This window comes from Eschscholzia californica, unplaced genomic scaffold, assembly GCF_041429995.1.
Source record: "Eschscholzia californica isolate CP2 unplaced genomic scaffold, dmEscCali1.0.p SCAF_4, whole genome shotgun sequence".
Lineage (NCBI taxonomy): Eukaryota > Viridiplantae > Streptophyta > Magnoliopsida > Ranunculales > Papaveraceae > Eschscholzia > Eschscholzia californica.
In genome coordinates this window covers 9,412,893-9,553,430 of record NW_028238461.1, presented here as the reverse complement: position 1 = coordinate 9,553,430, position 140,538 = coordinate 9,412,893, and the positions used below count along the sequence as shown (strand labels likewise).

Sequence of the window (140,538 nt, the reverse complement as noted above, 5' to 3'; positions counted from 1 at the left end):
AAAATAAGGGTATTAGTGTAAACAATTAATTATTTTGAATATTCGGTTACAATCTCCCTAAAATAACTATATCTCAGACATCTTCTCACTCACGATTGCACATCCACTTTCCCCTTAATTTTAGTGATTCGGTTAGACTTCTAAGTCAGTTCAAAATTGCATAAATACGGTTCTCCCTCTCTACTCTTCAAACACATGGTTATCACTCTCCCCTGTAATTTTATCTTATTTATGTTGTGATTTAAATTTATTTTCTTCTCCTCGAAGGCGTTAGCCAAGAGGGATCTTCCCCGTCCGTAGGACGGGGAGGGAACCTAGTCATAGTTGAAAAAGCACAAACCATCTTTATTTATGTTCTCCTTTATCCCCTTCCATCGCTGCCACCGCGGCCATCACGTTTTAGTTTTCTATATTTTTTTCTTGTACTACTACAACAAAAATAAATTGATATTAACTGTGTTTGAATTTGTGAATGAAAACGGCCTAGGAAAAGGATCCACTCAATTATAAAAAACATAATTTCGGGTCATCTATTCTCTCTCCTCCGATCTTTTATAACCATCTCTCTCTCTCTCTCCTCAACCGGGTACGGGATGACCCTTTTCCTCCGGTAAAGGGTCATCCCTTTGCCGGAAACCATTTTTCTTTCCTATGTAGTTTGATTTCCCTCCATTAATGGTATCTAGGGACCATAAAAAAACCCTAATTTAACGTTTACTTCCTCTTTCGAAGAGAGTCACATAGCAAGAAGGATCCGTCGCTAATAAATTCCTTCAGAGAAAGAGTTCCAAAAATTATGGTATTTTCTATAAACAGAAATCATTCAATGAAGACGCCAACGATGATGATTATCATAATCATCATCAAACCAAAAAAGATTCTTCGCTTCATGGAAATGGAGAAGGTTGATGTTCTAGTGTGTGGTAGTGTTTCAGTGGTGGTGTTTGATTTTTGGATTTGATTTTTGTTTCATCTTTACAAATTTGATACAAATCTAGTTAGAGGAAAAATCTCATTTAATTAGTCAAGCACTTGATCAACCATTCAATTATGCAAGACTTTACTTAGTTGATTTACTATCAAACAATGTGAATCGTATAATTGACTTCGATTCAGATCTAATTGTTGTTGATGATGTTGAAAAACTTGGGAAAAACGATCTGGTTAGTCATGTTTTACTAGTTTACTCCATTGGAGTGTACAGGGGATGTAAAGGGTGACAATCTTCAAAGGTTATGTAGATATGGATAGGGGTTGAACACAGATAGAATCACACATGGATTAGGTGTTGATAATGAGACTTTACCAATGATGATCAATCTACTACAACAATGGCAGTCGAGAGGAATGTAAATTAATATTTTATTTGTTATTTGTATTATCAGTTATTTTGTTGTCCTTTCATCTTTGATCTTTAGGATCTTTTCATCTTTCTTCTTTCTATTTTTCGTCAGAGTCTTGTCAACTTCTCTCACCTCATGAGGTACTTTACATTCGAAGTTCTGAGAATTTACTTATGTAACTCTCATGTCGCTAAACCAAGAGGAATAATCAATTATACATCAAAATCAGTGATTTAATCACTTATGGAATGAAATATGATTAAAAAAAAACACACATCTAGCTCTGCCCTAGAGAGATAGAGTGTGATTTTCAAAACCAAAGAAGTTCAATAGTCCATAATAAGAGAGAAATCCTCTTCTGTTTCTCATCCTCTGTTTCTCTCTCTTTAAAATTTCATCACTCTTCTCTACTCAATAGCGATTCATCTTCCCTCTCGTGCAACTTCATTAAAAGGCTTTTAACCTCATACCCACGTAACTAACTACTCCATTCATTCAAGTTTTTGTTTCCATTAAAGGGTTTCATAGAGTTTCACAGATTACAGGAAATTGTATCCATTTTTCGTTAACTGTTAAATTCCATTAATACCTCATCCGTTTTCCCCCTTTTTACTACCTACTATCACAATATACTACTCTACTAGTCAAGAATATTGAAGAATGGGAAAGTTCTTGTTAAAAAACGGAAACAATATCTCTATTTTCTTGATTGAATTCTAGGGTTTCTGAATTGAACTCTAGCAATTTTATTTTCCTATATATATAACGGAAACAATATCTCTTTTGGTAGTATATATATATATATACTACCAAAAGTTTCAACCATGAAAACGAAAATCAATTATTCTCTGTAAGTTTTTCTCTTCCAGTTTTCTAGTGTTTGTTCTGTTTTTTTAACATTCAATTCATATTTTTAGCAAAAACTCGTTTCTCAAGTATTTTACTAGTTTTTGATCATTTATTGAATAAACCCAGACTTAAATCTCGATTAAATTTTCTGTTTCTTTTTATAATCAATCATTTATCTTCTTCTTCTTTCATTAATTTTGATTAATGAATGCTCTGTTTCTAACTCAGGATTCAAGGAATTCCAAAAATGAAGATTAATTCTATTATAATGGCATCAATTTTAATTGGATTAATGTTCAACATAAAACCTAGTTTCTCAACAAGTAAGCAGAGAGTGTGATTTTTTTCTCATCCTTTTCAATTTCTCAATCTACTCTGTTTTTTTGGTTTGTAATTTTTGATTTTTTTTGTTTAATACAGGTTTATCGAATCATCATTTGGATCAAACAAATTATCAATCTAGTCGGAAATTACTCGTAAACAGTAAGAACAGATTTAATTAGATTAATGGTTTTATTGATTCTCCTCTGTTTTTAGACTTCTCTGTTCTTCCTCTATTAGGGTTTTCTCTCTCTAGGGTTTTTTAAACATGAACATTATTCGTCGTTGACATAGTGTTGTCGGTCCTTTTGGTGGATTGATGTCTGTCTGTCATCAGAATTATCAGAATTCCTTTTTGTTCTCACTCTGTTTCTCTCTCTTAAAAGCTTATCAGATTTCTTCTTGACTTTCACTTCTAGGGTTTTTCTTTAATCTTTTTTATAGTTAGTTGTGATGTCTGACTCATGTTTAATTTGTGTTAATTATTTTATTTTAAAGAAAGAAAACAATAAACTAATTTGTGTTCTTTCTTCATAAGAAATAGCTTGGAAGAGTTAATTTAATATTTTATTTGTTGGCTTTTTTTGTGATTGAATTGTTTCCCATTATATGAAACTCAGGTACAAAAACTAAACCAGACAGGGCTTGGGGTTGGCCGAAGTGTTCGCAATCAAACATAATTCTTACTCAAGGCCAAACAACACCTCTCCCAGATGGAACTCCAACATACACAGTCCAGATATCAAATGTATGTGTAACTGGGTGTTCTATATCTGATATTCATCTCAGTTGTGAGTGGTTTAGTTCTGCTCGATTGATCAATCCTAAAGTTTTCAGACGTATCAAATACAATGATTGTCTTGTCAACGACGGCAAACCACTTCTCAATGGCCAGACTCTATCGTTTCAATATACTAACAGTCACATTTGTCCTCTCTCAATTTCAACATTTAAATGTTCATAATGAACTTTAGTGACAGTAGTAGTGGTAGCATAAGTGCTTGGCTAGTTGGCTATTCATTGGCTAAGCACGGCAAAAGTTCAATTTTTTTTCAAGTAATAAGTTCAACTTTGGTTTTGCTTTTTCATGAAATAGGGTTTGTCTTGTTGGTCTGTTCTTCTTTTTTGTTTCTATTTTGAGATTGGAATGTCAAATTTTTGCTTTTTTTACTATTAGTTCTTTCTTTTATTTTGTGGGAAGATTTATAATTATGTTGTTTATTCAAAAAGGGTGATTTAAAACTTTAATTTTTTAATTATGTTCTTGACTGAAATGTTCTCTTCTATCTTTTTTTAATTTTTTAATTAAATTCTTGAATGAAGTGTTCTCTTCTATTTTTTTTTACACAAAACTTGTAAAATACCAATAAAAGTTCTTCTCAACGATTTTTAACCAAAATAAATTCTCTAATGATATATATAAGTATTAGATATAGCCAGTGTCTCAGGCACGGTGCAACTCGGATAGAAATAAGATTATGAAAATATATAGAGGATCAAATAATACTTTTAAAATTTCGCATTCTTCAATTCGACCAATTCGACATTGGATAATGTCAAAATAAAGACAAAACTAAAAAAAAAAAAACATCGAAATGTAGAATCAATCACTAACATAATTTAGGGAATAATAATTTACACGAGTCTTCCATTTAATTTTGAGAGATAGTGTTGAAATTCTGCAATTTATGTTTATCCTATTCAGACATTTTGAGAGAACATGCACTCAGAAAGAAGCAACATCTACATAATAAAGAAAATTAAGTGTATCTATACTGCAAATCAAATCATATAAAATCGAACATAAATAAATGTAGTTTTCCCTCTATATATGTTGCATGTTTATTTATAGGTTATTTCCCTAATGGCCCCCAACTTTGTGACCAGCTTCCTGCCTGGCCTCCTACTTTAGCAATAATTCCCGTATTACCCTTTTTCCGTTATCTTTAACATTCCGTTACTCTCTCTCCTCCATCTCATTTTCTCTCTCTGCCACATCATTTCAGCACGCCACATCATCGTCTTCACCAGTCGGCGACCTTATATGATCCTGAGCCCATGACTGACCACGAGCACCCGCTACCCGTTGCGGGTAGATCCCGCCCGGCCCGATGAAATTTGGTGGGCGGGCGCAGGTAAAACCCCTTGCTCGACCTCCCGCCCACACCAGAGTCCGATAGGGCAAGCCCGATGGGTGCCTATATATACCCGCCCATTTGTGGTCCATTAGGAAGCCTAAAAGAAGAAATACACTTCAAATCTTCAATAAGGCGGAGAGATTGTATGCAATGAGATGAGGGAACTCTAAGATATCGCTCATCCGTTAGATCTAGGGTTAATAACTCCACCACTACCCTATTATATATACCCTACGTGCCCCCTAAACTTCTCCTTTTCCACTTTTCTCTCTGTCGTTCTGGTACTCTGTTAGTGTTTCTCTAGTTAATCTCTATCTCTCTCTCTCTCTCTCTCTCTCTCTCTCTCTCTCTCTCTCTCTCTCTCTCTCTCTCTCTCTCTCTCTCTATCTCATTCATCTATGAGTTTCTGATTATCTATACAAGATCTATAACTAAGACCAATACAAATTTGTAAACAAGATCTAGACCAAATACAAGCATATATATATATATATATATATATATATATATATATATATATATAACATTAACAATCAACTGAAATATCAAAGAGGAAATGAATTGATTCCCTAAACAAACAAATAAAAAAAATGATTTAGACTTGGATGAAGAACTATGCCCGATACCCGAGCCGCCCGTTGCCCGACAACCCGAGCCGCCTGTTGCCCGACAACCCGACTCCTTTAGTGGGTGCGGGCGGGCTTTGGGAGAGGAAAATTAAAAATTACCCGCCCGATCTACCCGACTACCCTAATAGCCAAAGAACATATCTACCCGATCCGCCCGAGCCCGAAGTGTTTTTACCCGTGGGCGCCCATACCCGCCCGATTCCCACCCCTATTCTCTGCCACATCATTTCAGCACGCCACATCATCGTTTTCACTGGCAGGGGTCGCCGATCGGCCAAATTTCCGGCCAGCGACCTTCAATTTTTTTTTTCTCTCTTCTCTCTCTCTCTAATTTTTTTTAATTCTCTCCTCTCTCTCTCTAAACTGCGGCGAAGGAGGTTTCCCTTCCCCGGAGGTCTGTTCATTACGAACAGACCAGATCATGGTCTGTCCAAACAGTTGATTAAAAGATGAAATCAATAAAAAAAGAAAATATGTATTTCAAAACCCGATCTTAATAAGAAATAAAGATTGAATGAATAAAAAAGTTACAGTTGTTCTTCCGATGAAAGAACTACAAATACAACCCTTTAAGAAACATGTATGTAAGGGTTTTAATGATTTTTTTTTTCCAAAAAACATCAAAATAAAAATGGAGGAAGAAGTAGATTAGGAAAAGATGATAGAGGGCTGTGAGTGTCTATAGACAAAATGTCTAAATAGGTACAACACCTACATAATAGAGGGTCTATAGCGAAAAGATGGGGCGCCTATAAAAGCACCCTAAGTGAGAAAGGGATCTTACGATAGAAGAGTTGTTGAGAGGGATGTCCTTTTACTTAAAAATGTCCCTTTCCTGCAGAATTCTCCTTTCTCCCCTCTTTCTCTCCCATCTCCATGACTCCCTCATTCCATTCTTAGAAAACTTAGCACAAAAGCATATAAATAGAATAAAATCCATTGGAAAAAAATACGACAAAACCCTTCTGAAAAAAATACAATATTGTTTGAGAACATCTAGAAAATAACACAATGGCGTAGGATTTGTGTGTTTTTATTTTGTTAAAAAAATTTCAAAGCAAGTGAGAAATTTACCTGGCCAAAACCTCACATCCCACATAAGCTAATTTAGGGTCGAAACAAATTTATTGTATCATTGAAAGAAAATGTACAAACAATTTGGTCAGACCAAGAGATTTTAAGTTTGAAGTAGTGAATTATAAAATCAAGCACCATTATTGACAAAGCGAATGTTGTACTTCAGCCTTTTGAAAAATTTACTGTTGATCGATGAGCAAAACGGAACCAACCACAACTGAGATAAATTCTGAATATATTGGATCCAGTGGATATGACAACTACAGAAAAAAAAAAAAACTCTGTTTTTTAACGCGATTCTTACTATGAAGAAACACATATGTGCACAATAAAAACATATTATTTTTTAGGGAATGTGTAAGTTTGGATTGTTCATGTATGATTCTCCATTAAAAAAAATCAAACACCCCCTAGTTTTAGTTTGGGTTGAGTATCTTATGGAGTTGATAAGGTGATATGTCTTGGAAATAGTAGAGATTGGTCAAATGACGTCTTCTGTCCATCTTGATAAATGGATGAAAAAGAAACCCTCATCCATCTATCACACCCATCTTTCACATTATTTCATCTAAACTTTACACCCAAGCAAACTATAATTAGATTTCAATTTTAGGGTCTCTGAAGTTACAGTCTAGGTACTACTATGGAATGTATGTTTCAAAGTGTATTCACTTTTTTGTTATAAGTAGGTAGTTCTTTTAGCATCGAGTTATTTTTCAAAAAATCCATCCAATTTTTATAACAATAACATGTTAATTTTTATAAATGACGTATCCAAACACCAAATAATAAGTTTGAAAATACTTTTATATCTCATTAGAGGTTTTCCTTTGATTGAAAATGGGCTGGAATAGCTTTTAGGGTTATTTTTCAAATAGCCTCTAACTTTGTGACCAACTTTCTACTTAGTCCCTACTTTAATACTCAGATGGTCTTCTTTTTATAGTTACCGTTAAAATTCCGTTAACTAGTCATCACCTCTCTCTCCTCCATCTCATCACCTCTCTCTGCCACCTCACCTTCTCGCCACCTCATCGTCTTTACAGACGAAGGTCTCGAGAAGGGGTCATCTGGGTAGTTTTTTATAAAGTCGGGAGCTATTTCTGAAATAATATTTTTCAAGTTTTAGGATAACTAAAATTGGAAGAGAACATTTAAAATTCAAGTGCTTATAAAATAATTGGGTTAATATTCATCTATCCTAATCAAACAAGTAAGGTGCATGCTTATTTTTAACAACACCCATATGGAACTAGGTTTTGAGTAATGTTTAGGAAACAGAATTACAAGACTTAATATATTCTCCAAACTCTTAATTAACCTTAACAAAATAATCAAAAAGGGGTAAAGACAAAATAACATCAAATAAAATCTTTAAAAAAAGAAAAATCATTTTCATCCTGCCAAACTTTCCACTTCTTTTTTGGATGAAATGCCAAACTTTCCACTTACTTCAACTAGACAAAAAGATACCTTTCCCAAACTCCTGCTTACATGTATTTCTCTTGTATATAAATCTTCCCACAAAATAAAAGAAAGAACTAATAGTAAAAAAAAAGCCAAAATTTGACATTCCAATCTCAAAATAGAAACAAAAAAAGAAGAAGAAAGTAACAAGACAAACCCTATTTCATGAAAAAGAAAAACCAAAGTTGACCTTATTACTTGAAAAAAATTGAACTTTTGCCCCTTGCTTAGCCATTCTAGTTAATAGCCAAGTACTTCTCTATCTTCTTCTTCTATTACTATCACTGAAGTCTGTATAATCCATTTTCAACATTTGAATGTTGAGATTGAGAGAGGGTAACAGTGAGTGTTGGCATATGTAAAAGATAGAGTCTGGCCACTAAGAAGCGGTTTACCGTGATTGACAACACAATCATTGTATTTAATACGTCTAAAAACTTTAGGATTGATCAATCGAGCAGAACTAAACCAACCACAACTGAGATGTATATCAGATATATCACACCCAGTTACACATACATTTGATATCTCGACCGTATATGTTGGAATTCCATTTGGGAGAGGTGTTGTTTGGCCTTGAGTAAGAACTATGTCTGATTGCGAACACTTTGGCCATCCCCACGCTCGGTCTGGTTTAATTGTACCTTAATTTCATATAGATGAACAACAATTCAATTACAAAAAACCCAACAAATGAACAAAATTAATCTAATTATCTCGAATCATGTGACTTTAAAATAAAGAATTAACACAAATTAAACATATAAACCAGTCAGACATCACAAATCAAACAAAAACAAAATACGTTTCGACTTACTTAAAGAATGAGTCAGACTAAAAATTACAATTGTGTATCATTTTCCTAATTCAACTAAACAAAAACAAATAGGAGAAACTTGTCCTTCACCAACTAACTATAAAAAAGATCAAAGGAAAAACCCTAGGAATCTGAAATTGCTTTTTAGAGAGAGAAAAAAAAGAATTCTGAAAATCCTGAAGACAGACATTAATCCGCCAAAAGGACCGACAACACTATGTCAACGACGAATAATGTTCAGGTTTAAAAAACCCTAGAGAGAGAGAGAGAGAGAGAGAAAAAACCCTAATAGAGAAAGAACAGAGAAGCCAAAAAACAGAGGAGAATCAATAAAACCATTAATCTAATTAAATTTTTTACTTACTGTTTTCGAGTAATTTCCGACTAGATTGATAATTTGTTTGATCCAAATGATGATTCGATAAACCTGTATTAAACAAAAAACATCAAAAATTACAAACCAAAAAAACAGAGTAGATTGAGAAATTGAAAAGGATGAGAAAAAAAAATCACACTCTTTGCTTACTTGTTGAGAAACTAGGTTTAATGAGGAACATAAATCCAATTAAAATTGATGCCATTATAAGAGAACTAATCTCCATTTTTGTATTGATGAGAGAAAGACTTTAATCCTGAAGTAGACACAGAGCATTCATTAACCGATTGAATATAAAAAAGAAATTAACAGAAAATTGAATCGAAATTTAAGTCTGGGTATGTTCAATAAATGATCAAAAACTAGTAAATTTTTTGAGAAACGAGTTTTTACTAAAAATACGAATCCGTTTTAATAAATTGTGTTCGAATGTGAATAAACAGAACAAACCCTTGAAAAATGATTCAATTTGTTAACTAGAACTTTCCCATTCTTCAATATTATTGACTAGTACTATATATTGTGATAGTAGGTAGTAAAAAGGGGGGAAAACAGATGAGGTATTAATGGAATTTAACAGTTAACGAAAAATGGATACAATTTCCTGTAATCTATGAAACCCTCTAATGGAAACAAAGACTTGAATGAATGTAGTTATGTGGGTATGAGATTAAAACCCTTTTAATGAAGTTGCACGAGAGGGAAGATGAGAAACAGAGTGATGAAATTTTAGAGAGAGAAACAGAGGATGAGAAACAGAGGATGAGAAACAGAAGAGGGTTTTTTTTCTTTTATTATGGGACTGTTGAACTTCTTTTTTTGGTTTTGAAAATCACACGCACTCTCTCTCTCTCTCTCTAGGGAGGAGGCAGAGCTAGATAGATAATGGAACAGAGAGTTTTTCTTTCTATAAAAGTGGACTATTAGACTCTAGTTAACCCAACCATGGTTAACTTCCACGTGACATTTTCAAATATGATATCAGAACATTGGTCTTGTTTGTGCTTTCACAATGGAATTTCTTCGTGGCGAGTGCTACAATGACATTTTCAACTATGATATCTTCACCGTTCTTTTATCCGTGTCACTCATCGAATCAAAAAATAATTTTGTCAAAATTTTTTTGTACAAATAACATTGGGTGGGATGACTCTTAGCGGGAGATTGGCTGATTTGGGTTTGGGTTTGGGTTACTCATTATTAATCCTAGTACTCTATAAGCATCTAGATTTGAAGTGAGATAATGATCCTATGTAGACTTTTATCATCTCCAACTTAATAACGGATATGATGGAAAACCATTAGGCATTTGATGCTCATCTAGGTCTTCATAAATTGAGAGCCATTGTTGGCTTTTAGACTCTCTGTCTTCTGTTGGAAGGTAAATATTTTTCCATCTTTCATCTTCTTTATATCAATGTTTTTGTCCAATTTCACCCTTATATAGTTTAAAAATTTCAATAATTGATATGCGAAACTAGGGTTTTGAGTAAGATTACAATAAGGAATTAGGGCATAACTTTGCCTTTTATACTTGGGTCATTTCTGACTAAGTATGACCCGTCAAAGAGATACATCTCTCAGTCAAGCACACGAACAAAGTCAAGCCCAACAGAAACAACTAAAGGTCAGCGCAGCTATGAGTAGAGATGAGTTGCTAAAGACACCATCATAACTCCATTTAACCTGTAACAAGAAAAGTTAGTTAAAGTCAGTTTACCAACTAACTTTTCTGTTTTCGTAACAGTTTTTTTTTGTTTTACTTTCTTCTTCTCAAATTGTATAAATATAGATATCTGTAATAGAAGAAAGTTTTGATTGAAATAAAATCAAGTTCTTGAAGAAGGATTTCTTACATGATATATGTAGTAAGTTTATTTCTAGGTTTGTCTTGCTTTGAAGGTGTTCGCTTAAATGTCAAGTGAAATAGAAATGAATTTGTCTTGTTTAATTAGTTTATATCTAGGTTTTTCTTGCTTAACTTGTTTATTTAGACTATAAGAATTTACCGATCCCGTTTTTTAACCTTCATTTTCACACTATTTCTGTTTTTTTTTGTGACAGTGTTTTTTGATCTAAGTGGCCAACTTGTGAATAAGATGACAAATTCTGGACACAGAATTAACTTCATTGGTATTAATAATTTTGACATATCATTCGATCTATGAACAACTTGGTAGGTGTTTGGGTTTTATGAAGAATTATATATGGTTTGAAAATATCTAAGAATATATCAAGTACCCATATTATACTTTCAGCTCAGTCTAAGTTCCCAACTTAGAAATTCTTGGCTCTCCACTTTCTGTACTTGTGAATAATGGGTGGTGAGAACCGAGTTTAAACAAATGTATAAATAGTTTAACTTAATCGGACCCTAAATGGTTACTTATTTGTTAATTTTGGGAATATGGTGATCTTATTTGCAATTCGGATTCTTTTTGGCATGTCTCTATCTAATAGGAATATCATTTCTTGAGGAACTTTTGGATATCTTCCGAAGCAAAACGTCATTTGTGCACAGAAAGTTGTTGTGTATTCCCTCTTATGTCATAGGTATTTTTTTGCCGTTGATGTTATTATAGGATTTACAATCTTTATGTTAATTTTAATCGATTATGTTGGTAGCATATGATGCTTAATTGGCTTAGCGGCCTTAGCCTTCTTCATATTAACTTTCAATAGGAATCCATTGTCTGTGCAGTCAATATAGTATTTTTATTTTGGTTTGTGCACAAATGATGTTGTCAATATAGGATTTTCATTTTTGTTTGTGCAGTTTTTTGCAACTTTTGGGTTTCCATACGAACTTCCTAAGACTTGTTACCTGATGTTTATCAAGCAATTGGATGCTATAATCTACTTTTCGTGCCATTTATTTAAATCAACATTGAAATTGTGCAGACAGCATGTTTCAAGCGTCTGATTCCCAATATTATATCAATATACTTGTTTGGCAGGTAAACACCGAACACAAATTGCTCGTACTTACAATTCTGAAATCATGAAAAAAGTATGACTTCTACATTTTATGCATGATGGAAACTGGTTATGTAATATTTCATAATTATTTGGTTAGCTTAATAAGTAGTTTTTGGTAAGTAAAAGAAATTAATCATAGGTACTACGATTTTGAAATGTCGACCATATTATGGAGAAAGAGGTAGAGAGAAAAAATGATAATGCATCTTTTTTACTATCGATTCATCATTATTCAATATAAACATTTCTAAATTTTAGTGAGACTATTATTGGATTTATTAATTTAATTAACACTTGAAAATAATCATTTTATAGAGAGGGAGAACCACCAATATGAAAATGAAAAATGTATAAGAAGATGAGCACCAACCTTAAATGAAAAATATATAAGAAGATGAGTACCAACCTTAAATTCCAAAATAGTACCACAAATTTGAAATCATGGAAAAATTACTTCTGTACATTTTATGCACAATTAAAACATGATATGTGTTATTCTAATTTGTTGATTAAGGTAACTGGATATTACTCAAATGACCCTCATCTTTGGAAGAAATATATAAATAAAGAGTTATTTCTCAAATGACCCTCAACTTTGTGACCAGCTTCCTGCCTAACCCCCTGTTTTAGCAGTAATTCTCGAATGGTCCTCTTTTTCCGTTATTTTTAACATTCTGTTACTCTCTCTCCTCCATCTCATTTTCTCTCTCTGGCACATCATTTCAGCACGCCACATCATCGTCTTCACCGGCAGGGCCGCCGGTCGGCCAAATGTCCGGCCGGCGACCTTCAATTTTTTTTTTCTCTCCTTTCTCTCTCTAAACTCCGGCGAAGGGGGTTTCCCTTCGCCAGAGGCCTGTTCATCACGAACAGACCAGATCTAGTCTGTTCGTGATGGTCTGTTCATAACGAACATACCATGATATGGTCTGTTCATCACGAACATACCATGATCTGGTCTGTTCGTGAGGAACAGGCCTCCGGCGAAGGGAAACCCCCTTCGCCGGAGTTTAGAGAGAGAGAGAGAAAGGAGAGAATTTCAAAAAAATAAATATTTATCTTCAGAGAGAGAACATAGAGAAAAATAAATAAAAAAATTTTGAAGATAGAGGAGAGAGTAACAAGAAGTTAAAGATAACGGAAAAATAGGACCATACGGGAATTATTGCTAAAATAAGGGGTCAGGCAGGAAGTTGGTCACAAAGTTAGGGTCATGTAGGAAATACCCGAATATTTATCATCAGTTTTGAGTTGATTTCGAGTAGTTTTAGAATGATTTTTAAGTAATAATAGGGTTTATCGAATCTAAGTTTTTTGAAGAGTCTCAAACTCCTACCAGTACCGTAGTACGAGATCATAGGCAAAGCCTCAGAGTCTCAGACTAAACAGTCCAAGACCATCAGTAAGGTCTTGGATTGTATAGTCCGAGAGTATACTTGTTCTCTCGGAGCAGACAGTCTGCTAAAAAGGCATTTATAGAGTGTTGCGGTTAAATTGAATCGTCTCGAGGTAATTACTCTATCATATTGCGAACAGCTAAAAAGTGGGGCGCATACAACATACGGAAATGCTGTTTGTAATATTTCTTTAATTAATATTAAAGTTGTTTTAGAACATAAGTATAACAAATAATATAGTTTTTCTTGTTATTATGATTTGATATGGTACTTTATTTCTATGACCGTTTGTGTTTTATATTTCAAAATGATAGAATGAATTCATGCGACACTGCTACGGTGTTTGAAAAATTGGTTAAATTCTGAGTTAGACAACCGAATAAGTAACTTAGAGACACTAGGCCAAATCCGACTGTCCACTTCAAATTTCGATATGATTTTTTCCATTTCTTTTGAAGGGAGAGCCATTTTCGAATAAGAAAAGACCAAAAACCACATAAGGTGGATATTCATGCAATTAATGCATGGGATCAAGCTAAACCAATGGATCTAGAACCTAAAATTACTTAGTATATGGTTTATTCAATTTGGAACCACAATCAATGTAACATTAATTAGTTTACATGCTAAATGCAGAACCACACAATTAAATAACATTAACAACCAAAATCAAAAAAGTTAATTATAAGGTGAAAATAATGAAACAGTTTAAAATATGAATTCATTACCTTCCTAGTTCCTTCCTTCTTTTTTTTAATCTATCTCTCTTCATTGTCATGTTCTTCTTCTTACAATTGAAGCTGGATTTCCATCAAAAAGTTCGTCGATCGATGTCTCGATGTCTTCGGGTCCATATTTTATGTACTTCTCTGTCTGTCTCCCTGGATCCAAGTATTGACTAAACCTACCTAAGAAGGACCGATAAGCGGGTATCATAACCGCCGATATCGAAACCCTAAGCTCAGATTGTAGTTGTTCATCACTCACTACCCACATACTTTGAGTCTTATGTATCTCATCAAATAAAGAATTGAATGATTTGAACTTCTCTTTTAGTACTGGTTTTGATACTTTCCCATTTACTTGTAAACCACCATCATCTCTAAGACAACTCAAAACTTTACTCCATGTCTCTCTTTGATAATTCTTATGGTATTGTCTAAGATCCGAAGATCGTTTTCGACTCCAATTATCACCCATTAATTGATTTATATCTGCTCCTTTGATCTTCTGCATTATATACCTACCATTATTCATCAAAAATATGTAACTCAATGAAATATCTTTATAGAGTTTCGCTTTCGAATCAAGATTCGAGTCTAACAAGTCCATGACATTCATAATTTGAACTGCAAATGGAGATTGTGGTTCTGCTCTGCTCTTATGTGTCGGTGTATCGTTGTTGTTTTCTGAATCGACAACCTCTGAATCGAACCGATCGATCTTTTTATGTTCATAAAAAACTTGTTCTAATGTGTCTTTATACTCACAAACATATTTCAGATAATTCATGGTGTATCTTGTTAGTGGATGAACAGCACCACCAGGAACTGGTTGTTTACTCATATCACTCTTGATTGAATTCTCAAGATCATAAAATATACTTACTATAGCTTCTCCAATTCGACATCTAGCCGATGAATAATCTGATTTGAGTTCATCGTTCGAGAATTCATTAATGAAAATTTCATCCATTAATGGAGTTAGGGTTTCATATATATCAAGTAACTTGAATAACTTCTCAGCTGATCTTTTAGTCATGGCAACTGCTTCAACAAAATTAACAAGTTGAATTATGATAACCCTTATTAGATTACTATAAAGGGTAGCTGAAATTTGATTATAATCTGCAAAAATTGATTGACAGAGTTCTAATTCGCCCGGGAAATGAACAGAGACACAACGCTTAAATGTTTTAATCCATGTTGAAATTGCTGATTCAAGTGATTCCCATTGCATTTTTTGTATATCATCAATACTTATCTTTTCAAACCCTAGTTTATTCAAGCTATCTTCGAATATAATTCGTCTAGTATAACTGTAAATTTGACAACATTCTATTTCATACCCTGATGAAATCATGGTGGTTGCTATCTTCTTCAAATTTGATTTGGTTTCTGATGTATACCCATTGAATTTGACGTCACCGGAAGATCCAGGCTCCGGTAATACGCATCGATCGGAATGATCTCCTTTGAATGAACTCTGTTTCTTTGTTTTCGAATCGATAACAACAATGGACTCTGTTTCTGTAACTCTTGAATCTTCTAAAATTGATTGAAATTCTTCTTCTAAAAATACCATTGATTTATGAAGAACAGTACCTGTTCGATGAATTAAAACAGAGTAATTAGGATGGGAATGGAAATCTTGGAGGGATTTCGTCAATTTTGAAATTCGATTAATTGATTGAAGAAGATTAGGGGTTTCTTTTGAATCCTCTTGTAACCATTTTTCTGGTTCTTTGCTTGATTCCTGGTTGAGAATTTCTGCTTCAATTAAGTTTAGAAATTTCTCAATCGAAATGGGTATCTCTGGTAATGATGGTGGTGGAGCTGCATTATCTTTATCATCTGGAGGAGAATCCTGATCATCAACAATGGTGTTAGGATCCGATGATGATGAAAGAAGAGTTAGAAATTGATCGATTTCTTCGGATAATTTAGCGAGATTGGATTCGGAATCAGATGTTTTTTCTTCTTCTTCTTCTTGGGTGTTTTCTGAATCTGCCTGGGGTAATTGATCTTGTTCTGTTGTGATGATGGCGTCGTCAATGTCAACCTTGGGAGATTCAGTTGGAGCAGGGGAGTTAATGTTAATGGCGGATTGGGTATTGGGATTAGAGGAAGGAGTGTTAGGTTGTTGTGATTGATCAAGTGAAGAAGAAGAAGAAGAAGAAGAAGGGTTAACGGAGTTGATGGTGTCGGTTAATAGGGTGGCAAAATTACCGGACTTTTCAGAAGGAGATGATGTTTTCTCCATTTGTGGAGTTTGAAAACAGGGGGGAGAAGATAGAGAAAGGAAGAAGAAGAAGTGGGTAGATGAAATTGGGTAAAGGAATGGAAAAATGGGATAGAAGGGAGTGCGGAAATGAAGGAGATAATTGCTCACAAATAATGTGGAGTGATGTTAGAGAGAGAGAGAGAGAGGGGTTAGAGAAAGAGAAGAAGTGGTCATAGGGGAGATTAGAGGTTGAGGTGAAGGGATGAGGAGGAGTCATGGTTTGTAGGGAGAGAAATGTGAGTTTATTAATGGAGGAATTGATTAGGGTTTGATTTGTGTTACCCACGACGTCCCATTGCGTGATTGATGCTTACGATCTTTATTTTATTTGTGGGTCAAACGTTCCTCGGATGTGTGATGTGTCTAATTCACCATTCGAAAATGATAGATATACCATCTAGGTGTACCATGCAACTCAAAAGAATAGAATAAAATTTAAGTGTACCATCGTGTCGACATATCAAATAAGACAAGGGGTAAAATGATAAGTCTATCGGGTTTGTTCACCTTTATGAACTCTAAATTATTCAAACAGTCGTTTTAGCGTTTTGTTTTAAATAATTGATATTTGATCAATAAAATATATTCTGAGAACAATAATTTTATGTAAAAAAAAAAATTAGAAATATATGGACAATAAATTTGAGGGGAACATTACTCTAATATTATTACATCATGAAATTGAGGATGACTTGTGGTATAACTCAAGATGAGATTTCAGAGAGTATGTGTTGCTGATTGGGAAGAGGAGTTACAGTGGTGTCTTAATCACTTTGGTGGGCTTTCTATTGCTGCCCGGGTGGGTCGTCTACTTTTATGCCAATGTTTATCATATTTGGAAGGAGCAGAATAACAAGTTTAGAAGTAATGTCATGTCGCCGGGGTTAATTATCCACACCATTTGTGATGAAGTGCGGATCAAGCTGAAAATCGTTACCAAACGGTTTGAAGATACCGAGAATAATCGGAGTACCATCGATCGCTGGAATCTTACTATCTCTCTTCAAAAGTCGATTTATACTTCATGTAAATGGACTCGGCCGATGGCAGTGAGATATATGATTAATACAGATGGTGCTCTGAACGAGGTGGACGCGGGGTATGGAGTCATTATTCGAGATTCGGAGGGGACTGTTGTCAGCGCAGCCACTGGTCAGGTTGATGGACAAACTATCTTAATACATGAGCTGCAGGGAGTTGAGTTGGGATTGGAGTTAGCACTTAGTGCTGGACTGCAGGAAGTTGAGCTTGGTCTCGATTCGATGAATATCAAGTTACTTCTTGCAAAACCACATAAAAAACTACCATGGAGGGCGAGGCGTTTATGGAAGAGAGTTCAGAGGCTTAGAAACCAATTTAGGAGTTTTTGAGTTTATCATGTCTACAGAGAAGCAAACCCAGCTGCTGATTATTTGTCAAAGATGAAGCTCGGACCGGGGGTAATTCACTTGAGTATTAGTCAGTTGCCGGTGGAATTAGTCAACATTGTTAATGCGGACTCTAGAGGGACAGTGAGGATGAGGAAAGGGTTGGGCAAATGAAATGATGTAATTTTGATTTCTTTGCTGTGTTTTGATTCCTCATTTCATTGTATTCGGTTCGGGCTTCTCCCGCTTATCATTATAAAAAAAAAAACTTCATTTCTAGCAGATTACTCCAGATCTGACAAGATGTTGGTGGCGAACGAAGAAATCATTCAGGTATCTACAAAATCTCTTTGAATCTTCTGGTATTACTAACGATTTGCAAGCATTTCAGTGGTGTCCGCCACATCTCAGATCTATAAAGATCTATTTCGATGGGTCTTTTAGAGAAGGAGAGGCTTCTTGTGCGGCCATTACTAGGGATTCAAAGGCAACATTGTTGGTACGAAAACTCGAAGGATCCCTCCTCTCTTAGCTTTGTACAATGAAGTTCTAGGGTTTTCTCTTGGAGTGGATCTGGCGGTTGAACTGGGGTTGAGTCTAATATCATCGAAGGGGGTGCTAGGGTTGTGACGGATTTGATCTTGTTCGTAGATCAGGAAATTCCGTGGCGTGTGTTAACTGAGATCAATGGCCTAAAATTGCGTATAAATGGTCAGCCCATTGACATATGTTATTGCCTCGTACTTGCAATCTCCAAGTGCATAATTTGGAACCTTCGCTATTAGGACCATCTTTGACTCCTTCGTCTAATTGGTCCCTCGTGTTTTTATCGCTAGTTACCTTTAGTCCTTTTGGATGTGTTATTTCGTAACTACCGAATAAGGTTGCTCAACAGAAAAAGAAACTACCGAATAAGGTACTAAACAATGTAACTTTGTCTTTTTAATGTGTGTTGCGTTCAAAAAATATATATTTAATTCATGTCTAAGTATTGGACTATTTTACTTTAACACCCCCTTCCCCATAAAATCTAGACAACACCTTTTTCTTCTTCTTCACCAACAACAAAATCTGTAGAGAGAAAGGTTGTTTAACATGGCAAGATCAAGAAAACCAAAGGATATGGTTGGAAAATCTTTCTAAGAGAAAGGTAATATTAACTCAAACATATTATTTATTTTTGAAGAATCAAATGATAGTTTGTTTAACAAAAAATCAAACTAGTTCATGGAAGATCTACTATCGTTTGGAAAGCTAGAAACCTCGGATGAGCTCGGTCTGCAGGAGGGGATCTGCTCGTGTTTTGTGAGAAATTACAATAAATCTGTTTATAATTTTGTGGGAAACTACAAAAAACTTATAATTTCGTGGAAAAACAGAAAAACAGTAAATTACCGTATGTTTTTCACGAAATTTAGGTTGTCGTCTCTTTCATCACAACTTTTGCTCATGAAATCTTATTTAATTCTTCCAAACTACAAGAAAACGAAAATGCAAAATAAAATTGAAAAAATTAGGATTTTATCTCATCAATATCATTATTCATATTATAGAAACCCCTATAAAAATTTCTTTAACTGAAGATTGAGGGATTTTATCTTTTTATATCTAAGGTTCGAGAAATAAGGTTTGAGGTGATAGTGGTTGTAGTTTACTTGGAGTAGCCGTGAAAGAAGAAGAATAAGAATGACGGTTAAAAATTTTATTTTTAATCTAAATATTTTTGTTTGTGGTCCTAAGATTATGTATTGTTTTCATTATTAAGGTCTCGTAGTTTTGTTCCCGTAACTATACGTCAATTAATTCAAGTGAGAGACTCAAAATTACTCCAGATCTTGTCAGATCTGCTTGTGAAACCAGCGGGAACTTTTCTTTTTTATACGAACTACAAGAATCATTGCAATTCATTAATGTATCATGCAGAGATAACGCATAAATACATCAGAATTCACGAATTAAACCTGGTAACTAATATATGGACAATCAAATATCGTACATAGACAACAGTTTTACGCGAACATAAAATATTAAAAAAAAAGTACGGCACTAGATCATGTGCCACGGTCACACCATGTGCATTCTACTAAAACCCGTGTGTATGTGTGTGCACAAACAACATGAGTTTCTTTTGTCGGTCTCCATATCACGTGCTCGTATATAAATGGGTCATACCGTCAGAACCCCAATCAGAAAACAATCACACCGACTGAAACCCCGATCTTCCTTATATCTAGGGTTTCAGATTTCAATCTAGCTACTTTTATATCTCTTCTTTAATAATTTATTTCTGGATTTGATCTTCTTTATCAAGTTTCAAATACCTGAAATTTTAGGTCAACAAAATCCAGCAGCAAAGTCTGAACCACAAATGAGATTTCAGTGATCTGATCTGATCGATTCAAAATGAGGCTTACTGGATCTAGAAGAAGACGTCAATGTCAACATGTATTTCTTTTCATTTCTATCTTCTTTACTGGTTTTGGCTTATTATTATTGCTCACTCTTAGGTCAATTGATCCTTCAACCGGAGTTTCCTTTCCGACTGAGATTATTACTCTTGAACAAGAAGAAGATGATTCAGGCGATATCATCAGAAATCAAACTGATGGAGGAGGAGAAGGAGGATCAGGTTCGTGTGCAACTGTGGAAAAAATGGGCGAGATATTCACCGATGGACATGAAAATGAAAGTCTTAGAGTGAGAAATATGATTCGTCGTCACTTCCAATTAAACGGTATATACATATTGTTAAATTGTTATCTGTTTAAAGGTTTTCTTCTTAATGTTGTTATCTTAGTACTAATTAAGATGAATAAGATAGTATTTATTGTCGTATATAGTCTCTTCTGATAGGTATTTATCACTGAAGATCAATTTGTTCGATTATTTAAGCTGTTAATTAAGATTAGAAAGATAATAGTTAATCATGGTCCCTTGGATGGAAATTGTTGGTGTTAGTTTCACATTGGTTGTTAGAGGGGGGTGGTGATAACTTTTGCGGTGAGATAGGCCCCCAAACCACGTCGGTCAAGGAAGACCCACAAAAATAACTACCACTAGAAGGAAGATCCATGAAAATGATGGAAACATGGGTTAACGCTGTAATTACTAAATTTCTCGGTTTAGTGATGACTAGATGCAGAGACTAAACATAGCAAGATCTATTCGTGATCCGCAATTGTGAAGAATGGATACATGGAGAGCTCTAATGACGTGACCGTTTTCGGTCACTCTCCGTTCTTAGAAAGAAATCTGAAATATTGACCCAATATGAGAAAGAAAAACTAACATTCCTATTTTTGGTTATTATTGTTATTGTTAGTACGTAAAGCAGAAACAATTTGACTTTGTCTCGAAAATGAATTTAGATGCAGCTTTGGACTCGTATAAGTAGGAAATCCACGGACAAGTCAAACGATTCCATAAAATACGTTAATGATTCGACAATCAGTTATTTAAACTTGAAAGACCCCATAGTAGGCGCTTCTTACTAGTTACTCCAGCTTAACGTTTCCACTTGAGTGATTAACAAGCTGAATCTTTTGAACCACAAGTGTGCCCTTAGTATGCTCTGTAATGTAGTTTGTGTCGGACCACGGCTTTTTTTGGAGTTCTATTAATGTATGTTCATACTTAATTTGGAAATAACTTGATTCCATGTTTATTTTGCATGTTAGGTGCTTCAAGAATCCGTGAGCTTCCTCCTGAGCAGTTTTGTAACCATGGTTTTGTCCTTGGAAAAGCATCAGAAGCAGGATTCGGCAATGAAATGTACAAGATATTAACTGGTGCTGCGTTGAGCGTCATGTTGAATCGCTCCCTGATCGTTGGGCAAACCAGGCATATTGGTTATCTTTCAAGCCTTCCTGTCTTATAATTTAAAGAAATTTTATTCTGTCAATAAAGAAAAAAAGTGAATTTTGGTACTGCTTGCAGTTTTACTTGGTAGTTATTACACTATTTATCTGCCTCGAATAAGATCTGGGTAGACGGAATATTTTTTTCTAGTGCATAGAGAAAATACTGATGTTTACAAGAATAAATGGTCGAGTGGTCCCCAGTGTCATATGAACTAAGTTGGATTGTATTTCTACACCAGCTAGGGGCAATCATGCATCTTTTGTGGTGTTTCCTTCTTTTTTAGTTAGTCTCTCAGTAATTCTCTTAGGAATTCCTTCCAATGTGGGGCCATTCTTCGTCAAATATACTATAACAAACAAATCCCTGTATCCCTGACAAGCTTATGTATCAGAGAAACATTACTAGATCCTACACTTCCTGGTTATAGTTAGTTCTTCCCTCAAAAATTCATTCCTTTTTTTGGTTGAGTAATTAGTAGTTTGTATCATATTATTAGATGTTTCTGTTTAATAATTTCTTTGTTAACTTGTTTCAGGGGGAAATTTCCTTTTGGGGAATATATTTCTTATTCCGACGTTTCCTTTACGTTGAAAGAAGTTAAACATCTCTGGAGACAGAACAACTGCACTAGTAAGTACAGGAAGCTTCTTGTTATGAGAACTGATGACTTCGAGAAACCTGCTCAAACAAATGTTCTCTGTAGCAATTGGAGAAAATGGAAGCAACCCATAATATGGTTAGAAAAGAAATTTTTGGAGAACTTGTTCTATTCTGGTGTTCCATAAGATCAATGTTGAACTTTTTATGGCAGGTTTCAGGGCACAACAGATGCAGTTGCTATTCAGTTTTTCTTGAAGAACATACACCCTGAGATGAGAAATGCCGCTCATGATTTGTTTGGGCTGCCAGAACATCTTGAATCTAGGCCTAATGTGTTTGGAGAGCTGATGAGAGTTCTCATATCTCCTTCGGAAAATGTTGAGGAAGCAGTAAACTGGGTTCTTCAAGGTGGCGGGGATCCTGATATTGTTCTGCACATGCGGATGCTTATGAATAGGTATTATAGCTAACATGTCTGTATATCTATATAAATGTAATACCTTTGTTGTATGAGAATCTTAGAAACTCAGTTGAATCAGGAACCAATCAGGTAGAGTGAGAAAAACTGGCTAATGTTTGAGTTGACGAGTTATCACCTAATTACCACAATAAAGTTGATGCAACCATGGAATGAATACCCAAATGTAAATCTTATGGTTTTGGTATATTGTTTAACCCAAAAAGGATGTACTTCGGAGTCTGATCAGTAAGATATTTCTATATCAGTAAACGTTCTCCTATTTTCTTGGTTTCAGGTCAGTGAGAGCAGTACAAGCAGCATTGAACTGCATAAGAAAAGCTATGGTTACTTATCAGAACCAGGTGGGTAGACCTCGGGTGGTTTTGGTTTCAGACACACCATCTGTTATAAAGGATATTACACCAATGCTTCAGGAGTTTGCTGAGGTAATGTTAACCGAGTTGCTCTGCTCTTTTCACTATATATTCTCAGGGTCAGGGGTAGCTAATATGTGGATCAGTAGAGAAATCGGTCTAATTGACCTAAAACTTCAGATCAAATATTTCTAACTCGATCTGTTTAATGTGATGTCCTCTGATGATAGTTTCATTATTTGTCCTTGAATCAGGTTCTTCACTTCGATTATGAAATGTTCGAAGGAAATATGTCTAATAGGAGAATAAATAGAGGCAACCAATTAGATTTCAGAGTGAAAGATTGGGGTCCAGCACCTAGGTGGGTCGCGTTCGTTGACTTCTTTCTAGCATCACGAGCTAGATATGCTGTTATTTCAGGCGCACACAGGCGTGTTGGGACCACCTATGCTCAACTAATTGCAGCTCTGGCAGCTTCTCGCCAACTTGGTACATTTACAGTTCACACACTATTTCTTTTCACGACGAAAGAGTCTTCAATAGAGAAGTCATTAATCTTTTTCTCCCCAACAGGTGAAAATTCTTTTAGCTCCCCGAGCTTTTCATTCATGAGCAGCTTCCAAAGTAATTTGTTAGCAGAGGGTTTGCGTTTTCAAGTAGGATGGGGACATGTATGGAACCGATTTGCAGGTCCATTGAGTTGTCGTCATCAACCAAATCAATGTGCTTCTACTCCACTGTTACCACCGGCATGGTTTGACGGAGAATGGCAATCACCTCTTTTACGAGATACTCATAGATTAGAAGCGTTTGGTGTCCAACTAACAGATTTCAGTCTAGTCAATGACACCCATCTTCAGTCTTTCTGTAAGTCCAAGAAAGACATCATTAAAACCCTTCCAGTTTTTCGTAATTGTCAAGGTTTAAGCTGTTGATATCAATGATTTTTTCAGGTTGATCCGATTTATTTTTTTCTTATATAGTAAGAATATTTTTCATGTCCTGTTGCAAATCATCAAATTTTGGCTCAAACGTTCGAGCATTTTGATTTTGTTCGGAAAATAAATCCCTGCCCTACCACTCTACCAGTGTCTCACTTGAATTCGAGTGGCAGGTCAAGATTTAGATAGAGTTTCTCCTCCAATTCTGCCCATCCACATCTACGAAACTTTTCGGGGGAGTGTGAGGGGCCTAGAAGTATCAAGGTTGCTTTCATCATTTAGAGTTTTACAAGCTAATAGATTTGTATTAGTCAATCGTTTGTGTACAAACTTTTTTTGTCCGTTGATTAAATGGGGTAAAAAGTGATGGTGACAACACTCTATAAAGGAAAAATGTGTTCCATTCTTGATGGTTGTTAATGTGAGGTAGTATTGCATCCATGGGATTGAAAAGCAAGTATTATTTGCATATAGAATATAAATCCAGAAAAAGAAATTGAAATTTTTTTTTTTGATGAAGTAAGAAATTGAAATTGAAGGGTTGCCATTTATAGGAGATAAGAGATTGAATATGACACCACACCATTGCTATAGTATGTCTCTTTCTCACATAAATTTTAGGGTTACCATGCGTAGGACAATGTCGGTTGGTTAAGCACACCTCACATACTAATATTTTTGTCGAAGTTATGTTTTAGGAATATCTAGAGATACAATTTCCAAGTCTATACTTGGATAATGAAAACATAAAAGAAAAATGATTGATTAATTTTTCCCAAACCAAAGATGTTTGTAGGGAACAATATATGTACCTTTCCGGTGGGGTGGTCGTCTAAAATCGTGGGCCAGCTCAAGCCTTCTATCATTTCGACACAAGACATAAGGACTGTCAAACGAATTAGAGCATCTCCAACGCAACACTCAATCTTAGAAACTCTGAGTGCCACTTAGAATTTTTAGAGTTTTTTCTTAAAACTTCTCTCCAATGCAACACTCTATTTGGATCTCTAAGATGACGTGTCGAGGGTGGAATAGCTTGAGATATCTCTAATTGTCCAACTCATCAATATTTGATTTTCAATCAATAAGAATCGAATTTTTTATATTTTCTAAAATAACTAATTATTTATTGACAAAAATAACTATGCAACATAAGTAAATAAGATAAGTTTAGAGGTTTGCATTGGAGAAAAAAAAAATTGAGGATATCTATTAAGGCCACCTAGGAGTGAGAATCTCAATTGGAACTTGACACATAAGATGAATAGAGATTTTTATGAGTTTTGCATTGGAGATGCTCTCAATTATGATGGAACCCATTTGGAGTTCTATGTTGCCTTCGTCACTTTAGCTTCGGCTTTCAAAGTTTTGAACGAAGCAGACTTTGCGTAATAAGGCCTAGGAGTGGGAATTTTGCCCATGAGCCCGAACCTGCCCACGGGCACCCGAGCCCAACGATGACCATGGACTCCCACACCCGTCTTGGGCACAACCCGCCCATCCCGCCAAATTTTAGTGGGCGGGCGTGGGTTAAAACCTCTACCCGCGCACCTGCCCATGCCAGCACCCACTTAACCTCACTCAATAATAACCAACCAAATTACATCAACTTTATGGGTTGATGAAGCCCTAGCTGTCTATGTTGCTAGGCTTAGTTGAGATGGTAAACAATGTTTAAGGACAATCACACGAACCCAATACATTGCTTTGCAATGGCCCAAGAGAATTCCTAGTAGAATACTGAAGTAGTCTTTGACTTTGAGGGAACAAAGAGTGGGGTAAGTTTATATTATATTTCATGAGAATTCTTCATTAGTTTTCAATGTGAGATTAAATTCCTAAAAGGATCAACACAAATAACGTCTAGTTTTAATCCCACATTGTCTCTTTAGAATAGGGAAAGGTGTTTGCAGATTCTATAAAAAAGAGGAAAAAGTGATTTTTTTTTTCAACTCATGAGATTATCCGCTACCCGTCCGCCCATACCCGAATTATCCGAACTTTTTAATGGGCTTGGGCGGGTAATGAGCAAGGCGAATTCCAAAATTGCCCACCCAATTAACCCGCTTACCCTAATAGCCATTAAACTTTTGTGCCCGACCCGCCCAGCCCGATGCTTCAAGTGCGCATGGACGTCTGTACCCGCCCAATTCCCACCCCTAATAAGGCCGTAGCCAAGGAAGTACCCTACAATAGAAGGCCCAATATCCTTGAAACATTTTGGGAACTTTCTCTAGTTTTTCTTTTTTGTTGAACCTTCTCTAGTTGATGTTATATGACTGACTCTTGGTACCACTACCATTCAAGTCGAATCTCAAAATCCCTGCTAAGATGTAGTTAATCAGGATTTAAAAAAGAAAAAAAGGGGATATTCTCATTCTCCCTATGTCTGTCCTATATCTGTTCACATAATTAGTTTGGGATTTATCTTTCAACAAAAAAAAAAGTTTGGGATTTAATTAAATAGTGATCGGTAACAAAATTGATTCCTAAGGTGGTCTAATATTTGGAACTTGGTCGTCACCATTCACATTAGATCTCCTTAAATAAATACAAAATCTCTCTCTCTCTCTCTCTCTCTCTCTCTCTCTCTCGTTTCTCATGATGAGAGAGAAGGAGAGTAAAGGGCATGTGGACTGTGGGGTAGCTTCTGGATTTTGTTGGTGCCACGTCATCTCAGTATGACGTGGTATAACCCTATTCGTTAAATCAATCTGATCATACGTGGCATGTTGCATTTTCTCCCCCTCAACTATCTTTTCACACTTCAACAAAGTAGTTCAACAAAAAAAAAAAAAAAAAACAAAGTAGTTTAATCTTGGATGCTGGTATATGAAACTTTAATTTTAGTAAAGACAACTACTGTACAAACATAATAAAATGAAACTAAGTAAAATAGTGTCTTTAATTGCTAAGCAACCCAATAAACAAAAATCAAGTATATTAGAATTTCTCCATCATACTATACACAACTCTATTTTACTTAAAAAAAAAAACAATTAGAAATAATTAAATAAAATGAGTTCAATATTGTCATAAATTGTTAAACCAACATCACAAAAAAGATCAAATATAATCGAGATTTTCTCTAAAAATCTAGGGGTTCAAATTTTTATTACTATAACTAATTGTTCATAAATAAAATCTATCGAACATTAAGCTAAACATTAATTAAATTTTGACAAATATTCAAAAAATATTATATTCTAATTAGAGCATCCCAAGCTGTAATTCGAGGTAGAACCAAAAGGCTCATTTGGATGTTCCAACTAACATATAATCGTGGAACTGGAGCATTTTCTTTCAAAATTATCTTGACAAAGCGATTTTCCTTCGCAGATATTGCAAGTGGAACAATTTTTGATGTGCTTCGACACCCCCTCTTAACGATAGATTAGTTAAAGAGAAAAGATAGATTGTGTTATAGTCAAATTAGTGATTCTTTAAAAAAGATATTCTAAAATAGAGCGTGTGAGTCAAATTAGTAATCCTCTTTAAAACGAATTTCTAAAATAGAATGTGTTAGTGTCAAATTAGTAATCTTTATTAAAATAAAAATATAAAATAGATTGTATTAGAATCAAATTAGTATTCTCTTTTAAAAAGAAATTCTATCTATTTTATATTTACTATTTTTCGGATTTTATTTGGAGTGATATTTTTTTTAGATTCTCAACATAATATTTGCTAGATAACAACAATAAAATAAATTTTACTTTTTTTTAAACAGTTTACCAGAAGAAAAAGTTGTGTCTAGTAAATAACTTTGTAGAGTTAAAACATAGAATAGATGTATTTAACAATTTAAGATTCGACAAAATATTTGCTACATGAAACTAATAAATCAACTTTTGGTGTAGTTTAACAACTTATTAGAAAACAAAACGGTTGTGTCTAGCAAATAGTTGTGTGGAGCAATAATGCCGCTTCGCTTAGCATTTGTCTTAATATTTAATCACCATTATTCTCGGAAACTTTGACATTTGATCATCTCGATTAAATTAAATTTAAACACTTTAATTAAGTAATAAGAATGAATTAACTTAAACTAAACAGTTTAAAGTTTAAGGAAACACTGCAAATGCCTCGTTGACTTTTATTACCATCACCATGTGTTGACTTTGTGATACCTAAATTAGTGAGCTAAAAACGTTTGGAATTTTATGCTCAGGAATTGATAAAAAAAAAAAAAAAAAAAAAAGTAGAATCATTGATGTTATTGGTGGAACCTCCAAAAGGATTCATGTGATTTTAGGTTTGTAAGTCAAAGGTAAATCATAATTTATGTTACATTTTAATTATTGATTATTGAAATGTTTAGAAAATTTCAACTGTAACAACGAGTTAGACGATTAAGGGTTATGGTTCATTATTTTAAATGGTTGTAACAACGGTTTATTTAAACAGTCAAGCGTTATAGCTCCTTATTTTAAATGGTTGTAGGTCAGAATGTACGTTTTAATTATAATTAATTAAAAGATTCAAGGATATCTAATGGCCAAAATCTCTCTCTCACGTTTACCATTTTTTTTTTTTCAAGATTAGGTTATAATAGGAAGTCATATTTTATATTGGATGAGTGGTAATTTGATATAAATACCTGAGGTGATAATGTTTTTCATTTGTATTTGGGAGTAAGAAAACTTTCAATATTCTTTATAGCTAGGATAAAAGATTCTATGCGTCTTTATCAACCAGCAAAGACTCATTATTGACTCATTCACTATAAATGTAGAAGAATGAAGCTGACCAAAAATAAAATATCACAAAAAAAAAAACAGAAGGAAAAGTAAGAAATTAGGTCAACACCATTTATAAAAAATTGTTAATAAAGGAAGTACTTTATGGAATTTACATTAATTATCAATTTTTTTTTTATCTTTGGGGTTGACTCTTTGTGTGTTTACTTCTAAAACGATGTACACCATTTGTTCAAGAAATAAAATGGGAAACAACAATTAGTTACAAATATTTTATGTTAACGTTTTCTATCTAATTTACTTTTTTTTTTTGTTGAAACCCATCTGATTTACTTAAATATGTAAATTATAGTATACAACTGCCTTCAACTTTGCCAATTTTAATTCAAGTATTTGAGTTTTTCAGCTAACACGTCTCTTCACAAATTAACGAATTTAATCCTTAACTCTCCTTGCAAATTATGTATACGTTACGAGAGATTTAGTAACTTAACGTATATTCCAAATGGACATTTAAACTATCAACCACCACTCTAAGACAATCGTTAAAATCTTTAGCTTACCATCCAAAATTAACACATGAAAAATCAAACATAAAAAATTTCTCTATTTTTTGTAAGTATGATATAATGTTATCCCACCTTATCTTATCACTTTACCTTACCTACACTCTACTTTAATGGCCATTAATCAAACATTTCTCACCTCCCCATGACATCAACATTCATACCAATTTCAAAAGATGATTTAATATGCTTGTTGACTTCCAACAAAATTCCTATCTCTCCCCCACAATCTCACACATATTAGTTACCTAAATCTTACCTTTCTTAAAAGATTTCTCTTTAATTTTATAATTTTTTTTATTTAATGATAACCATAATCATATATATGATACACATAAATGTTTTTCTTTTAAATCACAAATTTTAGAATCATTATATAATCTTTAAGATTGTGAATTTTGATTTGTTAAAAATGATAAGTATTTATAACTTATCATATCTTCTAATAGAATGGTCTTAATGATTAGATTCTCAATTCCTTATTCTTTTGTTCAAAATAAAATCTAATTGGGCATGTTAATAAACAAAAAATAAGTTGTTTGAGAGAGAGAGAGAGAGAGTGAGAGGGTAGAAGCAAAAGTGTGTGTTTGATTCTTATATATATATATATATATAAGAAGAAGCCGATTGAAGATCAAACTCTTCCCCCCTTTCTCTCTCTCAACCTCAAAGCAAAACCCAAACTTTTTTTTTTCTCTCCCCTTTGTTCTGTTTTTGGGGTTCAATCCATATTGAGTGAGGAAGACCATGAGAGTTTAGATAATTAAAAGAATTTAGATTTCTTTGATTTTCTTTTTTCTGAAGAATTGAATTGATTTGAAGATATGGGTTGTTTTTCTTGTTTTGATTCAAAAGAAAAGAAACAATTGAATCCTGTAAATGATAGAAGAGATGATAAACAAGAAATTGAGACAGAAGCAAACCCCAATGTTGCTAAATTATCTTCAGGTCAGTTTTTATCTTTGGAGTTTCTTTTCTGATTGATTTGAAGATATGGGTTTATGGTTTTGTTTGATTTAAGTTTGAAATGATATGAAATTCCATTGATTCCATCATTCTTGCATTCAAAATTTTCCAAATTCTGTTCAAATTTATACTTCTTTTTCAATTTTGAATTGAGTTTTTAGGTTTCTGCAAAAGTCTTGTTGATTGAATTGGTACTCCTCCTATTTTTAGTTATTGATATATTTTTGATACTAGAGATCAATTTGGTTAATGGGTATCTCCAAGATATTGAATTCTGATAAATTGGTATCTGAATCTGCATTTGAATTTGGTTATTTTAGGATCATGGAGATTCTAAATTTATGAGTCCTTTAGGGCTGACAGCAATATTTATTCTAGGGTTTTGGTTAACTTAGGTTGATGAGTTGTTGTTGTTGTTGCTATTTATGCTAATGTAATAAGTGTTTGGTGATCTACAATCTAAATTCGATTATTTTGTGGTCGAGAATGATCACTAGTTATGGTTTCGGCTAACCGTGAAATTCTTATAGTGCTTGATAGATATGCCGATTTTACTTGTCTTATTTACATTCAGGAGCAGACAGATTGAGATCAAGAAACTCTCCCGATGGATCGAAAAGGGAAACTTCGGCTACGGAAGACATTCCCGATGTTCATATTGCTGCCCAGACATTCACATTCCGAGAACTTGCAGCTGCAACCGGGAACTTCCAGCTCGAATATCTCATAGGGGAAGGTGGATTCGGACGTGTATACAGGGGAACTCTTGAAAGCACTGGGCAGGTAAACTTTAATAATAAGTCGTTTTGTTATATGGTTTGCTTCTTTGGATCTCGGTTGAAAAAGTGTTAATCATGGGTAGATTAGCGTTATTCGTGTTTCTTGATTTTGGTTAGTTTAAGCCTTGAGGCCATATTTGACACATTCGTGCACTTTGAGCAGGCTGTGGCAGTAAAGCAGTTGAATAAGGATGGGCTCCAGGGGAATAGAGAATTTCTGGTGGAGGTTCTCATGCTCAGCCTTCTACATCACCCTAACCTTGTCAATCTGATAGGTTACTGCGCTGATGGTGATCAACGCCTTCTTGTGTACGAATACATGCCCTTGGGATCATTGGAAGATCATCTCCATGGTAACATTGTCATATCTTACCTCAATATTTGGTTTTCTCAAATTTCCGAAGTATGAGATTTGGTTTAGTGTTTTTTTAGTGGTCTTTCTTGATCTCGTTAACATTAAGTCGTTACTATTTCACCTAAGTTTTTGGGAGAACACAAACAAACATGATTTGATGTTTTTGTAGATCTGCCACCTGATGAGGAAGGACTAGATTGGAACACAAGGATGAAGATTGCAGCTGGTGCAGCGAAAGGGTTAGAATATCTACATGACAAGGCGAACCCTCCAGTTATCTATAGGGATTTCAAATCGGCCAACATATTATTAGACGAAGGATTTCTACCAAAACTATCAGATTTCGGGCTCGCAAAGCTTGGTCCAGTTGGAGACAAGTCACATGTATCTACTAGGGTTATGGGAACTTATGGTTACTGTGCTCCTGAGTATGCCATGACCGGGCAACTGACTGTAAAGTCTGATGTTTACAGTTTTGGGGTTGTCTTGTTGGAGCTGATTACTGGACGTAAGGCCATCGATAGCACCTTACCTCATGGAGAACAGAACCTTGTTGCGTGGGTAAGCTTCCCTCCATCCTTAATGCGGTTCAACAAAATTACTCTTTCTCTCTTTGTCTTCTATTTCAAAATTAATAACTTCCTGTAGTAGAAAGAAAATGAAATATCGACTCTCTTATGGTATCACGGCAAACAAACAAGTAAACCAGAACTTTCTGCTTTTGTTTCGCATTGAAGTTCCTCTTCCAATCGTAATTTTATTGAGTCCAACTTTCAGGTGAAAGTTCCTCTGTATGTGTTCAACTTTCGCCTTTAGGCTTCCATAATTTCCAAGTAGACAACAATAGAGTGTCTCAGTAACTTACTGGTCTCACTGACATGTTTCTTATTTTCGACAGGCAAGACCCATGTTCAACGATCGTCGTAAATTTGCAAAATTGGCAGACCCGCGACTACAAGGTCGCTTCCCATTGCGAGGGTTGTACCAGGCTCTAGCGGTAGCATCCATGTGTATCCAAGAACAAGGTTGTACTCGTCCTCTCATCGCGGACGTGGTGACTGCGTTGTCGTACTTGGCAAATCAGGCCTACGATCCTAATGCACCTACAGGACGTAATGTCAACAAGGAAAATAGAAGGAACAGAGGTGGTAGCACAGATGAGAGCGGTGTAAGGATTAGCAAGAACGAGGAAGGGGGAGGATCGGGCCACAAGTGGGACTTGGAAGGTTCTGAAAAGGAAGACTCTCCAAGGGAGACTGCTGGAATGCTCAACCGGGATTTGGACAGAGAGAGAGCCGTTGCTGAGGCTAAAATGTGGGGAGAGAGTTTGCGGGACAAAAGGCGTGAGAGTGCTCAAGGCAGTTTTGATGGTGCCAATTCAGGAAGTTCCTAGCTTCTACCTGCCAGTCTTAACAATTTATCGTAGTGGGAGTAGAGAAACTTGTTTAGAGTCAGTGTCTTTAATATTATATCGGAAAACTAGAACTTTTGGTAGTCCCATTATAGAGTATTTTTGGTTGTTCTTATAGTTGGAGAAACTTTGGGAACCCTTGACTGGGATGAACTGAAGAAGCAAAATCATGGTGGAAAAATGTACATTTATCTGTCATAAGTTAATAGAAGAGGAAAAGAGGAAAAAAGAAGAAGTTTGAAGGCTAATTACTTGATTCTGTTATACTTCAATATGTCTAATAGGAAACAAATGACCCATTTTAGACCGACATGGTTGGTTCTATATACTTATTCGACTAGGTAAAGTGGGTTGAAGTAGTTCAACGTCTTGTTTCGGATGACCGAAGAACGTATTCCACTTTAGTAGTAGACCGAAAAACGTATTTCACTTTAGTTTTCCTTCGAAAGAATTTCAATCGATTAGGGTAAGAAGTTTTGGAACAGCTTGATTTTTGACGAGTAGACAGAAGAAAGTATTTCACTTTAGTTTTCCTTTGAAAGTTTTCTACCAAATAAAGAAAGAAGTTTTAGAACAGATTGATTTTTGACGCGTAGACTGAAGAGCGTATTTCACTTTAGTTTTCCTTCAAAAGTTCTCTTGCAATTAGAGTAAGAAGTTTTAGAACATATTGATTTTTGACGAAGAGACCGAAGAACGTATTTCACTTTAGTTTTCCTTCAAAAGTTCTCTAGCACTTAAAGTAAGAAGTTTTAGAACAGATTGATTTTTGACGAGCAGACTGAATAATGTATTTCACTTTAGTTTTCGTTCAAAAGTTTTCTACCAATTAAAGTAAGAAGTTTTAGAACAGATTGATTTTTGACGAGTAGACGGATCTCTATATAAAGTCTTATAAGCGTAGCATCAATATAATTATTAACATTAAACATACAACTATTGATTGACAATATTTCCATTCTAATGCATTAAGTTCTGTCAACCTTTTACATTTCCATAATTTAGAGACAAGCAGCAGTGGTAGTACCTAATGATCAAAGTGATGTAGAGAGAGAATGTGTGATACAAAGTCTAGAGAGAGAGAGATTTTGCAATAATTGGAATGAAGCCTCCTAGTCCAAAGATATGGGCACCAAATGAAATAAATAGGACTAGTGGAAATAGGACCTGATAAAATACAGGTTTGAATACATAAAAATGATTAATCAAACTTTATCACCAGGTGGATTATCATTCTGATCATCTTTTATTTCTTCAACATGAATCTTATCATCTTCTGTATTCAGACCAACAATCAAATGGATCTCATGTGGAAGTTCAAGTGTGTTTAGCTTAAGAACATCGACGATTACACTTTCCACCCCAACCTTCTCTTCAATCTCTACAACATTTGCTTGTGGCTTCTTGTCCTTGTATATTACATATATGATCATTTGAACCATTCCAAATACGAATCCAAGTACATTCGGTAGCTAAATCGTATCAACAACACAAGAAATATCAAATTAGGCTCATGAAATAATGGCGGTAAACAAGTAGAAATATTGCGTTGGGCTCGGGGAGATGAGGTACTTACAGCAACATAATAGTCTTTTAGAAGCATGCCGTATGTGAACCAAACGATAGCACTTAGAGTGAGAAAAAGAGATAAGAAGAACGGCATGAATTCTACACTTTTTGTGCGTATAACCATCCTCTATATATAGGTTAACAAAAAAATATCGTATTAGTACATAAAATTACATAATTCTATGGTAGAAGAATACGACATATAACGTCTCACTAGTACAAAAAATATTCTCACCATAACACTTAAAGGAGCAGCAAAGACACTAGTAGAGAAGGTAACACAAATCCATCCGAGGACTTTGACACGGTTTGGTCCTTTCGACAGTAAGAGAGTTAAAAGAAGAATCAAACCGAATAAACCCATATTCAAGAACAAAATGTACTTGGCTGTCCTGATCTGTAAGTTCATATTAATGTAATTCTCATTAGGCAGCTTATAAGAATCAAAACATAGAAACCCTAGTTCATTAACAAAAAGGTTGTAGTGAAGACGAAATGACGAGGATGAACTAATTAAGATTAGTACCTTAGCCTTCCTTGGTGCATAGGTCAGATATATGGCTATGTAAACTGTCTCAATGACACAGGCGAGCGAGTTGATGGTGATAAGAAGGTAATCACCCGTCTTAACCATTGCGTAGAATATCCAAAGCATGGCACTGAATAGGGCAACCACATACGGTACCGATTGAAATCCTTCTGTCGATTTTTTCTTGTAAACTCGGATAAATGTTGGCCTATTATCAAAGAGTAAATCCGCCACATTAGTTATATTTTTATTACTCCTTCATATATAAACCAAAAATCGAAACATTATGTTAAAATGAGTATTATGGTATGAAACTTACACCGGAGCAAGGCACACCAATAAAGATATAAGGTTACCTAAAATATCGCAAACGATAAATATTATTAGTACGATTCATAAAAGTAAAAAAAAATACTAATTGTTATTACGCTAGCCGTGAAAGCAATGAGATGCAATAACTAAAGGTAACAACAAACACTAGAAAAATACCTGCATGGTTGTTGTTCTTAAGAATTTATCTATATTTAGAAGCTATAGAACTAAACTCATAGCCTAATATATAGGTTATCAATTACGTAGAAGTTAGTGTTAAAACGACGTAATTCCAAACCCTAATGATATGGTATCATCACTCACTAACTTAATTACCAACCTAAACACGTTAGCGCGTAGTGAAAGTAGCATTGATGGATAACAAGCAAGGTGCATTGTGAAAAAGGATTTTGCCATAAAATAAAGTAAGTTTATACTAATAAGCAAGGGAAGTAAATAGTTCGAGCATACAATATATGTGTACTATTAAGTTGTTGATTCTTGTTAAGCCACGCGTACTGTATGTATATCAACCGAAATGGAAAAAGGAAAAATTGAGCTGCTCATATGTTACAGTTTAATAAATCAAACTTCCAAAAAGTACAATAGAATCCATGAACGACATACCAAGGTTCGAGTATTACTGTATTAAAAAAATGAGAAGAAAGATATATAAATGACGAAATAGCGAGATTTATGGGTAAGTCAAGAATAAGTTTCCTTTTGAATGAAGAAGTGTTCTAGCTAGTATAAGCTAGATGTATTGTTTTATCACATTAAATAATTTTATGTGCCAATTAAGATGTAATTAATTAAGAAAAACCCAAGGAATAAAAACCTAAAACAAAAATAAAGATCTAATGTTAATTAAGATGGACAGTATTCTTATCATTTTATGTGAACTTAATCCATCATTTGAGTTAATTAAGATATAATGGAAGACAAAACCCTAAGTTTATCTCTAGCTAGTGAGTACCCAAATTACATATTTAACTACCAATGCAAGAAACACTTCGGAGAAGAAGAAGCTATATTATTGTGAACTCATATCCAAAAAACAATAAGAGAGAGGGACAAAGATTGATTAATGATAATCAAGTAGTAGACTACCTAAGATGCCAAAGGTAAAGGCCAATGGATTTGACATGGGGAAGAAGGCCATCTCTCTCTTTCTCTCTCTCTAAGTTACAACACACTTCCTCTCTCTCTCTCTCTCTCTCTCTCTCTCTCTCTCTCTATGACTTATAAGTCACTCTCACTCACTTCAACAACTGCATGTCAAAGTGATATGGGAGGGGAAGAATATATAGGCATAGGGTTGAAGGTGGGGTATATAATATATTATGTACCAAGGTAAGGACAAGGTGGGTGAGTTTTTCACGTGACCCTACCAAAACTCATAAGTTATTCTACCTAGCCGTTTCTCTCTCTCTCTCTTTCTCTCTCTCTCTCTCTCTTCTCTCTCTCTCTCAAACTCCCTCTCTCTCTCTAAAACTCTCTCTAATACTACTTTTTTTGGGTGGGGATGTTTTTGATTGTTTTATATGCACGGTTTTGTGGTTAAAGTAATATGATTTGCACGGATGATTTACTTTTGATAGAAGCTTAATTTGTGGGTTTTTCAGTTATGAAAGAATACAAGACAAATTTAAATATATTAAACAATCATCTTCTTGTTATTGTTCTTGTTCTTATTATATTCATTAGGTGTACATTGTTTTCCATTGCTACGTGGACATTTCTTATTGTCTTCAATTTACAGAGAGAGATAAATAGAGTTAGCTTTTCACATTAATCTTCTTTTAACCAATCATGCATATACATGCATGCATGCATCATGCAAGCATAGATTAGAAGAATATTTGTCAACTACCTTTTGCATTTCTAGGGTTTTTATTAACGTGTGACACTAGGACTAGTTTATGTAGAAAATTTTCAAAGTATAAAGATGTGCTAACTACTAAATGCTTTAGGGTTTTATATGTCCTTAATATATTAGGTTTAGAAGGTTGACCTCTCACCTTAATTGCTATTAATTCAAGATTTCTCACACCATCATTGTGAGAACATTAAAGATACTTTTGTTAATTAAACTGAAGTTATAACAAGAAAAGCCACAGAAGAGCTAGGCTACAAAAATACACCCGCATTGGACCTAAACAGGAATCGACTGTCCATCCACAGTGCAAAAGTCCATTAAGAGAGAGAAAGATAGTTGACTAGAAAATAAAAATGAATAATTTTGTTTAGGTCTGGAGTATGCTTCGACTTGTAGCCTCTTCTAACATTACTCTTATAACGATACGTAGTTTGATCGATGACTTCCTGCTTTATTTTTTGTTTAATTTAGTTTTTAATATCACGCAAATAAAGTTGTGTTTGTAGGATGATATATACGTAATCCTCAAATATGACATGACATACGAAAGTTCAAAACAATTTAAAAACAGTTTGCTTTTTGACCCAAAAAATTATTTCATCAAATATGGGTTTGTTCTTGAATAATCCAGAGCTTGTCTAACTATTGTCTTGGTATAGTTGGCAAATTAATCCAATATGATTTAAATAAAATTTTGCAGATTTAACACTTACCCCTATGTATTTATGAAAAGAGAGATAAAGAGATATATTTATACATAACTCTTTTAATTATCTATCTTTAATTTGATAAAATAGGTGGACATAAAGTCAAGTATCACTCACATAAATATCTAAAGAATTACGACAATTAGATCGTCGAGAATCAAAATTGGCCCACATACTACATTATTATTTCCAACACCTAGGAATAATCGAAGGAAAATTGGCGAATCCCAACAAATCGACCTTCTCAAGTGTCGTTTGTCGGTGTCTGTTTTGGTAAGCACCCATTGGTAAATGGAGAGCTAAAAAGATGATTCGAATATTCAAAGTTAAAAAGCTAAACTACTACAACTCAGACTCCAGTTAGATTTGGTTGAATCCAGTTCACAATACTAAAATTAGGGGTAAGAAAAGACATGTGGAAAAAAATAAGGTATCTTGAATTTCTATAGTGAATTTGGAAAGCTAGTTAAGCTATATGTATATTTTGATTAAGAATGGGTATATTCAAAACATTCAACACTGATTAAAAATAGAATGTAAAAAAAGAAAAAGATTATCTAGATAAAATCAGTTTAATTATCACTAAGATTTCTTGTAGAGTAACTCTACTTTGATTCTAGATATCTAGATAGCTATCTATATATAGATGTATTTTGGCTATGGTGGGTTTGCAAGTTGCAACATAGAAACTAACATCAATATGGTTACCAAATGGGTATACTTTGATCCCACTTTTGTTAAATTATAAAATATATTATATATATATAGAGGGAGAGACAGAGAGAAATGCTTAGGCAACAGTTTTTTAACATAATTTTTTATCAAGCGATCCAGGTGATATTTATAAGACGAACCACAATCCTAATCATCATGTTTTGGAAGAAAAAAAAAAACATCATCTAAAAATCTAAAATCCGTCAACAATCCACTCGTTTTGAGGTTGTCCATAATATCTAAGTTTAAACAACAATGTACTACTTCCTTAACAAAAAAACAACAACAATGTACTATTGTATATGCTTATGAAATAAGGTGATTGATCATATACTAGATAACAAGAATGGTCTCTAATCAATGACTAAAGTGTCCTCACACAAACTAAAACCCAAAAGATCATAATTAATTAAACCAACCCCTAACCCCAAGTTTCTAGTCCCCTCTTTCTATATACATATACAAAGCTAGTAGGGGACTCCATGGTGTACCCCCCCTAATAAGACACGAGATATTTTAGTCTTTTTGAGACTGTGAAAAGACTGAAATATTCCTTGTCTTATTAGCCAACTCATCAATGGGGTACACTATGGGGTATGTTTGGGAGTCCCAAAATCACTTTTGATACATATATATGTATATATATATGGAATTAGGTTAACTTGTGGTTGAAGAAGAGACTGAAAATAGAAGAGAAAGAATAGTGAAAGGTAACTCCAATCAGAGCCTACGCAGCAAGCACCAAGTAAGATATGTAGCTACTTGCAAGACTGATTGATTACTAAAATAAATATGCAACAAAAGCAAAAGGCAATACTTCAACCTAGTCAACTAACTTGTTTCTTTTAAGAAATAAATACCAAAGACTTTTAGACACTCCTATAATTAGATCCAATGGCTGAAAATGAAATCTTCTTCCCAATCAGGGAATGTTGGTTGCCAGCTTATACTTCCACCCTTGAGGTTTGGAGAGTGGAATTTGTTGTCAGCATTGCGTGTCATATTTCTCCACGTGTCCAATTTCTATTGATGGGTTTAAATGACATTGTGTTAAACATGAAACACTGTATAAAAGAATATAGAGGTATAGTTTGTGATGTAATTATATGTGAATATAGACATAAACTTAATTTTGTAAGTTTTCTAACAGATAAATTTTAACCGTCTAGCTTTAAGTGAAGGGATATGTTGAGCTAAGAATATCATGAGCTCCTTATATCAATTGTGTCGTATATATAGGGTAACTTAATAATCTTAATACTAAAAGTTTTATCACTTTTTTTTAGAGAAGGCAAAGTAGATTTATTGACGAGAGAAAAACAAGAGTAGTAGAAGAAGCTAACTAGACCCTGTAACAAACAATAAGGGAGAAGGTAACATTACAAAAGGCTTGTAGCGAATAAAGACATCCCAATCTCCAACAAATTGATTAAAATGTGTATTGATTATCCATTTATTATGGAGGAATATAAAGGAATTATGCTTTGCACAATGACTACTATATTCTCTACTGATTGTCAGAGCTGTGGGTAAAGCATAACCCACCTTTACCTAGGGGCCCATCTTATTGACCATCCGTCAAAAAAAATTAAGTAGGTAAAAGTCATGAGATTTGTGATGTTTTAAGTTGTACCCGTGGTTAAAGAAAAAGAAATTTTAGGTTTCAAACCGTAATGGAAACTATGGGAGATGGAATCCAGTTTCAAAATAGATTTGTTCAGATCTCGTCACGGCTGTCTTCTTAGTGTATCCGTTAGGCCCGAACTTACCTTCAGAGGCGCTCGGAACTTTAGTTTGAGTAGCTCTCTCCGAGAGAGACTCTCTTCACTCCTAGAATAATGTGGAATAAGGCGACCTTCTTTAACTACGATGTCTTGGTCCCCAATTCCAGGAAACTCCTCCCTCTTCTGGAGGATGTGCATCTGTCTTTGATGACTATGCACTTCTAATTCATGACGCTTTTGAAGTTGTTGTTCAATCACAAGTGACATTTGAAAATGTCAAATTAGGCTATTAGGCTATGGCATGCCCATTTAATAGGCTTTTTGACTCTCTCTCTCTCCCAACTCCAATTTCCAACCCTACACCTTAATTAAGAAACAATTTTATCTCTTTTGAATTTCACTCAAATCTCACACTTCTCCATTCTTTTTTGATTAATTTCTCTCTCACTACTATAGTATTATCTATGACCTAAGTATGCTTATTTTGTTACCAAATTTATATTGAACCAAGTATAAGTTTACAAAAGTTCAACATATAAAAAGAAATTAGAAGAGGACAATATCATCTCCTACATTCTAAAACTCCCGATAATCTTTTCCTCCCATTTTTTCTCCTAATTTCATCAATTTTTTATTTTTCAAATTTGTGTAATTTATTATTAACTTATTTAATATTATCTCAATTTTTGTCACAAAATAAATAACACATATATATTTTGTTGATAATGAGCATTAATTTATAATATTCAACATCGAAAGTGAATTTTTGAATAGAATGATTACGAAAATTTAATTGATGATTTTGTTTCAAAAAATGCAAGGAGAAAAATTTCAACTGCAAATTGTAAACGGAATTTCCTTAGTTTTCATTTATCTTATCTTATAAGGGGTTTTTTTGAAATCTGGCACATGGCCCACAAAATTTCAGCCACGCCCCTGCTAATTGTTCAATATCATCTTCTTCCTCCAATACCCTGTGATTTCTCTCTTGCCAAATTGTTCAAATGATCTTCAACAAAAAAAAAAAAAAATTGTTCAAATGATGGCTGAACGGATACACAAATTAACGACTGACTTTTTATTGTTAATCTTTTTGTTTGTTTTAACTTTAGTTCCACTTGATAAGAACTTGAGTAATGCTATGGACAATAATGGAGAGGACGGCAGTAATGCGCGTAACACAAAAAAGTGAGAAGAGGTTTCCCAATTCAACTTCCAAAGAGATCAATTGTTAAGAACGGTAGATTTTTTTTTTAATAATCCTATCCATGGTTGGGAGTCTTGGGACAACATCTAACAATATAGGCATAACACCTTTGAAGTGATGAATTTATTCCGAAGCCATTTTAGAGTTAAACTCTGGTGAACCACTATCTGTTGTTGGAGCTCTTAATCAAAGTTGACATTCGAGTAACTCCCATGGCGGCACTACCGCTTGCCTGCTTCTAGGGTATATCAGACCTAGAAAGGCAGCAATGCTAATTAAGAAGAAAAAGAAATTTGTTTGGGGATTAAACAAGTGAATGTCCAATTGTCTTCTGTACATACAGCTGAACACATTAGACTACCTGATTGATCTTGCAATTCTCAATCTAAGGGTTTGTTTCATTGACTGTTTGTTGCCCAATTTTTATCAATTTAAACCTTTGACAGAGGAATTGCTGTTTAAGTTTATAGATTTCATCTCTTTTAGGTTAACTGTTTGGCTTCAGTTGCATTTAAGTCAAATTCTACCATTCTGCACTACACACAGTAGCGATTTGAACAATTACTCCAATGGCTCATCATATTTTTTTTTTTTTTTTTGAGACAACCGTAATCATCGTATTATTTATAAATCAAGAGTTTACAGATGTAAAAGCAAAGTTACAACAAAGGAGCTAGAAACTGTACATAAAATTAATTCTCCTGGATGTAACTCTCATGGAACTTAATAGTCTTCTTTGGAGATATTGAATTCCTTTTTCACCCTACCTGGGAGGTGTTATTCTTTGTGTTTCCGAGACAAACGTGGCAAAGTTTTATGGAGTGGCGCTGGTTTCTTGAGACCTCAGGCTTGCTTTCGAATGAGCTGCAACTGACTCTGACTCTACTAAACACTTACTTGTGGGATTATGTTGCTACTCTTCCTCTTTTCATGAATGGTTGGACTCTTATGCATATAATTTAAGACTCTTATGCAGACCCGACCGGAAATTGTTGATGCTGACTATGTTCGATATTGCTTCCTGAAAATGTTTTTTGTGTTGTCGTAATAGTCCCACATCACTTTCGATGGAGTCTAGATCCTGAGCTATTGGTGCGTGTTCAAACTGGATAAGAGTTGAGGCCTTCTAGGTGGATTTGTGAAGCCTTTATTGCGGCTGGCCCTTAGTTTTGGGCCACTAAATTGAAGGCCCTCAGTTTACAAGGAGTGCCTACAGAATTCACCCCAAATCAATTGTAGTCAGAGGCCCACCAAGTAACACAAAATTAAAAATAAAGATGCCCCCAAAAATTAAAAGTTAAAAGGGAAATGTTATATACACTTTCCCCGTTGTTATCCAATACACTCACTGTTATTTACATTCACACTTACACTTATTTTCACCCTAACACACTCACCTCTCAAATTCACACATGTTAATCATTGGTGCTCATTTTTAACAATCAAGGCCCAAAAATCACATTTCGTAGCAACTTTTGATTTGCTTTCCTTTTCACAAAATCATAGGTGATTTCCCCAAAATCATAGGTGATTTCCCCAACCTCAGTAGGGTATCAAGGAATAAGATTTCATAAGAATTTCTTTTCACAAAGTTTTATGGAAACAGTTAGATTCCTATAATTTCTTTATATGCATATATACATATACTCTATGTGTATATATATATATAGTAGAAATAAGATCGGATTTCTTGTTCGACTTGGTAAAAAAATATGAAAATAATTTTCAGACTTCTACTCCTTATGCAAACAAATGCAACTAAACGACCTATGAGTAAATTTTGGAGATTATGTTTGACCTTGTGAAAATCTTACTACATGCAAACTTGTACACACACATATATAATTATAACGGAACTCTAAAAATCGTTGAATGGATATTTTGACAAAAGAACTTAGCCCGAAAGTTTTGAAAAATTAAACATGCACACCTACACCTGTAAAATATTGGGTCTTATATATTTAATTCGCTTCGGACCTCCCAAATATCAGGACTGTACTTTTAATACATTATCATTTCTCTTATCATTGACTTCAATTTGTCAATATACTCTAACCAAAATCATAAGAAATATATGCATGTATTTCCTAAAATTAGAATCGGAGTCAAAATAATCAAAAAAGAGTTAATATGGAAAGAAGACAACAAGAATAAAGGAAAAAAGAATATCCAAAAAGCATAACCCTAGTATTAAACTGTAATATTCTACAAATTAATAACCATCCGTTTTCACTTTCTATTTTCTTTCCACCCAACTCCTCTCTTTAAATACCTCTCCCTTTCCAATCTTCTTCTTCACTCAAAACAAAACTCATTCCTCTGTTTTTTTTCTTATCAATGGCAGCACTGAAAGCCGTTCACGTCTCCGATGTCCCTAATCTTGATCAATTACCGGAAAACACCACCAACCCATCTTCCATTTTCTCATCCTTATTCTCCCAAGGTAATTAATTGTGATATTCTTGTTTTCTGATCATCTTAATTTATAAATTTTGCTCAAATTTTCTCTGTCTCTGTTTCTTTTTTTTTTTGTAGGAAAAGAACCAAATAAGGGTTTGATTAAATCGTCAAAGTTTATGGTAATTGGACATAGAGGAAGTGGAATGAATATGTTGTATTCATCTGATTCAAGAATGAAAGCTATCAAGGAAAATTCAATTCTTTCTTTCAATGCTGCCGGAAAGTTTCCTGTTGATTTTGTTGAGTTTGATGTTCAGGTCAGTTTCCTATCTTTGTCTTTTTTTAATCTTCATTCAATTCATCTATTTCTCTCTCCTTTCTTTCCAACTTTTATTACAAGTGGTCTTTGAGTAACTTTCATTCTTTTTCCAGAGAGATCGACTAAATAAACACAAAAAGTCAAACAACATAATGTCCATCTTGATTAAAGATTATTACTAATTACAAGAAAACTAGTGACTAAATCAGATGTTATATATAAAGTTGACTTTAGTTGGACAGTAACATGTATATAGCTGAGGCTATGGAGATCTTGAATGTTACTGTTTTCAAACAAGTAAACTCACGTATTATCCATTGATTTTACTTACAAGAAAACAAGATGATTACTAATTACAAGAAAATTTTAAAAATCCAAATTTTAACAGAATAATATCTATATTTTCTGTGTGCATGAATCATAATTATATAAACGAAGGGTTATCTCATTTAATCGTAAATGTCTGTCCTGAATAAATTTTATCAAATTATCAAGCGAAACTACTATTTTTTTTTAATTTTGTAGAAAGAAACTCGCTTTTGGTTCAGTTTAGGTACGTTAATGACTAGGATTTAGAGAGAATAACAACATTTTTCGTCGAATAAATACTAGGGAACAAGAAAAATCAGGTAGACTCTAGACAGAAATCTTATGTGAATCGTCGTGATTTGTATTTTGGATGATTTTGATCCACCGAATAACGAATCACGACAACCGCATATGACTTCTACTCAGAATCTGTCTAGTTTTTCGTAGCATTACTCTTTTCGGCGGGACACTTTTGTGAATAGAGTGTTATTTTTCAAATCGTAACATGTGTCCAAAAGGAGTACGTTCTAAGATGGCCGCGTATAGATTGTGTCATTATTACTGTGTCGGTGGCCCACCACACCCTTGCTACCGGGTTAACTAGGACTGACTCTAACCCGAGTTTGTGTGGTCAACCCTCTCGTGGTATCATTGACCAATTTGCTTTTGAGTTATTTTTTGGTCCAAACGACCGCATCCTTGACCAGACTAACTATTGGTTTTTTGTATTTGGTCCTTGGGTTTTGGAGTGAATAAGATAATAGTCCAAGATCATCATCAATCGAAAAAATTGACCACTGACTGAGACATATCTATAGCACCAACCCACATATATATGTACGGAAATTTCTTATCTAAGTCACGTGGCTTATATAACGTGTACGGATTTTTGAGTGAAGAAGTATATAATTGGTATCTACTAAAAATATAAAAGTAGCATAGGAATTTGGTCGAAAGACATAAGTTGAATAGAGTTGTCGATATACAAGACTATATAGGAGGAGTACTTGGGTTAGAATAGAACTTACTGTCAGTTCTCACCTTTGACCATAGATTTCTTACTGTTATTTTTCTCTCTTACCTTACGCGTGGATTCGAAACTGTACTAATTGATTTTTCCGTTTTCCCCTTTTTTTCATTATTATAAATAAAAATTAAATTAAAAAAAACATTTGTGGAAGCTAGATATAAACAAAATTGTAACTTTTGTAGGTTACTAGAGACGGTTGTCCAATCATTTTTCACGACGATTTCATCCTTTCAGAAGAAAATGTAAGTCTCTCTCTCTTCTTGGGCGACTCTCACCCTAAAAGCTAGTTTAACCCCTTTCGCCACCAATTTGGGGTCACCCCATCATATTGCTTTCTCTGTACCAATCCATGTCTTTTGGTTTTCATTTTTCAGGGTATTATATTGGAGAAAAGAGTAACAGAGCTAACACTAGAAGAATTCCTTAGCTATGGGCCACAGAATGACCCTCAGAAAGTAACTTCAATTCACCCTTTTTCATTGTTTCATTCTCACAATTATCAAATTGATCTTATTTCTCATTTTACTTTTCTCTCATTGATTTCAGGTAGGAAAAGTTCTTGTGAGAAAATCCAAAGATGGAAAAGTTTTAAACTGGAATGTTGAAAATGATGATTCTCTCTGCACATTACAAGAAGCATTCCAAAAAGTGGATTCTAGTCTTGGTTTCAATATTGAATTGAAGTTTGATGATTACATTCATTATAAAGAAGAAGAAATCACTCATGTTCTTCAATCAATATTAAAGGTTATCTTATTGAACTTAATATCTTCTTCTTGTACTCGAATTCTAATTAAACTTGAGTTGAATCAAATTCATGAAAATCTAATTGCTACCCTTTTTTTTAAATCTATAGGTTGTGTTTGAATATGCAAAAGAAAGACCTATCATCTTCTCAACCTTTCAACCTGATGCAGCTCCACTAATCAAGAAGTTGCAGAATTCATATCCTGTAAGATTGAATTGACTTGAGTCAGATTTCAGAATTATTGTTTTTGTCTTATTCGTTCAAATGAAAGATTTTGACTAAGTTCGGGTCCATTTGGGTCGGACAATTCAGATTCAGACGAGTCAGACTCTAACAATAAGAAATAAAATATACCCCCCTTAATCTTCAAAATTGAATTCGTAGATACCAATATTGTTTTGTTGATGATTAAACCAGGTGTACTTTCTCACTAACGGCGGAACTGAAATTTATGGAGACGTCCGAAGAAACTCGTTGGAGGAAGCCATGAAACTGTGTTTGAGAAATGGGTTGGATGGAATTGTATCAGAAGTGAAAGCCATATTCAGAAACCCAGGAATTATAGCAAGAATCAAAGAGTCTAATCTTTCATTCTTATCCTATGGACAGTTGAAGTAAGTTACCTTCTTTTTTTCTGTCTGAATTAGTCTGAGTGGTTTAGGGTTTATGGGGTATATATATGTTCTAAGATTGTATTGTGGTTTATGTTTCCAGTAATGTAGCAGAAGCAGTTTATATGCAACATGTAATGGGAGTTGATGGAGTGATTGTGGATCTAGTTCAAGAGATAACTGATGCAGTTTCTGATATTATATGCAAGCCTAAGACGATTAAGGCTCACGAGGCCCGTGACCAAGATACTGCAATGGATCAAGGAGAACGAGCAAGGCCCGAATTCTCTCAACGTGAACTATCGTTTCTGCTCAAACTCATACCACAACTGATACAACTTTAATTGTTACTGATAGTTTACCTTTGTGGATAAAAATTAGGTCAAACAAAACCCATGTGTGTGGAATGAAAAGTTATAAGTAGAATTTCTGTTATATCTCTAAATTCCAATCATTTTTTTTTGAGTTCCCTTCATAAATTTTACCTGGGCTGGGCTTAATCATTTGCAGCTCTCTCCATGGCCCACTGATCCATACTCCTCACAATGATTTGTGTTTTCTGGACACCATCATGAATGAATGAATGTAGGACCCAAAACTAGAACATTCGAGCTTAGACGAGACAAATTCAGATCAAATAGAAAAAACACTTGATCATCAGTTGAAAAACACAGACTATCTATTTCTATTAATAAGGGTGGAGGGTATCTTTTTCCCTTCCTCTCAATGGCTGGGATTTACTCTCACTAGTTTATATTTAATGGTTGAGATTTAAGTTTTCAAATTTGGATGACCTAGATTCAATTTCATATCATCGAAGGGTTAAGATGATAAGGAGATATAAGATTAAAGAGAGGAGTGTTATCTGTGGAAGAAGTGTTTTGTTTCCCCTTAAAATTTTACACGCCGAAATATTTGTCAAAATTAACAGATTCCCTTTAAAATTTTGTACTCTGAAATTTTTTCTTATTTTCATAAAGCGCCAACCTAGAATAATGAGATAAAGTGGTTTGGAGGGATGAATAGTGTTTCACCGTTAGAGTGGAGCTCTAAATGTGGGCTCCAAATTTAAAGAAGATTCCAATCTAGAGCGACATTTGGAACTCTACCCTCGGAAATGCTCTAAATAGGGGTGAAGTAGCAAAAAAGTAGCTCTTACTTCAAAGATATTCTTTTTCACTTACTTTAAAAATTCTAAAAAAAGACATAAGAGTCTTTGCCTTGATTTATCCACTCCGATAAAGGAAAGTTTGGTCAAAATTCCTTATAATTTTTCTTTTTTTGTTTTGCTGAAAAAAGATCAATTAATTTTTTCTAGTCTTCGACTCCCTAAGTATTTTTGTAATTTGTAACTATTTGCAGTAGGTAATTGAAACCGGTTCTAAAGGGGTTGCAACTGGTTTGCAAGAGGATTGTATCTTATTACAATTACAAAAAAAATATTTGCATTGCGTTTGCGATTTTAACCAAACAAAAATACAAATGTTTAAGTTTTTAATCACACAAAGTATTACATGTCTTTTTTATTATCAAAAACTTGAAATTGGGCTTGGATTCAATTTCTTGAAAACTACAACCTTAAATTATTGATAACACAGATTCTTTATGGATTTTGGAGAGACTCCTTCCCTTCATCACTCCTTCGCCTAACCCTTTCTTCTCAGTCATTCTCTTCATCTCTTCTTCAATAATCAGGAAATCATCCTAACTCCACAATCTAACTTGGTCTTCTTTTTCTATCATAAAGCTTAATTTCTTTCCCAATGTGTGCTTTCGATATGAAGTGTTCATAAATTCAAATTCTTTTTTCAACTAGAATCATGCAAGTAAATGAATTAGCAGTAAATGCCAACCATATTTCATGCAAGGTCGAAATAGGTGATTGCTCATTTTCAATATAACTTGAAAGCGATAACAAAATCATCATCATGCACTTAGAAGTGACGGAAAACAAACGTTATTACAAGTACGGAGTGATTTTATTATTACTTAGCAAGCGATATAATAAAACCATCATCATGCACTTGGAAGTGACGGAAAACAAACGTTATTACACGTACGAAGTGATTTTAGACAAACCAAGCAAAAGAGTACTAATAAGTAGTGATAGCACATAAAAGTGTTGACAAATCAAACACCCACTATGTTTGGCTTGCGTGCTACAAAAGTATGGGCTGTTTGTAACAAAGTGTGTGCCTCTAACACCTCTCTATTTCTTGTTAGCTAGTTGTTAGACAAATCATCATTTCGGCTGTATGACTCAATTTTTAAAGGGACCAACCAAATTTTCCAACCTTTTCAACTCATAAGAATACATGTACTAGTTTGACATTTGAGTAATAGGAAATTTGAATAACTTGTTTAAGTAAACATTGTTTATGTTAATACAAATATATAATGGATTAAAAAACTATTTTCTTCTCTATATAATATTTTGCTAATGAATCAAGAAGATATTTATTTGATTGAAACATATATCCTCTTAGGTAATCTCATGTCTTGCTTAAGGGGCATATCATTGACAAATTCATTTTGGCTTGAAAATCAAGAAATTAAACTCACCTCATCATATGCATATTTATATATAAATTATAGTTTTATATATTTATAGAACTCAAGGAAAACAAGTTACATCTTTCCCTAGTTGTATTTCAACATTAAACAATAACTAGTCAACTTCGGAATTCATTTTAGTTACCTTTCAACTTACATATCAATGAATCTAGATCAATTATTTGATTATATATATGGTTTGCTTGTTCTCCTAGTATTATGTGTCCTTAGTTTAACTATTATTCTTCAATTATTAAGAATATACAACATAAAAATATTTTCTTTTCTTGTTTAATGAATTCCCTTTTTTTCATCTAAAAGTATAGATGAAATTGTTTTTAAATGATAATGGTTGCTTGATTGAGAGGAGAATGTCTTATATGTTCTTTTATTTATTGTATTTTCATTATTTGCTCATGGTTTCTATTTAGACTTCTCATATTTAGTAATCCAAGCCACTTTTATAAATTGAGTTTTTAGTTAGATACACTAATATTGTCTACGGATTGATTTCTGATTTCTTATAGTTGGATATTTTTATTAACATTCTAGAATGAATGAAATCATTCTCATAGAAGTTCAAATTTGGTACAATCCCATGACAAATTATTTTTCAAAAATCAATTACATTCAAGTGATTGATAGACATGTCAAAAGAACCTATATACTCCCTCCGTCTCAAATTAAGAGACCCAATTTCCCTTTTGGTTTGTCTCAAAATAAGAGATTCATTTCCCTTTTTATCATATAAAATTCATTAAATTTCTAATATTACCCTTTATCTCTATATTACACGTTTGTGCTCAAATATATATTGGCCAACAACCAAAAAGGTAACCAAATCAAAATTACTTAACTAAGAATAGTTACTTAAATTTTTTTTTTTACTACGAATATTTTGTTCTTTAATTTTATTCGATTAATACATACACGAATTAAAAAGAAACAAACAATTCAAATTAAAAGACAATGACATCAATTGTTTAAAAATTGACTAACAAATACGTGGAAGTAAGAACTTTGTCAGGCCATTGTTTCAAACTTGATTCTGCAGAAATTCTAAGACATTATCTAGTAAAACATGGTCACATTCAAGTTGAGAAGGAAGATTTCCATTGTTTTCTAATTGTCCTTTACTCGTGTGTGGGATCTTATAGTTATTGCCCCGTGCACTTTCATTATCTCGATAATACATTGTTGCATAGTTAGAAAATTACGATTGAGGATCTTTGACGGCAAGTTGTTGAATGACTTCTCCACTGCATAAATCAACTCATCAATGTCCTTGGGTCCTTCTTGATGTTGTAATGACTGAATAGCTCGAAAAAATTCAAGATCTAAGACGTTCAAACCCGGACTATTTGGTTGTTGGCAACCCAATTGAATATCAAGTCCAATGTTTGAGACGGCTTGGCGAAACTCAACATCATTTGGGCTAATGTGAGGTTTTGCATTATCTTGCTGCATATAAATGGTGTCCGAGAGACTATCAAGCGACCATTTTTCTTTTATTGTCGGCAAAATTTTTTCGATCAAGAAAGATCGAATAACATCTTTATTTACAGATGTTATTGGTTTCGTCTCTAAAGTACCGGCAACACGATTTTTACTGTTTTTCTTTGCCGACACTTTACATACCAATGGAAAAGTTCCAATTTTTCCTGAAAATAGTTCATTACCTTCGAAATCAGTTTTTGGTCTACCGACAGCTACAATAAACATAACCTTACTAATAAACCGTTTACTTTGACAAGTACGATGCGGTTCTTCTTCTCTGGGGAGGAGGTAGTATTTTTGAGTTTCTTTGGTCATGTAAAATCATTTCTCATCAGTATGGATATAGTTGTACATATTGCGAAAAACTGGATTGGTAGTAAGACTATTTGGATCAAGCATCGACAAACAAAACCGAAGTCTTGTTTTCATTTGTCAAAGACGTTTTATAGCATTTGAGTGAGGTACAAGCATACCTTCTTTTATTCGTCTATGAAGTGTATCTTTCGAAACATGCAAATCATTTGACATGGAACGAATATTTGTGCGCCGTTGTGGACGAAGCTCTTTAATTTTAGCGGGATCAATTTGAATTCTTTTTCGACCAACACGCCTAGAAAATCGGTGAGATACGTCAACAATTTCTCCTTTAGCGATGCATTCTTGAGCACGATTCCAAATTCGATGTATGGTTTTTCTATCGCACGAAAATAAAGTTGTTGTTTCACTAATTGTACCTTTCCGTAGTTTGCCTTTATCACTTCTTATGCAGAGGTAATCTAGAATATTTTGATGTTCGTGATTTGAAACTTTTTTCTTACAACCAAAGTTAGAGGGATTCAAGTGGAGATCGGACATCGAGAACTAAAGAGATTTAGAAAGTATGGACTTGAATTTCTAGTTTGGTAAACAAAAAATTACTCTAGCTAAAGGGTACACTGTGTATGAAGATGAAAGTCATGACATATATAGAGCTCAAATTTTTGTATTCTTTGTCTAAATCAAGTTTTGGAAGCATACTTTTTGATTGATTAAATCTAATTTTACTCTCAAAAACAAAATTTAAGTTTCAACCAAATTTTACCTCCAAAAAATTTAAATTTAAGTTGGATCTAAATTTACCTCCAAAAAAAATTCAAGTTTCAACAATTTTTTTGTGAAAATATTTGTGTCAATGGAGGAATTCTATCGAAGTCTATTTGTATTTGCTTGATTATTGGTAACAATCTAACTTGGAAGAAAAAATACCATCCAATTTAAAAGAAAAAAACCATCTAATATTAGGAAAAATTTATATTGTTACCCAAAATAATTTGACCATTAAATTGAAATCTAATTTTCCTCCACCTATTTTCGGTAAAGAAATTTATTTTAGATTTAGTCTAAAAAAATCACACAAATCTGAACATTAAATGAGGGTATAATTGGAAGAAAAAATACGTGAAAATTTTGAAAGATTTTAGGTGTGGGTCTCTTAATTTGAGACGGAGGGAGTACAACATTTGGTTACTTTTTATTTGTTGATTGATGTACTATTATAGTGTATAATAATAATGATATAGGTATGGAGTTCAACAAATAGATGAGATCTTTGGTTGATTGAATGATGTATAATACATATTTAAAGGATAAGGCTTTGACTAGAAATGATAATGAAACCATGAAAAGAAATAACTTGGGTAATCTTCTTAGCTCTAATAAATCAATGGGTTAATTCTGTCTTGGTCCCAATTTGTGACCAATTTACAGTTTTGGTCCTATAAGTATTCGCCTGTTCGATTTGGTCCCGACGGCCAAAAAAGTTGTAACTTCTTCCAGAACTACTTTTGGGGGCAAAAAAAAATCAATTACAAATTTTTTTAAGAACATAAACACCACCTTATCTCTCCCTCTCTCCTACACTCTATCTCTCTCGCCACCTCATCGTCTTCTCCGACGAAGGTCGCTGTTCGACCAATTTTCCGGTCGACGACCTCCACATAGAGATGAAGTGGCGTTTATATTTTTTATTGTAATTAATTCTATTTTGGTCCATAAGAGTAGTTCCGGAAGAAGTTGAGATTGTTTCGCTATTAGGGGCCAAACCGGACTGCCGAACACTTATAGAGGGCAAACGGTGAGTTGGCCACAAATTGGGAGTCAAAACATAATTAACCCTAAATCAAATCTATAATATGGGTTTCCCTTTCAAGGAGATAACTTAAATAGGTATCCATGAAAACTGAATTCTCTCATCAACCATAAAAACAGTAATTCAAATTTTGAAATTCCACAATTGAAAACCACTCAAAACGTATAAAAAGTGAGTGGAGAAATGACATATAATTTTTTTTTGTTGAAAGGACATATATTTAGTTATATATAAATATAAATAAATGTGCCCCATTATCCAATATTCAAATTAAAGCTTCTAAGTTGGGCAACCCCAATAAAGTTAAAACCAACCATAACAATAAAGTTTGTAAAAAGAAAAATTAAATTCAAACCCCATTGAAGGACAACATTTATAAAGAGGAGAAAACCTATTTTTGCAATAAATCTCTAACAAAAATAACGGACCTTCATCAAAAAAACAAAAATAAAATAACGGAGATAAAAATAAAGAGATGCAGAAGTTTCTTGCAGCACACATTTTCTTATGTGCAAATTTTTTGTTGAATCATATCTAAACATATAAACAAACAATTGATATATTTAATCTCTTTTATGCAAATACCAAATTATTAGGACCCTACATGCCAATATATATTGTTTTGTTTGTAGAGATGGTTGAAGCCCGCCAGACCGGTCGTGTTCACAACTATCTTTACTCATGAAATTTATGATTTTACTCGCCAATCCAATTTTAGTAGTTCAATATAACGCATGGACCGATTTCTTACCTAGGCATGGGTACCTGAGCTCGGCCATATAACCATCCATTTTAAGAAGAGAATATACAATAAGGAATTAGAAAGAACAAGAGATATGTTCCACCATACCATGAGACATCTTTCTTCACTCAAAAGCACAATAATTGCAGGCTTTGACGTTTCTCTTTTGCTCCTTACAAACCTCTCTTGAACCCTAACACGCAAACTACTTTGACCTTTCAAGTAAACAATTAACAAAAGTTATATAGAGAGAGAGAGAGAGTTTTTTTTCTATAGATAGAGAGTGAAAGAGAGAGAGAGCCGCAAATGGGGTTATAAGAAAGCCAACTTTTCTTTCCACATTACACAAGTGGGTGAGACCGTGTGACCATTTTCCTTATGGGAATCTCAACTCCTTTTTCTCTTTTTCTTTTTTGGGTTTTAACTTTTTTTTATTATTTAATATATATTTTGTAGTTTTTTTTTTTGATGAAAGATATATTTTGTAGTTGAGTCCAATAAATTTCATAAGAGGGGTTTCCCTTCTCTATAAGGAATCCAATTTTCTTAGGTTTGTCAAAGTTTGAGGCTCCAATTTAACTAAAACCTTAACCGACCCATGTTACCCTCACTGCATTTCTATTAATCACTTTATTAGCCTTACTCATACTACCTATTTACTATTATGCCATTATTTAACTTTATTTACATTGTTCTCCCCCATTACATAAGGGTTAGTAGTGATGTAGACAAATTTAATATAACAGTTGCTACAAAAAAACCTAACTCGAATCTAGCTGAAAGATGGATAACATATACACAGCAATAAACTCTTTTTACACTGTCATATAAAAGACTTAAACTGTAGGGATATGTATGTTGCCCGCATACGTCTGATATTGTTACTTTTATTCGAGTGAAGATTTTTGAAGGTTATTTTAGTCATTGTGAAAGAAGATTTGAAGGGATATTTGAGGTGGAATAAGGATGTGGATTTTTGTCTTCTACCACAAGTCCTATGTGGGTTGTTGGTAGTTTTGGGGGCAGAGTAGGTCCGGATTCTTTATCCCCTCAACCAAACAACTCCACACAAAGTAACAAAGAATAGAGTTGGTAAAATGAAAAAGGCATTGAGGGCAGTCAAGTAATTAAGGTACCCAGAGGAAACTAACTGGACAAAGTTCACAAATATCAAAGGGCAAGTGGGTCTTTTTTTTGTTGCAAGGGCAATTGGGCCATTGTAACAAAATGAAACCTCTTTTTCTATTGAGATCTGTAAGCATGACATGAGATGATATCATCTTTACACAATGCAACCCTCTTTGTGATAACCTCTAAAAGACCAAAATATCCCCCACAAGCTAGGTAAAGCCATTTGGCCCATATTTGAATCCTCAAGGTAAAGGAGAACGGCATGAAAACCAAATGACAAGTTTGTCTGCAATTACATGGTGTAGTGCACTCTGCATTCCGGATATCCCACGTTCAAATTCGATGGAAGTTGAATCCATGATTTATTGAACGTTGTATAAATAAGGTAGCATTTGCAAATATTAGAACTTTCATTCTTCACCTGATGGTCTCAAGGGTCTGTATATGAGTCTAGTGTAAGGTGCCTTTGAGTTGGTAGTTATTGAACTTATTCAATTCATAACGTGATATTTTCATGATGTATCGATACTATGTAATAATGTTATGAGGTTTGAGTCCGTACAAAAAAAAAAACGATCAACCTAATCACTAAACACTGAACATTAAATACACTGGCCGAAAAGTCACAGGCGAGATCAATCGAAAGAGATACACCAATCCAATTCATCGAGGCAACGTTTCACTTTTCGGACACCAAAGGTTTTAGTTGTTGTTGTTGTTATTTTTCTATTGATTTTGATACATCTCAATTTCTATCTATATATCTTTTTTTTTCACTAATAACTACATTTTTGGAACTGTTTTGCTATTACTAATAGACAAATCAACTTCTTATAATCAACACTCGATTGCCCTAGTGGTTGATAGTGTTGACATAAACTCTCAAATACGAAAGGTTTAAGGTTTAATTATTAGAGGATGCGAAATTCATGGTTGATAGTGTTGACATAAACCAAGTTACCCATTTCTGCAACAACAAAAATTCCTCCAATAGAAGGAGGGAAAGTACAATAGGATGTTGGGCAACTATTTTAGATGAATACCTTTTTAGAAGTAAACCCTAAATATTATCATCTCTCTCACAAACACTAGTGCACAAAAGAACATTTAACAATTAAAGTTCTCTCTCTCTCTCTCTCTCTCTCTCTCTCTCTCTCTAGAGATAGTCAGATGGGTTTGAGTCTTGCTCACGCCAAATGGGTCGTCTCATCTGCCACCCCTTTTCTCTCTAAACCATTCCTATAAATAAACCTTTCATTTACTTCTCTGAAACACATTATCATCTTCTTTCTTCTCACTTCCTCCTCCTATCTCTCTCTTTCTCTCTCTCTCTCTAGATTAGAGATGGATTACAAAAACCCAACTTGGGTTCCTTGAATTCTTCATACCCATCATCTCTACTGACTTGAATTTCTTCATTCCTTTAGAGAAATTTGAAGATGGAGAAGATTGAAAAACTCAATTTTGTTAAAAATGGAGTTATTAGATTACCCCCTGGTTTTAGATTTCATCCAACTGATGAAGAACTTGTCTTTCAGTACTTGAAAAGGAAGGTTTTTGGGTACCCATTACCAGCTTCTGTCATACCTGAAATTGATGTTGTTTCTAAATTTGACCCTTGGGATTTACCAGGTTTGTCAATTCTAATCCCTAATTATTCTTCTTCTTAAATCTTTTTTTGGGTTTTGAAATTGGAACAGAGTTTGATCTAAAATTAGGGTTTTAATTTTGAAATTTTTAGGTGATTGGGAAGAAGATAAGTACTATTTTAGTACTAGGGAAGCTAAGTACAGAAATGGAAACAGAACCAATAGAGCAACTGGTTCTGGGTATTGGAAAGCTACTGGAACTGATAAGCAAATTGTATCTCCAAGAATTAACCAAATAATTGGGATGAAAAAAACTCTAGTTTTTTACAGAGGAAAACCTCCAAATGGTTCTAGAACTGATTGGATTATGCATGAATATCGTATCGTTTTCGGTTGTTCTGGAATTAAATCTTCCCCAAACAACTTAACCCAAGTGAGCTTCTTAACCCAATGCTCTCTCTCTCTCTCTCTAAGAATCATGATAGTTAATCAATCCATGCAAACAGAGTAAAAAATGAATACCCATTTCTTAGATTTTTGTAATTTTGAGTCAAACTTTTACAATTTGCTTTTCGAATTGACTTAATAGCTCTAAAGTTCATATTTTTATGGAAATTGAATCAAACCCAAACTCATAACTTTGGTTCTGTTTAAACTTAAATGCAGAATTCAATTATGAAAATGGAGGATTGGGTAATCTGCAGGCTATTTCTAAAGAAAAGAAATTCGAAAAACGAAGAACAGAGTACTGCAAATTGGGTTAATGTGAAGCCAAGTTTTATTGATTTCATGAAGATTCAAGAGAAGGATGAATTGAGACCTACTTCTTCTTCGTCTTCCTCAGCATCAAGTGGAATTACAGACGTCTCTTCGACTGATAATGATGAACATATTAGTTGTAATAGTAGTATTAATTCATCTTCTTCTAGGGGAAAACCATGAAAGTTCTGTTTTTTTTTTTCTTTCTTTCCTTTTCAATTTGAGTTTGTATGAAGAATCGAGTTATCATGAAAACACACCCATTACTAAATTCAGTAATAACCAAATCCTACTAATTAACTCTCAAGATTTAACAACTTTTATTTGTTCTTGTCTTTGATTGGATTTGGGAAATGGGTTTCTCTTAAGCAAATGATGAAAATAAGTACTAGGTAACAAGAAAACCAGACAAACTCTAGGACAGAAATTCCATGTGGCTGGGTATGATTCGTGTTGCCGATGATTCTGATTTACGTCAAACTACATATGATTTCTGTCGAGAGTACGTCTGGTTTTTCTTGTTTCGGCATCACTCAACAAATAATTAAGGGGAGAGAGGCAAAGGAAAGAAGGAGAAAGATAATTTTATGTCAACTCTTTTGTGAAAGAGAATACCTTTTGTCCAGGACAAAAGAATTAGAATATGAGCACATGAAGGAGGAAATAAAAGTGATTTTTATCACAAGGACAACACAATTTTGTTCCATATTCTTTAATCTTACAACTCAAAAGAGATTCCAAAGCTAAACAGTCCTCTCTTCGTTGATTGAGCGAAATCCGACCATTAATGTCAGATTTAGTCTAAATTTCACTCTTTTTCGGGCATTTTATCATGGTTGGAAAAAAAATCTAATCATTTTTAACCTTGCAGTTCTAAGTAAAAAAAAAAACGCACATGTTTACTAAATTAACAACATACGGAGAAAAAGGTAACATGAATGATTAGAAAAATTGCTTTGAAGAAAATACGTAAAAGCAAATGATTCTTTTATTATTAGTCAAATCTTCTCAAGAATGCTTTGGATTCGATCCAATATGCTTGTAAACAAATAAGATAAACCAAATAGCACATAAAAAGAACAAAAAAAAAGGTTTGGGTAATTATGATAAGAACAAAGCTGAAAATTAAAAGGGTTTATGTAATAATTACTACATTATTCCTCTCATGAAGTCATACTTGTTTTAAAAATATGTGGTGATTAAGACTTAAACCTTTTTATGTGATATCTTGACCCTACTTCAACCAAGAAACAAAACCTAATTAAAACCGACCAAAACTTCTTGAATTTTGATTAGAGAATGTGATTACAGAAAACTTTTGAAGAATGGGGATATTTGCAAAATGTTTTTAGTATATGGTGAGGAGAATTAAATTGTAGGGTCAAAATATGATGCCATGTGGAATGTAAAGAGAGGTCGGACGGATTAATTAATGGTTGATTATAAATTATTTTGTAATTAATCACTAACAAATCATTGTTAGAAAAGATGGAGAGATGAGCAAAAATAAAGAAAACAAAAGAAAGAGACTAATTGAGAAGAGAAAACAATTACCGACTAATGTTTCTTACGATAGCGGATTTGGGGTTACAATATCATATTAAGGTTTTCGCGTCACTCTATCTCTCTCAAACTGGAGAGAGAGAGAGAGAGTTCTAGATCAGGGATTCGAGTTACTTGGGTTTCAAGCTCCTATCAAAGGCCTGACATATACGAAGAAAAAAAAACAATCACTCCTCTTCCCTTTCATGGAATCACGAAGAAGTCAATCAACATAAACATAAAAATAAATTTTTGTTTATTACTGTAACAATATAGAGAAGTCAAGATTATGCATTAAAATGCGTAAAAGAGCGAGGCTAATATTTAAGCAGAAGATTGCATCAATCTATTTCCTTATCAACCAGACATATTGTCCCGATAACGAAACAAAATATCAACCTTATAAATGAAACCCTAGATCCAAACAAGAAAGAGAAACAAAAATCAATATGAATTACATAAAATGATGAAAGATACCTTTCACTTCGATGAATTAGTAGGGACATAATTAGTGGAAGGAAAGCCTAATAATCTGGTTCAGCTTTGTAAATGTCACAACCACTGCCAAGAATCTGGTAATAACATAAATGCTAAGAACACAAAGATGCCTAAAAGTACTTCATTCATGATAAAGAGATTTACGTTGACGTGTGCCACTACCGTGTTCACCAAAAGAACGGTTTTATGGATAAACACGTTTCTCTAATGCCCACAAGAAACTGAAATGAAACGATAAACCGTATGTTTCAAATAAACTACTATTCCATCTCTATGATCTAGTTTTCTCGCCTCCTAAATGTCTGTTTAGGTAAATTAATAAGGCAAAAAGTGACCTACCTAACGAGAGACTATATATTACAGGATTAACTAGAAAACCCAAGATTGTCAGAGTTGCTTCAGCCATTCAATACTAAAGTTAAACTCTATAGCCCCAACTACAATTTAGCAAGAGAAATCCATAGCCTAGGCTGCAAGATGAATATGTCGGTGTTAGTCCCACATTGGTTATAGGACAGGGTGGGGATTTTTCATAAGTGTGCGGGAAAGTGATAGAGAAAGATAAAGCCTCAGCTCTTGAGCTAGATTTTGGGGTGAGATGGGCCCAAGACCACTTGGGGAGCATGTAAGGCCGATAAACGAGCCACATTCACAAACGCAAACAAGACAATGAAATGTGACGGAAGTGGGTAAGCAATTAAATGAAATATCGTACAACGAACGGCAACAGTTTAAATGTAAGAAGAAAAACAACTACAATCGTAATAAGAATTTCATGTTTTCTTTATGCATAGTAACTCAATTTAATTAGGAATTCCGATGGGGATAAAAGGTTAAGATATGAGTGTCTACATAGAACGAAACACCATGTAGTTACCACATAGAGAAGAAACCACTGAAAAGAAGAAAACTTAACGAACTAAAGCAGAAAATAACAAATTTAATCCACCGTTTTTAGTTGAAAAGATTTCCATATTATATAATTCAAAAGCTCACCATAGCATAGCTCTTCATTCATCTATTCGTTTTACTAGTTCTCTTTTACCAAAGCTTTTAGTTGCTCGTGCTTTCTTTCTCGGCCATCCCATTAGAACCAGTTGTCGTAGATTCTGAGGGAGGTGGTTGAGCACATGCCTTCAAGACTGCCTCATTCTGCAAGAATTGTCATTTATTTCACAATCATTTTAGAATCGCTACGAAATGAGGTGACTCAACACATCAATATGAAATGCCAAAATTCACTCAACAATAGAAAGAACAATTGAAATGGAAACGACCCACGAAGTCAAATTGCTAATAGATTTGCATAAATGAATTGAAATCAAAAACCCATTTACATATAAATCACATTAAAGATAAAAAGGTCATGTTTTTATTTACTTAAGAATGATTTGGGAAACTAACTATAGGGGTATATGATCATATTCAAAGTTTAAATCTTCATGTAATTGGGGATTTTCCCAAAACCCTAAACCCATTTCAATTATTTGTTTGTTAACAAAAATTGAGAAATGATGAAAACTTAAAACCCTAAACCCTAGTTGTTAAAAAGAAGATAGATTACCTGCCAAACCCTAAGAAGTCTCTTCTTGGCGTTGGCCTTTCTTGTAGTGGTTAATTTGATTCTCTTCCAAACAAGACCTCCTGAATCATGCTTCTTCACTATCTCCATCATTCTTGTTCCCCAAAACGCACCCATTCTGCTCCAACACTTTCTCCCTCTAAAACTCACTTCCCCAATTGCCGGGAAGAAATTTCCCTCCTATTTTATTCAGGGAAGTTCTACAGGCGCCCCCCAATTTATAGGTTTGAGCCGGAGAAATTTAAATGCACCGCGTTTTTTTTTGACACAATGACACCGCAGATTGTATACACGGCTCCCAAAATGTGTAGTTTACTTTTATCCCACCCCAAAATTAAACAACACACCGTCAACACTCGGTTCGTCAAGTGGTTGATAGTGTTGACAAAATCTAAAATTTCTAGAAGTTTCAGGTTTGACAACGACTAACGTAGATCGTGGTTGATTTCTCAAAGAAAAAAAAAAAGTTAAACACACCACATCTTTGTCCTTATATTTGGTGGAATTTTGTCGTCGACCAAACCTCCACCACCACGGTCAAGCTCCCCCTAACCACCACCCATCTGGACAGCAGGCCGCTTTTCTTCAGGACGTTTTGTTTGGAAATGAGGGTGTCCAGGCGCTTTTTGTCAGGACGTTTTGTTTGGAAATGAGGGTACCCTCAGATCCAGGCGAAAGGGTGTAGCCGCACACTCAAATTCAAACAAGACCGGGCCTATAGCCCAACTAGACAATGGCCTAAAACCCAATTACATTATTTATACCCTAATAATCTCAATTTAAATAACCAAAGATTGTGATTTGTATCACTTATGAAATGAAATGGTTTCACTTATGAAATGAAATGGTTTCACTTGGATTCAAAAAAAAAAAAAAAAAAATAACCAAAGATTTCACCTTTTCCGGAATTCGTACCTGGGACCTCGAGGATTTTCTAGAGTTTATGTCAACACCTTGGATCCACTTGGACTACCAAGGTGTTGACATAAATTTTAAACAAATGGTTTGTGTACAACACTTATTTTGTCATAGTAAATTAATCAAGTCAAGTGACGTAAATAACACAAAATAAAAACACGGCGAATAACGACATGATTATACTCAGTGTAGTCCTATATATCACACAAAAAAATACGTGCCCGTGTTAGTCTTTATTTTAATATCTTATAGGACGAATGACAATAGAAAAAGTGGTGGAAACCTTTGATCGTGGTTGCCACTTTCTTATTTTTCAAACGTGAACACCACCTTCAGAAATGTTCATCAAATCATCTTAGCCTTCAAATCATTATACTAATCTCGAGGCAATTTTCTAGCCACAGGATTGCTCAAATTTATATGAATTAGAACCAATTAAGAGTCAAATTAGAAGGTAAACATTAGAGCCTAAAAATAACGGCCAGATAGAATGTTCTTAAACTAAAAAAAAACAGGAAAATACAAATGTTAGGTTGTTAATTTGTTAATTAATCATCCGAAACCTTCGTTTATCCCTTCAATCTTTATTCTAATCATCATTAACGACACCTCCCTCTGGTTGTCATTTCCTTCTCACCCCTTGTTTTAATTCTAAATCCTACCCTTTCTTCTCTTTGCCCTGAATTCTCCTCCTCCTCTTCCTCCCTTCTCCACCACCACCTCCTCCTCCACCACCACCACTTTATCCTCCTTGTGTTAAGCAATGGGTTGTGGGGTTTCAAAGTCAGACACAAGTGAGGAAGGTGAAGGACAACAAGGAAGTCGTACAATTCGTCGAAGGATTGAAGAGATGACACGAAGAAGTCGAACAATATCGACCAATACTCCTTCAAGAAAACAACTTCTTCCTTTTGTTCGTGAGGACGGTGATGAACATTCTCCTCCTGATTCTCCGCAAGATAACCCTCGAAAGAGTGTGTCTGTGTCGGAAAATAAAGGAGAGGTAGATGCAAAGTTGGTAAAGGATGTATCTGTAAATGAGGAGAAAAGGACAGAGGTGGAGAAAATAGAGAAGCGGGATCATAAGGATGAAACGAAAGAGGAAGAAGATGGTTATAACTATGAAGATGATGTAGATGGGCCTGAATTGGCCCCTGGTTCTCCTAGTTTCAGAGAATATTATGTCGCTTCAGTTGATAATTCGCTCGACTCTGGTGATTCCTGCAAGGATGACGGTAACCAAATACTCGAAAATAATCTACCATTTCCAATCTTGATTCTCTACGATTAGCTATATATATAGACAGATAGATAAACTCTGACAGATTAACTGAAACTCTCATATATAATATCCAGATGCACATGATGGAGAAAAAAAGGAAATTAAGTCACGACGAAAGGAGAGCAGTACATCAAGCGAGGTTCGTATAACACTACTCATTACTCTTGGTCAAGAACATGCAAATTACAGGTCTCCGTGTAATGTTGGATGGTATGAAAATGGATAACGCCATGCATGCTTGTTTGGTGTATGCACGACCCCGACATGCACGCACTACTGAGATGTGCTCAACCGTGACTCATATTAAGGCACACTACATGCTATAGCTCATCATGTACTCATGATGGCGTTACTCGTTAGCGCGCCTAATCTACCGCGCCCTACGGGCGCTTTGTCAACCCAGACTTTTCTGGTCATAAAATATGATTTGAGATTATATTCTCTCTCTTCTTATCTTGGTCTTTAACAGGAATCAATAACCGGATCAGTGAAAAAAGGGGGAAAGAGGAGATTCCGAAGAGGGTTACCGAGGGGTGGGCAAGTTGCAGTAAAGAATTTTCTGAACGTAAAGTCGTGCTACATACCATCTTGTGCAACTTCACATGAACATTCACAAATATTGAATGCAAAAGTATCTGCAGCATGAGAAGAACATAATAAAGATTACTCATTTCAGACTTGCTCTTCTTCTTCTTCTGCTTACTTCTTTAAAGAACAGTTGATTGTTTTACTATTTTTAATATTCAGATGGAGATGGATAATGTAAAATTTTCATCTCAATATAAATGAAGCTGGTTTTACTGATCAGACCAAACAAATATGAAACTTGCACTTACTGATAAAAAAAATGTCTGAGTTTTTCGAGTTGGTTTCACTTAAAATTACTACTGTAAGGAAGTTTCGAATCTTCATTTTAGAGGGTAAGCCGAGGTGAAAGAGATCCACTGATTCCATATGTAAAGACTATCCAATAGTATTTTTCAATGCATTATTTTTAGAGAACAAAGGAAGCCAAAAGAAGATGATATCAAGAGTTTTTACCTCTTATGCTCAAATTTTCTGTTTTCGATTTACTGACAAAACCTCAGTTCAATGTATAATTGCACTTTACAAGTAACTAGATTAAACCACTGATAGCGACAACTGAATCTGTTCCAGAAACGCGTTCATCTTCTACAAATGGGATGGTCCTCCAGACTTTCAATTTCAGTGGCTGATTTTCTTTACATTCAAGAAACAAACAAAAAGTGACAATCAGAGAATGAGCATTTCAAAATTCCCAGATGGAATTAAAACTTAGAATCTCACCTGTTTCTTTATTGTTACCGACACAAATGGCTGCATAATGAGAACCCACCAGTTCAAAAAGCAGAAATTCCCAATCGATTGTATCGCTCGTCGTGTGATTTTTAGGTTCTACTACTATTTCGAAATCCTAAATTATAATGGTAATTTCGTTATCAGCATAACTCGAAAATGGAAATTAGAGTACGTAAATGACTTGGTGAACAGATAGAAACTATGCAAATGTGATGAGTTATCCTTCTTTTTCTGGCTTATTATGGCATAGGAGATCACCAAATCTAATTATGGTGGTGAAGAATAGATTAATATTGATTTCGATTTAGTTGGAAGTCTGGAGCAAGCATACATGAGACATACCTCAGATCGACAATCCTGGGTAACATGAGAGCCGGGTTTAGTTCTACATCTAAACTGGATGGTAAAAGTATTGAATGGTGAAGCCGAGAATCCTCTCCCCAGTGCTTTAACATATGCTTCCTGGTAATAGAAGTTTCATCAGTTTACGAACTACAAAACCAAGTATAGACTACATATTTAGGATAACGAATTAAAATAATCGGGTGAATGTTACCTTTAGTGTCCATAACCTGATAAACTCATGTTGTTGAATTTCAGGCCCCGTAATAGCCTGCAAGTACTCTACTTCATGGGTTGAGAAGTACCTCCGAGCAAAAGACAAGGGACTGTTTCTTGTCTTCCTCTGCTTCTCTTCGACATCAATGCCAATCTAAGATCATAAACGAAAATACTTTCAAATAAATTGTTTTGGTGAAAGAATGAATGATGGCAATGACTATCTTAGAGATAGCAAATTTAGAAAAAAATAACGTTTGAGAGTGAAGATTTGGGTTGCCAACGAGCAGGGAGTGGAGAGTACAGGCGCATATGAAGTCACACCACAGGCAATTAAGGATGATGTATGTGAGATGTTGAAATGCAAAGATGGCAGATTCCACTTTTCGTCTTGTTGCCGCTCTACCTGTTCAATTACAACTCAATTTCAAACACCATGACCAAGTATCAAAAAACAAATAATGTCAGTACGAAAGTAATTGATTTTCTTTACAAAGAATAGTTTTCTTTTTTGAAAGGGAGAAAAAGTATATATGAAAAATGTGATTCTAGTTTACAATCAAAAGATATTAGTAGATGAGCTGACCTCTGGCTTCCCATATTGGTTCTTCTTGAACTTCAATAAACTTGGACTAACTTGAGTATCTGTATCTAGCAACAACCAAGATAGTTATCAGAAACCATCCCATATAGCTTCAGAGAGCTTCTAGAGCCTGGGTTATATGTGCATGCTCAAGCTTATGTCAAGGCCTTTTGGGTGGGCTCGTGGAGCCTTCGACATGAACAAAACCTGTATCCATAGAATTGAGTTTCGGTGTCAAAAGCGGGTACAATATCGATAACTACCCAACGCTTGGCACGTTACTGATGGTATCAGACAAGATGAATATCATCACTTCGTCTAAGTAAGACCAAAAGTAATTAGCAAAGCCACTAGTTTCCGAGTCATCTAATTACTAAATATTTTCTTATAAGATGGACCATCAACTTGATATTGATTGAGTCGTGGACATATTGAAAGATAGAGTAACAAAAAAAATGAGGCAAAGCTCAAAGATATTTGATCCTACATCTTGCAAGGGTAGTGCGCACAAGAACACGAGCTAGCAGGGCTCCTTTTTTAAGTTTATCTTCTTTCATCTGGGAAATTGTTTTCTTCTCAGAAGGCGATAGCAACTCCTTGTATCGATTTAGCAAGGAATCATCTTTTACTTCATCAGGTATGATGTACCAAAAATGGGTTTCCCTGAAAATAACATAGTTTAGCCGTCAACATCCGAAAGATCGAAAATTGAATATATTCAATTGGAGATAAGATGAAGAAAACCAAACCTTTGAGAAGGGAGTGTTATAGGAAACAAGGGGGATGATAAAGAACAATATAATTTCCGGGAGAAACAATCAATCTTCATGGGGAGACTTTGTCCAAAGCGAAAAGCAAGCATATAGATAAAGAGCAAGACTCTTATTACCCTGAAGAGTGATTACTGAAGCAAAGAACCCAAATCATAATGAAATCAAACCAATTCAAACAAAAGAAAAGGTCAGTGAGACATTTCGTCGAACACTTGTTGTACCATTTTAACTTTTATCATTTTTAGGTCTATTCAGAGAGAGAGAGAGAAAAATATAGACGTTATATCTGTTACTAAGAATTTGAAATCGAATCAAAAATTTCAGAATTTTAATTAGTTAGAAGTTTTCAATATCAAATGGTAAACAAAATTAACGACAAGTTTGAGGCATACCAATATAAAATTTAAAAGACCGTTAATTCAGGTACGAATAGTCCAAAGTCAACCTTTTGGCAAGTTAACGTTTCAAAAGTCAAAACTCCCAACCCAACCCCAACAGGCACCAACTAAATTTGTGATTTAATAACTCACTTTAAGTTTGAAAGTTTGACTACGATCTAGACCATTCTGTAAGTCATTAAGTCAAGTTCTTTTGTGCACTATCATCACATTGACCAGTCGATAATTAGTGCGTTGACTTAAACAATATGAATCAATCACACGAGAGTAAACTCTCGATAGAATAGACCAAGAAATGACTGAGTCAGGCTTCATCGTCTAAGTCTTACCTAAAAGTTTAGGAGGTTGGCCAGGTCTCCTCAACATTTTAGCTTCGAACCAAAGAACAAGGTGAATCTAAGCTGTCTCCCCCTAAACTCAACTCTAAAAGGAGAGTTGAGAGGTTGACAACGGCGATTTTTAGGACCTCAAAACTCGATTTTGCCTAAATAACAGACAAAAGTACGGAGATAACATGACCGAACCAGAAAACCTTTACTGACACCATAATGATATCACATGGGCTTGTCTTCCATGTCTCAATTCTCATACATAGGCACGTGTCTCCTGTCTGAGAGGTGCTCAACTATCGTTAAATCTCAGTCGAGCGATCTAGACTAGATAAATCTTTCATCAAATAATCAGGAACCGAGAGATTAAACAACCAGGAGCTCGACCATTACTGTGTGACAATCGAAATATCCACTTATCAACATCAAAACACACAAAATCAATTGGAGACAAATAGTAGAATATAGTGTTCTCTATAAGACATTAGGTACCTTTGTAATCACACATTTAAAACTGTGGATTCCTACAATGCTAATCACTAGCAGTCCAAAAAGTTGGTCCGTACAATTCTATAATGTCTATAATGTAAGTGGGGTGTTCTCGCGTTATTTCTTGTTAAGGAATTAAACAGACCCAAATTGTAGATCACACCACAGCTTTAAAAGTCCATAAGACTCATGTCCACAATGCTATAACATAGTATTTGTTTTTAGCATTTTGACCCTTGAATTAAAAACCTTTAATATTTTTATTTATATTTTTAAATAACTGCTTTTATTTACATTTTAACTATTTAAGCAACAAATGCCAAAAAGTCAAAAAAGAGAAAAAGACAAGAAACAAAATTAAGAAAAAAAAAAATCTGCAACTCTTCTCCTTAAATTTTCATTTATATAATTGTTTGTTTCATTTTCCTTTTCCTATTCATATATCTTTCCCTCTCCCTCGTTTAGGAGTTGAAAAAAAAAAAATCAATTTTGACTTCACATCTTCTTCTTCTTCCTCATTGGTCTCAATGTTATAAATTTTATGAAATTTTCCTTCCCCAATTGATTTGTGGAAGAGAGAGAGAGATATTTTGGTTTTGGGTTTCTTAGAAAACCATGAAATCATCTTTGAAGAAACTGAAAGGGGCACTTCATCGGCACGACGTGAAGGACAAGAGAGAATTTCATTCATTCACACAGATTGATGAGCTTGCTCAGGCATCTAAGGTACTCTCATTTTCTTCTTCCTTCTCTCTTCAATTTCCTTAAACTGCTTTTATTCCATCATCGAAAAATTTATGAATTTAAACATTTATTGAATGAAAGGGATTGGCAACTCAAAGCCAATTGGGGATTAGTGAAGGACCTCCATATTATAGTCTTGTTTATGACATTTTGCCTATGTGGGACTATTCTCACACGCATGATCGTGCGTGGCGCGCTCTTTTGAGCCTAACCCATGCCCTTTTTATCATTTCGGGTGTCGTGGAGCAAGCGAGCCACTTGCGACTAGCTATGGTATCATGTTACGTTCTGTTGGTGAGACCTACTCCACGACGAACCATGGTGCGATGATTTTCACTATGTATGAAGAACCAGATTACAAAGATATCTCAAGGATTTTAGTATATGTTGCTTATCAAAACCAGAGCACGCCGCCTCCACAATTCTTTCTCCAAACCGAAAAATAGGATATGCCCCTTACATTGATGAACCACCTTATATAAGACTATGGCCGACAAACATAAGTAAACGGGTCGCTTTTCGGGTTAAATATCAACCCATATTCAAGACACTTTCAATACTAAGTTTGGGCCATCCAACTCAAAACTAAGTTGCAATGAGCCGAGAGGACCTAAATGGGTAGATATTGTATTAGTGGTTATGGGAGTACACTTTGCCCATGAGGGACTCTTTCTCACAAAAACGCCTTATAACTACTATAGAAACAGATATTCTAAGTATCTCTGACACATCCTACTATAACTCTTTCAACTTGAGACTATGAAACAATCTTAGCTTGTCTTCACCTTAAAGTATCTTGATTGTATATTGCCTTCAGAGCCAGGAAACCCGATTTTCATTTTTCAACTCAACCTGGTTTTGCTTTTTGTAGGACATGCACGACATGAGAGATTGTTACGATAGCTTACTTTCTGCAGCTGCTGCCACAGCAAACAGTGCATATGGTAATCATGAATTTATAAATAAACTCCTTCCATATTCCGTGTTTCGAAATATGTGATAACGCATGTACATAAGTATATTTGTTAAACAAGTGAAAAAAGAAGAAGCATAAAGTAACTACATATGAAAGAACGTTGAGTTGATAAGTGGATAAGATAGGTGATGACGGGAAAGAAAGCTAACAAACTTTAATTAAGTTCATTTCTGTACCATTATAAATTTGCTATGTGTGACAAGTATGTGTAATTTCAGAATGCCCTGATTGAACTCCATCTTTTTTCAGAGTTCTCCGAGTCATTGCGAGAAATGGGTACATGTCTGCTTGAAAAAACCACACTTAATAATGATGGAGAAAGTGGTGAGTGAATTCAGATCCTATTCTGTTTCATTCTGATTCTGTCTTAAAGCCTTATCATGAATTCCATAATGCAGGTAGAGTTCTCTTAATGCTGGGAAAAGTGCAATTTGAACTTCGGAAATTCGTGGATAGCTATGTAAGTTCTCTTTGCCAAGCTTGTACATTAATGAACATTACTGGCCAGCCAACATTTTGAAATTAAAACCTTTGTTTTAGCATGTTCATGATTTATAGTTTTGCATATTTCAGCGGTCTCATATTTTCCAGACAATCACAACGCCATCGGAGTCTCTTCTCAATGAGCTACTGACAGTGGAGGTTTGTTTCTGGGTCTCTGTTCCATGTGCAAGATTCATAAAAGACTGGGCTCCTTTGATGTTATTTCTAAAGTTCGATTAGGAAGTTTTTTGTTTGTTATTGTGTTCTTATCGACGCATAAGCTGAGTGGAATAGGCATTCTTAACCTAAACTCAAGTAATCTGTAGTCACATTATCATAGATATAACACCATTTTTATGTACCAATTATCAGATAGGAATGTGAGTAATGTTATTGTCTTTGCTGATGCAGGAGATGAAGCGGCAATGTGACGAAAAAAGGTTATCATTTCCTACATTTAGCTTTTGTTGGTGTCAGTTCCGCATGGTTGTGGGAGGGGATGTTGGTCACTTGAGAAATGTGTGAGGGAAAGCCTCGCCTCTTGAGCTAGTTTTTGGGACGAGATACGCCCAAAGACCACTTTGGGGCAAGTAGGGCCCTGGACCATACCCACAAATAGTATCAGAGCCCAGGTTTAACCAAAATCTTAGGTCCCCTGTGGAGGACGAAGATAGTCATCCAGGCCCAATGTGTGAAGGGAGAGATCGTTGGTGTTAGTCCCATATTCGCTGTGGGAGGGGTAATGGAAAGCCTCACCTCTTGAATTAGCTTTTGGGATGAGATAGGCCCATAACCACTTCGGGGAAAGTAAAGACCCATAGACCAGACTGACAACTTTCACCTTTTTCCTTCATGTGAATAAAATTCACTATTTAATATCTCTGTTTCAGAAATTTATGTGAATACATGAGGGCTGCATATAAGGAAAAAGGGAAGTCCAAAACATCTAAGGGCGAAACATTTTCTTCTCAGCAATTGCAAACAGCTCACGATGAATATGACGAGGAAGCAACTTTGTTCATTTTCCGTTTGAAATCATTGAAGCAAGGGCGGACTCGGAGTCTTCTAACACAGGCAGCTAGGCACCATGCTGCTCAGGTTATTTCTAAAATATTCTAGTTGCCTATAGTTTGACAAGTATTATTGATATGCTTTCTTTTACATTTTCTTTGTTCGGGCAGTTGAATTTCTTTCGCAAAGGATTACGATCTCTTGAAGCAGTTGATCCACATGTAAGATCGGTAACTGAACATCAACATATCGATTACCAATTTAGTGGTCTTGAGGACGACGATGTAGAGGATGGTTATGATGACGACTGCCGTGATTCTGACGCCCATGACAATGAGCTGAATTTTGACAATGGACAAAATGACTATAAGCTAGATGTTTCGATGCCAATGGAGGTGATGTACTAACGATGAGCTTCTTATTTTTCTTTTACATTTCCTCACCTAAGAAGGTACAATAGTTCATGTTTCAAAAATATTTCTTTCACATTAAATTTTCTAGCTCCATGACTTCGCTGCAGCAACCTTCATATGCATTTTTACCATGTCGGCTGATACAGAGATTTTGTCCTGCAGCTAGACCATGTGGATCATTCTGTTTCCCAAGTGCCAAAAACAGCTGAACTCACAGAGGTAAATACCCTGGCATGACTCATATCTTTTAGTTACCAGTTTGTCAAATATTTACTTATACATGTCTACTTGATGTGATCTACCCAATGTCAGGGGTGTCAATGGGTCGGTTTCGGTTCGGGTATCTCACTACCCAGAAGCGGAACCTATTAAAAGTCACGGTTTGAGTTCCTATCGGTTCCGATTCTATGACGTAAGGATCTAAAACCGGAACCTATAAAAAATGCGGCCCTTTAACTGCAGATATATTTTCAGGAAAACCTTGATAGAAGCTATCTGGATCTTCAAACATTCAGTCCGGAACCTAGGCAAGGAAGTCATTCGGCTCCGATTTTTTCAACGAAGAAGCTTGATATAGCTGAAAGGATAAGGCAACTCAAGCCATCATCTTCGCAGAAGTTCCATACATATGTCCTACCCACACCTCTTGATGCTAAGAGTTCAAAAACCGCAGGATCTGGTAATACCGTTTCACGGGGAAGGAGTACGAGCTTGAGTGCCACTCCCAATTTGTGGCATTTATCGGCTCTGGATACAAAAAAACATGAAAAAGATTCAAGAGATGATAAATTGAGGGGACTAAATAATTTAATGGCACAGTCGGTACTTAAAGAAAGCAACATAAACAGTGCTTGGAAACCCCCTCCTTCACTTGAAGGATTCTCAGTGCCACTACTCGACCCTTATACTGCTGATGCTACGAAGATGAAAATGTATGCTTACTCTGGTCCTATAACAAGTACAGCATGGTCGGGAAAACCAACCTTATCTTCTAGTGGTCTCATATCCTCGTTAGAACCTCCACAGCTTGGTCGTGCGCTGCTTTCACGTGTCCCGGTATCTTCATCTTTGCCTGGTAAAATATCTCCTAGTGTTTCACCTCCTTTATCTTCGCCAAAAAGAAGTGAGCTTCACGAACTCCCTAGACCCCCCATTATCAGTTCATCCACCATCAGAAATGCACCTTTAGTTGGTCATTCTGCTCCCTTGATCAGAACTCCTGAACTCTCTTATACAAACACAGTACCTCTGAGGACATCAAATGCAGCATCTCCATTAGCCGCATCTCCTTTATCTCTCCCTCGAAGCTTCTCGATACCTTCAAGAGGTCAGAGAGCTACGGCTTTATACGTGTCCAAACTTTTGGAAACTCCTTGGAATAAAGATAAAGTAGAAGAAACTGTCTCATCTCCTTTGACTCCTAGTTCTCTTGTATCCAAGAAGCCAGCATCTTAGCCCCAAGCTGGAAAAAATAAAGGTATTTAAGAACCTCTCATTATTCTTTAGGTGATTTTGATGTTTAACTATGATGCATTATGGTACATCATTTATTAAGTCGAACTAACTTTAGGCCCCGTTCGTGTAGTTCTTTATCATGTGCTCCTTTAATTCTTTTGATATTTTGTTAGTAATGTTCCAAGCCTTAACAATTATCGATATTTCTTTCCGCTTTTGACACCCAGGCCCAAGCCCAACTTGTACGAGGTTTTGTTCTTGCGAAGGCTCCACAAACCCACCCAAAAGACCTCAACACTTACTAAGCTTGCATGCACCAATAGCCCAAGCTCCGAACCCTCTCCCGAGCGATTTGGGACTAAACCATCTGTGTTTGGGCGTCTTAGACAAACACCCCGATCCTTTAATACCAATAGATAATGTCTTTTGTCTCTGAAGTAATAATCTCTTTGGTAAAATTATCACCATTATCATCATTTGCTTCTGTTTTAGGGAAGGGCTAATAGTTTCCCTGTTTGGTGCAGATGTTGGATTGAACTGAAGTTACTCTTATACCACATTCGACGGAGACTAACTATCAAATATGTAATTTCCAAGCTCACAAGTCACAAGTAGGTAGGAGAAAATATGTCTTCTTTATCTTCTTTGTTGTGGGTCCATCCATACCCAATGTAAATATGGTTCTTGTGCATTATGAGAACTATATATATATATATATATCATTTATAGGGGAGTGGAATGAGACAGCAACAGGCAAACAACCAAGCTGAAAGTGAAGGTTTGGCCTGTGAGATTGAGGTGGCAAAGTCTAGTTCATTTGTTGGTGTTTTTACTAGTACTGATTGATTGTGGATAGAAGTTTAGAAGCATTCCTAAGCTTTCAGCCTTTCATTTCCTTGTTCCTATTACTAAGGTGGAATAAAGGTCACTTTTGGTTCATTTTGAAGTAGACTAAGTGCAGAGATGGGAAAGTTTTGTTGCTCGGATTCGGACGAATCCATGGGTGGAACTCTAATGGGGTTGTTGGTGGCTCTGGTGGTGGCAATGCTTCTGTTAATCGTTTGTCAGCCGCCACGAGGAAGGAGAGTTTCAGTCTACCATTGCTCTTGAAAAGTTTTTTTTAGAAGTGAAGCTCAGTTACAAAATCTTGTATATGTATGTGTGTAATTTATTTCTTACTAATTTATTTCTTAATGTGTGATTTCTCCTCTTTGCTCTTCTTTCTTTAATTCTCATTTTGATTTTGATTGTTTATTTTTTGTCCCTTCAGTCTTTTTTTTTTCTCTTGAACTCATCAATATGGGCAAACTCTAGGTCAACTTTGATGTCTGTTTTTTCTTTTTCTTTCCGAAGTCAAAATATATTTTAGAGAGTCTGAAACCCAAGTGCCTCCAACTCCTAACGAAAAGGTTAATCACACTAGGATTTGGTTACTCCAGTCGAGGGTTGTTGGCATGGTCGATGTTACCTTGACAACTCTTCTCTCTTTCTTTTATTAGCATGGAGAAACGTAGACGAAAACTATGAGTGTTAATTTAACTAAATCATTTAATTAACTTACTCACAATAAGTCATTTGCCTAAAAATCTATAAAAAAAATTGGGTAGCAGCCTTAATATCATACAACATGTCAAACTCACCTAGGGTATTAATAAAAAAGAGCTCAAAAGTATTTTAAATCTAGTGATTAGCTTGATGGTTACCATAATTTGACTATTTTGGGATGTGTTGAATTTGACTTCTAATGAAAGATAATCTTTATCTTTTACTTGAGATTCTAAACAAATTAGCCGGTGCTCAGAATGCATGCAGCAAAAAATTATCTTCTATTTCCAAAAAAATTCCTCGTCCTTCTTCCCAAATACTAATATTTATAAGATTTTATAAATGTTCTTATTTTATAACTAAGAAATTATTGTAAAGTAGTTCTATATTGGTGGTGACACGGAAGAGGTCAAACACCTTCCCGTAATGAGGTCCTTAATTTAAAAGATTTGAGTATGCCAAAACAAATAATATCGTTAGCAATCTAGAAAGGCTGGTCCGCGTCGTCAATGATGTCTAACTTAAAATCACATAGTAAAACTCAAAATCAACCTTAACTCCCTAAATGAGATGTAAATATTGTTTGGTGGTAGAGATAGAGAGGCAGCAAGTGGATGTAATTGACTGGGTAAAGAAAGGGTGGGTGATGGGTGGAGCATGTGATTGTGAACCTCTATCATACTAACCATCCTCACCCTCCACATTCCCCATCTTCACCTCTTACCACTGGCACTTGTAACATTTTCACTCTCCCATCATGCTATCTTTATTTACTTTTTTGTGTAAATCACATCATATATTATGGATATAACATAAAGATAGACACAAGTGTATAACTACCATATAATATTTTTATTCATTTTTGGTTAATTTTAAAGCAAATGACTGTCAACACCTTATTACAACTTTTAGTTAGTGGTGTACTTGTATAGGTTACAAGTGAGTCCTTAGCATTCTCTTTTTTGTTGAACTAAGTCCTTAGCATTCAACAACAAAAAAAAAGTGAGTCCCTACACTAATGAGTTTTGAGTCTTTTGCTTCACTACTTGGTGTTTATCTATTGTCCATTCTAAAATCTAAGAGCAAGTCCAATATAAAGATTCGGGCTCTAAATTTTAGGGGTTCTTGAATTTGAAAATCTCCGATTTTTTTCAACTTCAATGTCATGCTCTCACGGAAACTCCCCAATCTATTTGTACTATGTATGGGGTTTGTGCTTCAATTTTTAACCATGAAATTATTGGTTGGGGCTCCGAACGACCTGATTTGAGAGTTGAAGTTCTCAACTACCTGATTTAGGGGTTGGGAGCCCCACAACCCCACCTGAGAGTCGAGCCCTGGGGCTCTCGAGTTCGAGTGCCCAAGGTGTGGGTATCCCAACCCAAGCACCTTGCACTTGCTCTAAGTCACCAAAATCATATGAAAGAGGAAAATCTTGAACACTAAGATTGCAAATCTTCTTTCTTACTAATTAAAAATGTGAAAGTGAAAGAGAATTACCATGACTTTCTCCCCAAGTTTGAGGACATTTTTGTCTTTCCCACAATTGAATCCTATAGAATTGTGTGCTAAGCTAGAGAGAGAGAGAGAGAGGTGCATGTGGATTGTGGTTTTCAACTTTCATCATCAAATACAAATTCTGCCATAAAAGTCTGGTTTGAGTGGTGAAGAGAATAGGTTTTGTGGGTAAGAAAGAGAAGAAGGTAAGGTTCTCTTTTTTTAACTCTCTCTTATAAAAAAAAAAACCCCACTTTTATTTTAGAGAGAGAAGGAAATACTAATAATACGAGAGGAGAGAGAAGAACCGCTCAAATACCAAAACAACATCATTATCATCTTCATCCTCCCCATTGAACCATTCATCAATGAATGATCGGAGTAGCTACTGGTAAGTCTTATGATTTCTCTCTCTTTTTTTTTTTTTTTTTGTGATTTTGGGTAGGTCATATTTCTCTCTTTTGTTATTCTGGTTTTAGAAGTTTGATGATGATGGTTGATTGAATTTTCCTTTTATTAATCGTTTTGATATAATCTTAATCCCTTCTGAATTTTGGTTTAAATTGATGATTAGATGATTGGGTTATTAATAAATTTTGTTCAGATTGATTGCTTATCTTAATCTGCTAAAACATGAACTACTTTCCCAATTAAAATACTAGTAATCTAACTAATTCTGTTTAGTTTCATTTAGAAAAGATGATTAATGAGTTCATTAAGGAATATGGGTTGTTGATGATTCATGTTGTTATTCTTCATTCACAGTTGAATTGAGTAATGGGTGTCTTTGTTTTCTCTCTTTCAGCTACGTGGATTGATTTCTTAAGCAGCCATGAATCTTCAGTATCAAATTGTTTGCTGGTATGATGGCCAGAAGATTAGAAGGAAGGGTAGTTGAAATTGGGGTACCTTTGGTAGATGTTTGATGATAGTCTTATATGCATTTGGTTAATTGTTGACAAGTTCAATTTTCGGAACTCAATTCGTAGGAGAAATTAGTCAATTAGGTAAGATTACGAGATTAGAGAACGAGAGCATTAGAAACCTCGATAGTTTTTAAAGATCTTAAAGATGGGTTTACCTCAAGTTGCTTCGACCAAAGTTGGTGATGAAGTTACGACCCCTTCTATGAGCACATTTGTGCAGACACTGCCTCAATTTGATGGCCTGAGTAGTAGAATGACAGTAGATTCTCGATGTTCTTCAGTAGGAGATTTCCAAAGTAAGACCAGCACAGAGGTCGAGAAGGACCTTGACGTTCTCTCTAAGTATAAAAGTTCTTCAGGTGATGGGTCTGGTGTTTCTCTATTGTGGACTGGTTATAAGGATAACAATTGTTGGTCAGCTCCTAAAGTTGGGAGGAAAAGTTTTAGTCCTGTATCAAGAATTGTAGGTTTTGAATCAGATGAAACTGATATCTTCGGTAATGGAGGAGAGATAAGAGTACAGAGTAATGTTGGCTCATCTACTTCAGTCAGCACTAGTAATAGCGAAACTGAGTCACACTTGCCGTTAGTGCGAAAACGCTTGTTGTCCCCTCTGAATGGTATGCTTTGTCCAAATAACTTTAACGGTGATCCATTAGACAAAATTGGGGGTGATTGTAAGTTTGATCCTAGTAGTTTTAGTGATAAATTTAAGATATCTGTGTCACAAGATCATAAGAAAGCTAATATCGGAAGTACTAGCTCCCCGATATGGCCCACAGACCCTAATTTCCTTACTGATGGCCCGTTGTTTGAAAACACGGATGCCTTACCGCACGGACATTGTTCATCTTTACCATCACCTGATTCATATAGAGAGATTAAAGTAAGAACTCAAACTGGAGCCATTGCCATAACTCCAAGAAAGGTGAGCTCTCCTCCTCTCTCTCTGTCTCCTCTAGGCAGAAAATTCCATGATAGAATGAAAACTGAAAGAATATGTCGGGACCTGAGGACAAGAGCAAATTGCAAATTCATATCCTCAAAGGATATAGGGGATTCACTTGATGGAATTGTATCGGGTATTTTACTTTTTCAAGAAGAAGTTGAGCTCAGGATGCAGGGTGAACCATTAGAAGATATCAATGTGCATAGAGATATTTGTCCATGCACTCCTGAAAGCCATTTTAATGTTGGTCGGCGTCGAACTCCTGAGTCAGCCCCTACTCCACAGTCCATGAAATTAATTAGAAGTCTTAGTGTTAGGAGATCATTGGTTGGTTCATTTGAAGAGTCACTTTTATCTGGTCGGTTTTCCTCTGGCACAGTCAATCAGGTAAGAACTCATCTTTGATCTGATTCATTGATTGTTTTTTCAACTCTTAGTATAACAGTCTGAGATTTGTTTGCAGTCATCTCATGCTACTCTTTAGTGTTTACTCTCCCATTTGATTTCTTGCTGTGCAGAGTATCGATGGGTTTCTTGCTATTCTTAATGTTACTGGAGGAACTTTCTCACCCCCATCTCAAAAACTTCCCTTCTCAGTAACCAGTGTGCATGGAGATAGTTACTTGCTATATTATGCATCCATTGATCTTGCTGGAAATTCACCATCAAACAAGTTAAAAGGATCAAAGTTGAAACGAAGCCTCAGCAACAACGATTCAGGAGCAGCAAAAACCCGCTTGCGCATACCAATGAAAGGGCGAATACAACTGGTACTAACTCAAATTTGTTTGGCTCATTAAGTTACATGTGGAAATTATCGATAACCCCTGTGTTTATATACCCTTAAATCTTGTCTTGAATTGCACGTTTCTATTTCCAAGTTTGGGTGGAGAATCTTGTCTCTTTCGAGCTATCATCTGTTTGGTACATTATTATTTCGCCTTCCTGAGAAACTATGATTTTGTTCACAGGTTCTCAGCAACCCAGAGAAGACACCTGTTCACACATTCTTCTGCAAATATGATTTGAGTGACATGCCAGCTGGGACCAAGGTATGCCAGGATAAATTTTCTAGATGAAATGTTAAAATTTTCTGTAATGGTAGTAAATGAAGCAAAATCTTGTATTCCGCTTTTTTATAATAAGAACATCTAAAGATCTACTTGTCTTAAAATACAACCTTGGCTAATAGTTAGCATGCTCCTAAAAACTGCGTTCAGATTTTTCTTTTTTTCTCATCAAAGAAATAGAGCATCCTTTTCTTTTTTTACTATTTCTTACTTTTATCACGTATTATCGATTGCCATATCAAACTCTTAACTAATTGTGCGGAATTTGAGTTCTGACTTTTGGTATTCTTGTCCTTGTTGCATCATGTTCATATGAAGACGTTCTTAAGGCAAAAGGTTACTCTAGCCTCTTCTAAAAGTGGAAGTAGAGATCTTGATGTTAAAAGCGACCCCAAGTTGACTTCGGTATCAAAGCAATGCCATCAGCCTAGTGGGGAAGTCACCAGTCCTAATGGAGTAGTTGACTTGTTACAACCCGAGACATCAACAAATCAAAGCTCTAAAGTTACAAGAAATGAAAATTCCCATTGTATGAGGTGCGTATATAGTGGTGATATCAAAGAAATAGAGAAGAAATCAAATGGTGTTCTTCGTTATGCTCTTCATCTTCGTTTTCTGTGTGAGTTGAAGAAAAGCTCGAAGTCTTTCCAAAGGTGCAAATCAGATCCTCTTTCAAACCCAGAAACAAGTAGTCTGGACATTGGAGGTGAGCGACGTTTCTTCTTATATAATGATCTGAGGGTTGTTTTCCCCCAGCGACATTCGGATGCTGATGAAGGAAAGGTATTTCATTTACTTCATTAACCACTTCACTGTTCTTTAATTTTTGGGAAAAGGTTCCGCTTTTGCTTATATAGTCCTTTATTAGATTAATATAGGATCCTTGGTACCAAGTTTTTGACAAAACTTGCCTTCATTTACATTATCTGAAAGAGACACACCCGTCAATGTGAACTTGTGGCGAACATCAGCCTGTTATCCCTAGAGTAACTTTCATTTTGTTGAACGGCGACCCTTCCACTCAGCGCAGTTGGATCACTAAGGCTGACTACCGTTCATGCTCGACGGGTGGGTCTTGCAGTCAAGCTCCCTTCTGCCTTCGCACTTGAGGGCCAATCTCCTCGCGGCCTGAAGAAACCTTTGTACGTTCCTGCTTTACCTTTTGGGATGCCTAAGCCCCATAGTTACTGTCTTACCTGAGACTGTCCTTAGCCCCTAGGTCTTGACACAAGGTTAGACTTCTAGCTCTTCCAGAGTGGTATCTCAACCGGTCACACAATCAAAATCAAATGCTTTTATATATTGATAAATATGCATATGTATATATAATGTGTTTCGTATTATTTTCTTATGAGGGTTCTTGATGTTATTGCAGTTGAATACGGAGTACCACTATCCGGCAGATCCAAAATACTTCAATATATGCGACTGACAGACACAAGCGGAGTCGATAATAAAATATCTTTCTTCCTGAAAGTGTTGGTTTTGCTTTGTAAATACAAACATTTACAGTTTACCTTCTGTCTTTCCTAAAAGGGGGACTTCAACCTGTAAAAATTTCCATTATCAATGAAAACTTCAATAAAACTTTGCTCATCTGGGAAGGTAATAATTTGCATAAAAGGCACCTTAAAAGATTAATAAGCTCAAACTTGGATAAGGTACCATCCCTTGAAAAAGAGCTTTCTAATGGAAATCCCATTCCTAATCTCCCAATATTCTTTAAGAAAGATTAAGAAAGAGGAAGAAAACTAAAATAATCTTCATTTTTCTAAGATGGGAGAAGTGTGATTTTCCGGTAAGTTTGCGGGGAAGAAAATGTTACAAAACGAATTTGCCTCGAGGAGGATGCGTTTAGAGCTCCTCGAAAGGGACGCTAGTAAAACTTCTCTTACGGGTGTTCTAGTTGAGAATCTTAGCCTTTTTTCTCCATATGTTTTGGTGAAGACGAAGAGCTAATTTACTGTCTAGGATGAAATTCTGCTCAAAACCGTGGACAACAAATGTTATAGTCCAAAATTTTGATTCATAATTTCAATTCAAAAATCCTGTTTGAGAAAAATAAAGAAATTGCAGTCTAAATTAAGGATTTTTTTTTAAAGGAACAAGATGAAAGAAAAGTGAGAGAGGGAGAGGGGTAGGGAAGGGTAGGGTAGTGAGAGGAGGAGGGAGGCTTGACAAGAAAACATTGAGTGAAATTGCATGTTAAAATGCTAAAAGGGAAGGTAAGGGAGAGAGCTAAGGGAAACAAGTACCTCACTTTTTTATTTCCACTTCAGTTTTATTATCACAAGGTTTTGTATGTTACTAGGTAGCCAGGTAGGTAGTATTAGGATCCTTAAATCTACTTTCTTGATTGTCGAGCAACACACACACTCTCTCTCTCTATATATCTCTATCTCTATGTAAATTTCTCTCTCTAGAGTGGAACATCAACTCAAGAATAGTCAGAGAGGCCAGGCAAGGGATGCTAGTTTTATTTATTAAAGACAGCCTAGTTTATTATTATGAGGGATATGAATTGGGCGGTACATATGATGATGATATGAGAAAAGAAGGTCATGTCAAAATGGTCTCTGGTAGTAGTTTTCACTTTTCCGTATTCATTTCCATTTCTACCATTATTTTTCTTTTACTCTTTAATTAATACCACAGAATATGTTTCCCTCTTTCATTCTCAATTCTTTCAATCAACCATAATAAGTGAAAGGAAACCCCTTTCTCTTCTCTTACAGAGGAACTATGATTGGTGCAACATCATTTCTAATCCCCTCCCTACTAGTTCCCCCACTAATCATTCTCCCTGCTCTTAATGCCAGCAGGGCATATGGTATCACTCCTTTACACTATATACAACAAAATACTCAGATAAAAATAATAAACACAGAATATTGCTCTTTGCCTTACAACCATCATACAAGAATCCTCACTTCATTTCAAAACCAACATCCTCTTTTCACATCCCTACATTTTTTTTTTTTGTTGAAGATTTCACATCCCTACATTGATAATCTATTTTTCTATAGGTTATTTCTCAAATAGCCCTCTATACTAACATCAGATTGACCATACTAACCTCCCCTCAAAGAGAAAACCACGTTTTTTTTTATAGAATCATATTAAGATATGATTATTTGAAGATACATGTATCAACATTATCATGAGTTGTTGGGTCCAAAGTCCATTAGGGATGAAAATAAACTATTGGTCTACATAAAATGTTGTTTACTGCATAGGTCCACAAGTGTATGTCTTCAATAAAATTCGTTATTGTTCATATATATATTATTGTTTGCAAGTATTCACACAATTACAGACTTTCATATATTATTGTTTGCAAGTATTCACATATATTAATCTACTCCATCGCTCTGAATGTCTAAAAGACATAATTTATGAAAACTGACCTTTCAAGAGAGCTACTTCAGTAAAAATAAGGAAAATCTCGTCTATATTGGGATCTACATAGATTTTCAGCTCAGGTCAATTGTTCTTTTCATTTCCTTTCCCAATAACAATAAGAAAAAGAGTGTCTCTAAAGGCGCTCCTTCATTTTCCTCTTAGTCCATCCCTTTCTTAGAGCTCTCGTGGACTTCGGATTTAGCAGTCTGAAATCTACAAATTAAGTTTGTCTGAATATCTCGAATTGTCCCCGCCCAAGAGCGAAGAGGGAAGTGGTGCAAGAGTAAATTTTGGGGCGCTTACGGACGCTCTCCAAGGAAAATAATGTGGATTAGATGGAAAGATCTAACTCACTAACTTGTCATTTCAAAATCAAAACTAATAAATAAATATATCAATTGCGTTAGCTTATGTCACACAAGAGAGAGAGAGAGAGGGTCTCTCAGTCTCTTAATCATGTCACTCTGAAGCATCAAACATTGATTTGTTTTATAAAACATCCTTAAACCAATCGAAGAAGAAAAAGAGTTATCATATCATATCATTATCTTTCCTCATTCTAACCAATCCTAATGCATAGGGGTATTCATGTCATTTCACACTAAACCAATCATATTAGTGAAAACTCTGTTACCTAAAAACTTCTTTTAATACCCCCCAAACGTTATCTTCCTTTCAATCTAACTCCATCCATCATCTTCCATTAAAACTTCACATCTCTCTTCCCCTCTCTCTGAGCTCTCTTTCTATAACTTAAAATCTGTGTGTTGTTGTTGATGTGGGTATTTTTCATTCAATGGAGGAGTCAAGTGGTTTTTATGATTTTTTTAAGGAAACAAACATGAGAAAATCAACAATATCGTCGTCGTCGTCTTCGTTGACTACAGGAGGGTTAATGTTAGATTCTAGAATGTTCCCATGCCTTTACTGCTCAAGAAAGTTCTATACATCTCAAGCTCTGGGTGGTCATCAAAATGCTCATAAACGAGAACGAGCCACTCTTCGAAGAAACTATGCCGCCGCTAAGTCTAGAAAGCTTGAAGTTGTAAACTTCACTACTACTAGTAGTAGTAATGGTGGTTGTGAGGAAGATAATGATGGTTTACCCTTTCTTCAGCAACAGTATGACTGGCTTCTCCCTCCTCCTCCTTCTCACTCACTCCCCATTAACAACTCTATACCATCATCACTTCCTAGTCTTCTTTCTCATGTTAGTACTAGTACTTCTGAAGTTTCTCCTGTTGTTCATGTAAACCAGCTTGATCTAACCCTTCGCTTATAATCTCTCTTGTTTGTTTCTTTGTATGAGTCGATAGACTTTTAAGGGAGCCAGAACTCAGAATGCCTCGAACCCTTGACCTTATGATCAGAAACAAAGTTCTTGACCTCTCGAGCCGAGGGTCTTTCAGTTTCTCTTTATGTGGTTTTCTCCTCTTTTGTTTGGGTTGAATCATGATGTTTGTTTTAGCAAGTCAAATTACATGCTAAACCAATTTTGGACATGAAAATATGAAGAAAGAGTGAATGAGGTAGTAGTTATTAGGACATATATATATTTGGTTCACTTTATATATGGATGTAGTGATAGTGATCTATGCATGAGATGAAGATACTACATATATTATATGCTTCTTTCATTATTACTATATGTTCTTGTTTTTCTCCATACTTCATTCTTTCTGGATCTTCTTCTTGTATTTTACTTTGTTTTTTTTCTTAATTTCCATTCGGAAGGTGCAAAACGTTTCCTGATAGAGTATGATTCGAACTCTAGTCTCCAGAGTGTATTTGTACAAGGTTATATTTAGTGCATCTTGATATTGGTCTATTAGTTGTGACCTGCTCTAACACCATCTCAAAACCGATTGTGACACTCTTTCATGAAAATTTCCGTTTCTTTCCCTACTACATGTGAGACTATCCTCACTATTTACACTTGGTTCTCGATATGCCAGCTTGACGAGCCACTATATCTAGAATAGAGTGCTTTGACCATGAACATTTGGATCTTTTTTTTTTTTTTTTTTTCGTACGAGTTAAATTGGCATACGCGATTAAGGGTTCAATGTTGAATTAATATTTACAAAAACGTTTAAGACATTGTTTTTGTAAAAAAGAAAACATGACATTTACTCTTGAAGATGAACTTCAAAAAGAACCCAAGCAAAACCTATGTGATAGCTTACAATATCTCAAGTCATCTAAAGATTGTCAAATCAATCAAATGTGACCTAGATAACTTGACAGGCAACAAACCGAAATAACAAGAAAAATAAAATATCACATTCACTAAGTTGACACCTTCCTTAAAAATTCAATATATTGTATGTAATTTTATATGTTAGAATGAAATTCTGCAATTTGCAACTCTATCTAACTTACAAATCATTTTACGTGTGATTCGTGTTATAGATCGTGCTCTTTCGGATCGCTCAGAAAAAAAGCTATAAATAGCCACCACTCCAGAACCCATTATTATTCGCATCAAGTTCGTCGCTGCAACACTTCTAACGAAGCAATCAACCATTTCCATGCCCAATTGGTTCCATGGTCTTGGCCTTGTACTCTGAGTCGAAGAAACAAGGAACTAATTTTAAGCTTTGAATCACAATATAGATGACATGATATCTTTATAGAAAGTAAAAAATTTCACATACCTTTAGAAGGTTAGGGCTCAAAGTTCAAATGTTGGAATTTCAGAGGTGAAACCATGAATGCTTTCGTAAACTAGCCTGGACAAGAGAGTCCTATATGGGTCTTTCTCTCTTTTCTCCTTCAAATATTTCATGGACTTCTCAACTTCTGATTTCACATTCATATATACTTCATGAGCTTTCTTCTTGTCTATCGGTCCAGTCATCCCCGCTTCATACAAAATATACCCAACCAGTATTAATTATAAGAAGAAACGGAAGATTTTACGGCTAATTGTAACAAGTTTGTGCATCTGAACTAAATAGTTTCAATGTACCTTCTATTTCAATTGGCTTCCCAAACAAAAAATAAAAACGACCCGGAAACTTTGGGAGCATCACTGGTACATACATTTCTTGTTTTGCAACTTCTCCTTCTGCACCCACTCTACAAAATACGAAAAATAGAATTACTCGCCCGATATGAAAATGAACGAGGCTTACTCATCTTTCAACACAAAAAACGACAATAGAATAAACATGGAATACCTCAACTTGGTTGTGATTGCATCACTAATTTTTTCTAGTTCAGTCTTCAAGTAAGGGATTCGCTTGTAATCGTCTATATCCAGAACTACCTGGAAATAACGAAAATCCAAGATTTGATTCATAGATTGAAGGAGAGGAAACTATGCAAGAAAACAATAGAATATGTTTGAAGTCATTAGATTACAAAAGTTGATAGAAGATTATGAGCATTTTGAAAGAAAAGTTTACATAGAAAAACTTGGTTCGACAAAATCCAGATTCCTTAAGTATAACACTTACATTCAAGAGGTCATCAGCTCCAATAACACCGAAAGGAACAATTTTTGCCCCAAATTGAGCAGCAACTCTAACAAACTCTGCTTGTATTGGCCAGAATAACTTGTTTTCCTCTCCCTATAAAGTTTCAAAGAGTACTGTTAGTTATTTGCTTAGGGCTGCAAATGAGTCCATGTGTCATTTTGGATTTATGCAAGCAGTTATCTAGTATGTGGTTACTTTGTTGTAGTGGAAGTTATTTGTAGTTACTGTCTTTTAGGGTCTTACACATGTCATAGTTGTAGGATCTTCAGTTTCTTTTCAGTTTTTATATCACCTATAAATATGTAAGGTCTATGCAGTTCTATATATGAAAAAGTATTATGTTTATATCTGAGTTATTTCTTGTCTGGATTCTTCTCTTTCTTAGTAATTAATCAGTCTTTATTATCAAGAAAACTAACAATTGGTATCAGAGCATATTTCTTAAGGGATCTGTGGTTAATCAAGGTAAGTAAATCAAAACAAAATGGAAGCAGAAAGTAGTTTTTCAGCAATTTCTCCTCCTACTTTTGATGGAGAAAATTATCAATTGTGGGCTGTGAGAATGGAGACCTATTTGGATGCTTTGGATCTTTGGGAAGCAGTGGAAGAAGATTACGAAGTTCCGGTTCTTGCAAATAATCCCACCATGGCGCAGATAAAAAATCACAAAGAGAAGAAAACCAAAAAAATCAAAGGCAAAAGCATGTCTCTTTGCTGCCTTATCATCAACTATCTTCACTCGAGTTATGTCCCTTAAAACAGCAAAGGCAATATGGGATTACCTCAAAGAAGAATATGAAGGAAATGAAAGGATAAGAGGTATGCAAGTTTTAAACTTAATCAGAGAATTTGAGATGCAAAAAATGAAGGAATCCGAAACTATAAAAGACTACACGGATAAACTTCTCAATATTGCTAACAGAGTAAGATTACTTGGATCCTCACTTTCAGATTCAAGAATTGTACAAAAGATTCTTGTCACTGTGCCTGAAAAATATGAAGCTACAATTACAACTTTAGAAAATACTAAAGATCTGTCCAAGATTACCTTGGCAGAACTGTTGAATGCTTTGCAGGCACAGGAGCAAAGAAGATTGATGAGGCAGGAGGGCACAACTGAGGGCGCTCTTCCAGCCAAGCACCAAGATGGTGAAAAGGAGAAGAAGAACTTGTCAACAAAAGGAGAAGGCCCGGTCAGCAATCATCACAAAAACTCGAAGGGAAACTATTCTCCTTGCAAGCATTGTGGAAAGAAAGGTCATTCCCCTTTCAAATGTTGGAGAAGGCCTGATGCTAAGTGCACCAAATGTAATAAACTTGGACATGAAGCTATTATTTGCAAGGATAAAGGTCAGCAGGAAGAAGAAGACGCTCAGATTGTTAACGAAGAGGACGAAGATCAACTCTTTGTGGCAACTTGTTTTTCAAGTACTGGTTCAAGTGAGTGTTGGCTAATAGATAGTGGTTGTACTAACCACATGACTTATGATAAGGATCTCTTCCAGAATCTCGAGTCCACAAAAATCAACAAAGTCAGAATTGGAAATGGCAAACACATTGCAGTAGAAGGTAAAGGAACTATAGCAATCACAAGTCGCTATGGCACAAAGACTATTTCAGATGTTCTTTATGTATCTGAAATAGATCAAAACTTGTTAAGTGTTGGCCAACTTCTTGAAAAGGGGTTCAAGGTAGTTTTTGAAGACATGTATTGCACGATTAAAGACACTTCTGGTCAGGAACTGTTCAGGATTAAAATGAGAGGGAAAAGTTTCTCATTTGATCCAATGGAGGAGGAGCAATCTGCATTTTCAGCCATGGAAAATGACACTGAAGTCTCAGCCATGAAAAGTGTCACCGAAATCTGGCACAAAAGGCTTGGTCATTATCATCACCATGGGTTGCTTCTTATGCAAAAGAAGCATATGGTCAGAGATCTACCTCAAATAGAAGAAAAAGCTCCAAATTGCCAAGCATGTCATTATGGCAAACAAAGTAGACAACCATTTCCTCAAGCAACATGGAGAGCATCACACAAATTGCAGCTCATCCATACTGACTTGGCAGGTCCTCAAAGGACACCGTCGCTAAATGGTAGCCTCTATTACATAATTTTTATTGATGATCTAACAAGAATGTGTTGGATTTATTTTTTGAAAAATAAGTCTGAAGTTGCTGAAGTCTTTTGGAGCTTTAAGAAGAAGGTTGAAAATCAAAGCGGGTGTAAGATTCGAACTCTTAGATCGGACAATGGCAAGGAGTATACATGTGAGAAATTTAACATGTTTTGTGAAGAAGCAGGAATCGAGCACCAACTTACTGCACCCTATACTCCACAACAAAATTGAGTAAGTGAAAGGAGGAACAGGTACATCTTGGACATGACAAGATGTATGTTGCATGAGAAGAATTTGCCCAAAAGTTTTTGGGCTGAAGCTGCTTACACAGCAGTATTCTTGCAAAACAGACTTCCTACTAAGGCAGTCAAGGACAAAACCCCATTCGAAGCATGGTATGGTTACAAGCCCTCTTTAAACTTTCTCAAAATATTTGGTTGTCTATGCTTTACCTATGTTCCACAGGTAAAGCGTGATAAACTTGATAAGAGGGCTGTTCCTGGCATCTTTATAGGATACAGCACCGTCTCAAAGGCTTATAAAGTTTATCAACCTAAGTCAGGTAAAATCATTGTTTCAAGAGATGTACACTTTGTTGAAAATGAAGAATGGAGTTGGGAAAGTAAAAAACAGGTTGATCAAAGTAGTCCTACACCTATATTACCAGACACAACCATGGAAGAAAAATCTCCTGATTCATGGCTAGATGAGATTGTAGATGATACTCCAGTCAGAGGCACACGACTTCTCTCAGATATATATCAAAGATGTAATGTTGCTGTGTGTGAGCCTGCTGGGTATGAAGAAGCAAAAAAGAATGAAAAGTGGATAGATGCAATGCATGAAGAACTACTCATGATCAAGAAAAACAATACTTGGGAGCTTGTAGACAGACCACAAGACAGAAAAGTAATCGGAGTCAAGTGGGTGTTCAGGACAAAGTTAAATGCTGATGGGTCTATAAATAAGCATAAAGCAAGGCTAGTAGTCAAGGGATATGCCCAAATCTTTGGAGTTGACTACTCAGATACATTTGCTCCCGTGGCTAGGCTTGACACAATTAGATTACTTCTTGCCCTTGCAGCCCAAAAAAACTGGAAAGCTTTTCAGCTAGATGTCAAGTCAGCATTCCTAAATGGATTTTTGCAAGAAGAGATCTATGTTGAACAGCCCGAGGGCTTTGTAGAAAAGGGAAAAGAGAACAAAGTATATCTACTAAAGAAGGCGCTTTATGGCCTAAAACAGGCATCGCGCGCCTGGTATAGCAGAATGGATGATTACCTACTTAGTTTAGGTTTCAAAAGAAGCCTATCTGAGTTTACTCTTTATGTCAAGAACGACGGTGCTGACCTTCTTATCATCTCCCTCTATGTAGATGACCTTCTAGTAACTGGAAGCAACACAAATCAGATTGATAAATTCAAGTTGGAGATGAATAAAGCCTTTGAGATGACAGATCTTGGTTTAATGACTTATTTTCTTGGAATGGAAGTCAAGCAAAATCAGGATGAAGTGTTCATTTGCCAAAAGAAATATGCAAAGGAGATTCTTAAGAAGTTCCAAATGGAAGACTGCAAGGCTATGAATACTCCTATGAATCAAAAGGAAAAACTAATCAAAGAAGATGGAGCAGCAAAGGTAGATGAAGCTCACTTCAGAAGTTTGATAGGGTGTTTGATGTACTTAACAACAACTAGACCTGATATTCTAAGTGCTGTGAGTATTTTATCCAGATTCATGCATTGTGCAAGTGAAATACACTTACAAGCTGCAAAAAGAATTGTAAGATACATCAAAGGGACAATTGATTTCGGTCTAAAGTTCAAAAGGTGCTCAGAACTCAATCTGCTGGGTTTTTCAGACAGTGATTGGGCAGGTTCACTCGATGACATGAAAAGCACATCAGGTTACTGTTTTACTCTAGGTTCAAGTGTTTTCTCATGGAGTTCAAAGAAGCAAGAGACAGTTGCACAATCAACTGCAGAAGCTGAATTTGTAGCAGCAACAGCAACAGTAAATCAAGCTATATGGCTAAGGAAAATTCTAAGTGACGTGCATATTGAACAAGAAGAAAGCACCAAGATCTATGTGGACAATCAAGCAGCAATTGCCATTTCTCATAATCCAGTATTTCATGGAAAGACGAAACACTTCAACATCAAGCTATATTTCTTAAGAGAAGTGCAAAAAAGTGGAGTGGTAACGCTTCATTATTGTAAAACTGAAGATCAACTTGCTGATATCTTCACCAAGCCTCTTCCAGTTAGAAAATTTGAGGACTTACGACAACAACTTGGAATTTGCAGTTCCTAATGCAAGGAGGAGTGTTAGTTATTTGCTTAGGGCTGCAAATGAGTCCATGTGTCATTTTGGATTTATGCAAGCAGTTATCTAGTATGTGGTTACTTTGTTGTAGTGGAAGTTATTTGTAGTTACTGTCTTTTAGGGTCTTACACATGTCATAGTTGTAGGATCTTCAGTTTCTTTTCAGTTTTTATATCACCTATAAATATGTAAGGTCTATGCAGTTCTATATATGAAAAAGTATTATGTTTATATCTGAGTTATTTCTTGTCTGGATTCTTCTCTTTCTTAGTAATTAATCAGTCTTTATTATCAAGAAAACTAACAAGTACTAAATCAAATTTTAACTACCACAATTCAAAGCTCAAACAATCTTGTTTCGAAGTTTTTGTTGAACGGAATCAGTACTAGTAGTGTATACTCTAAACCCGTTATCGGTGAGCTACTAACCTTGCGGTGAAGTGCCTCACGAATGCCTCCAGGGTATAACAGAACATGAGATCGATTGGCAAGAAGTCTATATAAGTTTCTTGCTGATACAGGAACTCCACCCAATATTTTAAGTGAATCAAATAATGATGAGTCTAGTTGAAGGCATTCGAATTCTTTTTGAAACAAAATTGGGTGGCCAACTCCTTTTAACAAAATATTTCCCTTAAACAGGAAATTAGAAAAAATTGGAACCAAATCTAATCCCATGATATCCAACAAATAAAACTGGTCCTTCATGGGGAATTCCTTCAAGGCTTCTCACTATTTTCCCATTTTCTAATGTTGAGAGCATAACAGGATCTACAACAGTTTCCATCCACCTGAAAGCAACGGTGAAAAAACGAGATTATTCGGATTAGATTGCTAAAGATTGCTCATTTTATTAAAACCTCAATTGTGATAGTTCCACATCGCTCGGAGAGCGTGTAGAGTTGGCTAAAGTTTGTGCTCAAGCTTACAAAGTGCCCAAGGTCTTGCTGAGAAGCCTTTGTCAGGAACAGTACATCGTACCCAGGACTTGGGTCTGGGTATCAAAAGCGGGGACAACTACCAAGGCTTGAGGCGTTACATCATGGATAGGGACGATAGCTCTGAGATAACTGCTAAAACAAAATTGCACTTGTTATAATTTTGTAGTGTTACCTGTGTTGTTCATATGCTCGTTTGATGTCAGAAGGAGTTGGAAGAATAAAATCTTCTACATAGTCGACAGTTCTTGTACGCCGATAACAACCAGCTCCCTTAATGACATAAACCAAATCAAAACCGACTTCCTGGTTCATGTCAATCAACCAACATAGTCATGATTCAAACAGCAAACAACTACTACTTCTCGAAGTGAAGAACTGGGTTGTCCTACCATGAAAAGGGCATGACCACTGTCTTTAAAGGTACGCATCTGGCAAGAAGGTAACAACTTATGAAGTCTTTCAGCTTCCTCTGAACTCGGTAACCAATGATCCTTTCCACTGAAAAATCATTAGTATCAATCACGTCCTTCTGAATAGCGAATACTTGAATGCTTACACGAAAAATGCTTTAAGCACATAACAAAGCTTGTTCAGATGCTAGGCTTTTGAGCAATATAGAAGGACATGACAACACTTACGATAGACCGATGTTTCTATCTTATTGAATGAATATAAATTTATTCCTACCACAAGCAAGATCGAAGTACAGATAAATCAAGACCTGGCGAGTATCAGAGTTTGAGCTTTAACAGCATGGACGCAAGAATTAGCATATGAGGAAACTGATTCGAGTAATTTTAACTTCCAGAGAAGTGAATCTCTTGGCAAAACATCAGCCAAAACCTGCAAGTTGAATCATTTGATAGTACTATAAATTTCAAACAAGTGCCGCTTTGTTAGATGGCAGTAATAAGTGTCGTTTTGTTCTTTCCGAATTTATACTTACGGAAATGGACGATAGTAGATCAGAAAGGTTTTCCGATAGTTCTTCAACAGTTTGTGGAAGAGTAAACTGTCTTTGTCCGATAGCCCTCACCATCCATAACGGATCACTCACTACACATTATAAAGTAGCAAATATCATTCTTCACACCAAATGATTTACCATGGAATTTGGAGAAGAAAGTTCAATTATATCCACAAAAAGATCATGAATTGAGACAAGTTCATAAAAGTTATTGACATGAGAAAACAAATACACATATTTGATGGAAAAAGAACTAAAACCTGCAAATGGAGGTAGTATGCAAGGAAAGCTAATATTGAGCTCTTTCGGAATAGCTTGTAGGAATGGGACAAGATTTCGGAGTTGTGACTTTCTGTATGATGTAGCTGCCAAAACAATATTTAACAAGGCACTAAATTCTCTAACCTCTTAAATTTAGGATACATATGCAATCTCAAATCGAAAACTTGAAAGTTTATATAGGTGAAGTACAGTTGATTTGATAGGCAAGGGTCCTCAAAATGTCCATCTTACACTAAACGAAAATGTGCACTCCAAACCCAACACGAGGGCGAAATGGTTAGTAGGCTAGCTCGAGCTAGCTTACTAATGGTTCCATTTACAGGGGCCTAATTGGTTAAGCCGTGGTCCATCCATCTATTAAGATGGCATATATAGACCAACCCCTACTATCGGAAGTCATGGTTCTAACATTAGCCCCGATGGCAACTCGTGAGGACCCAAATATCATTACCAAGGAGAACAATGACTAACGTCTAACCTGGGTTTGCCAGTAGTAGCACAAGATCTATAGTAGGATTCCGGGCTGCAACAACTAGTGCAAGGCATCCTCCAATGTTTTCTCCAACAAGATATATGGGTCTATTTGGTGATCGAGAATTCTCTGCCTTTACTGTTGCCTCGACAAATTTCACCAAATCTGCAAGAAATAGAAAAAAACTTATCCAGTTTAAATAAGTACCAGCCAATACTAATGCATTTCATATTCTCCTGCCCTCGCTTGCTCCATTTTCTTTGTGAGACTTTGATAGTCATACATCGCTTGGGAGATCGCCCAAAGCCTAGGCTATAGTTGCTTGCTCGAGCTTAGTAAAAGTTGTGACCTTTCGGGTAGGCTCGTGGAGCCTTCGCCAGGAACAAAACATTGTACCTGCTGGGTTTAGGCATGGGTGTCAAAAGCTAAGACAATATCGATAAGTGCTAAGGGTTGGATAAAATTTCTTTTTCATACTTTATAATATAGTCTGAAGAAGAATGTATTACCTTTAAATGGGGTCCGATCCTTGACTGGAATATGAAGACACCAAATATCAAACACCCTGTGGTCATTATAAACTAATATGTCATTAGAGACTCTTAAAATGAAAACTAAGATCATATGAAACCAATAAAAGTTTTTACATACTTCCCTAATCTCTGATGTTGTGAAAGGATCCCAAGTCCAGTCCCATCCAGCCCTTACAAAATCATAAAAATAAAATTTATATAATCAAGAAAGACAAAATGCAAATTTTAATAATTTAATTAGAATCTAAATGAGAAATTATTTAGAGATTAAAATTTGTAAAAAGTTAATTTAATATATATTAGGGTCTAGGTAACCAATATTGGTTTTCAACAACAAAAAAGAAATACTCGTGAAAGAAAGAGGAAAAAAGGTACTCAATAGGTAGAAAGTCAAATATTATACAAAATTTGTTTGTATCCTGTCTGTACTTACAACTTTTTCACATGAGAGAATTGTCTGCAATTTTATTGCAGATCAGATCCATTTACACCCCATCATGTTAGAGGGGTTCATATATATAGATAAAAGAGTGGCAAAGGACTCCTTGCAAAATTGTTATTCGCATCCCGCACGGATCTGAGAAAGGCGCTCCAAACGTCTATTCGGCCCTTCCCCCCTTTCTACCCTAACTTTTTCTTCTTTTTCTTGTCTTTTCTCTTCCCTCAAATTTCAGAGAATTGCACTAACCAACTGGACTACCAGTTGTTGGCAAATTTCTTCTTCTTCTTATAACAACATTAAAACGCACTTCTAAACACAAGTGGAACTTTTGAACTCGTCGTTAAAAATAACACGATTTGTATTTGAATCGATCTTTGTTTTCTTCTTTATCAAAGACAAAGATTCAAAATCTTCCATACCCCAAAAGAAAAGGAAAAAATTTGAACTCTAGAACCCTAAATAAATTTCCATTCGATTCGTTTCATTGAAGAAACAAAAATTGTAACCCCATGACTTTTTTGTCTCTCTAACTTAGTGACAATGTCATAGTCTTTTTTGGTTGAAAGGTGACACTATCATAGTTGACGGGTTATACGAAGAAAAATGGAATGAATTAGAAGAAGAGAGCAGAATGAGAATTCGATTGGTTTCCTATTTTTTTTTTGCAAAATAGCTTCTATAATCTTCAAATTTCTAGTTTGAGAGTATTCACGATTCAAGGAGGTGGCTCATTTTGGAACCATACTCGTGTGACCTTATTAATACTAGCAAAAGCAGCTAATTGATGAGTTGCTTCAGTACGATATGAGAGGTCTTGCTCTGGCTCTTGGGCTGATCAGTCTATATGTGCCGGAGATCAAACGAAATTGACTAGGAATTGATCTATTTCCTGGGTCGCAAATAACAGTTTTCAAGAAGCGCCTTTAGCCAGTACTAGATAAAAAAAAAAATTGGTCTCTAATACTTAAAAAATATCAAGAAAAGGAAAAGGAGATTATTAAATTAGTGTTCACCCAAATACAAAAGAAGAAACTGGGCACAAGGTTGAAATGTTCCCTAAAGTTGGCATACTCCTTGTTGGGAAAAACGGGCACTTAGGCGCAGCGGAAACAAGAGTTTTTCCCCTTTGTGTTAGTTACGAGGATAATACAGAAGAATATGTGGGAGCAATAAACAAAGAACTGAAAGTAAATAAGACAACGATTTTTAACGTGGAAAACCTCCTCAACGTGAGAAGTAAAAACCACGGGACTCGTAGTCCAACCAAATCAACTATGATAGCAAAGTAGTTACAGACTACGTCCAACCGAGACTCAGACCCTTCCCAAAAGAATCAATCTCAAACACGAAGAAACACGGAGAAACCCTCACAAGAAAGAACAAAAACAGTCCAAAAATTTGCAGTCCAAAACGACCCTAAATTCACTAGGATTACGGCGATCAATCAACGATCCCTCCGTACAAATACTAGATAAATATGTCAAGAACAGTTCTGCCAAATTTCAGCTCAATCGGAGAAGAACTCACCGTCGGATTTTCCGAACAACGAAGACTGCGCGTGCTGAAAAAGTTCTGCCCCGCTCTTCTCGGCAACCTCCTTCTCTCCCTTCTTCTCTTGTGCGTTTCTAATTATGTTCTCCCCTTTGGTGCTTCACACACACATCTAAATTAGGTTAAGGTAGTATTTATAGACTCCCCCTTAATCCTAATTCCACCGTCATAAGTAACCGACCCAAAGAAACTCGACTCGGGTCCGGGTTTGGTTTCCTAATCCAAACCCAACTAGGTTTCCCCACTAGGAGGAAAACCCAACACTCCTCTCAACTAATATACACCATCTTTAAATCATTTCCATCCCACTCTCCAAAGAGAAAATTAAGTAAAAAAAATGATTAAAATAAAGAAAACAAAAAAAGTTAGTCTCCACTAAAGGTATGCCAAATTCAAAAGAAATCGAATTGTCTGTGTATTAAGTTTCAATTGATATTCCCATTCTTAAATATTCAAAAGACATCTAAAAATGTGACACTCTCAAAACTTAAAAATTATTTAGGTGTCATTTATAAGATAGATAATTTTGTTTAGTGGACAGTTTAGACTCTCAAAACAAAAACATCAAAAAATAAATGCTCTAAATAATCTTGGATGGGAGAGAGTTTTTTACAAAACAAAAAGAAACTCAAAATAATTTAGGTGGCAATTTGAATTTTTCAATTTGACATTTACATTGGGGATGCACTAATGATCGAATTTTTTTTCCCCAAGATGATCTAACATCACACTCATAATTCTAATGGGTGATTATAATGAACTTAATTACATAATTATAATGATGCATATATTGAACCATAAACAACCAAATAAGCTAAAGAAAACAAGACACTAATGAAAGTGGTGAGGAAAAGATGGTAATAATACCAGGCAAGTAGAGAAGAAGAGGAGAATTATTCCATTGAACTCGAGATTCGAGTGGAGAGAACCAGCGAGGCTGTCCTTCCTCTGGCCTTACCATAATCTTAGTCTGTTCTATATAATCTTTCATGTCAATTGCTATTTTTTCGTTATCGATTAGACGATAATCATATGTTTCTTCCTTTGTTATTGTACCCATTATTCCTATAGTAGTAGTGCTACTCTTTGATTTCATCCTTCTTTGATGATGAATTGAAGTTGTTCTTCTTGCCTTCAATCTTTCATGGCATGGCAAGATATTGTGATGCAGGGGCACCCGGCGTGGAGACTATTTCCATGACCGGACCCGGTCATGGACCAACCGGCCAAAAGAGTAGAATTAGGAAGTCCTTATTTTAGTATGATTATTAATTAATTTAGGTTTAGGAATTATGCTATTTTAATATTTCCAATAATTGGAAAGGTTCATATTTGAGTCCAAGTTATTTAGGAAGTTGCATTATTTAATTATTTAGGAAGTCTAATTCAAGTCTATCTAGGAAAGTCCAGAATCCTATAAAAGGATGTCTAGTTTGTCTATTATTCTCAGATTGAGAGAAAAACCCCATTGAAGTTTTAATCAAGTTTATTATTTAGAGTTATTTTGATCTTTATTTCATCGTTCTTATTTAATTATTCATCTCTTTTAATTCCGCTGCGTTCTACATCAAGTGGTATCTAGAGCCATAAATTTTTTTTTCTCTTTCCGGTCTTCATCACTTTTATCATCATGGTTAATACTACTATCTCAACTACACCAACTAAGGAGAGAACACCAACTTTCTCCTCTGAATGGGATAACATTAAAGAAGGGCTATCTGCAGGTAAAAAATTGGAAGAAGGGTTCAATGAGTACAAGAAAGAAACAACAGAAAAATTTGATAAAATCGATCAAAGATTCAATCAACTCAATGACTCCATCTCCGTCATCTCCAAACAACTAGAAGGTATGTGTAAAAACCAAACTTCATCTCCCACTACTATCACACATCAACATCCCACACAACTATCGGGTACCACCATCACCACACGTGTTCCTCCTCTCGGTTTTCCCCCCGAGCCAACAACACCATTATTTGGTCACACCATTAGCCACCCTCCACCGGTTATCACACCACCATTCATCACCTCCTATTCCCCGAACACACCTTTTCAAACACCCCCGTACCCCCACTATACCCACACGTCAACCCCACCATCGTTTTCCTTCACCGAACCAACAACAACACAACACCGACCACCACCCGAGAGCCACTCCTCGGCAGACCACAACCTCCTCACCAACCACCAAACCAACAACCGTACCACCACTAGCCAACCTCCTTTAGGAACCATCACAACCTATCAAGACCCACGTCTCCCATACCCGTATACCCGATATCCTTCATTCATTACCAACCACATCGAAACCCACCCAATATACCAACAACATCACAACCACCCCAACCCCCTTACCGAAACACGATCAACCACCTTGGCTGTTGATCCGATTACACCACCTCCACAACTCCGTCGTCCACATGAAACCGAACCAAACATCAACATCCCTCTCCAACCCGACAACACCACTAACCCACGTCACCAAGCCAACCCATTCAACCGAACTCGAGAAACCGAAGACCTCAACAACCCCTCCTATCATCCACCCGTGCAATCTATTCTCCCGCGTTATCGAGAACCAGACCACAACTTCACTCGATCAGCTACCCACAACCCGACCCATCGGCAATTAACCATTAACCCACATCAACAAATTGCAACCGTACAACTACCTCCAACGGCAAATACCGAATTTAACCAATCGGGTTCTTCTTCAACATCAAGTCCCGCTTATCGTATACGAATGGATGTTCCTTCTTATGACGGATCAATAAATATTGAGGAATTTTTGGATTATATCTCCCGTTTAGAAATTTTTTTTGATGTTATGCAAGTGGAAGGTCCTGAACAGGTACGTTGTGTTACTGGTTATTTATCTAAAACTGCTCTTACTTGGTGGAAACAGGAATCTGAGAATCGTCGTTTATTACACCTTCCTCCTATTTCTTCATGGTTAGAATTGAAACCTTTAATGTTTTCCCGGTTCCTCCCTCCGGATTATGAGAACCAACTATGTGTTGATTACTTACGTTGCCGCCAAGGAAGACGTTCCGTTGAGGAATATGCTTCGGAATTCCAAAGACTAATAACAAGACTTAATCTCCCAGATTCAGAGTCAATGAAAGTAGAAAAATTCAAGGACGGACTTCGTAATGATATTAAAGATTTGGTTAATTTGAGAGCTTTTAATTCGGTTTCTGAATGTATTAGTGTAGCTCGGTCTTTTGAATCAGATTCACGTTCCATTTTTCGGGGACATAGTACGAGAAGTCAATCAGTCAGAACTCTACAAGATGAATTAGATCAATCAAAGCAGGCGGAGGACGGTACTAAATTACTAACAGAAAATCCTTATAAAAACCTCCACCAGTTAAGTGTTATCGTTGTTTTGAAACAGGCCACTATTCTAATGCTTGCCCCTCTCGCGGTAAAGCTAATTTGGTGGAAAAGAAAGCTGATTCGGATACAGATGATGATCAATTGGAACGAATTGATACTATTCCCGACAACGGTGATCGGGTTATGTTACTCACTCGACGAGTTCTTTTTACACCTTTCAAGAGGAATTTATCTCAACGAAAGAATTTGTTCGTTACAAGAGGAACAGTACTGAATAAAGTTTGTACTATTGTGATTGACAATGGTTGTGTAGAGAATTTGATTTCTACAAAACTGGTCAAATTTTTGGGAATTCCTACAATGATTAAATCAAACCCATATAAAACCGCTTGGATTCAGTCGGGAACTACTACACGGGTTGATCACATGTGTACTATTAATCTTTCTATTGGTTCTTCTTATATGTCTACAGTTAATTGTGATGTCACCGATATGGATTTATGCCACATCATATTAGGACGACCTTGGCAATCTGATGTTGATGCCACTTACCGTGGTCGTTTGAATGTTTATGAATTTCCGTGGAAGAAGAAGATTGTGACGTTATTGCCAATTGAAGATGGATCGGAAGAACTACATTCTCTTCACAAACGGTTCGGGACGAACCTCTTGAGGGAAGGGGATGCTGATGCAGGGGCACCCGGCGTGGAGACTATTTCCATGACCGGACCCGGTCATGGACCAACCGGCCAAAAAGAGTAGAATTAGGAAGTCCTTATTTTAGTATGATTATTAATTAATTTAGGTTTAGGAATTATGCTATTTTAATATTTCCAATAATTGGAAAGGTTCATATTTGAGTCCAAGTTATTTAGGAAGTTGCAGTATTTAATTATTTAGGAAGTCTAATTCAAGTCTATCTAGGAAAGTCCAGAATCCTATAAAAGGATGTCTAGTTTGTCTATTATTCTCAGATTGAGAGAAAAACCCCATTGAAGTTTTAATCAAGTTTATTATTTAGAGTTATTTTGATCTTTATTTTCATCGTTCTTATTTAATTATTCATCTCTTTTAATTCCGCTGCGTTCTACATCATATTGGGTGCCATTCCTCCTCTTGTTAATACTACTACTACCCCACCCATCATCATCTTTCTCTCTCTCAAATCTTTCTGCTCCAATTGGTAGTGCTAGAGAGGATTTGATTATAATTTATAAAGGTGGTAGTGAGAATTTTATAATGTCAAAAAAATGGAGAAAAAAAAATTGTGCTGCCCAGGCTCGAACAGGGGACCTTCTGTAACCAACTACACCACAAGTCCACAACACCTTATTAAAGATACATTTGTGAATCCACTAAAATAATTCTATAGGCACTCTCAATTATAGGCTAGTTATCGATTGCTCTTTTCTTTCTATTGCCGACAAAATTCCGTGTGAAATTGCTCCATATTTTCCCTTTCACAGGACCAAGCCATGTCGAAAGCAACTTGAAGTTCCAGAAATTTATCGGAACTAGTATTATGAACTAAAAGTGGGATCCTAAGTAATTGAGACATGTTCAAGAGAATAATGTCGCTAATAAGAGTAGGGAATTACTAGAAATAGATAGCAACAAACTCTTTATTTCCCTCTTCTAATATATCTATATTAGAGCGCTTCGCCATGAAAATCTGAATCTTGTTTTTCCTTATGAGTTATATGTCGTTCGCATTTTAAATGGTATGGAGTAAGTAATCTACCCATATGGATTTAAAAATACTCAATTGTGATTCTAAATAATCAAAAGTGACATAGATAACTTGCCAGGCAACAAACTAAAATAACATGGAAAAAAATATACTAGGATGGAAGGGAAATATCACATTTATGCGTGGTTTCTGTTATAAAAACAGTTCTTTCCGATAGAATAGAAAAAAAAAGAAAATGTAAATGGCCACCACTTGAGAGCCCAGTATTCATCGCATTAAGCTCGCCTCTGCAACAATTATAACGACCCGGTGAAGAGTTGAATGATATCCATTGCTCAATTGTTTGGGCTTCTACTCATTTCCATGACCCAACTGGTTTAATGGTCCTGCCCATGTAAACTTTAAGCTTTGAATCACAATATATAGATTAGATGACATGATATTTTAGTAAAATCAAAATAATACCTTATGAAGTTGAGGGATCAAAGTTCAAATGTTGGAATTTCAGAGGTGAAACCATGAATGCTTTGGTAAACTAGCCTGGATAAGAGAGTCCTATGTGGGTCTTTCTCTCTTTTCTCTTTCAAATAGTTAATGGATCTCTCAACTTCTGATTTCACATTCATATATACTTCATGAGCTTTCTTCTTGTCTCTCAGTTCATTCATCCTCCCTTCATATTATAACAAGAAACGGAAATTTTACGATAATTGTTAGCGTCTAACTATGACAAGTTTGTGCATCAAACTCAATAGTTTCAATATACCTTCTGTTTCAATTGGCTTCCCGAACAACATATAAAAACGACCGGGAAATTTTGGGAGCATCACTGGTACATACATATCTTGTTTTGCAACTTCTCCTTCGGCACCCACTCTACAACATACGAAATATAGAATTACTTGGCTTGACAGGAAAACGAACGAGGCTTATTCACTAACAAAACAGAAAAAAACTAATCATATTTCAACACAAAAAGCGACTAAGAAATAAACATGGAATACCTCAACTTGGTTGTGATTGTATCATTAATTTTTTCTAGTTCAGTCTTCAAGTAAGGGATTTGCTTGTAATCGTCTATATCCAGAACTACCTGGAAATAACGAAAATCCAAGATTTGATTCATAGATTGAAGCAGAGGAAACAATGCACGAAACAAATAGAATATGTTTGAAGTAGTTAGAATACAAACGTAAATAGAAGATTATGAGCATCTTGAAGGAACATTTTACATAGGAAAACTTGGTTCTGATAAATTCCAGACTCCTTAAGTATTAAACTTACATTCAAGAGGTCATCGGCTCCAATAACACCTAAAGGAACAATTTTGGCCCCAAATCGAGCAGCAACTCTAACAAACTCTGCTTCTATTGGCCAGAATAACTTGTTTTCCTCTCCCTATAACGTTTCAACGGATACAAAATCAGACTTCAACTACCACAGAATCTGTATACCCCAAACCCATCCTCCAAATAAAGGTTATGGGTATAACACGGAAAGTTTGATGGATGAGCTACTAACCTTGCGATGAAGTGCCTCACGAACGCCTCCAGGGTGTAACAGAACGTGAGATTTATTAGCAAGAAGTCTATATAAGTTTCTTGCTGATACAGGAACTCCACCCATTACTTTGGCTGTATCAAATGATGATGGGTCTAGTTGAAGGTATTCGAAGTCTTCTTGAAACAAAATTGGGTGTCCTACTACTCTTAACATAATATTTCTCTTCAACAGGAAAGTAGCCACAATAGGAGCCACTTCTAATCCCATTAACAAGTGATATCCAACAAATAAAACTGGTCCCTCGTGAGGAATTCCTTCAAGGCTTCTCACTATTTTCCCATTTTCTAATGTTGAGAGCATAACAGGATCGGCAACAGTTTCGATCCACCTGAAAGCAATGGTGCAGAAACGAGATTATTCGGATTACATTGCTAAAGATTGCTCATTTTATTAAAACCTCAATTGTGACAGACCCACATCGCTCGAAGAGCGCTCAGAGCTGGCTAAAGGTGCATGCTCAAGCTTAGAAAGTGTCGTTGAGGCATTTTTGGCGCGCTCGTGGAGCCTTCACCATGAACAAAACCTCTTACCCATGGACTTGGGCTAAGGCTTGGGGCATTACATCAATAGTCATAGTTCATCATGGATAGGAACAATAGTTCTGAGATAACTGGTAAAGCAAAAAAATTGCACTTGTTATAATTTTGTATTGTTTACCTGTACGGTTCATATGCTCGTTTGATCACAGAAGGAGTTGGTGGAATAAAATCTGTTACATAGTCGACATATCTTGTACGCCGATAACAACCAGCTCCCTTAATGACACTGACAACATCGAAACCATCTTCCTAGTTCATGTCAATCAAACGACATAATCACGATTGGAAGAGCAAAAAACTACTACTTCTTGAAGAGAAGATCTGGGACAAGGTTACCTGGTACGCGGATCGCTCCGGTACGTGGTACGGGTACCGGTACGCGGAACGCTACCATGTGAGTATCGGGTACGCTAGGGGTATACTTCTCCGGTACGCCATTTTCGAGTTCAATACGTTTTGGACTATTTTTCATTAATACTCTCTATGATGCATTTATAATAGATACACCTACTCTTAGACATCATTTCTCCATCAAACTTACAATCTAGCAAGCCAATTAAAAAAGTTCTTGTGGTTTAACTACCCAATTAGTCTAATTTATAGTTTTCTACAAAGATTTTAGGTTAATTAAGACTAAAAATTCAGGTACACTAATTGTGGGGTACCGGATCGCGAACCCACCAAAAAGGGTACAAAATTCGGGTACGGTGAATCGGGTACGCGGTACGTAGGGTAGAGGAGAGTATCTGGTAACCTTGATCTGGGATGTCCTACCATGAAAAGGGAATGACCACTGTCTTTGAAGCTGCGCATTTGGCAAGAAGGTAACAACTTATGAAGTCTTTCAGCTTCTTCTAAACTCGGTAACCACTGGTCCTTTCCACTGAAAAATCATTAGTAAAATTAATCACGTCTTTCAGAATATCGAATACTTGAATGCTTACACGAAAAGTGTACAACGCTTGTCCGGATGCTAGGCTTTTGAGCAACACTTACAATAGACCAATTTTTCTATCTTATTGAATAGAAATCATTCCTACCACAAGCAAGATCAAAGTACAGATTAATCAAGACCTGGCAAGTATCAGAGTTTGAGCTTTAACAGCATAGATGCAAGAATTAGCATATGATGAAGCTGATTCGAGCAATTTTAACTTCCAGAGAAGTGAATCTCTTGGCAAAACATCAGACAAAACCTGCAAGTTGAACCATTTGATACATTAAATATCAAACAAGTGTCACTTTGTTAGATGGACATTAATAAGCAGATCATACTTGTCTTTTTTTCTTTCCGAGTTTATACTTACGGAAATGGAAGATAGTAGATCAGAAAGGTTCTCTGATAGTTCTTCAACATTTTGTGGAAGGGTAGACTTTTTTTGTCCGATAGCCCTCACCATCCATAGCGGATCACTCACTACACATTATAAAGTAGCAAATATCCATCTTCACACCAAATGAATTTACCGTGGAATTTGGAGAAGATGGTTCAATTATATCCACAAATACACATATTTGAAGGAAAAGGAACTAAAACCTATAAAAGGAGCTAGTATGCAAGGAAAGCCAATATTGAGCTCTTTCGGAATAGCTTCTAGGAATGGAACAAGATTTCGGAGGTGTGACTTTCCGTATGATGTAGCTGCCAAAAGAAGATTGAACAAGTAACTAAATTGTTTAACCTCTCCAATTTAGGATATATATGCAATTTCAAATCGAAAACTAGAAAGTTTATATAGGTGAAGAACGGTTGATTGGATAGGCAAGGTCCTCAAACTATCGAAATGTGCGTTCCAAACCCAACACAAGGGTTGAAACGGTTAGTAGGCTACCTCGAGCTAGCTCACTAATGGTTCCGTTTAGGGGGCCTGATTGGTTAAGCCATGGTCAATCCATCTATTAGGATGTTAAGCTCTACTGTCGAGAGTCATGGTTCTAACATTTTCCCCAATGGCAACTTGTGAGGACCCAAATATCATTACCAAGGAGAACAATGAATAACGTCTAACCTGGGTTTGCCAGTAGTAGCACAAGATCTATAGTAGGACTCCGGGCTGCAACAACTAGTGCAAGGCATCCTCCAATGTCTTCCCCAACAAGATATATGGGTCTATTTGGCGATCGACAATTCTCTGCCTTAACTGTTGCCTCAACAAACTTCACCAAATCTGCAAGAAATTGATAAAAAAAAAACTTATCCAGTTCAAAAGAGTACCAGCCAATAGTAATGCATTTCATATTCACCCGCCTTCGCTTACTCCATTTTCTTTGTGAGACTCCGATAGTCCTACATCGCTCGGGAGATCGTCTAGAGCCTTGGCTACAGTTGCGTCTCAGGCTTAGTAAGTGTTGTAACCTTTTGGGTAGGCTCGTGGAGCCTTCGCCAGGAACAAAACTTTGTACCTGTTGGGCTTAAGCATGGGTTTCAAAAGCTAAGACAATACCGATAAGTGCTAAGGGTTGGATCAAATAGTCATCTATTTGAATGATAATGATAATAATCAATTGAACTACAATTTCTTGTTCCTACTTTATAATATACTGTGAAGAATGTGTTACCTTTAAATGGGGTACGATCCTTGACTGGGATATGAAGACACCAAATATCAAACACCCTGTGTTCATTTCAATGTCATTATAGAGACTCTCAAAATGAAAACTAAGATCTGATTATGTGTGAATCTATCTCTATTAAATCAAATGAAATCAATAAAAGTTTGTACATACTTCCCTAGTCTCTGATGCTGTGAAAGGATCCCAAGTCCAGTCCCATCCAGGCCTTCAAAAATCACAAAAATAAAATTTATCTAAGACAAAATGCAATTTGTAATGATTTAATTAGAAATCTAATTAATAAAAAAGAAATAATGTAAATGTAAAAAGTTAATTAATGTATATTCCTAGGTCAACTGAAAGTCAAATAATATTGGTGAGGTACTAAATTCGAACAAATTATTACATTATTTATAGCATAAATTACATGGGATAAATTTTGATGACAAACTGCTTCTACCGAGATTCGATCTCGCGACCTCATAGACTTAAGAGGGGTTCCAATCACTGCACCAAAGACGGGTGGACCAGATCAAATCTGTTGACAACCCTTCCGGTGAGAGGGATGCATCTATAGATAAACTATTCGTCTTTGCACTTAAAGATATTAAAAAGGAAAGATAGGGCAAGGAAAATCTCAAATATATTTAGAAGATGATTCAAAGTCAACTGCCGAAATTTCATCTTGTTTTAAGACACAAATCAAGGGGGACTTGACAAATCAACCCTAACCACCTCCGAATGGCCGCGGTTTTGAAGAATAAAGAGAAATACCTGGGAAATAAAAAAATTCTGTAAAATTTGTCAACTGAGATTGATTTTTTTTATTCTATTTGCTACTATAATTAAACTTTTAGAATGTGTTTACCTCTCTTGGGGAAATAAAAAATTCTGTTAAGGCTCAAAATTAAGTGATTTGTAAGATTTAGAATGTGTTTACCTCTCTTGGGGAGGAGTAATGGATCAAGAAACTTGCTTTAGACGTCCCATGGAAGATGTATAGCTTCAAGATATTTTGTTTTATGAATTCTAGAGTTTAGAATGTTATTTTCATTTTTTAACTCCCTGGCTTTTTTTTTCTGATTTTAGAGAAGTAGGGGTTGAAGATTTGGAGAAGATATGTTAGAGAAATGATGGAGAAGGAACAACAAAAAGTTTGGCTAGAACTTATAGAAGAGTAAGATGGATGGGTTTTTCTCAAGAGAAGAAGAAAGGGAAGGGGGAAGAAGAAAGAGGAGGGAAAGAAGAAAGAGGGAGAAAAGACTTAAAATAAATAAATTTTGTTACTTAAAATTAATTTTGTAAATCTTAAATTTTTTCTGTATTCCTAATAGGAAAATATGTTTTGGAGATTTTACAAAGAAACATAGCTTCGCACGAGAATTTATTCCCAGGAGATTTTTCTTTATTTCCCAAAGTCGCGCCCTTCGGGATTCCCTTCCAAATCAGCCTAGAATTTTTCTTGCTAAATCATTTTCCAAACCAAAAAAAAAAAAAAATGTGTGAAATGAGTATTTACCCAAAATACAAAATTAGACACAAGGTTAAAATGTTCACTTATAAAGTTAGGCACACTCCTCTCAACTAATAAACACCATCTTTAAATCATCTCCATCTCCACCCTCGAAGAGAAAATTAAGTCAAAAAATGATCCAAATAAAGAAAACAAAAAAGTTAAGACTCCACCAAGGATTTTATATATTTTTTCCTCAAGATGATTGATAATTCTAACACCACATTCATAATTCTAATGGGTGATTTTAATGAACTTAATTACATAAGGATGCAAATATTGAACTATAAACAACCAAGTAAGCTAAAAAAACAAGACATAAATGATAATGATGAGAGAAAGATGGTAATACCAGGCAAGTAGAGAAGAAGAGGAGAATTGTTCCACTGAAGTCGTGATTCGAGCGGAGAGAACCACCGAGGTGGTCCTTCGTCTGGCTTTATCATAATCTTAGTATGTTCTATGTAATCTTTCATGTCAATGGGTACATTTTCGTCATCGATTAGACGATTATTATATGTTTCTTCCTTTCTCATTGTACCCATTATTCCTATAGTAGTACTACTCTTTAATTTCATTTTTCTTTTTCCTCCTCTTGTTGATACTAATGATCTTTGATGATGAGTTGAAGTTGTTCTTGCCTTTAACCTTTCATGGCATGGCAAGGTTTTAAGTGACATTCCTCCTCTTGCTACTACTACCCCACCCATCATCATCATCTTTCTCTCTCTAAAATCTTTCAACTCCAATGAGTAGTGCTAGAGAGAGAGGAATTGATTATAAAGGTGGTAGTGAGATTTTTATAATGTCAAAAAAATGGTGCTGCCCAGGCTCGAACAGGTTCTATAACCAACTACACCACAAGACCTTATTGATACATTTGTGAATCCACTAAAAAAATATTATAGGCGCTCTCAATTATAAGCAAGTTATCGATTACACTTTTCGTTCTATTGCTGACAATATTCCATGTGAAATTACTTGATATTTTCCCTTTCACTGGGACCCAGCCATGTCGAAAGCAACTCGAACTGCCAGAAATTTATCGGAAGTGTCATGAAAAACCATACTAAAAATGGGATCCTAATTAATTGAGACTTGTTTGAGAGAATAACGTCGCTAATAAGACTAGGAAGTCACTAGAAATAGCCGTTATTTCAACAAACTATTTAATTTCCTCTTCTAGTGTAGTGAAAAAGATTCTGTATGGCTTTTTTCGAATAAAAGTAAATTGAGTTTTAGACGTTTATGTTAGTGATATAAATGATTAGAGTTGGTTTCTCATCAACTTTATGAAGTTACATAATTGGTGAAACACTTCATCAATAAGAGTAAAGAGTCTTCATTTATACTTGATATTATAGTTGGTAATGCTTACCTCGCACAAAGAGACGTATAGTTGATATATTTTTCCCAATATAAACGAATTGGGCAATGAAAACGCGGAATATGCCAGACCAACTCAAGAAACAAATACTGTAAAACATAAAGATGACCATGTATCTTTCTGCCAATTATTGATTTACAGATTCACTTTGCTCATACACCAATTATTTATACTGCTCAATCTAACAAATTTTAGTATTTTGGGTGGTGATGATTTATTCATAATAGGTTTGGTCGACTCCGAAGTCCCCATTAGATGACTACTTCCTATTTATAAGAGTCGTATGCCCGCCCGCCATAACCGTGTCTAGATCCAAATTATGTCAGATAGACTCCTATGTCATTGTACAGTTGGATAATTCTACTTTGACCTCCTAAAAAGTAACCAATTTACGGAAATGGGCTCATAAATATGACTAGCTTTCATTGGTCTCTTTAGGCACATTTTCCTCAGTCAACTATTAGCCAATATATCATCTTTTGGTCGTGTTAACAGTAGCTATTACATGAAGAAGGTGTTAGGGTTTCGAACAGAAGAGAAGGGAAGTTTCGCACAGACGAGAGGCTAGGGTTTCGAATAGATGAGAAATGAGTTAGGGTTTTCTAACTCATCTTTTATATGTGGACCAGTCAATGCATCTTGACTATAAGTCAAGTCCTGGTCGTAGTCCTCTTGGTTCTCCTGGTCAAAGTCAGTCATGTCTGAAGGCAGCCACAAGTCAGCAAATCCATTTATCTGAAAGCACTCTCGAGTCAGCTAGCTGAAATAAATAACAATAAGATTGGTTACTAAACTGTTTTAGTTTGTTAAAACTAAATCTGTTATTATAACTAATTCAGTTATAATAACAGATCTTCTTTCTCTCTCTCTTCTTCTTCTTCTTCATTACTAGTATAAATATAAGTTGTAATCACAATTTAGAATTTGATTGAAATAAAATAGGGTTTGGAATTTCTTACATGGTATCAGAGCTTCAGGCTAGATCTTCATCAAGTTTTCTCCAAACTCAACAACAATCTCAACATTAAGATCAAACATCTCGCAAAATCAAACATTTCAAAGTTAAAATTCGTTACTACAACACAAAAATCATCAAAATCTCAGTGATTATCACAGAAAACTTACTGTTTTTTCAGGCCTTTTCATGGCTTCCGCAACTCAAAGCAATCTTCCTCCAATTTCAGCAGTAACCAGCTTCATTACTGAAAAGTTGGATGACTCCAACTATCTCATGTGGAGAGATCAAGTCGAGACAATGCTTAATACCTATGAACTCATAGGTTTTGTTAATGGTTCCATTGAAGAACCACCTCAGTTGAAAGTTATTCATGGAGTTGAACAGATGAATCCAGATTATCAGCAATGGAGGACAAAAGAGAGTTTTGTCAAATCTTATCTCAAAAGTACACTGTCAAAGTCAATCTATTTTGATATCTATGGTCTTCAATCAGCTCAAGAGATATGGAATTACCTTGATCTCACCAACAATGAAGGCTTAGAATCAAGGAAAGATCAACTTAGAAGAAAACTTCAAAACATTAAAAAAGGTGATGCTTTTATAGCTGAATATCTTAGAGAAATCAAGCTTATTTCTGATTCACTTTTGTCTGTTCATGATAGAGTAACTGAGTCTGAGCTAGTTAGAATAGCTATTCATGGTCTGTCTTCAGAATATGACCAATTTGTTATAGCCTTAAGGGCTAATAATGAATCTCTCTCTTTAGCTCAACTTAAATCAAGGCTTGGTCAGCATGAACAATGGTTATCTACCAAAGATTCTGCTCATGAAGTCTATTATGTTAATAGATCAGGATATAGACAAGGGCAGAAACAAAAACCCTCTCCTACTTTCTATAAGAATCAAGCTCTTATTAAGAAAGAAGGTACTGTTCTAAATAATTCAAACAATCAATATAGAAATCAAAAAGCAGAAGACTTTGATTTTTCTACAGTACCATGTGGGATTTGTAAAAGATGGGGTCATGCTGCTGGAGTATGCTATTTTAGGTATAGGCAACATAAAACTCAAAATGGATATCATACTGAAGACATTCAACAAATAACTCAAGATGCTGAAAATATACAACATGATTCTAAATCCTATCCATATGAGGAAGAATCATTGCTAGAATGTAACAATGCAGCAGTTCAAAATCATACTTTTAGTGATGAAGATGATGTGTTCCAAGAATGTCATACAGCTATAGTTTCTGATGAGAATGCAGATGAGTTTCATGATTGTGAAAACTTTAATATAGACATGGAACTATCAACTGAAACATGCTATACAACTAGTAATCTGCCCAATACTACTGCTATCAAAGAACAGTCCTGGCTGGCTGACACAGGAGCCAATAGTCATATGACTCATACTTCTGAAAATATTTTATCTCCTCAACTTTATCAAGGAACTGAAGCAGTTATGGTGGGAAGAGGTAAATTTTTACCAATTGCAAGTACAGGTACATCAAAATTATCAACTTCTAATTGTGTCTTTGATCTCAATAAAGTTCTTTGTGTGCCTAATCTCAAAAGAAATCTATTATCCATCTCAAAATTCACAAAGGATAACTCTGTTTCAGTTGAGTTTATGCCTTGGGGATATAGTATTAAGGATATTTGGTCCAAAAAGATCTTAGCTGAAGGGCCAGTTAAAAACAGTCTATATCCTATAGAAGTACAACAGCACATGATTCCACATAGATCAATAGAAGCACATATGACACAAACTGCTACAACTTTTGATACATGGCATGCTAGATTAGGTCATTCTCATCATGGTATTGTGAAACAACTTCATAAAGAAAACAAAATCCAGCTATCTACAAACAGTGACAAATCATTTTGTAACTCATGTGAACTAGGAAAGAGTAAATGTTTACCTTTTGACACATCTCATACCACCACTAATACACCCCTTCATTTAGTTCACTGTGATATATGGGGGCCTTCTCCTATTACTACTCCAAATGGTGCTAGATATTATATCTTATTCTTGGATGATTTCAGCAAGTATAGTTGGATTTATGCTATGAAGTTAAGGTCTGATAGCATCAAGTGTTTTCAACACTTCAAATCTACAAATGAGAATCTACTCAAGGTAAAGATTGTTTACTTTCAATCTGATGGAGCCCCTGAATTACAGAAAGGGGATTTCAGATCCTTTTTAGACTCTAATGGCATTATCTTTAGGAGTTCTTGCCCATATACTCCCCAACAGAATGGGAAGGCAGAAAGAAAACATAGACACATAACAGAGTTAGGAAATACTCTGTCTTTTCATTGCTCTTTACCAAAGTCTCTTTGGTTTGATGCATTCAATACTGCTGTCTATATCATAAACAGACTGCCTACTCCAACTCTTCAAGGTATGTCACCATTTGAAGTATTGTTTCATGTTGTTCCTGATTATTCCAACTTGAGGATCTTTGGGTGTGCTTGTTATCCTCATTTAGGAGAGCTTAGAAAAGACAAACTCAGTCCTAAGAGTGTGAAATGTGTCTTTTTGGGGTATAGTAATGAGCACAAGGGATATAGGTGCTTTGATCCTACCACCAAAAGACTGTATATTTCTAGACATGTCACTTTTGATGAAGGTAGTTTTCCATACACCAACATCCATAAGAACAAGTCTAGTTGTGATCAGAGTTCAGAGCCTTTCATTTCATTACCTCTGCCCTCTCTTATCACTACTCAGTCCTTACAGCCTGAATTAGGTACATCTAGTCCTAGTACTAGCTCACCAGCTAATTCAAACTCAAGGGAGTTGTCTGCTCATGAGATAGGGACACCTAATAATACTATTAGTACACCAGCTATCTCTCAAGTTCAACCACAAACTGAGCAAATAATAACTAGAGGAAGAAATGGTATTATCAAGCATAAAAATCTACCCACTGACTTTGTGGCTCACTACTCATCATCTCACACCCTCAATGTAGCCTATCTTTCCATTCTAAAACTACCCACTGAACCAACCACATATAAAGAGGCAGCCAAACAGAAAGAATGGTGTCAGGCTATGCAAGAAGAATACATGGCATTGCAGGAAAATAAAACTTGGTCATTAGTTACATATCAAAGTTCAATGAATGTATTAGGCTGCAAATGGGTATACAAGCTCAAACAGAAAAGTGATGGCACTATAGAAAGATATAAAGCAAGGTTAGTAGCAAAAGGATTCCATCAACAAGAAGGTGTGGATTTTTCAGAGACCTTTAGTCTTGTTGTCAAGGCTACTACTATAAGATTGATTCTCTCTTTGGCAGTAACAAAATCATGGCACATAAGACAATTAGATGTGTCAAATGCATTCCTTCATGGAATTTTGGATGAGGCAGTGTTTATGGTTCAGCCTCCTGGGTTTGTACAACCAGATAAAGAATCTCATGTTTGTCACCTTCATAAAGCCTTATATGGCCTTAAACAGGCTCCTAGGGCATGGTTTAATAGATTTGCCACCTTTCTCTATCATTATGGCTTTCACAAGAGTAGGACAGATCATTCCATGTTCATACTTCATAAAGATTCAGAGATGATAGTACTGTTATTGTATGTTGATGACATTATTCTCACAGGCAGCTCACTGCCTCTCATCAACAAGTTAATCAGTGATCTTAGTGGTACATTCAAGATGAAGGACTTAGGACCTCTGGCTTATTTTTTGGGAATTGAGGTCTCTCAAGGGTCTTCTAAACCAGTGGTCAAAGAATTTCAATTTCAGATGGTGATGAACTACCTAGCCCTACTGAGTATAGGAGTTTAGTTGGTGCTCTTCAGTATCTAACCTTAACAAGACCAGATATTTCATATGCAGTAAACTATACAGCTCAGTTTATGCATAAACCCACATCTTCTCATCTGGTAGTAGTCAAAAAGATTTTGAGATACTTAAAAGGGTCTGTGGGTTCTGGTATTCGATTATCTCCTAGCAATATTACTCAACTTACTGCTTACTCAGACTCAGACTGGGCTGGCTGTCCAGACTCTCGAAAGTCTACAGGTGGTTTCTGTGTTTTTCTAGGTTCTAACCTAATATCATGGAGTTCAAAGAAACAGGCAACTGTTGCGAAATCATCTACAGAAGCAGAGTATAAATCTTTATCTACCACAGCCACAGAATTAGTTTGGGTTTCATACCTGATGAATGAACTCAAGTGTTCATTACAAAAGCCCTTTCAGTTGTTCTGTGACAACATAAGTGCCAAATACCTCGCTTCGAATCCCATTTTCCATGCTCGCACCAAACATATTGAGGTTGACTTTCATTATGTTCGAGATCTAGTGGCTGATGGATCGGTTCAAGTTCTTCATGTTTCCACAACAGAACAGCTTGCGGATATCTTTACAAAAGGGTTATCACTCGAGGTTTTTGCTCGTTTACGAAGCAAACTCATGGATCATCTTTCATCTTCACCATGAGTTTGAGGGGGGCTGTTAACAGTAGCTATTACATGAAGAAGGTGCTAGGGTTTCGAACAGAAGAGAAGGGAAGTTTCGCACAGACGAGAGGCTAGGGTTTCGAATAGATGAGAAATGAGTTAGGGTTTTCTAACTCATCTTTTATATGTGGACCAGTCAATGCATCTTGACTATAAGTCAAGTCCTGGTCGTAGTCCTCTTGGTTCTCCTGGTCAAAGTCAGTCATGTCTGAAGGCAGCCACAAGTCAGCAAATCCATTTATCTGAAAGCACTCTCGAGTCAGCTAGCTGAAATAAATAACAATAAGATTAGTTACTAAACTGTTTTAGTTTGTTAAAACTAAATCTGTTATTATAACTAATTCAGTTATAATAACAGATCTTCTTTCTCTCTCTCTTCTTCTTCTTCATTACTAGTATAAATATAAGTTGTAATCACAATTTAGAATTTGATTGAAATAAAATAGGGTTTGGAATTTCTTACAGGTCGGATATTGGTCGTTGGCAGATAGGCATTCAACAACCAACATGCGGCACATTTACATTAAAAAATAACTAGAAACAAAAAATTAGTTGCTTCATCTCCTTCCTCCTCCATCGTCTCACCACCACCACCAATGGTCGGAATCACCGTCATCTCTTTCTCTTTATTATTTTCTCTCTCTTTGCTATCTTCTTCCGCATCTACTCTCTCTCTCTCTCTCTATTCCTCACCAAATCTAGATTGAGGAACTTCACTTTTAGTAGCACTGTCGAAAGGGTTGCTTCCCCTTTTAGGTTTGTCCAGAGAGAGAAGGCATGAAATTTTTTCTGGTACAGTAAGATTTGAACTCTGGTCTCCAGGACGGAAAAACACATGTTTTATTACCATCTAACTAATATGATTTCACATTTGGAGGTTAAATTGATTCATCCACACTAGTGTCTCTAACATATTAACATTGTTCTATCACGTCGGTCCTTCTCTGATATCATCTCAAAACCGATTGAGAGTCATGAAAATTTTCTTTATGTCCTACTACTTGGGTGACTATCCCGACTGTTTGGTTGGACACTTTCATTTACAGCCAGTGAGAAATACGTTATAAAGGAGATAATGACAGTTTTAAAATGTCAAAAAATTTGGTGCTGCCCAGGTTCGAACTGGGGACCTTCAGTGTGTAAGACTGACGTGATAACCGACTACACCACAGCACCTTATTGGTATACTTCTGAATTTATTTCTATGGGTGCGCCCAGTTATCGATTATGCTTTTCTGTATCGCCCAAAAATTTATGATAAGTCAATAATTAGTATGACAGTTGGTAGTGCATATATTTCGTAACGGAAGTCTCAAGTTCGATCTCATGCATAAAAGTGCAAATCCAGGATTTATTGAACTTGAGTATAAATAAAGTAGCTAGATAGATTTTAGGCCAAAAATTTAGTGGGACTTTAGGCCACTAGTTTAGCTAGGCTTTAGGTCAAAATCCGTTTCTGTAATGATTTAATTTCGGCAATTATCGAATTTATCACAACGTTGATGTATCAATGATTTTGTAATGACTATCGTAATCAATATTATCTTAAAAACAACTTATCATAACTATTACGAAGAACCATACCAAAATGGGTTCTTACATAATTGAGATTTTTGTTTTAAAGAATAACGTTGTTAACAAGAATAGAGAATCACTAGAAAAAAGAATTATAACGACAAGTTATTTGTTTTCTTCTTATAATGTGGTGAAAAGTGTTAGGTATGGCCTTTTTCGAATCGAAGTAAGTTGAGGTCTAGACGATTATGTAAGTGATGTAAATGATGTTAAGTTTGTGGCCATCCAACTCAAAACCAATTGGCAATGAGTGGAGAGGACCTATACTTTATATTCTTGGTTGCTAGTTACCCATTCTCCCATGTGGGACTATTCTCACACGCCCCCTCACGTGTGGCGTTCTTTGAGCCTAACACGTGTGTTTTTTTCTTTACGGGTGACGTGGAGCACGTGTGGCTTTTAAGCCTATCACGTGTGGGCCTAGCTCTGATACCATGTTAAGTTTGTGGCCATCCAACTCAAAACCAATTGGCAATGAGTGGAGAGGACCTATACTTTATATTCTTGGTTGCTAGTTACCCATTCTCCCATGTGCGACTATTCTCACAAATGATAGTAAGAGTTTATTATCATGAAGTTTCATAATTGATGAAACACTTCATCAATTAGAGCAAGAAAATGCTTCATGTATGCTTTACTTGAATCATTTATTTAAGTAGTAACGCCTACCTTGGGAAAAGAGGCGTATAGTTGATGTATAATGTATTTGTCTCAAGAGTAATGATAGGGAACAAGAAAAACTATGCATACTTTAGACATACATCATATGTAGTTTGTTATGATTAGTGTTTTTGATGATTCTAATGAAGGATATGGTGCCTAAAGTCTGAAGGAATGGTATCGTTCCGAAGGAGTGTCCTTCGACCAAGGATGCAATGCGTGCAATTTGGCTATTAGGATCTTAATGACCTTATTCGGAAGATCATTAGTCCGGTCCAATTAGGGGTCGTAATGCTTAGCTAGAAGCCAACTACGATCGTCGAATCAAGAGTTGATTCGCGGCTAACATAGACCGGATCCTACAAGGGTTACACAACAGAATAATGATTTGAACTGAGAGAATTGACTAGATGGATGAAGGCAAATAAGTGGATTGGATCCGTTATTGGTAAGTCCTGAAAGATTCGGAGAAGTCCGAAAGAGATAAACATGTCCGGGCCCAAAAGGGAGGCCCGGAATGGCTTTAGGGAAGCCGGCCATGTGATGGCCGGCCAAGGCAATAGGGCCGGCCATGTGATGGCCGGCTAGGCCCTAAGTGGGCCGGCCAAGGAAGCCCATAAAGGGCTATGTTGGCCGGCCACACTTAAGTGACCCAATGGAGGGTATTTTGGGTGTTGCCTAATAATTAGGTTTATGGAATCCTAGTTTGAGTCTAATACCTCTTCTAGGGACTTCTATATATACCTAATTATACAACCTAAAGAGAAAGACATGAAACTGAGTGTCTGAAAGAGTTTCAGAATATACATCTCAGAGAGAGAGAGAAAAGGAGTTTTCTCAAGTATCTAGTCAAGAAGAAGGAGTTCTTCATCTCAACCTTCAAGAAGGTCCTAGCTGACTGAAAGGAGGGAGTTCAAGTCATTATTCGGTGTCTCAAGTAGAGGAGCTACACTTGGAGCTCTTATCTTCCGAATACTGATCGGAATTTAGTTCGTGGGAAAGCGATTAAGAGGTAATCATCTTTCCAATCTAGTTCATTGGTATGTTCATGTATAGATCCTGGAATTAGTGTTAAACATATGATGTTTGAGATTCCGCTACCAACACTAATAGACAATTAGGTGTATGAGATACACTAGGTTATTCCCCTTCAGTGGCATCACGAGCCGTTTGCATGAACTATCTTTGACTAGGTGAATTAGATTCATACTTGAACAACTAGATATTAGTGTTTTAATGTTTGAATAAAGATTTAAACATAAGTTTGATGAGATCAAATTAGGGTTTTGGATGAGATTCATAACCTAGAAACACTAGAAACATAGTTTTTTGAAAAGAGTTTTCATAAACAAGTGTTAGGGTTTTAGAATTTTGATAAAAATCATCAAAACCATGAAGATTGGTTGATGAATTGATCAAAAACAGTACCTAACAGCAGCTGGAACAGAAAGAAAGAAAAGAAAAAGAAGTTGGAACGGCAGGATTTTCCAAAAATTTGGAAACCCTACTGGCCGGACCGGCCAGGACGCGTCCGGGCCGGACCAGCACGTCTCGGACAGACAGTCCGAGACAGATAGGGACACGGACTGGAAATCCCAGTCCGTGAAGGACCGGGAATCCTAGTCCGAGCTGGACTAGGAGTCCGAGACTCTCGGGTCCCGGACATCCCAGAGCGTCTAGGACGCGTCTGGGAATCCCAGTTCAACACGGACTAGGAGTCCGAGACTCTCGGGTCTCGGACGTCCCAACGCGTGGGACGCGTCTGGGACATCCCAGTCTGAGACGGAATAGGATTCCGAGACAGGAGCGTCTCGGATATCCCTGACGCGTCTGGGACGCGCTCGAGGGAACCTATTTAGAGTCTCGGTCTAGGACCGAGACACTGGACGAGCGTCCGGATGCATCCAGGATGCGTCTGGAGCAACCAGAAGCATCTCGGATGCGACTGGAAGCTTCCGGACGCAACTCGGATGCAACCGGAGCATCCAGAAGCGTCTAGGACGCGTCTGGACGCGTCCAGAAGGCATCCCAGATGGGATGGCCTAGCCGTCTGTGCACAGAAGCGTCTAGGACGCGACTGTGGTGCACGGGTGCATCCCGGACCAAAAATCCGAGATGGCACGTGTGCTGTCCCGAGACCAGACACGTCGGGGACGCGTCTGAGAGTTCCAACAGCTCTCGGATTAAGCGTCCGAGAGGCATATGCAGCGACTGGATGGTCTGGACGCGTCTGGGACGCGACCAGGACGCATCCTAGACATCTCACCCGAGATGTCTATGGTCTGTCCTAGGACAGAAGCGTCTAGCTGGGCTAGGACGCGTCTGCCCGAGAGACATAGCACGGCAGGAAGGTGCTGTCTCTAGGACCGGACCTTGACCAGGCTGAGTCAAGAGTTGACCAGAGACCAGTCAAGGGGCTTTGACCAGGGTTGACTCAGATCTTTTTGAGTGAGACTCAAGGGCCTTTTGGGCCATGATCTGAAAGGGAGTTTTTCAGACTTTTCTCCCGGTTCCGAGCATAATTTTTCCGACTTAGACCCGGGTTAGAGGAGTACCCGAACGGAGTTTTTCCTTATTTTGGTTTTGGAAACAATTAAGGAAGAAACGTAATGTTCTAGTTTGAGTATTGAGAATACGAAACTTTAGAAACATTAGACATAGAGATGTCACAAATTCCCACGAATAGCTATGCGATAGCAAAACCTAGAAACGAATCTAGGATACATACTTTATTTATTATGATTGTCATATTTTTGTATGTATGGATGTATGTGATTGCGTAGAATAGTATACCTTTAGATAGGATTATCGTTTCTTGTTCTAAGCGCAAGGAGTTGTGCCCGAATAATACTTAGAGTATAGGGTCTTAGAATCTATTGACGAACTGAATGATGAGATCATGGTTCAAGTGGGAGTAGTCAATAGAGGTTCTTGGATATGAATCCAATCGAACCATAGGCGAACAAGAAATAAACTTAAAAGATGGGATCTTTTAAGGGGTAATACTAAGATTTAACAAATCATTACGCAAACCCACATAAACTTTTACGTAATAAATCATGAATGGTTATGCAAGAGTTCACAGTAACGCAACTTGATAAATTACGTAATAAGTCCCAAAAAGAATTTTGAGTAAAGCCTACCCAGATTAAGACACCTGTTGAGCCCTTGTTCATCGATGGTGGGTCATGCCAAAACAGGGTGCCATCTTTTACCTCGGGACAATACGGGTAGATCTATGAAGAGGTCTACATGTCTAAATGGTTATTCTCAAACGAGTCAGCAAAAGGGTTTTGGATTTCGAGGCTAAAGGACGATTTAATGTTTAAATCGTTAACCAAGAGTCATATGAGATATGATCAGTAAGGAGTTACTCACATAGGAGGGTGAAGTTAAGGGCAGTGCCAAAGTACGCTTAGCTTCACAGGAATGGGATCTTGGAATTATATTATTCTAAGGGGACAACAAAAGTAGAATAATATAGGCAAATTAAGAAAATTGCCAGGATAACAAGTTTAATCACTTTCGCATTTCTTACATGTAGTTTAATTATGACAACAAAAGACTCAAGAAGCATTCGCTGGCTTCTGGAAAAAGAAAAGTTGAATGGTGACAACTTTATGGTATGGGAAAGGAACTTAGGACTTGTACTAAGATCCGAACATAAGGCAAACGTGTTAGACACACCTATTCCTGTTCTCAATGAAGATTCGACTGAACAAGAAAGGGAGCAAGAAAGGAACATTCGGAAGAGGTCCGAACCCATAACATGCCTCATGTTGGCAACCATGGAACCTAATCTTCAGGATAAGTTCATAGAGATGGATGCCTACACCATGATTCGACAACTTAGGAATTTGTTCCAAAAGAAGTCAAGAATGGAGAGGTATGAGATTTCAAGGACGATATTGGATATGCGTCTTGAAAAGGGAAAGCCTGTAGGGCCACATGTTTTCAAAATGATTAGTTTTTTTGAAAAACTGAATCGACTGGGAGTCGATAATGGCCGAGATTTTGTCACTGATATTATTTTGCATTCACTTCATAGTGGGTTTAATCAATTTAGAATGCACTATAATATGAATGGCTGGGACAAATCTCTAGAAGAACTACACGCTATGCTCCAAACAGCCGAAGAGAACATTGTAATAGCTGAACCTAAGAAAGAAGTTCTAATGGTTCATAAAGAAAAGGGATTTAAGAAGGACGGGAAGCAGAAATTCAAAAGGAAGAAAACGGGTAGAGTGAAAGGTAAAGAAGTTGCCATGAACAAAAGTACCCATTCTGATTCCAAGTGTTTCTATTGCGATGGCACGGGCCATTGGAAAAGAAACTGTCCAAAATTCCTGGAAGACAGAAAGAGCGGAGCTGGGAGTTCCGGTCAAGGTAAAAATTGTTAAAAGTTATTCAATTAAATACACATTCCTCAAGGTATGCGATACCTAAGACTCTTATCATTGTGAATGACAGGAGCAAGAGGGAGCTAAGTATTTATTGAAGAGGAGATGAACCTGTCAAAACCTGAGAAGGCAAGAGTTGCTGGAAAAGCTCAAGAAGGATCATAAACTCGATAGGCAATACTTTAAAGTAGTTTTAGTATTTCTTTTTCTTTTTTAGAACATTGACTCTGTAATGAGATTATGGGAGTGAATAAAATATGAGATATTTTATGATGTTCTTAAAAGAGCCTATCTAACTTTTAAGTAAATTTTAACGAACGATCCGACTTAGTCATTCTAAATCTTGTAAGAGTACAAGAGTTCAGTTAATCGTAGAAAACAATGTTGGACATGAAAGTCTGCGATTAGTATGATTAGAATGGACGTAAGACTTGGTTGAGGAGGAGTTTTAGAAACAAATCCAAAATCGAGGAATGGGTCTGGATGACTAAAGAATATGATGAGATCATGAGTTCGATAGTCATCGGTCTTCCAAAACACAAAGTCTAATACGTATCTGCCAAACCACTAAAAACCTAAAAGCTATAGTGAATAATTGAGTCCATCCGGATATGGATATTATTTTAGAAGGAGTTCTAAAATTATCAATTATTCTAATGTCTAAAGAGTGTTAGACATAAGTTCTTCAAGAAGAAGAACGGGGTTTTCTCGCCAAACATCGGAACACAATGAGATTGTTGCTCTCGATGGTGTCTTCATTAAAAGGAGGGTCCTTCTAAGAAGACAAGTGGGAGGAAAAATCGAATGGGATTCGGTAAAGAGCAACAAGAGGAAGTAAGGAGTTACTTGCCTTAAAACGAAAGAGAGTAAGAGTTACTCATCTTACGTAACAAGGGATGTCAACTTGAATGGTTCAAGGGACGATCGCCTAGAAACTTCTTAAGGAGTTAAGAAGGTTGCTCAAAAACCCCAATGAGTCTTGAGAAGATTCAAAAGAACTATAGCAGAAACCACTCTGAAATTGGATCGGAAATCCAAAGAGATAAGAGTAAGAATGGTTGAATCTTGTGAGACAAGAAGGTAAGTGGGAGTGAAACAAGAGTTGTTTCAGGTCCTGTATGTGGGAGACATACAAGAAAGGACAAGAAGACGAGGGTGAATTAACCATAGGCATCAAAAGTCTATGGAGATAGACCTGAGATGATAAAGACTCGTTCAAAAGGAGTTTTGGAGAGGTCTGAATAAGAAATTCTCTTAGAGAGAAATTCTACCCAACTCCCGTGATAAACACAGGAGAGACACTTATGTTAGAAAACATAAGAACGATCATGAGATGATTGTTGTTTACCCGTACATCTAAAAAGCACTTGGAGTACGAAAAGATGTCGTCGCCCATACAAGTCAGAAGATTGAAGAAAGTCATAAAAGTAATCTTCCGAAAACAAAGATAGGAATCTTTTAGGAAGGACTAACAGATGGGAAAGAGTTTTCCATGGTGGGAGTCGTTACTTAACTCTACTAGATAAGAAAGTAAAATTAGAACTTGGGAAGTACTAATTTCAGTGGGAGGAAACTGATGATATCATAACAGCTATCGAAGAGTTCGAAAGCAAGATAATTACAAAGCGAAGTGAAAAGGAAACTAAACTGTCACCTTAGAACGATCATGAGATGCTCGGGTCTAGGGAATTAGGATCCAGGAGGAGAATCCTAAAAAGACTTGTAAAATTGAGAACGTGAAGGAGTTCACGCGGGTGCTCAAATTTTACAAACTCTTGTTATCCGAAATAAACTGGGTTTATTTCGTCATCTAAATTGTGGTTTAGAATTTAGACGACAGTCCAAAAGGATGGAGTGTTCCAGGTAGGTTTATTAGATACGTGATCTAATGAAAGAAACCCTACTAAGTGAACATGGAAGCACATCATCCTACTATCCCTAGTCCAGGTCATTAGTTGGACAATAATGACTTATGAAGACTAGCATGAGTGATTGACAAGATAGCGCTGTTTCTTGGGCTATGGGAATAGGAGTATTCAAAGGTCAACTTCATGGGTGTATAGTTGATACACTGGAAACCCGCCGAATGAGAGTACTTCAAGAGTTGAAGTTATAAGATGTCATAACTCTCATTTAAGCAAATTGGAGAGATTCCTCAAAACATGAGTACTCACTCAGTTTATGGAAGGAATGTCGAACTTTGGTACCGTCAAACGCCATCCGTAAAAAGTGGTTATAAAAGCGGCATACTGGGGGAGACAGGATAGAAATGAAATTGAGTGGGAGTATAAGAATGGATTATGTTTTCCTGAGTAAAATCAGGATAAAGTATCTCCGGGCCACTTGATGAGAAACAACTGAAAAATGCATGGCCGTGCTCAAACGGATTAAGAGTTAATCGTTTGGATTGGAAGTTGTTCTCGGGATCAAGAGAGTCTGATAAATATGACATATCAGATGAGATACGAAAAAACATGGGAATCGAGCATTGCACTTGTTCTAAGTACAAGTGGGAGACTGAAGGATATGGTGCCTAAAGTCTGAAGGAATGGTATCCTTCCGAAGGAGTGTCCTTCGACCAAGGATGCAATGCGTGCAATTTGGCTATTAGGATCTTAATGACCTTATTCGGAAGATCATTAGTCCGGTCCAATTAGGGGTCGTAATGCTTAGCTAGAAGCCAACTACGATCGTCGAATCAAGAGTTGATTCGCGACTAACATAGACCGGATCCTACAAGGGTTACACAACAGAATAATGATTTGAACGGAGAGAATTGACTAGATGGATGAAGGCAAATAAGTGGATTGGATCCGTTATTGGTAAGTCCTGAAAGATTCGGAGAAGTCCGAAAGAGATAAACATGTCCGGGCCCAAAAGGGAGGCCCGGAATGGCTTTAGGGAAGCCGGCCATGTGATGGCCGGCCAAGGCAATAGGGCCGGCCATGTGATGGCCGGCTAGGCCCTAAGTGGGCCGGCCAAGGAAGCCCATAAAGGGCTATGTTGGCCGGCCACACTTAAGTGACCCAATGGAGGGTATTTTGGGTGTTGCCTAATAATTAGGTTTTTGGAATCCTAGTTTGAGTCTAATACCTCTTCTAGGGACTTCTATATATACCTAATTATACAACCTAAAGAGAAAGACATGAAACTGAGTGTCTGAAAGAGTTTCAGAATATACATCTCAGAGAGAGAGAGAAAAGGAGTTTTCTCAAGTATCTAGTCAAGAAGAAGGAGTTCTTCATCTCAACCTTCAAGAAGGTCCTAGCTGACTGAAAGGAGGGAGTTCAAGTCATTATTCGGTGTCTCAAGTAGAGGAGCTACACTTGGAGCTCTTATCTTCCGAATACTGATCGGAATTTAGTTCGTGGGAAAGCGATTAAGAGGTAATCATCTTTCCAATCTAGTTCATTGGTATGTTCATGTATAGATCCTGGAATTAGTGTTAAACATATGATGTTTGAGATTCCGCTACCAACACTAATAGACAATTAGGTGTATGAGATACACTAGGTTATTCCCCTACATCTAATCTACTAAAGAACGAATCATGGAAAGCCACATAAGATGTATGTCCAGAATCTGTCTAGTTTTTCTTGTTCCCTATAATTTTTCTTCTCTCAATGTATTTATTGCAGTAGTAGAAACTGATGCAGGGGCACCCGGCGTGGACACTTTTTCCCGTGGACCTAACGGCCACGTAGGCCAACCGGCCATATTGATTAGTTTAGAAAGAGTCCTAGATTAGTAAGTTTCATAATGAATCTAGGTTTAGGAAGTTGTATTATTTCAGTATCTCTATTATTTAGGAAAGTCCAGTTTGAGTCTATCTAGGAAAGTCTAATATCCTATAAAAGGATGTCCAGTCTGTCTTTATGATTCATGTTGAAGAGAAAATCCCCTTGAGTTTAATAAAGTTTATCAAGTTTTAGAGTTATTTTAATCTTTCTTTTAATTGTTCTTCGTTTATTTATCGTCTTCTTTATTTCCGCTGCGTTCTACATCATGTGGTATTCAGAGCCACCAAAGTTTTGGGTGAATGATTCTAGAAATTTTTTTCCAGACAAGTTAAATCAGTACCAATCATATTCTATTCCTCAAGAAGATTATAATCCATCAGATTATACTCATGAAGGAATAACGAATCGCTGCTTATGCGCATCATGTTTGTATGCGAATAGAGATTCGTACAATTATCATTGGAATCCGGGAGAAACCGTATGAGAAAACCCACCACCGCCACCTCCGTACTCTAATTATACACCACAACCGTCCCCTTATCAATACCAAACATCACCACCACCACCAGTTTGTTATACACTATTACCTCAATCTTATTACTATCCGACACCAGACTCACCACCACCACCACCACCAACACCTCCGTACTCTTATTATTCACCACCTTTACCATCTTCATCACCTCTACTTTCATGCACTTATTATTCACCACAACCACCGACACCAACACAACCATCTTCGCTTGACGGTTCCGCGCAACCAACACTTTTGAAGAAATCTATGTCATTGTCCGAAGAAAAAGTTATTGATAATAAGAAGAAAGAGGATGATTGGTTGATAGTAGATTCGATAAAAATACCCATTGAACGAGCTCTCAAATCAGTTGACACTTTGGACAAACTATTTTCTTCTAGTACACCACAATCTCTTCAACTACAATCCACTATTTTGAGAGAATTGGGATTTGCTCATTGATGGTCCTAAAAAGTTACCTAAATAGGTTTCCACCCGCAAGTATACGGGCGTCAAGTAATAAGTCCGGTAAGACCGGTTCGTTCCTCAGAGACTAAGTTAAACTAAAATCTGTCCTTAAAACTATTGAGATTTAAAATTGGTTTTGATGGTGATGAAATAGAACTATAATATAAAACTCAAGAAAAATAAATAAATAAATAAATATTTCGATATTCAGAAAAAGGGAACCTAGGGTTTTCGAATCCGTTTTCCTAACAATTCTAAGGACAAATTAATTTTGGTCTAATTCGATAGTTCTTTGTATAACTCAGGTTTTCAGTCCATGAACGGTCTAAAGAAACCCGGAAGATATTATCGTTAAAACAATAAAAACTGTAATAAATTTATTATTAGAATAGTTATTTAAACTTCATCTAAAACCCTAGATATAAAAGACTTAGCTACTCATGCTAGAAACGATAAATATTCGAAGTAATAGAAGAAAAAGATGAAAGAAACTTACTTTTCTGCAATTTTCCCACCAAACAGACCCTTAAGGAGTTGATTTCTGTTTTTCCGAGAATCTGCCAAACGCACCCTCTGGGAAAACGATTTTCTCGTCTTCCCGGAAATATTTTCCTCTCTGGAAATTTATTTTCTCACCTTCTTCAACCTTCTTTCTCTCTCTAAACTTTCTGTTTCTTTCTCACTCTTTCTGTAATCTCTTTCTCTCTCTCTCTTTAATCTCCCTCTCTCTCACTAAGAAGCAGAAAATAACAAAGAGAAATAAAAAATAAACAAGAAAAACTAAGTTGATTAACCTCTCGGTTCTCTCTCTCTCTCTACAAAATCTCTTTGTCTCTCTCTCTAACTTTCTCTCTTCCTCTGTAATCTCTCTCTCTCTCTCACTAAGAAATCAAGATTACAAATCAAAGAAACAAAAAAAAGAAATTAAAAACAAATTGAATCAAAGCTCTCGGTTTAGTTTCTCTCTCTACTCCTCCTTCTCTGTTTTTCTTCTCTAAACCGTGATCCTTAACTCTCTGCTTCTCTTCTCTTTTATAGCCAACCAGTCTCTCCTTGATTCGAACTAATCTCCCAAAATCTCCTCCATCTCTCTCTCTCGGTTTTCTCTGATTTTCCTTTATCTCTCCCTCGGGTATATCTGTTTTCGACGAGAGAGAGAAGGAGATTTAATCTGTTTTGATTCCAATTCTGTTGCTTGGTTTTATGTGAGCTAGATAAGGTGCAACGCGGCCTATTGGAGCAGGTGGGACGGTGGCTTCTGGATCGCGAGATCAAACTTGATGACCGACTGCCGTTAGATGAAAAGATCGCGTGTAAAGAGGCACCGAAGTAACACAGATTGCAATGCACCGAATCACGGCCTGTAACTCATCCCGAAACACCCAAGAGGCCCACCAAGATTCCCGACAGTATACCTCAAACTCCTGATACCGTCAGATCGCGTCATGTCCTCCTGATAGATCTGCGCCAAGTGGCTCTAGGTATTTTGGTCAAATGATTTTGACCCCAATCTTTGACCTCACTTAAATTGCTCGTCCGGACCCCGATTCGACTTCCGTTTTCGCCTACGGACTCGTCTTGAACTCTATTTTCCATCCGAACACTTATCTTGATCAAGAAGTCAGAACCAACAAATGACCAAAATGCCCCTAGTCTGTATTCTTTTCGACTTTATCCGTTTTGCACGCGTAACTCTGTAAAAAGGTACCTGAACATAAAAGAGAGTAATTCGTGAGAGTAACTGCTCTAGAGAGACTAACTCGTCTAAATTAAGAGACTCAGATGGGACATTTTCATGTCTCATCACTCATTCCAAAGATACGTTCACTGAAGTAATACGTCAACCATCTTCCTCGCCTATTTTATCGTTCCATCAGGAAATAGAAAAAGAAAAAGAAAAAGAAAAAGAAAAAGAAGATTACGAAGAAGTTGCAAAAGAAGAAGATGAATCTTCCTTCGAAGTAGAAGAAGAGAAAGACAATGATAACGGTAGCAAAGATGAGGTTAGTTCTAATTCAAGGCCTACCAAAGACCAATCACCGTCGTCTTCCTTTCAACCGTCAACCAAAAACCCAGCAATGGCGAATACTGAACTTACTACTGAAAAACTCCAATATTTTGATCCACTGGTCGATGATGAAGATGATCCAAATAAAAATCTCGATATTTTCCGAACCACGCTTCTCCATCCCAATGGTCACCTCGATCGAACAACCTCTTCGATTGCAATGTCAAAACTCAAAAATTACAAACCTTTTCATGGAATTTCTTCTCTTCTTGAAGAATTAAAATCTTTTTCTAATCTTCACAAGGAACAATTTGTGTCTCAAGTTATTAGTTTATATGGTCAATCCGGCTTTGTAGACCATTCTTTCACGACTTTTCAGCATGAGGAACAACTGGGTATTTCTCTTTCATCTAAAACCCTATGTTCTCTTATTTTAGCTTGTGATCTTGCAAACAAATATGATGAGGTAAAGAGGGGTTTTCATGAATTCCCTAGCACTTATAATCTGAAGCTTGATCTTGATAGTTATAATATTGTTATTGTTGGTCTTTGTATCTCTGGTTCTTCTAGTTCTGTTTATACGCTTTTATCTGAAATGCGGAAGAATAACTATATACCAGATACTGCTACTTTTCGAACTATACTTCGCCGATTTCTCAAGGAAGATAAGTTAATTGATGTTGAGACAATTTTAGAAATTATGAAACAACAAGATGTTAGTATTTATGAACTTAGGATAAGAGTTTATATCAACTGTATATATCTTCGATGGCGAATTATTTTTTAGAGGAAATGTTATCACATGGATTGAAACCTAATCCAAAAACTTATCGTTATCTTATTAAAGGGTGTTGCTTTGACGGTAGTTGTGAAAAAGCAAAGAGGATTTTTCATTTTATGCCGAACGAGAACAGTTTTTATGATTTTATGACTTTGCAGATGTTTGTTGATACTCTTGTTCGCTATTTTGAGCTTGATGAAGCACGAAAAGTAATACAGGAAATAAAGAATTTTGAGATGAATGCTGGTACGTGGAAGGGACATGACGAACTTGTGATGCGAATGGTTTGTGATGCTTTAGGAGGATTCCTTGCAACAACAGGAGTTGATAGGAACGCCGTTGTCTGGGATGTTGATGGAGTTTTTAATACACCTTATTTCAAAGGTCAGAAGAGGGGTGTTACTAGTATTATGTTCCATCATGATCCTCATCTTATGTTGTTCTTTGGAAGTGATGATACAACAGTTAGAGTTTGGGGTCTTGTAGAAAAGATATGTGGGGTTGTGCTAGAAAAGCAATTCCCTGCTGTAGCTTCATTAGTGGTACCTGAGAATGAGTGGAACTTGGTCAGCGCTAGAAGAGACAAGGTAGTGAACTTACGGGACATGCGTAACTACAACTTCAAGACTACTGTACCAACATACGAGATAGTTGAAATTGTTTGTGTTATTCATCCAGGAACTAGTTTTGATGCTTTGCTGGGATTAACCGAAAAGAGTAATGTGAAAAAAAAGAAAAGTATTTCGCCACCAGTTCACTTTTTAACTTCCGGTGAACGCGAAATCGTGATGTATTGGAAGATGATTTTGGAGGTCCGATTTTTCAAAGAGGAAATTTTGGTGTGTGCAATCTTCTTCATCCCACTAAGAGATGACGACCAATGTCACAATTTGTTGGATGTTTCTTCGCTACTGTGGATTTTACGAATCTCGTCGAGTCAAGGGGTCCGGATTATATTGAGTTCGTTAGTCCATCATTGTCTTCTACGGATTGTCTGCAAATTTCGTTCGAAGTGGGAATTACGGATCGCCATGGCGGAATTCAGAGTATACGGGCGGCTCACATTGTTTTTTCATCGAAACGGTTCGGGACGATCCTCGTGGGAGAAGGGGAAGCTGATGCAGGGGCACCCGGCGTGGACACTTTTTCCCGTGGACCTAACGGCCACGTAGGCCAACCGGCCATATTGATTAGTTTAGAAAGAGTCCTAGTTTAGTAAGATTCATAATGAATCTAGGTTTAGGAAGTTGCATTATTTCAGTATTTCTATTATTTAGGAAAGTCCAGTTTGAGTCTATCTAGGAAAGTCCAATATCCTATAAGAGGATGTCCAGTCTGTCTTTATGATTCATGTTGAAGAGAAAATCCCCTTGAGTTTAATAAAGTTTATCAAGTTTTAGAGTTATTTTAATCTTTCTTTTAATTGTTCTTCGTTTATTTATCGTCTTCTTTATTTCCGCTGCGTTCTACATCAGAAACCCACCCCCAAGATACTTTTAGACCAATACCAAGAAAACATTAAAATGATCATGTCTGTCGAGTTATAGATTTACAGTTTCAGTTTGCTCAAACACTGAGTGATAATTTGTATAGTGCAACCTAACAAATTTAAGTATTTTGGATGTTGATGAAGTCTTATAATAGGTAGGGTCGATTAAATAATCGAAAAGGGCCAATTTTACAAGTCCATTAGATGATCACTTCCTATTTACAAGAGTCATGTGTCAGCCCGCCATAGCCATCTCTAGATCCACATTAACTACCTTTTTTAGTAGGTAAACACATATGTCACTGTACAGTCCAAAATGGATAATTTTATTTGGCCGCAATACATCATCAAGGTGTGATAAACACGATAACCGTCAAAGTTCAATTACAAATTAAAGAGGCCTAAAACCCTACAACATAACAAAGAGGCCTAAAACCCAACAAACGTATTATTTATACATTTAACAACATAAGTTCAATAACCACCCTGATCACCACTGCGATCACCTTCTTAGATCACTTTTCAGACATCTCTCTTGGTCCTTTCTTTCTTCCCCCTTCCCACTTTTTCCTTTTCTTTTCCTCTTTCCATTCTCCTTGTCCTCCTCTTTCCCTCTACCCCCTTCCTTCTTAGCTTTTTCCGTCTATTTTCTGGATCTGAAAACCAGATGAAGGGAAGCTCTTCGGCTGGTTCCAGATCCAGACGGACGGAAAGTCTTTCCCTTGATCTGTTCATACCAAGAAGTTCTTCTTTGTTTCAACCAGACATTTAGAGTTTTCTTTTTTAATTTTGTTTTAGATCCCTACAAAATTTAAGTTTTTTTTTTGTTGAGATGCAAAATTAAGTTTAGATCCCCAAATGATTTGCAAGTAACAAATTGTTGTTTACTGAGAAAAACAAAAAAAAACAACTTTTGGGAGCTCTATAAAGACCTAACTTAGCTCTATAAATACCAGAGGCCTCTTATTTTGGGCTTCTAAATATGATCAACTCACTAAAATGGCTGCCTAATGATGATAATTTTTTTTGGTTTTTTTTGCACATTTTTGTCTGTCAGTCGTTATAATCAACATTAACAATGCTCTTTATGTTTTCTTTTTGAGGAGTTGGGCAAAACGCCCAAAATTGACCCAAGTATAAGAGCCCAGCCCACGTCAGACAAACAATGCGTTGCAGGTCCACGGGTCAGGCTTCCTAATCAAAAATCGAAAACGACCTTGGTTCTTCCATTAATTACTGAAATGCCATTTAAATATACCAAGACCGAAGCAACCGTCCCATCTCCATTAATTACTACCCACACTTAGTTCTGGAAAACCATTTTCCTTCTTCCCACATCTCTTCACCATTTGATTTTTTCTCTCTCCAAAAACCTTTCTTCTTCCCACAACTTTCTTAACTTCCATTACTGCAACAGTAGAAGCTTCAGAAAAAACTTCAAAGAAGTTAATCTCCTTCAATGCTACTTGGATTTGGAGGAGAAACATCCAAAACTGTAAGTATCCACTTAGATCTTAAACATCTTCTTCTTGTTTTTCTTCATAACCAAAAAAGAAAATCTTTTGCTGATTTGGGGAAGAAACTTCCAGATGGGGTTTTGAGTTTGTTAAAAATGGGTTTCTCCTTCTCTCTCATCAACATAACTAAAATCATATTAACTTTCTCGTTTGATTTGAGAATCTTTCCCGGTTGATTTTTATTTCAAAACCCTAAACCGAAGAAACTTTGTGTTTGATTTTTATTTAAGAACCCTAAAACTTAGAAAATTTCCAGTTTGGTTCTTTTAAGAACCCTAAATATGAAAAAAAATTTCTTCTTTCATTTTATTTAAGAACCATAAATCTGACAAAAATTTCTGTTTCATTTTTACTGGAGAAACCTAAATCCGACAAAACTTTTGGGTATGATCTTTCCGGTACATAATTTCCTGACTTGTAAACTGTTTACTTCCCGGTAAATAGTTTCCTGTACACATACCCATTGACTAAGATTATATTTCGATTATAGTACATAATATCGTGTACCTCTAATAAACAAATTTAGAGTACATAAATGGAGTCCACTACCTCTATTGTGACTAAGCCAAAGAGCAAGACAACAATATGACTAACATGATATGAATGAGTCTCAAGAGGGATGGAGAAAGAGAATTGAAGATGAACTGTCTCAAATATTCTGAGTATGCTATTGTGTTGTAGGCAATTTATGCTTAACTATTATATTCTAGGCAGTTTCCAGTACATATTTTTGTTCCCTTTCCATAGTTTGTTCTCTGAACATGGTTTTACAAAGTTTAGGGAATCCTTATACACATGTTTGTTCCTGACCATCAATTTAGTTCTCTGTACACTTGTTTGTTCCTGACCACCAATTTGTTCCTTCTACACATATTTGTCCCGGGTATAATTCTGAGTATGTTATTGTGTTCTAGGCAATTTCTCCTAACTATTGTGTTTTAGGCAGTTTCCTGTACATATTTTTGTTTCTCGTACATAATTTGTTCATTGAACAAGCTTATACAAGGTTCAGTTCCCTGTACACATGTTTGTTCCTAGGAAATATATATTTCTGTGTATGCTATATTTCAAATGTAAAGAAATGTGTGTTAGTCTTTGTTGTATTATAATTCGTTGGATGGTGCTAATAGAGATGTACTTACCACTAAATGTTTCTCTGTTACAGTATCACATGAGGAGTCCACTACCGCTATCGTGACTAAGCCAAATAACACGACAACAGTATGACTAACATGATATGAATGAGTCTCAAAAGGGATGGAGAAAGAGAATTGAAGATGAAGTGTCTTAAATGGTGTTGTTGTACTAAGTTTATATATTCGCTTAGTACCACTTTTTATTTAATGTACTTTTGCTCATGCACTAACACACCTATAATGTACTACTGTACACGAATGTATGTTTTGGAACAATATATTTTAGTGAAACTTAAATAGTAGGTTATTGTGCAAAACTTGAAATATGATATATATCTTGACTTAGTTTATAAAGCGTTAACAGTGTACATTTGTAAATGTACATTGCATTCCCAAATGTGCAGTACATTCGCAAATGTACAGTACATTCGCAAATGTGCTGAACATTCGCAAATGTGTGTGCAGAACATTCACAAATGTGTAGTGCATTCGCAGATGTAAATTATGTTCGCAAATGTACAATACATTATTTTCTGGTTTGGTAACAATTATGTTTTGGTAACAAACTATACAAAGAGAAATTTTCCTCATTTTTGGTAGTTTTTCATTAATTTGTTTCCATATAGTTTTTGGTAGTTTCCCATTGATTTGATTCTCTCTATATTTTTTCTTCTTTTTAAACATATTTTCTCTCTCCAATCTTAACTTTTTTCATTCTCTCCTTATATGATGGACAATTATAGGAAATTCCTTCCAAAATGTAAATTACTTTCAAGGAAAATTTATGGGACATTTTTCTTTAAACTGTACATTTTTTTATTTACTGGACACTTTTGTACTAGGAATTGTCTTCTGTACCGGGAATTGTTTTATTTGCTAGCTATTTGGTTATGTATTAGACACTTTTGTATTGGGAATTTTCTTGTTTACCGGAAACTGTTTTATGTACTGACCATTTGGTTATGTACTAGACACTTTTGTACTGAGATGTTTCTTGTGTACCAGGAATTGTTCTATGTACTAAGCATTTGGTAATGTACGAGACACTTTTGTACTGGAAATTTTCTTGTGTGCCGGGTACTGTGTTATGTACCAGTCATTTAGTTATGTATTAGACACTTTTTGTACTGAGAATTTTCTTGTGTACCGGGAATTGTTTTATGTACTGGCCATTTGGTTTATGTAATAGACACTAGTAAAATATTCGATGGAAACTTTAAGATGTTAGGTGTGACATTCTATGCACCCTACATTTCAATATTCCAAGACAAATGATGTGTAGTAATGTTACAGAGAATTTTAAATTTCAATTATCTCTCGAGAAAAAAATCAGTTTGCGACCTACAAAAAGAGACAAAGTTTAGTAAAAGGGAACTAATTAATGTAAAGTAAACGTAAACTTGAGCACAAAACGTAAGATGTGCTGGAAAGTATGAAATGTACAATACATTTGAACACGAGAAGGGATACCTATGAGACAAAACAATATTGGTGTAGTATCACAGAAAACATAAAGAAATTCTGTACAAAACTGTACGGGAAGAATATTGACATATTCCTAGAACAAAGTTGAGAAGGAAAAACAATCGGAAACTTAAAAATGTACAATAAATCTAGTAATGCACCACACTTTTTTTAACTCCCACTCTAAGATGCAGAATACAACAATTAGTATGCCGATTCAGTTCTTGTGGAATCATTGTCGCTGATGATCTTGCAACAGTTGAAGATAAAGGACTTAAGATATCACGTCGCAACCTTCACAAATAAGAAAAAAAATATAGAAATGTAAGGCGAAGGAAACTAAAAAAGGTACAGTAAACTTCCACATAACAAGGAAACGTAGAAACTGATTGAGAACGATAAAATGTAGCGGGAACTGAGGAATGTACACTACATTTCAACACGTAAACGTATATCTATGTCGTTAAATATAACAAAAATTAGTACAATCTCTAAAAGAACTGGGAGATGTTCAGTGCACTTTGAACCTTAAATCCAGATTTATTGCTTTAGATCTCGCCAAATCCGGATTTAGTTTTTCTATTTAGATTAAGATTATGTAAAGACTAGAGAGATAGACACACAAATCAAACTAAACTTCTTCATTATTAAATATAAAATCCAGATTTGTTGCTTCTAGATCCCAATGATCTGGTTTTAAGATCCATGAATTTAGAAAAATCACAGAATTTATTTAGGGTTTTAAGATTGTTATTATTCGCTTAAGTTTTTAGAAACCCTAGATTTTGATTTTTGGGTTTTAAGATCCATGAATCTAGAAAAATCACATAATTTATTTAGAAATCTGTTTTTTTTTCCATCCAACGAATCTGGTTTTTTTCACAAAACCAAACTTTACTGCTAACACATCCAACGAATCTTGCTTTTCCATAAACCAAAACATCACCAATCTAACTCTTCACCATTAAACCGAAAAATACTTCATCTGAATCTTCACCAAAATTTCAAGTCCAAACAGATCTGGAATAGGATTACTTGATGTAGATTTTTTTCGGATTATGTAAGAGAAAGAGAGAAAAATGAGAGTTTGTAAAAATTTCTAAGAGAGAGGACATTAAGTTGTAGCCTGTAGAAATCTCTTAGAGAGAGAAAGATGAAGATGTTGAAAATTTTCTGAGAGAGAGAGAGAGATACAGATAGGTGATATAAAGGGAATGAGGGTATTAAGGGTATTAATAAAGCATGACAGACAAATAGTGGTACTTTTTGTCTTTGGGCCCACCCATTAATAACTAGTTGGACCTGCAACTAGTTTTCAAATGGTTGTGGATCTTACCCACATTACGGTAGTACTTTTTGGACCATTCACCCATTTTGGCTTTCTTTTTTACCCTTCTATTTAAAGTTAACTCACTTCCTAAAATATTATCTTATCTGTCGAATATTGATCGTCCGTAGGTACTGGCCAGCCACATGCCGAGGGCACATTACAATTTCAAAAAGAACTATGGACAAAAAGTTAGTCTCTTATTCTCCTTCCTTCTCCACCACCCCACCACCACCAATGGTCAGAATCACAATCATCTCTCTCTCTCGTTTGTAGGTAGTCGGTCAACCACCTGTCAGCTGGCACATTACAATTTAAAAAAGAACTAGAAAGAAAATTAGTCTCCTCTCTTTCCTTCTTCACCATCCTACCACCACCAGCTTCGAATAAGAAAATACTAGATAGGAAATTAATTATGAATAGAAGGATAAAATGGAAAAAGTAAAGTGGATGGTTTTTTTTTCGAGTAAGCCTTAATACAAACGAAAAGTTATAATGTTCGGACCCTTACAAACGATACGCTGACTCGTACAAAAGAAAGGATAAAAGCAAAGTGGATGGTTAAACTGATGAAAATATACAAAAAGAACAAAAAAATTGTCATCTTTACAAGCCAAAATAGAATTATCCCCAATTAAAATTGGCTCCACTACCCATGATTAAAGTAAATTCAACAAGTTGTTATTAAATTTTAGAAAGTGAGAATCAAAATCCCCATTATAAAATTAGCCAATGGTAGGCCACTATAAGTTGCATATGGAACTGTCCCTCTAGGCAAAATATTAGGTTTGATACCAACAGTAACACTATATAAAAGGGGTAATGAGGTTAGGTCTATATTCATGCCTTGAGCCATACTGATTTTCGAAATTCTGGCAAACAAACATCCCATTAAAGAAATGCTTTTAAGTGAACCCGCCATTTTGAAGTACTAAATTTTATCATTTATTGTAAAGTTGTAGTCATCAATCTAACTAGTGGAGAACAATATGCAAAGGACCAAAGGTTAATTATAGATTTGATATTCTGATAGGTCGAGTCTTCATAACTATTATAAATGTGTTTTTTTTGCTTATGCGGAGATATCATTGCAGACTTATTAACGACTCAGAAAGATTAAGTAAACCTAAAATCACATTTTTAATACGTTGTGAAGACTCAACTTAACGAAAATTCACGAAATAACATGTGGGTTCTCCATGGTGGCTATTGGTTGGGGATCCATTGACCATTAAAGATGGATAGGAAGAAGTCAAGTACAACACCTATCAATCGGTTGGGTATTCAAGATGGATAATAAGTACAATCTCAATGCTTGTGACTTTGGTAGGTTATAAATAAACCAAATGTCCTTCCATATTACTTTCATTCTCTCTTTCTCTTAACTTGTACTTCTCCCTTGCAACTTTCTTATTGCAAAAACCTTTTCATCAATGGATTCCTTTCAAATCAAATCAACAGAGCCAAACCCATCTCACTATACAAAAGTATATTGGAGGGAAGTTTTATTTAGAATATTTGGGATTATAGCTACATTTGTATCAATTGGGTTGATGGTCACAAACCATCAAACTACTATGTTTGTTGGGATCGAATTGGTAGCTAAATATTCTTACTCCCCTGCCTTCAAGTAAGCTTCCAACAAAATCAATAGAAACACAAAAAAAAAAAACAAGTAAAATTTTGAAGTTCTAATAGGATTTTTTTTTTTTTGAAAATCATTAATTTTGCAGGTACTTTGTTGCTGCAAATGCCTTAGCATCTATCTCCTCTGCAATATCTCTGTTACTTGTTTTGATTTATAGTAAGAAACAATCCAACCTAGTTTCAAAGAAGTATTTCATCATCTTCATGATTGATTTGGTAAGTTAGATTCATTCTTCATCTCTCTTTTCCCATGATTCGAATTTTTTTATCTCATGACGAGTGTGCCTTGAATATGGATCGATGTCTAATCCAGTTTGCGATCCTAGAATGCCCTCTCGGCACGAAAATTTGGCCTGACCCTTTTAATCTCAGGATGAGGATACTTTGAATATGGGTTGATGTCTAACCCAGTTTGCTACCCGAGAATGTGCCCTCAGCCGAAATTTTGGCGTGACCCATTTTATTATGTTTGTCTTAGTCTTTTAAAGGGTTGTTATCAACGTAAAATGGATATCCTAATTTTCGGTTTGGGGAAGAGAGTTAGAGGCAATTGAGTACTAGGGTTCTAGTTAGTTACAAATACTAAAACCCTTGAGAAATCTATGTAATATGGTTCTTCATCCACGGTGAAAATTATGGCGTCATTGCTGCCCGTGGAGTAGGTCTCGCCAACCGAACAACGTAAATCTCTTGTCATCTTGTGTTCTCTCAGATTGTTTACTTACGTTATTGCTTTTTTTGTGTTTCCTTGTTATTCGTCATGACATCTCATAATGTGTTCTTGGTGATATCAGACGGCAACAATGTTGGAATTAACAGGAAGTGCGGCTGCAACTTCAATTGGGTACCTGGGACTTTATGGGAATCAACATGTTGGGTGGATGAAAATATGTGATCAAGTAGGAAAATTCTGTCACAGATCGATCAGTTCGATCCTAGTGGGTTATGTCGCTTCTATTGTCTTTCTGTTTCTCACCATCTTGTCTTCATGGAAGTCTATTAAGCAACAATCTCAATCACATCCAATATACTAAGTGAGATACAAGGAAGAAGAAGCTCAAGAACACGAAAGAGAAAGCAATACCAAGATTTATCGTATTTAGGAATATATAGTCTTTAAGAAAGTGAATCTTAATGGAAAACAAAGTTCCATAATGTTCAAAATGTAAACTAAAAAAGATTATTACAGTATTATTAGTATTGTTCTACCATTGTTGACGCATCTTCACCATCTTTGAGATGTTCTTTAAGTGTTTGAATCTCTGTTTCCAAATCCTCATTCTCCCACCCTGAATCGATTTCGGGCAAGTTGTAGTCATCGGGTCTTAATGACAACTGAAAATCGGGTAGGTCGGGTAATGACTGAAGTGCCCTTCATTACCAAACAAAAACAAAATTAAGAACACTTATATATGAACGAAAAAACGAAGAAAATGAAAAGATGAAGAATCCTTACTTTTCTTCTTCTATGAGATAACCATACATTTGAGACTTTCTAGATGTGATGTCAGGAATTTTTAGATGCAAATGCTTCATAATTCCCCATATTGGAGGAGCCCTGAGCAAGAAGTAAAGAAACAACTTTTATCTTCAAACCTAAAATTGAATAGGACACGAATGTGGTGTGGTCCATTGGCCTTACTTGTCTTGGGCATATCTCACCCTAAAAGCTAGCTCAAGAGGTGAGGATTTCCCTCACATTTATAGAGACCCCTCGAACAACCAATGTGGGACAAACCCCACAAGTTTTTCCCCTCATACATTACGTGAAAGACTATCTTTCCCTCAAAAATGGACCTAAAAGACTTCGGTAAACCTGGGCTGTAATACCATTTGTGGATGTGGTTCATGGGCCTTACTTGCCCCAAAGTAGTGGTTTTAGGCCTATCTCACCCCAAGAGCTAGCTTTTGGGATGGGATGGGCCCAAGAACACTTTGGGGGGCAAATAAGGGCCATGGGGTCACAACCACAACGAATACATGTATTCGGTAAAAGAGGAAGGAGAAGAAGCAAACCTCGTAACGGGTTTTGCAAGGCAGAAGCTTAGGCATGCTTTTTTACTATCAGTGAGAAGTTCGTCGGCTGCTAGAAAACAACATACAGCGAGTATATGGTTCGATGGTTCGGTACCCTTATCGAGTATTAGACCATGGTAGTAATAAGCCGCTGCCTGAAAATTATATCCTTACGAATGAAAATTTGTAACACAATATCTTCGAAAATGTAGGAAAGAAAGAACGATTAAATCGAAAAGCATATAGATATGGGTACCTTAGCTTCAAGGTACTTCCATTTGATGAACGAGAGATGTTTCTTTCCATGTTCATGAGTAATTTTACATTGAGACAGGCTGAAGTGAGCCTGATCAACAAAGGGTATAAGATTAGACTGGTCTTCGACCTTCATCGATGTTGGAGTAAATGCAGAAGAATAACCACAAACCTGAGCAAAATAAGTTAGTTGTTCACATGCCAATCTCCTCTTTACAGACAAAGTAGCCTTTTGACTTTCGACGGCCAACCCAAGTTGTAACTCTGTTCCCTGCATTTATTTCAGATCGATAGGTTCGACAACGGACACTAGCGTTTAGGCAATTAGGTACAAGATTTCGACAAATTTTTTTTTTTATGTGAAGAGTAATTCATTTCATATTAACGAAAAGACAAATTACCTGACCCAACGCTTGGATGGAGATCGCTTCCAACACATGTTCCTGCATATCTCCTGGCAACTTCGATCTACATATACAATTTTGATTATACACGAATGGATAATAAACGAAGTATAGCAAACAAGGAGCTAGCTTTTTAGAGTATACTTGATTTCTTGTGGAAGAGGAGCCAGTATATTTCGAATGCAGAAGTCTAAGTATCCTGACGCCTTTATCAATATATCAATAGCATCCTTCTTGTTTACTGACATTACAGATAAAAATAATAACTTAAATGATAAGAGATGCCCGCCCGAATTTGGTCTCAATATAGGCTCAACATTAGTAGTTATCGATATTATCCCCGCTTTAGACATCTAGACTCAAGCCAAACGGGTAGTGGTTTTATTTTTCGCAAAGGCTCCACGAGCCCACCAAAAGGCCTCCACACTTACTAAGCTTCCGTACACACCTATAGCCCAGCGCCCCGGATGCTCTTCCAAGTGATATGGAACTATTAGCTCTTGTTCAAGAAAAGATGTCGATTCTATTCAAGTCCAACTTAAGAATCGACAGAGTAAACAACATAAAAAACACAATCGAAGTGATGAAGCTTTACCTTCTGAGACACTCCGTTCGCTACCATCCGAGCAATCCATGGGAACAAGCAAAGAATTAGCCTCAGAAAGTAACAGAATCGCCAGCATATGTACAACGGATAGTAATTCGAACCAAGGACTTGTCAAACAGGTTTCCTGTTTATCGAATTGAGTTTCGGTTTATAAGACAAGACAATTCTAAACATGAAAAAAATATAAAACATGGGTTGATATTGGAGAGATTCTTACTTGTCGTCCATCAAGTAAATTTTTCCACTTGAATTCAACTAATCCTTCAAGCCCAACATCTGTTTATTAAAATACTAGTATGATTATTCGAAAACATGTAAGCAATCGAAATCAATTATAGAGTAAATATGAATTTGAGAAGAAAAACCTTTCTTAGTTAAACCAACAAGAACAGGTAAATATTCTTCAAGAGCTCTTTGAAGTTCATGGATAGCTGATCCACCTGAAAAATTAGGTCTAAATTTGAGGAGAAATGGATATGAAGTAAGAAAATGAGCAATGGGGTGGTATGAAGATTATACCAGTATCTTCTGCAATTAAGATGATTTGACTTCGAAGTGATGATAATTTATCTAGAAGATCTCGAGGAATTATCCCTTTAAGACCTTTTCGAAGATCAAATTCAACTGGAATTCTTAATTGTGGAATGAAAACAACAATTTCTTGGATATTTAACTTCTTCTTCCTCCCCACAGAAGAAGTACATCCCATCTTTTTCGACGGGTGAAGTATTCTACAAAGAGCATCCTGCATCAAATCAAATCAAATCAAGAATATAAATAAAAAGTTATGATTACCCAGATAAGAAATTCAAATGAAAATCAAAATTGAAGTAAAGAGAAGCAATTCAGCACCAAAATGAAGCATAAACCAGATCAGAGAGAGAGAGAGAGAGAGAGAGAGAGAGAGTTGTAACTGGGGTTGAAGAAGTGAGAGAGAGAAAACAGAGTGAGAAGTTTCAGAGTAAGAGAGGGACAATGTCAATGAAGGCTATGGCATTAGAATCTAGAGAGAGAAATCTAGAGAGAGAGAGAGAGAGAATTGGATCGAGATAGAGTCACATGGCTAAGAGTGATATGAAGCATGGAGAAATCTCCGGCGGCTAAAATTCAATGTGAAGCTTTTGATTTCGTACTTCATTTTATATTTTTTTAAATTTCAGTTAATGAAAAGTCAACGGTCGGTTACTTATCAGTTTCCTAGACAATATCCAGGAATGGGGGGACCTAATTAATATTAGGGAAGTTTTTAAAACGCCCCCCAAAAGTGTTACTGGCGCCTACTTTCCTTACGGTTCTCCTTCCAATTTTGTCACGAGAGAAGCGCCAATAACACTCTTGAGGGGTGCTTTTAAAACTACCTTTTCTATCGAACAAGTCACATAATGCTCCATGCTTTACTAGTTATCTTTCTTACTCG

General features: G+C 35.9%; 12 protein-coding genes, 1 non-coding gene and 2 pseudogenes across 20 annotated transcripts; 7 read left to right on the top strand and 8 right to left on the bottom strand.

Moving 5' to 3' along the window:
• Positions 1 to 7,968: 7,968 nt before the first annotated feature.
• On the bottom strand, positions 7,969 to 9,876 carry LOC147542423 (TPD1 protein homolog 1-like). The gene is made up of 4 exons (XM_086637039.1): positions 9,468 to 9,876; positions 9,168 to 9,273; positions 9,006 to 9,068; positions 7,969 to 8,468 (listed from the first exon to the last, which is right to left on the bottom strand). Exons 2-4 carry the CDS (start codon positions 9,241 to 9,243, stop codon positions 8,131 to 8,133), a joined length of 477 nt encoding a protein of 158 aa, XP_086493165.1. The 5' UTR covers positions 9,244 to 9,273; positions 9,468 to 9,876; the 3' UTR covers positions 7,969 to 8,130.
• A 4,063-nt stretch (positions 9,877 to 13,939) lies between these two features.
• LOC147542422 (exocyst complex component EXO70C1 pseudogene) lies at positions 13,940 to 16,607 on the bottom strand (annotated as a pseudogene). Its single transcript, XR_015224115.1, has one exon. The product of XR_015224115.1 is annotated as an exocyst complex component EXO70C1 pseudogene (transcript).
• Positions 16,608 to 19,778: 3,171 nt separating this feature from the next.
• LOC147542421 (uncharacterized) lies at positions 19,779 to 24,056 on the top strand. Of its 2 annotated transcripts, none has more exons than XM_086636791.1 (7): positions 19,779 to 20,497; positions 21,441 to 21,603; positions 22,160 to 22,360; positions 22,436 to 22,681; positions 22,980 to 23,130; positions 23,313 to 23,547; positions 23,632 to 24,056. In XM_086636791.1, the coding sequence occupies exons 1-7, from the start codon at positions 20,167 to 20,169 to the stop codon at positions 23,991 to 23,993; spliced, it is 1,689 nt and encodes a 562-aa protein (XP_086492917.1). In that variant the 5' UTR covers positions 19,779 to 20,166; the 3' UTR covers positions 23,994 to 24,056. The 2 variants fall into 2 exon arrangements, with proteins under 2 accessions (XP_086492917.1, XP_086492918.1); XM_086636792.1 differs by having other exon boundaries at positions 19,948 to 20,976; positions 21,215 to 21,603.
• A 5,328-nt stretch (positions 24,057 to 29,384) lies between these two features.
• On the top strand, positions 29,385 to 33,024 carry LOC147542420 (serine/threonine-protein kinase PBS1-like). 2 transcript variants are annotated; one of them, XM_086632671.1, is made up of 5 exons: positions 29,385 to 30,213; positions 30,806 to 31,014; positions 31,174 to 31,363; positions 31,535 to 31,926; positions 32,264 to 33,024. In XM_086632671.1, the coding sequence occupies exons 1-5, from the start codon at positions 30,090 to 30,092 to the stop codon at positions 32,756 to 32,758; spliced, it is 1,410 nt and encodes a 469-aa protein (XP_086488797.1). In that variant the 5' UTR covers positions 29,385 to 30,089; the 3' UTR covers positions 32,759 to 33,024. The 2 variants fall into 2 exon arrangements, with proteins under 2 accessions (XP_086488797.1, XP_086488798.1); XM_086632672.1 differs by having other exon boundaries at positions 29,617 to 30,213; positions 30,812 to 31,014.
• A 691-nt stretch (positions 33,025 to 33,715) lies between these two features.
• LOC147542419 (bidirectional sugar transporter SWEET14-like) lies at positions 33,716 to 36,694 on the bottom strand. Its single transcript, XM_086632674.1, has 6 exons — positions 36,297 to 36,694; positions 35,194 to 35,230; positions 34,872 to 35,082; positions 34,581 to 34,742; positions 34,353 to 34,472; positions 33,716 to 34,248 (listed from the first exon to the last, which is right to left on the bottom strand). Exons 1-6 carry the CDS (start codon positions 36,346 to 36,348, stop codon positions 33,982 to 33,984), a joined length of 849 nt encoding a protein of 282 aa, XP_086488800.1. The 5' UTR covers positions 36,349 to 36,694; the 3' UTR covers positions 33,716 to 33,981.
• A 6,824-nt stretch (positions 36,695 to 43,518) lies between these two features.
• Positions 43,519 to 47,279, top strand: LOC147542418 (glycerophosphodiester phosphodiesterase GDPD1, chloroplastic-like). The gene is made up of 8 exons (XM_086634230.1): positions 43,519 to 43,860; positions 43,953 to 44,134; positions 45,658 to 45,717; positions 45,850 to 45,930; positions 46,022 to 46,222; positions 46,332 to 46,427; positions 46,641 to 46,837; positions 46,938 to 47,279. The coding sequence occupies exons 1-8, from the start codon at positions 43,755 to 43,757 to the stop codon at positions 47,176 to 47,178; spliced, it is 1,164 nt and encodes a 387-aa protein (XP_086490356.1). The 5' UTR covers positions 43,519 to 43,754; the 3' UTR covers positions 47,179 to 47,279.
• Positions 47,280 to 55,905: 8,626 nt separating this feature from the next.
• On the top strand, positions 55,906 to 57,504 carry LOC147542417 (NAC domain-containing protein 83-like). The gene is made up of 3 exons (XM_086634578.1): positions 55,906 to 56,517; positions 56,627 to 56,907; positions 57,141 to 57,504. Exons 1-3 carry the CDS (start codon positions 56,325 to 56,327, stop codon positions 57,414 to 57,416), a joined length of 750 nt encoding a protein of 249 aa, XP_086490704.1. The 5' UTR covers positions 55,906 to 56,324; the 3' UTR covers positions 57,417 to 57,504.
• Positions 57,505 to 62,179: 4,675 nt separating this feature from the next.
• Positions 62,180 to 66,842, bottom strand: LOC147542415 (uncharacterized). 2 transcript variants are annotated; one of them, XM_086634574.1, is made up of 10 exons: positions 66,682 to 66,842; positions 66,266 to 66,420; positions 66,004 to 66,179; positions 65,520 to 65,584; positions 65,238 to 65,339; positions 64,932 to 65,087; positions 64,718 to 64,837; positions 64,364 to 64,490; positions 64,097 to 64,276; positions 62,180 to 63,690 (listed from the first exon to the last, which is right to left on the bottom strand). In XM_086634574.1, exons 2-9 carry the CDS (start codon positions 66,376 to 66,378, stop codon positions 64,173 to 64,175), a joined length of 963 nt encoding a protein of 320 aa, XP_086490700.1. In that variant the 5' UTR covers positions 66,379 to 66,420; positions 66,682 to 66,842; the 3' UTR covers positions 62,180 to 63,690; positions 64,097 to 64,172. The 2 variants fall into 2 exon arrangements, with proteins under 2 accessions (XP_086490700.1, XP_086490701.1); XM_086634575.1 differs by having other exon boundaries at positions 65,520 to 65,578; positions 66,682 to 66,793.
• On the top strand, positions 62,537 to 63,873 carry LOC147542416 (uncharacterized). The gene is made up of 3 exons (XM_086634576.1): positions 62,537 to 63,008; positions 63,130 to 63,194; positions 63,525 to 63,873. Exons 1-3 carry the CDS (start codon positions 62,537 to 62,539, stop codon positions 63,699 to 63,701), a joined length of 714 nt encoding a protein of 237 aa, XP_086490702.1. The 3' UTR covers positions 63,702 to 63,873.
• Positions 66,843 to 67,787: 945 nt separating the features above from the next.
• On the top strand, positions 67,788 to 73,841 carry LOC147542414 (uncharacterized protein At2g33490-like). Of its 2 annotated transcripts, none has more exons than XM_086673583.1 (11): positions 67,788 to 68,231; positions 69,121 to 69,193; positions 69,475 to 69,549; positions 69,624 to 69,685; positions 69,799 to 69,867; positions 70,120 to 70,148; positions 70,599 to 70,806; positions 70,890 to 71,114; positions 71,295 to 71,351; positions 71,607 to 72,609; positions 73,112 to 73,841. In XM_086673583.1, exons 1-10 carry the CDS (start codon positions 68,121 to 68,123, stop codon positions 72,585 to 72,587), a joined length of 1,890 nt encoding a protein of 629 aa, XP_086529709.1. In that variant the 5' UTR covers positions 67,788 to 68,120; the 3' UTR covers positions 72,588 to 72,609; positions 73,112 to 73,841. The 2 variants fall into 2 exon arrangements, 1 of the variants encoding a protein (XP_086529709.1); XR_015239786.1 differs by having other exon boundaries at positions 67,824 to 68,231; positions 71,445 to 72,609.
• A 1,375-nt stretch (positions 73,842 to 75,216) lies between these two features.
• On the top strand, positions 75,217 to 80,170 carry LOC147542413 (meiosis chromosome segregation family protein). The gene is made up of 6 exons (XM_086673582.1): positions 75,217 to 76,020; positions 76,435 to 77,891; positions 78,023 to 78,274; positions 78,476 to 78,556; positions 78,893 to 79,357; positions 79,950 to 80,170. The coding sequence occupies exons 2-6, from the start codon at positions 76,701 to 76,703 to the stop codon at positions 80,004 to 80,006; spliced, it is 2,046 nt and encodes a 681-aa protein (XP_086529708.1). The 5' UTR covers positions 75,217 to 76,020; positions 76,435 to 76,700; the 3' UTR covers positions 80,007 to 80,170.
• A 4,067-nt stretch (positions 80,171 to 84,237) lies between these two features.
• On the bottom strand, positions 84,238 to 96,245 carry LOC147542412 (phytyl ester synthase 2, chloroplastic-like; annotated as a pseudogene). Its single transcript, XR_015223934.1, has 15 exons — positions 95,956 to 96,245; positions 93,214 to 93,265; positions 93,072 to 93,127; positions 92,569 to 92,727; positions 92,069 to 92,173; positions 91,788 to 91,897; positions 91,563 to 91,684; positions 91,231 to 91,339; positions 91,014 to 91,144; positions 90,330 to 90,691; positions 85,438 to 85,551; positions 85,159 to 85,247; positions 84,948 to 85,057; positions 84,634 to 84,841; positions 84,238 to 84,542 (listed from the first exon to the last, which is right to left on the bottom strand). The product of XR_015223934.1 is annotated as a phytyl ester synthase 2, chloroplastic-like (transcript).
• Positions 96,246 to 100,177: 3,932 nt separating this feature from the next.
• Positions 100,178 to 107,123, bottom strand: LOC147542411 (phytyl ester synthase 2, chloroplastic-like). 2 transcript variants are annotated; one of them, XM_086634779.1, is made up of 15 exons: positions 106,638 to 107,123; positions 104,947 to 104,998; positions 104,779 to 104,834; positions 104,229 to 104,387; positions 103,757 to 103,861; positions 103,527 to 103,636; positions 103,294 to 103,415; positions 102,994 to 103,102; positions 102,338 to 102,468; positions 101,639 to 102,008; positions 101,402 to 101,515; positions 101,122 to 101,210; positions 100,884 to 100,993; positions 100,583 to 100,790; positions 100,178 to 100,503 (listed from the first exon to the last, which is right to left on the bottom strand). In XM_086634779.1, exons 1-14 carry the CDS (start codon positions 107,002 to 107,004, stop codon positions 100,600 to 100,602), a joined length of 2,085 nt encoding a protein of 694 aa, XP_086490905.1. In that variant the 5' UTR covers positions 107,005 to 107,123; the 3' UTR covers positions 100,178 to 100,503; positions 100,583 to 100,599. The 2 variants fall into 2 exon arrangements, with proteins under 2 accessions (XP_086490905.1, XP_086490904.1); XM_086634778.1 differs by having other exon boundaries at positions 100,178 to 100,790; positions 106,638 to 107,114.
• A 7,092-nt stretch (positions 107,124 to 114,215) lies between these two features.
• Positions 114,216 to 114,289, bottom strand: TRNAV-UAC (transfer RNA valine (anticodon UAC)). Its single transcript has one exon. It is a non-coding gene; the product is annotated as a tRNA-Val (tRNA).
• A 22,621-nt stretch (positions 114,290 to 136,910) lies between these two features.
• LOC147542409 (Endosomal targeting BRO1-like domain-containing protein) lies at positions 136,911 to 140,204 on the bottom strand. The gene is made up of 12 exons (XM_086637491.1): positions 139,974 to 140,204; positions 139,641 to 139,866; positions 139,487 to 139,561; positions 139,339 to 139,397; positions 139,110 to 139,245; positions 138,659 to 138,755; positions 138,512 to 138,578; positions 138,283 to 138,381; positions 138,112 to 138,201; positions 137,856 to 138,010; positions 137,296 to 137,397; positions 136,911 to 137,211 (listed from the first exon to the last, which is right to left on the bottom strand). Exons 2-12 carry the CDS (start codon positions 139,828 to 139,830, stop codon positions 137,034 to 137,036), a joined length of 1,248 nt encoding a protein of 415 aa, XP_086493617.1. The 5' UTR covers positions 139,831 to 139,866; positions 139,974 to 140,204; the 3' UTR covers positions 136,911 to 137,033.
• Between the last annotated feature and the right edge of the window lie 334 nt (positions 140,205 to 140,538).

What these genes read in the sequence shown, in the direction of transcription:
- LOC147542418 (XM_086634230.1), top strand. Translation starts at nt 43,755, where the DNA reads ATGGCAGCACTGAAAGCCGTTCACGTCTCCGATGTCCCTAATCTTGAT. An exon ending in CTCATCCTTATTCTCCCAAG is followed by an intron (nt 43,861 to 43,952) that starts GTAATTAATTGT and finishes TTTTTTTTGTAG; the next exon opens with GAAAAGAACCAAATAAGGGT. An exon ending in TCATCCTTTCAGAAGAAAAT is followed by an intron (nt 45,718 to 45,849) that starts GTAAGTCTCTCT and finishes TTCATTTTTCAG; the next exon opens with GGTATTATATTGGAGAAAAG.
- LOC147542413 (XM_086673582.1), top strand. Translation starts at nt 76,701, where the DNA reads ATGGGTTTACCTCAAGTTGCTTCGACCAAAGTTGGTGATGAAGTTACG. An exon ending in ACATGCCAGCTGGGACCAAG is followed by an intron (nt 78,557 to 78,892) that starts GTATGCCAGGAT and finishes GTTCATATGAAG; the next exon opens with ACGTTCTTAAGGCAAAAGGT. An exon ending in CGGATGCTGATGAAGGAAAG is followed by an intron (nt 79,358 to 79,949) that starts GTATTTCATTTA and finishes ATGTTATTGCAG; the next exon opens with TTGAATACGGAGTACCACTA.
- LOC147542409 (XM_086637491.1), bottom strand. Translation starts at nt 139,830, where the DNA reads ATGGGATGTACTTCTTCTGTGGGGAGGAAGAAGAAGTTAAATATCCAA. An exon ending in CCATCCAAGCGTTGGGTCAG is followed by an intron (nt 138,382 to 138,511) that starts GTAATTTGTCTT and finishes AAATAAATGCAG; the next exon opens with GGAACAGAGTTACAACTTGG. An exon ending in GGAAGTACCTTGAAGCTAAG is followed by an intron (nt 138,011 to 138,111) that starts GTACCCATATCT and finishes TATAATTTTCAG; the next exon opens with GCAGCGGCTTATTACTACCA.
- LOC147542411 (XM_086634779.1), bottom strand. Translation starts at nt 107,004, where the DNA reads ATGATGATGATGGGTGGGGTAGTAGTAGCAAGAGGAGGAATGTCACTT. An exon ending in CAGCATCAGAGACTAGGGAA is followed by an intron (nt 104,835 to 104,946) that starts GTATGTACAAAC and finishes AAATGAACACAG; the next exon opens with GGTGTTTGATATTTGGTGTC. An exon ending in GGATCGTACCCCATTTAAAG is followed by an intron (nt 104,388 to 104,778) that starts GTAACACATTCT and finishes AATTTCTTGCAG; the next exon opens with ATTTGGTGAAGTTTGTTGAG.
- LOC147542421 (XM_086636791.1), top strand. Translation starts at nt 20,167, where the DNA reads ATGAGGCTTACTGGATCTAGAAGAAGACGTCAATGTCAACATGTATTT. An exon ending in TCGTCACTTCCAATTAAACG is followed by an intron (nt 20,498 to 21,440) that starts GTATATACATAT and finishes TTTGCATGTTAG; the next exon opens with GTGCTTCAAGAATCCGTGAG. An exon ending in GGCAGCTTCTCGCCAACTTG is followed by an intron (nt 23,548 to 23,631) that starts GTACATTTACAG and finishes TCTCCCCAACAG; the next exon opens with GTGAAAATTCTTTTAGCTCC.
- LOC147542417 (XM_086634578.1), top strand. Translation starts at nt 56,325, where the DNA reads ATGGAGAAGATTGAAAAACTCAATTTTGTTAAAAATGGAGTTATTAGA. An exon ending in TGACCCTTGGGATTTACCAG is followed by an intron (nt 56,518 to 56,626) that starts GTTTGTCAATTC and finishes TGAAATTTTTAG; the next exon opens with GTGATTGGGAAGAAGATAAG. An exon ending in CCCCAAACAACTTAACCCAA is followed by an intron (nt 56,908 to 57,140) that starts GTGAGCTTCTTA and finishes ACTTAAATGCAG; the next exon opens with AATTCAATTATGAAAATGGA.
- LOC147542420 (XM_086632671.1), top strand. Translation starts at nt 30,090, where the DNA reads ATGGGTTGTTTTTCTTGTTTTGATTCAAAAGAAAAGAAACAATTGAAT. An exon ending in ATTGGAAGATCATCTCCATG is followed by an intron (nt 31,364 to 31,534) that starts GTAACATTGTCA and finishes ATGTTTTTGTAG; the next exon opens with ATCTGCCACCTGATGAGGAA. An exon ending in AACAGAACCTTGTTGCGTGG is followed by an intron (nt 31,927 to 32,263) that starts GTAAGCTTCCCT and finishes TATTTTCGACAG; the next exon opens with GCAAGACCCATGTTCAACGA.
- LOC147542415 (XM_086634574.1), bottom strand. Translation starts at nt 66,378, where the DNA reads ATGCTTGCTTTTCGCTTTGGACAAAGTCTCCCCATGAAGATTGATTGT. An exon ending in ATAACACTCCCTTCTCAAAG is followed by an intron (nt 66,180 to 66,265) that starts GTTTGGTTTTCT and finishes TGTTATTTTCAG; the next exon opens with GGAAACCCATTTTTGGTACA. An exon ending in CCCAGGATTGTCGATCTGAG is followed by an intron (nt 64,491 to 64,717) that starts GTATGTCTCATG and finishes ATTATAATTTAG; the next exon opens with GATTTCGAAATAGTAGTAGA.
- LOC147542419 (XM_086632674.1), bottom strand. Translation starts at nt 36,348, where the DNA reads ATGGCCTTCTTCCCCATGTCAAATCCATTGGCCTTTACCTTTGGCATC. An exon ending in ATGCACCAAGGAAGGCTAAG is followed by an intron (nt 34,743 to 34,871) that starts GTACTAATCTTA and finishes ATGAACTTACAG; the next exon opens with ATCAGGACAGCCAAGTACAT. An exon ending in TAAAAGACTATTATGTTGCT is followed by an intron (nt 34,249 to 34,352) that starts GTAAGTACCTCA and finishes GATACGATTTAG; the next exon opens with CTACCGAATGTACTTGGATT.
- LOC147542423 (XM_086637039.1), bottom strand. Translation starts at nt 9,243, where the DNA reads ATGGAGATTAGTTCTCTTATAATGGCATCAATTTTAATTGGATTTATG. An exon ending in TAAACCTAGTTTCTCAACAA is followed by an intron (nt 9,069 to 9,167) that starts GTAAGCAAAGAG and finishes TGTTTAATACAG; the next exon opens with GTTTATCGAATCATCATTTG. An exon ending in TCGGAAATTACTCGAAAACA is followed by an intron (nt 8,469 to 9,005) that starts GTAAGTAAAAAA and finishes TATGAAATTAAG; the next exon opens with GTACAATTAAACCAGACCGA.
- LOC147542414 (XM_086673583.1), top strand. Translation starts at nt 68,121, where the DNA reads ATGAAATCATCTTTGAAGAAACTGAAAGGGGCACTTCATCGGCACGAC. An exon ending in AGCTTGCTCAGGCATCTAAG is followed by an intron (nt 68,232 to 69,120) that starts GTACTCTCATTT and finishes TGCTTTTTGTAG; the next exon opens with GACATGCACGACATGAGAGA. An exon ending in CACAGCAAACAGTGCATATG is followed by an intron (nt 69,194 to 69,474) that starts GTAATCATGAAT and finishes ATCTTTTTTCAG; the next exon opens with AGTTCTCCGAGTCATTGCGA.
- LOC147542416 (XM_086634576.1), top strand. Translation starts at nt 62,537, where the DNA reads ATGGGTTGTGGGGTTTCAAAGTCAGACACAAGTGAGGAAGGTGAAGGA. An exon ending in TGATTCCTGCAAGGATGACG is followed by an intron (nt 63,009 to 63,129) that starts GTAACCAAATAC and finishes TATAATATCCAG; the next exon opens with ATGCACATGATGGAGAAAAA. An exon ending in AGAGCAGTACATCAAGCGAG is followed by an intron (nt 63,195 to 63,524) that starts GTTCGTATAACA and finishes GGTCTTTAACAG; the next exon opens with GAATCAATAACCGGATCAGT.